Source organism: Copadichromis virginalis, linkage group LG22, assembly GCF_057382275.1.
Source record: "Copadichromis virginalis isolate Kocher_CV1m ecotype Utaka linkage group LG22, C_Virginalis_male_GT1.1, whole genome shotgun sequence".
In the NCBI taxonomy this organism is placed as follows: domain Eukaryota; kingdom Metazoa; phylum Chordata; class Actinopteri; order Cichliformes; family Cichlidae; genus Copadichromis; species Copadichromis virginalis.
The window spans coordinates 28,780,599-28,892,618 of record NC_140638.1 but is presented as its reverse complement, the minus strand read 5'-3'; the positions used below and the strand labels follow the sequence as shown (position 1 = coordinate 28,892,618).

The following is a 112,020-nucleotide window of genomic DNA, read 5'->3' as shown; positions in this document are numbered from 1 at the left end:
CAGTTTTTCAGGCAGTTGCCAGAGCCCAGATGACTATATAGTCTGGGGAAAGAAAAAAAAAACCTGGCTGAATTTCCCGAGGTTATACAGCAAGGGCACCAATTTTCTGAGAGTCCAATATCAAGCTTGCATTGCTTATTATTGCGATTAAATGCGATATTTGTTTAATTCTACTATCAAGTTGGATTTGATAGATTTATGTAGGCATTTGTTTTTAATCCCTATCACTAATGAAGTTGAAAATTGTGTGAGTCTTAACACTGATGACCTTTTATACCTAAAGTAAAGTTACACACACTTGGATATTAGTCATATTTGCTAAAAAGCAAAAAACTACAACTGTTTGATGGTCCTAAGCAAAATTTTCCTGCTGCTTTCTGAACAGTAAAGTTGTTAAATAAAACCAAATACCGTTCTGTTAAAAGAAGTCCAAATGCAAACAAAACAAAAAAAAAATTGAGTGAAACTGCCAATAACAAAAACTATAATCCACCAAATGTGTTTATCACATCTGAATTTCACAAACTTGACAAAACAAAGAAATGTGTTCTTTCCACAGTACTACATTCATGTAGACTTCCAGTATAGAAAAGCTAAGCATACAGTATTTATCATTTTGTTTTCATTTCACATATAGTTTTTTTTAACTATATGTTTAAATGTATTTATAGTTGGAACAGCTACAACAGCTAATGTTTCACTTTAGGACTGGCGTTTTTCATTAAAGATGATTTTAGCATTTTTTGGCTCTCTAATGCTAGTCAGCGGCTAAATTCCACCACTAAATGAAAAGTGCATTCAGTCTTGTTAGCATTATCTTTAGCTTCAGTTTCACAGCTGCTCACTTCCGGCCTACCCAGCCTTCGCAGTGTTGCCAACTCCTCAGTAAGGAAAACCGCTATTGGCTGTCCTAAAAGTCGCTAGAATTCGCTAAATGCATAATTATTTGCATAATTGGTCATGCTAATGTAATTGTAACCTCGGTTGTAGGTTTATGTCTCATTGTGGAAGAGACATATAGTGAGTTAAAAACGTCCTAAATGCATTTAGAATTTATTTAGAACTACAAATTAACTTTCTTTTAACAATTATTGTTTTTTTAATGTCACAATTCCAACCCTACTCCTTTATCCAGGTTTGGACTGGCAAAAGTGTCCCGAAATAGGCACTCTGATAGAGTTACTTTGTGTGTGTGTGTGTGTGTGTGTGTGTGTGTGTGTGTGTGTGTGTGTGTGTGTTTATAAGTAGTTTTAACCCTTGTGATCCACAAAACAACATAACAACAAAAGAACTGACTGCGCTACAGTCAGTGCGGGAGCAGCGGCTTCGCTCATGCGCGATTCATTTGCAGTTTGGACGCATAGATGTGAACATCTGCTGCCCTGACAGCAGCTGAGGGAGGACTATCCTCCGCCCGTGAGCGCTTTGGCACGGGCGAGGTGCCCATGGCAGCACCTGCTGCTTGTTGAGAGTAAGAGCGATATGTGCTTTCCTGTCAAAAAGTCGTCATAAATGAGTCTCCCATAACACCAGAAAAAGTCACCAGATTTGTCGCTAGTCGCTTTTTAGAAAAAAGTTGCTGAGGGGGTCTGAAAACTTGCTAAATATATCGACAAAGTCGCTAAGAAGGCAACACTGGGCCTTCGGAGGACCCGGCCCACGTAGACCGCGAAGACCGGGTCCTCAGGAGGATGCAGCCTATGAATTTGGACACACCATTACCAAAGACATTGTGTGAGACACCAGTAGTTATTCTAAAACTGCACTACTTTACACCCCAGAAACAACAATAGCATGTTCTGTAAGGACTTTTGCTACAGTGTGGAGTTAGCGAAACCTCCTCTGTTATCTTACTCTTTAGCTCGTTAGCTAACAATGCTGTAGCCTTTTCGCTCACGTGAAATGAGGCCACATTTGAAGCTTGTGTGTATGTTTGTTACTTCTCAGGGTGTAAAAAGATTTCCTCGATGGTTTAAAAAAAAACTAGAGGGTCTCATCTGACTCCAGATCACAAGTTGCCTGGTCATGTGGCGAGTCTCATGGCTGGATCATCCCAAAATGCCTTCTCTTTCTCTCTCCTTGCGCCGTCTGTGCATGTTGTCTCATTGAGAGCAGGAGGTCTTCATTATCCAGGCTGGACACATGATCTTTCTGCTGAATCTCTGAGGAGCGCCAATATCTGTATCGTGTTTCCTTTACAACTCTCTGAGATGAGTGCGTTGGTGTGGCTACACAAACAATCGATTCGTGAAATATGATATAGTAACAAATTCTGGTAGTAAACTGAGTATCAGAAGACTGTGAGGCTATTGATTCACAATATCACATCATATAGAAGGGACAGCAGTTGCCAGGATCAATAGACCTATATACCCCAGGGAAATATAAAAAAAATAAACAGCCTTATGAATAAAAACACACTGCGGCATGTAATTTTGTCAAAGCCAAGGCATTTTTTTGTGCAATTGTGGTTAAAAGGGGTTTTCTTTTTTCCACAGAGAGATCTGTGCCTATGAGCCAAGCAGTTCCTGCCTCCTCTGACATATTTTTGGGCAACATAGCCCTGTGAGACATGTCAGCATACCTGTGCATGCTAACGAAAGCTGTCTTGCAAGAAACCGCGTCATAGTCTTTGGTTTTCACTTCAGAAGATCTAAGAACCTAACACCAAAGAATCAACTGCACAACAGGCAGGAAACATAAACAGTGTGTCTGCCTGAGGCCCTTCAAGGTAATAACAAGGCTTTCTTCAGCGCTACAGGCTAACATGCCTTCTCCAGGTAAACTGATGAGTGAACATGATTATGAAATCCACATTTCATCACTCTCCGGCTGCTCCTTTGCTATCTTGACGATGATTATTAGGAGAATTACACGCAGGCAGCACATGTCATTAGGAGGCACCATAAAAGAAGAGAAGCGGGCAGAGGTGTTTCACATAAAGGCCATATGGGTTTCTGCATCTTTTTAAGTGATGGTAATAAAACTTAGTCACCACCTCCAGAAAACCCCTGGCCAATAGGAGCCCACTGAACAAACTTTTTATGTGCCCTCCAAAAATGCTTGAGCATCCCCTGTGCCACTCCGGTTAATCCCTCAACATGCGCAGGTAGGACCAACTTCTAGGGAGGGAATTTCATGACCGCGGCTCCTTCTGCTTCTGCATCTCGACTGAGCGTGTCTCGTCACGGAGGGGGTGTGAAACATGGCCCTCAAAGTCTCCGGTTTGAGGAGGTAAGTATCTCAAATATCTGTCTTTCTGTCAGGGCTCTTCATAATTTTTTTTTTATTATTTCCAAATTTATGCAGAGCCATTTCACACTAACTAATAATAAATTTGTAATCTTTATTTAGTAGGAGGAAATGGCTCCATTTTCTCTTTCTCATAACTTTATGGGTGTAATAAGAATCGTCTGAGCATAAATTAAAGAAATTAGACGTTTGTCTTTTAATCCAACCACATCTATGCACACGTCTTCGCTGTTTCCCTTCCGGCTGTTAGGATAAAAGAGTTCTTATCTGAATAATACTACCGGCTTCAACAGCACTGAACATTTTCACATAGATACTGTACTCCTCAAAGTTTTTGTCCACACGTTTCCTGCTACAGTCAACTTGAATATGACTGAACCACATGGCCAGTTGCTTCATGGCCAACAGCGATCCATTCTTGGGTAATTAACACAAATGGGAGAGCATTAATTATGTCAAGAGTTGGCAAGCTGGCTTGCTCTCAGCATTTTGGGAGTGCCTAAGGGGTACTGAAACATGCACAACAGCAAAGGGAAAGTCTGTCACTTACAACCATGTCAAAAGCCAAAAGACGATGAATCGGGAATTCAGTCAGGAGTTAAAGGAGAGGGCACATCATTACCTAACTGAGCTGAAAGAATGATTACATGAAAGGATTGTTCTAGGAATATAACAGAGGCTTTGTCTTGTCTTCTGATGGTAGAGGTAGGGTTTTCTTATATATTTCACTTCTAACCCGTTTATATTTTTTCATCAATTTTTATCAGTTTCGTCAGTGACAAAGTAGCACATAAAAGATTTATTATTAAAAGGGAGTTTTTCATTCCCAACATCTCTATGAAGCGAAGCTTTCTCTTTCTTATATTTCTGTTGTTGTTTACAGAACTGTAGGAAGAAGCTAAATATAGTCAGATGGAAGACAAGCTTGATGAACAGTTATAGGAAGAAATCCTCCAAGGAAAACAAAGAAAAACTCAAATCATGCTTCAAAGAAAACACTTACCTGTCTTAGAGGAATTCTCTGACATGCAGGGCTATAAATTTACTTGCTTTCTTGCTGAGAGTAAGATGAAGAATCAATACTACTCTTTTACTCACAAGAAGCCAGTTTCGGAAAGATAGACTGTTGAGTGTTGCAAGATCAAACTAGGTACACTTTATGTGAGTGTGTCTGAATTCATCCATTGCACTGTAAACGCACATCTATCCACTGCACAAAGTTGTTGTGTGTCTTAAGTAGGATTAAAACTTTAAAAAGTAGAATTGAAACCTTAAACTTAGCTGATAAAGCTGCTGCTTTAAACTGATTAGATATTTCTGCCACAATAGAAAATGTTGGTGTGTCATGCAATATTTATCACGGTACTTTAAAGAAACCTACTATTAACAGCACATATTTCCAGTAGCCTGTCCTTTTTAGCTTCTGTTGTAACTACAACAACTGAACTCTGACTGCTAGATTTAGACATGGTTAACTTAGTTAGGAAAGGCTGAAAGATTGAAAGCAAGGTGAACGATTGCTCAAGTCTTGGCAAATTTTCCGCAAATGTCAGGCCCTTTAAAATAAGAATAAAATCATACATTTGAGCCCCATATAGCTGCACTAGTCTAGAACAGTGATGGATTGGTGCTTAAGACAGACAGCCCACTGGGGCTCTGAAGATGCTCCTTTAACGTGAAGGGCATAGTGTTTGAGACCACACCTCTGAAGAGGCCTTGCTGACTTAGCCATTAGTCATTTCTTCAGACACTACACACACACTGGTACATATTCCTCAAGCAAACACACACATTAGCAGGAGAGTTCACACTCTAGAGGTGGGTTACGCCCTCAGTAACATCACCCCAACCTCATCCATTTCTCAGCTAGACAAGCTGCAGCATTTGCCTTCAGAGGAGAGGCCTCACTGTCTCTATCAGTCATGTTGATGACGGATTCAGAATAGCTGTAGAAAGCTTTCATAACGCAGGACACATAGAGGAAGCTAAAGCGGCCGAGTGTGATAATACAAGTGTGAACAAAATGTAGCACTGCTCAGACACTTCAGCTGTGAAAGATAACCTCAAAAAGCTGTGTAGCTACTGCTACTGGCGACCGTGGCTCAGGGGGTTGGGAATCGCATCTCTAACCGGAAGGTCGCCGGTTCGATCCCTGGGCTCTCTGTCCTGGTTGTTGTGTCCCTGGGCAAGACACTTTACCCTACTTGCCTACTGGTCTTGGCCAGAGGGGCCGATGGCGCGATATGGCATCCTCGCTTCTGTCAGTCTGCCCCAGGGCAGCTGTGGCTACAACTGTAGCTGCCTCCACCAGTGTGTGAATGAATAGTGGTATTGTAAAGCGCTATATAAATCCAATCCATTATTATTTATATCAGCCACCTTTGGCAATATTTAAGTAAATAGAAAGATACTTCAACTGAAAGTTTTGGTGAAGTATTTCATTGATGCTCGTATAAGTAATTAGTAAATATGCACATAAGTTCATGCCCTCATTGAGAAAGCTCTCCATATGAAGGATTAGAATTTGCCTCGGAGACAGCCGGGCAGAAATGATCTGATTTAAGTTAAGCACGAGTGGATGGAGCCATTGAAATACAGTTTGTTTGCCTGCATAACACATGATGATGCCCTCTGAGCATAGCGATGAAAAGATCAGCTTACCCCTGACTTGTAGTAATGGTTTTGAGGAAATAGTAAGGCTGCTTATTTTCTGACATCATTAATTCTCTAAATGAATTTGCTAAATGGTTCCAGTGTGAAGCTGACTGCTGGCCGCTTGTTGACATTCTAGACATACAGTTTTTGAGGTAACCTTGTGATGCATTTACTAACAGAATATATGTCTGATATATGACAAAAAGGTTATCTATCACTTTATGTCACCAATAGCTAGTTTGCCTGTAGTCAAACTAGAACATTTCATTAGAACAATGAAACTATGCTTATAAAAAACAGTTATGAACAAACCGATTCTAGACATCTGCATACAACACACAACCTTTGCAGAGGTCACGTCAGTGGCTCATACACTGTCTCATACACTTTAGTATGACTGGAAGTGTTTTTAAAAACCTAGCTACCTCCCCCCGGTGGCAATTAAAATTAATCCCGCTTTAACGCCCCTCCATGTTCATGTCAATTTTCAAACTTGGAAGCTGCTTACAACTTTTTCATTCAGCTTACACGGTAACACATTTGACATATAAGGAGCTTAACCAACTGTTTCCCAGCCTTTTGGAGCTGGGAAATATTGATAGTTGATAGTTTTTTCCCGCGCACCAGGCATAGTGTAATTGTTTCGATTTGTCCCTGATATGCTGCTTTCTTCTGACCACTACTCATGCTAGGGCCTTCATCTGGGTCGGATTTTCTCCAGGATCCAGGTCAGACTGATTACTTTTCTTTTCAACTATTTAACTATTTATCTATTGCTATTATGTGCTGTGTTGTTCTACTCACAGCATGACTATTACGTAATTGCTTCTTCCTCTTCTTCTGTTTTACTGGCAGTTGGCAACCCATTTAATTAGAGCAGGTAGTTGTACTGCCCTCTAATGGAAGAGAGTGTAATTGCTCTGCCTGTTTCTCACGTGGGTCGCTTAGAGCAGCGGTCCCCAACCTTTTTTGTGCCACTGACCAGTTTATGTCTGACAATATTTTCACAGACCGGTGTAAATACAACAAAATAAAACCAGTACCGTTGCCAAAAAAAGAAGATTTAATCATAACACAGAGAAAAAGACCCAGGGAAACGGAGTTAATGATAAAAGCATTTAAAAAATAACGATAAAAACCCTGAAAACCATAAATTTCACACGCGAGCCTCAACTCTCGCGGCCTGGTACCAAACGACTCGTCCCGGGGGTTGGAGACCGCTGGCTTAGATTACCAATCAGGTGAAACCAGATAATCTCCCACGGTACTCTTGATCATTTCTCATGGCACACCTATGTGCTGCGGCACAGTGGCTGGAAAACACTGGTTTAACCCCTTATTGAAATAAAACTGAAATGACTGTAGTACCTTTAAATTTACCATAGATCACTGTAATTACTGTAACGCAGTGAGATGACTGATTTATCTATGGCTCCGAGGTTTGGATTTCTCCAAATTAAATATAGTTGATCTTCAAATCATGTCGCAAAAATCTTTGTTCCATTCAAAATCTAAAAGGTACTTGTCAAACAATTTCTCCAACTTCATGCACCATCAACATCACATACAGCATTTTTCTTTTTCTCCTTTATCTTAACTGCAATGCAAAGAAAACACAGAGGTCACCTGCTACATGTTATTCATGTGTTGTGTTATAAACTCAGTCAAAGAGACCTGTGAGTGTGATACTGATGTTTCTCCATCATTCCTGAACAGAAAGCAACCGTGCCATCTATTGATGTCGGCTTACTCCCCCATCTGTGTGGCTCTTCTGTCCTTCCTCCTCACTCCAGCTTTTGGTCGTAAGTCACATTGCAGCACAGTGTGGAGTCACCTGACACAACACAAATCAGAGTCCCATATCTTACATGGATTACACCATTGCTGTGACTCTGTCTTATAAACACAAAGAAAGAAGGTTACTGTTAACACCCCAATGCTGACCTTTGATAAGTCAGACTCATCATTAGAAGTCACAAATCAAAAGCCATAAATAGTATACTATTGACATATTGTGCCGGTCTGTGTGGTGGCAGTACATCGGATTAAACGTGCACTCTGATAATCGCGGCAGACTCACTCCCCGCTCTTGTTTGGGGCAGATTGTGCACCGCTTTGTGGAATTCGCCTCATTATCCAGGCGCACACATGCAGATGCACGTGGCATTTTAAACGTGGTTCATCTCCAGCTCGTTGCACTAATGACGGGCTTTCTGAGCGTAACGCTGCGGCAAGCAGTAACTTTTAACAACTTGAGGCCCACATGCACAGTCAGATAAGTATTTAGTGGTGGTAAATATCTCATTTCTCAGCAGTTTTAATGGGGATGTGGGAACGACTTCCAGATGTGTTGTGTTCACGCCGCTCGCTGTCAATGAGCTGAGTCAGCTCATTGACTGGGGAGCCTCTCTGGCTCTCACCATCTTCGTTTCCCAGAGTTATTCACGAGGATTTCCTCCTGAACAACTGCACTGTGAGGAGTCAGGATAGCGCCCTCCTCTGGCACATCACACAAATAGATTTTCTGTGACGATGAAAGTGTTTTTCACTAGAAACTCTATCAACTGTAAACCTGTTGTGATGTAAAACCTGTCCATTATTTTATTATGAGCATAAAATTATAGAATAAATGTGTAATATTAATGATGAAAGCAGAAACAGGATGGTGGTGGGATGTTAGCAGGTTGTAATTTTGATAAATTGCTTCCACATTACCCCGCTAAAATGTTCCTAATGACTTGTGGCTTTTTCTGCCTGTTGTAGTTTCTGACCTTGGTGAAATATTCTGAACTGAGAGATCTGTATTATAAATTTCAAACACTGCTTTGATTAGTCTGAACTGCAACTGTCTTAATGCTCAATCATCCAGCTAAGTAAATCCCAAAAGGCTGATTCTGTTTATCTGGATGTAGCATTTTCAGCTACATCCAGATGAACCTTGTGATGTTAATCCAGACCTTGCTTCTCCTTTGTTGCTGTCTATGACAAATGAATGAACGTGGCCAGTATTATATATTAGCCTTGCCACATTTAAAGCAAACAACAAGTGCGGCAGGATTTTTTCTTTTCTTTTTGTCCCATCAGAACTGGACCTGAACAGACTGGATGGAGATTCTGTCTGCCCGCCAATAAGAAGTGGCCAAGATGACCTTCCAGGTAAAATACTTAGTGGGACACTCTTTGAAAATATACAACAGAAGCTTTAAAACAACAAATCCAAGTCTAGAAAATCCCAAAAGGAGAAAAGGAAGGCGGTGAGTTTAATTGGAGGAACAGGGTGGGCTGCCTAATGCCTCAAGATTTCAAATGAGGCAAATAAAATGTTCCACTTGAGTTTAACAAAACTGTAGAACAATACAAACTCAGCAGCTTGTAACCGCTTGGCACTGCTGCTCTGTTCACTCCTACACATCTGCTCACATGCTGCTCTGTGGTTTTAAGTTATTTACAATAAAGTAAAAAGCGTCTTTGTTTACATCCTGTTCATAAGGAAGAGTTTACACTTTAAATGTATGGAAAGACTATTTGGCAAGGATTGGAAATCAGCCTGCCCCATACAGTGAATGCACCTCATTAATATTTTATCCATGCAAGCTCCTGTAACTCCTGCCAAGTTAAACTGTGTCAATGTAAATACAACAAACATATGTAGTAAATGTACAGAAGCTGAAGCGACAACTGATTCGCTGCCTTGTCATAAGATCATTTCAAAACAGGCTGCACTGCACATGAAAGCTGTTTCTACAAACGAGCTATACAACAAAAGTGCTGATCACTACTTTATGCATGAATGTAACAGGAATGGTGTGACACAAAACCGCTAGCAATTATATTATTAGTGTGAGTAGATGTGGAATCACAGACAGTAAAATCAAAATGATTGTTATTGAAATGTTTAAACTTACATTAGTGCTCATGTTATGTGCAGTGCTAATGCTAATGCTATTGTTGTTCTCTTCACACTAATGGGATCAGCACTAATACTGCAAACCCAGTTCTGTTCTGAATATGTTGGAACATTATGCAAAATGTAAATTGAAACAGTATGCAAAGATCTGCAAATCTCGCAAACCAGCGGTTCCCAACCTTTTTTGTGCCACGGATCAGTTTATGTCCGACAATATTTTCACGGACAATATTTATGTATTGCTATTACGTGCTGCGTCATTTTACTCACAGCATGACTACATAATTGCTTCTTCGTCTTCTTCTGCTTTACTGGCAGATGGAAACCCGTTTAATTAGAGCAGGTAGTTGTACTGCCCTCTAGTGGAAGAGAATGTAATTGCTCTGCCTGTTTCTCACACGGGTAACGGGCAGTTTATGTCCAACAATATTTTCACAGACTGGCCTTTAAGGTGTTGTGGATAAATACAACAAAATAAAACCATTCATAACACATGGGAAAAGACCCAGGGAAACCGAGTTATCGATAAAAACGATTACAAAAAATAACGATAAAAACCCTGAAAACCATAAATTTCACACCCGAGCCTCAACTCTCGCGGCCCGGTACCAAATGACTCACGGGCCGGTACTGATCCGTGGCCGGAGGGTTGGGGGACGCCGTTGTAAACCCATGTTTTATACACAATATGTGATATTTGCTGCTTTTTTAATATTTCCAGCCTTTTACTGGCTCATCTAAATGTTTTTGAGACGTGTTGCTTCCATCACATTCAATCCTGCCATCGTGTCATTATCCCATGTAGGGTTTGATCTGATCACTCAGTTCCAGCTGGATGTTATTCCCCTGAAAGGTGTGAGGAAAGTGGATGGCTCCACAAACCTCCAGGTGGCCTACCGCCTCGACAAAGAGGCCAACTTCCAAATTCCAACTATGTAAGTAAAGCAGGGGCATCTTTAAAAAAGCTGATTTTTTTAAATGTCTAACAGCACCAGCCCTCATGCAGGTGTTGCATTATTACAGGTCTGGCACAGATGTTGCTGCTCGGCGAGCGGCGTATAATTGTTTGAGGAAAAACATGTCAGGACGTATTTGGCATCTCTTAGAAACACAAAGAGTCAGAGTATTTTTGGATGTGTTTGAGTGAGTGCAGAGAAATAGCAACTAAGACCCTGATTGAAGCTGTTTTGTCAGGATAAGAGAAAAAAAAACATAATTCACCACTTTAATAACTTTGAGTTGTACTTACCTTCAGACGTTTAGGTATGAGTGTACCATAGCATGTACTGACAACAGTTCTGGCTTCCTGTGAGGATCTTTGCTAGTTTGTAATTAAAGGTTAGCTGTAGTAATCTGGATGTTTAAAGGACAACTTTTTTAAACATCATTTTTTAACCATGATCTGCAAATGTTACCATGTTAACCATCATTTCCAGTAATAGGCACACAGATTGTGTTACTTGCCTGTTTGTTTGTGTGGTGGGAAGCGTGAGAAGGGCTTCAATATTTCCCGTGGGCTGTCACGTTTTGTTTTAATGCTTCTAGTGTAATTACTTCTGTCAGTCCTTTTAATAATAAAACACAACTATAGTGGGCATTATTTGAAGGCTAAGTGGAATCCTACCTGGGAGACTAAGAAGTCACTCTCAGGGGCTTTCATAATGGGTCGCAGTCACTACACCAGTTCTCTGACAATCCAATATAAGTAAGCACTTGGCAATAGTGGGAAGCCACAGATAACTTTTAACGGGAACAGACCTACAGCAGGGTGGCCGAGTGGTTCAGTGGTTTACACTGTTGCCTCACAAGTCCTGGGTTTGAGTCTGTTAGCATGGACAATATTCTCTGCATTGTCTCCCGCTACTCCTGCTTCCTGCCACAGCCCAAAGCCATTGTTTGTGTCTCTGTTTATGGCCCTTTGTTAGACTGAGTACCTGTCCAGGGTGAACCCCACCTCCTGCGAGGGGTTTGTCTGCTAATATCACATCATACCTGAAATACCAGTTAGGCACTTGGCACATGGAATAGTTTAACCTCCACCTTTCTTGATGAAGATTTATGGGAGAAGAAATGCTTTATTTATGCCAAAGGTTGGGTTTACTGTGGTAAAGCAGACAAAACATGAAAAACAACTTAGCTCCATAAAATAAATATGTCAGTGTCACAACCCAAACAGTAAAGAAGGCATTCAGTAATAACAGAAATAGAAAATACAAAAAAGTGGAGTGGGTAAAGAGTATAAAAGGTAATAAAGAATATGATACAATAAAGAGCTGAAATCTGAAATGAATGCAGGTGTTGTGGCAGCAGAATTGAAGTAGATGCTAGAGAAAGTGTTCAGCTGCATGTCCAGATGGCCAGGATCCTGTCAAAAATGGACATATAGTAAACCTGGGCACCTGATCATTACAGCAACTAAACGATCAAGATTTCCCCGGTGACATAGCCTCTTAACATGGACCGACTCACTGCAGACACGTGTCGGGTCAAGATTACAGCTGGGGTTTCTTCTAGCCACATGCTCATCAGTCCGTTTTATTTAAAAACCACTTGAAGTCTTATGTTTAAAGATCTTAACCCTAACCCCAGATGCCCAATAACCTGGCAAATGTTACATGTTAATTTCCAGTAACTTGTCCTAGAACAAAATGTTACGTAAGCAGAGATGCCTCCTGTTGTTTCCCAGCTTGCCCGCTCCAGTCTGTTTTGGCTAATCTGTTCCTGGAGGCCAGCTTTCCTTCGAAGCTCTTATGTAAGTTGCTGGCACCCTGCATCTATGCCCCTTGGTTCAGTCATGCTAAATGTAAATACTTGTTTTTCCCCCCACCTCACAAGTCCAGTCGCACAAGCTGTGCTTTGAAGTCTTTGCTTCAGCTGCACTCCTGCTCTTGTCGTCTGCAGGGCAAAGGCAGCACATACTCGCAGCACTTAGCTGAAGAGAAAGCTCTTCATTTGTTTTATTGGGTTTTTATTACCTCACCTTAGTTATTTACTAGGTGGTAAAAGGCTGTAGTGCCCATCTATGAATGCACCACCCACTGAGATGTTGGCTTGTCAAAAACACAGAAAGCACCAGTCTGGATGCTAACCAGGGTAGCATATTGTGACTGAGCTACTGATTTATGCACTGAGACAGCCTCCCTCACAGTATCTGATTTTTGATATAATAGCAGAGTTTAAAACCTCTCTTTGTTTCTTTGAAGTGTGTGCCTTTAATTTGAATCTCAAAGACAATGACGACAGGGCTTTGAGTTATTTTTACCCAAGTCTTGCACTTGATTTGATGGTAGTTTTGCTAAGTGCTGATCATAAATTAACTCTGACATCGGAAATATTTTGAGTGTTTTAACCCGGCTGGGTGAGTGGCGGTGCATTTTGGTGTGATTCGCAGAAACCAGAAGATTTGAACCCCTGCTCCTCACTTCTCCCTCAGACTCAACTTTCCTCGTGGCTTCCCAGATGAGTACTCCTTCATGACGACCTTCCGCATGATCAAGAACACCATGAGCAAGGTGTGGAACATCTGGCAAATAGTTGATGAAGATGGCTACAAGCAGGCCGGATTACGCCTGAATGGCGACGAGCAGGCTCTGGAGTACTTCCTGACAGGCCCCGATGGAAATCTGCAGACAGTCACATTCCCCGGCCTTTCTGTGCTCTTTAACACAAAGTGGCATAAGGTGATGATTGGCGTAGAGCACGACCAGGTCACGCTGTATGTGGATTGCCAGCCTGTTGATCAGAAACCCATCAAAGGCAAAGGCTCCATCAACACAGAGGGAGACACTCTTATTGGCAGGCTGGATGCTGATCCCAACGCCTCCGTAGTGGTAAGCAAGTATGGAGAACTGCCTGCTCTATTTAATAATCTTCACCCTCCTTACGAGCATTATCAGGGAAATTGTGCTCTTTGAGAACAACACATTCAGGTTTATGTGTGTGCTGAGCTCTGCTATAATTCTAAAGTGCTGCTGTCACGGCAAATCTGCTCAGCTGGGTCCCAGTAGGAAAAAAGGATGGGGATTGGGGGGGGGGAGGGGGGGGGGACTTAATCCCTGCAGAGAATCACATTGGTGGAAAAGCAAGCTCAACAACCCATATAGACAGTATTGATTCCAAGCTACAAAGAAGTAACAGCACCACGAAGAAGCATTTCAAAGCCCTTTCTTTTCTCAGTTTCATTTATGAAAATAATTCCACATGTTACCATGTCTTTTTTACAGTTTGAGCTCCAGTGGATGCTGATACATTGCGACCCAAAGAGAGCCCAGAGAGAAAGCTGCAATGAGCTGCCTCCCTCTGAGGTACAGTAGCGGAGACAAGGATCTGCTCAGCATCTGTTGTGGTTTGTGGTTTTACTCAGGTTGATGGAGCTTCCAGTATTTTTGAAGGGAAGCGGCAGAAATGCTGAGACAGAGCTGCAGAAGTGTAACAAACACCTCGCCAAGCAGTTTTACTCTTTAGCTCTTTATTTTTTATTGTCAACATTGAGCTGTTGTCCTACAAACATTTGTTGGAGGAAGAGCTGTTTAGGAGCTACTTTAAACCTACAGACTGTATATATAAACTGTGACACCACCCACTGGTGCCTGGACTTAGCATTTTGAAGTAAGGGTATTGGTTGCAGCCATATTGGCCTTCCTTTTTGTTGCTTGGTTAGCAAAGCATATCCACAGTTAACTGCAATATTTAAAGGGGAGTTAACTTCAATAGGTGAAAAACAGCCTTAAAACAAATGTATGTATTTAATGGAGAAACCAAACAGCCATCTTTATGCGGTTTTATTAGCGGAAAAGGGGTAACTTTAACCCCGTTACACCAAGTGCATCGTAATTGATACATGAGGCTTTGAGCCCTTTATTATATTATCAGTGTGATTTTTTTCTCCTGAAAATCTGATGTATACAGTCAGACACTACTATGAGCAATTAACTGCACAGGATGTAGCAAGAAAGAGGGGTTTTTTTTGTTTGTTTTTTAAAAGCATAATTAAAACGTATACGTAAAAATAAAACTAAAGTATAGGAATAGTTACTCCTTGTGCAGTTGACTTTTTCAACTGCACAAGGAGTTTTCCAACCCCGGGAATATTACTCTCTGCCTCAACAATGTGTCCCAGTTATTCTCTGTTTATAATTTAATTTATAATTAAATATTATGTTTCATTTCTACTGTGATTAATGAGATGGCTGCCTGCGATGAAAATGCCACTCTGCAGTCTCACATTTCGTGCTCTGTGAACTCTGCCGTGCAATGAATTAGGATTAGTGAGAATTGTTTTTATTTTTTTTTAATTTAATCACTTTCATCAAAATGTGACTGATTGTACACCCTGTGGACAGATTCATTTCCTGCCCTGGTGCACTCTATTAGCTCTCAGGCTAACACGGGGAGTGTGGGTACTGTTTACGGGGCTTTGTATTTAAATGACAGCATGACATCACTCACTGCCGTTGTTGTGAACCAGAGCGCTTTTGCTGACACTTTTGGTGAGGGTGGTGTGACTACTTTCACTAACTCTCCCTTTATCTGATTTCTCTTGCTTCTTCAGATGTATGCCAATGCTGAGGTATTTATTTTTCATCTCTACTTTCTTTTTGCTTTGTGATTTTAAACCAATAATCTGTTTCAGTGCTTCAGTTGCCTAATTGCCTTAATGCTTTGTTCTATATCTAATAAATGGTGGTGATATTATTTGTTTTTAGCATTGCATAGGTTGACCATTCTTACATTTGTACATCAAATCATGTGCCCAGAAGTGACTTAAAACCAGGTGGCACAGAGATAATTTCCATAGATTATAACTAAATCTGTGAAGAAGAAGCCTTTACGCTGAAAAAGACTTTATCTTCTCTTCTACACAAGTGTTTAGATTGAACGTTTAAATTCAGTTATCTAGCATTTCTCAAGTTTTCTGTGATAATATGTTAATTGTTTGTTTGTCTCTTCTGTCAGCCTGAAAAATCAATCCCAGGCCCCCCAGGTACCCCTGGCCCAGAGGGCCCCCGAGGGCCAGCAGGAGAAAATGGCAGAGATGGAAGAGATGTAAGTATTTCCTACTTCCATTAGCACAGAGTGAGTATTTTTCTCTCTTATTTGACTTCTTTTATTTATCTCTCCAGGGTCTTCCAGGGCCTCCTGGCAGTCCTGGCGCTCCTGTGAGTATTAAACGCAAAATGATATACTGACGACGTACCTCGAGGCTGCGTTCTCCCTCTCAATGTGTTTGTTTGTCATATGATACCCCAGGGAAATGATTCACGTCGCGGCTCAGTTACACAGTTTCAAAACAGATTTGTCTGACACAATATGACTCGGCATTGCTTACTATGATAACACTTCTTTGTAGACCAATCCTGTTACTTCTGTAGTGTGTCTCCAGTGAGAGAGTGTTGAAATAATCTGGGTAAATTAACTTCAGAACATCCACCTGGTCACTGACAGCTAACAGTTATTCTGGCAAAGTTTCCTACACTGAAAGTGTAACATGACCAAAGTCAGTCTGAAACCCTGATACTTTATCAGGACCTCTAACCTCTTGAATTACAGGACTCAGTGTGGGAACTACCCTCAAGTGGCTGTTAGAGGAGTTGCAGTTTTTGGATCTTTCTTGATGGCTTCTTTTTTTCACCCTGGAGGTTGCTCCTTAATTACAATCCATTCCAATGTTCATATATACTAACTTTAACAGTGAACACAGTGGTTAGAATTATCTCTTAACAACAGCAATGGGATGTGAAGAGGTTGGTGTGGATGAATGGGTCAACAAAACATTGGACTTTAATTCAAATACAATGTAAACGGAATATCAGTATAAATCTCTTTAAGACAAAAGTCTGGATTTCAAATGGAAAGCATCAGTGATGCTGTAGTAATCAGCAGCTACTAGGTCAATTCTGGTTTTTTGAAAAACATGCACAGTGCAGCTTGGTAAGTTACGAACTTAAAGGCACTTGTTACATCTTATTTTTTGTTGACAAGGGCCTGTGTTCATAAATACTTAATATCCAAGGGCTTCAACAGGAAAAGGGTCAACTTGGGTTAACATAAAGTTTTTTTTAATGCTTTTCCTGTTTGGTACAGCCAAATTAAAAAGCTTATGAAAGAAGAGTTGTCAGGCCAAAATGCATCTACTGCTTCTACTTTAACTTCTAATCTTCTGAAGATGTGGTTGGTTAGCATATGGCTAAACACAGCAAAACCCAAATGCTAGAGATCTGTTGGATAGTAAGAGGTTAAATAGGTTAGTGTCACAGAATGCGGTGGCAGACTGTGGAGTAGCAGTGAAAAGGAGGACCCAAAATACAGGACTCTTATAATGAACAGTGGATTTATTTACAGTGAGTGGAAAAACAACATGGCTATATACAAATCCCAGCACTGTGGCCCTGTGGCGATTCTCCCTGAATCCAACATAGTGCAGATGTCCATGAAAGGTGAAAAGTAGCAACTCTAAAAACTCCTGTTCCCAACACCGTGACTCCAAAAGTACTCTGCTCTCCGATTCCCGGTAACACACAAACGCACTCAGGTTAGCAGGATTAAACGAGTTTTGACTCCAGGATCAGCGCTGACTGGAGCTCAGCCACACTCTTAAATAGGGCGCTCTTAACGAGGCCATCAGCTGCAGTTGGTGATGGCTGAGAAGCGGCAGGTGTGGCAGCTTCCAGCGTGGGAACACTTCCGGGTCGCAATCCCTCAGCAACCCAAAACATCCAGGAATATGAATGAACATAAACACACACAGGGAGACGGAGGAAAAAGGATACACAACAACCAAAACACTACATACGGAAAAATAGACATAAATACAGAAATACATGAGGCCTGGGTCCCTAGGCCCAGGCCATGACAGGCTGCGTCATATGGCTGCCTCTCACAGACGTTTTTTCCTGTTAAGAGTTTTTTTATTCCCACTGTCGCCAAGCGTGTTCTCATAGGGGGAGGGGTGTCCAAATTCATGAGCTGCATCCTCCTGGCGCTGCATTTATAGACCGATTACGTCACAGCGACGCGACAAAGGCTGTCCAAATTCGAAGACTCGTCCAAATGCAGCTGACAAATGCGTCCTCCTTTTCCCCAAATTTGAAGGATGGGTCGGGTGTATCTTTCGTCTTCCACCATATCCCAGAATTCATAGTGCGCCCCAGCCAATTCCAGTTTCCAACAATGGCATCAGCTACTTAGTTTTAATATTACTCTTATTACTCTTTCTGAGTCTGAGATATTTTTAGGCGAGAATGTAGCTGTGTAAACTTCAAATATCTGCTTGGTTTATCAAGACATCACATATTTGCAAAAGTGCTCCGATGTTTTCAGAGACGTCTGTTACCCACCAGCTCGATAGCTAGCTGGGGCGAGAACACCAAACTCCCGGCACATCGTTTTCAAACTCCCGCGGTCTTTTGCTACTCAGGTTAAACAATATATAAGTCACTTAGATAACTTATAAATGTTATTGTTTGGCTTTTTTCAGTGTTTTATTTGTTTGTGAGTAAATCGGTTTGGCTGAGATTAAAGTTATAGTTTTAACACAGCTGAATAAATGTCAAACAGAAAACTGATTAAACAGAAGTGTGAAATGATCGAGAATTTACGCCAGTGTCCTGTTATATTTTAGATAGAAAGATGCAGGAGGGAGACAGCTGCTGACGCAAAAGGCTAGACCGTCCAATTTTGCAGCCGCTCACTTCCGGCCTACCCGACCTTCGGAGGATCCGGCCCACGTAGACCGTGAAGGCCAGGTCCTCAGGAGGATGCAGTCTATGAATTTGGACACCCCCAGGGGGTCATTTGCTTTTTGGGGTTTTCTTTGTATTATTGCAGGGTCTTTACCTGACACTAGGAAGCGCCTTGAGGCAGCTACTGTTGTGATTTGGGGTTATATGAATAAAATTGAAGTCTTAGTGTTGCAGTATACTTATCTTTCTTCTACCAGTTTAATTTGATCACAAGTAGCTTTGTCACAAATAAATCAATTTCCTCCATTAAACAAATGGCAAAAATAAAAAAAAGGGGGAGTGCTCAGTAGGTAGCGTGGGTGGGAGTTCTCATATGATGTGAATGCCACTTAATGTGCTGCTATAAACTACTTAATATAGCAGTGAAATCTTGACTATGATGCCCTGTTTTCTTTCATTCAATAATAACTGAGATGTCTTCGTGACTTTGTAATAAAAGTGTACAACAATTAAGTTTCCCAAGAAGAGTAGGCTTTCTACTAAAATATTAGCATTTATGCTAAAAGAGAAATTTAGGAATAAAGGCATGCTAAGTAGCAGACACAAGCCTGGTTCAGATAAAGGCCTCATGTTAAGCAGTGCCTTTGTCATTCACAGTCACGCCTCCTTTGTTTTCGACATAGCCTTACACAAGCTCATCTTGCGGTTGATCGTCGAGTGCGGCCCACCTTTCATTGATTAAATGTTGACTGGCTCTGCCTCTGTGTATCTAAGCAACGGGGCAGGAAGATGCAGGAAGAAGATAAAACAGTTTTATTCTTGTTGTGTCTGTTTCCTAGGGCAGCAAAGGAGAGCAGGGGGAGATCGGTCTTCCTGGACAGAGAGGCCTGCCTGGTCTTCCAGGACCTGCTGTAGGAAACAGCACCTGACACACATTTTTTAATACCTGCCAGTGCTGCCTGTTTGTGTGTGTGTGCGTGTGTGTGTAAATATATGTATATGTTTCAAGCTAAGGATAAAAATGTGCTCGCTAAAAATTGTTACAAACATTCTGTGTTGTAGTGTGTAAGGATGCCACATTAATTTGACTGTATGTTGACTATCTGCAGGGTTCAGCTGGTCCAATGGGTCCCAGAGGGCCTGTAGGAGAGAGAGTGAGTCAACATTTACTTTCATTCAAATCAATGATTTACAGGAAATAATTGACAATGTACTGATTTTCTCTGCTTTTCATCACAGGGACTTCCTGGCTTTCCTGGACCTCCAGGTCCTGCTGTAAGTGGAAAGAATTCTCATTTAAAGCAACATATGCATATGGAAATGACACTAAATGACGACGATGTGATAAATACTCCTTCTTCTGTGTCTCCTTTCCAGGGTCCAGCAAGAGAAGGACCTCCTGTATGTGTTTGCTACCGATGTTGATGTTTTGTTTCTCACATGTACATGGCCTTACTGGTGAATTATCTGGTTTCTATTCATGTCTGGCAGGGACCTCCTGGAAAACCAGGAACCCCAGGAGATGAGGGGAACATTGGACCAGAGGTCAGAATGTTTTTGTGGAATAGGTGTACAACATAAAGTCAAGTCCCATAAAAAGAGCTCCCACAGCTTGCTTGTGGAAGCATGTTATTGCAACCCATAGTTGTACTTTATTGCAACAATGATGTTGGTGAGAATTATGACAGGAGCTACACTGTTGAAGCTTGTGCATCAATGCCACGCTGTTTGGGGCAGCCATGTATGAAAATGTGTTTTTGTGGAGGTAGGAGGTAAAATGATTTTGAGACATTACTGCTCCAGCAATGTCTCAACTTCATATTGTCATAAGTTGGCTGTGCGAGCTGTTTATTGTGGACCCAAACACAAGATGCAGGAGTAAACAGGTAATGCTCATAAGTGCAAAATTCCAGGAACACACAAGGAACCAAGCAAGGGAATCCAAAAAGATAGAAATGAACAGGAAGCACGTATTATCAAGGAAACTCAGAGCAGGATGAATGTTAGGGTGTCACGCAGCTATGAGGGATGACACAACAATGAACAAGCGGAGACTGAGGCAATAATAACAGGTAACAGATGGGACACACAGCTAGAGACATAATAAGATGGGTGGAAGTTAAAAGCAGCACAAAACTCAGAGAACGCCCCTTGCCAAAATAAAACAGGAAGTGCAACACGAATCAGCAGGGGGGATAGGATTACCTCGACACAGTGGTAGGATAGAAAGAGCACACAGGTGTGCGTAGAAAGACAAAGATGAGACAGAAGGAGGAAGTGAATAAAAACACAAAGGGAACAAGCTAAAAGATAATGTGAGAGTGACCAAACTAAGAATAGTAGACTCAAATAACCAGACTTGAAAATCAACCATAAAGAACCCACAAAAAAAGGATGTAAACGAGACTTTAACACAAGGGCACAATAACCAGGAAAGCAAATACGGGTTAACTAAGGAACACAGAAGCCAAAACCAAAGATAACCTCAAAGAATGACTTCAAATAGCAAGAAAAATACAAACAGGAAATGTAATAATACATAACACCAAGAAAAAGAGAATACTACTTTTTAAAGGCAAACAAACAAACCCAGAATAAAAATCAAAAGAATAAAGAACTAACTGAAAACCTTTTAGTACTTTTAAAAGACATCTTATCAGTTCCAAAACAGCCACTACATCAGAGAGGACCTACTCAGCTTAAGAAGTATAGGCCTATCTCTAAGCTTCCATTATTATCGAAAATTCTGGAAAAAGTAGTTGCAGATCAACTTACCACTTTTTTAGAAAAACATGAAATTTATGACAAATTTCAGTCGGGTTTCCGTAAAAGTCACTCAACAGAAACCGCATTACTTAAAGTCTCTAGTGACATTATGATGTCAGCTGACTCCGGAGCATCCTCAGTCATGGTTTTGGTGGACTTGACATCTGCCTTTGACACCATTGACCATACCATTCTGATTAACAGGATCCGGGACGTAGTCGGTGTGTCCGGTCTGGCTTTGAAGTGGTTTCAGTCACACCTCTCCAACAGATCTTTTAGTGTTTTTGCGAATCGGTTTATGTCACATTCTAAAGATCTGACATGTGGGGTACCGCAGGGTTCAGTTCTGGGTCCTATTCTTTTTCTTTTGTACATGTTACCTCTAGGACTCTAGGACTCTAGTAAGGCAGTTCCCTGAGGTGTCTTATCACTTCTATGCTGATGATATTCAGCTCTATTGTTCTTTTAAGCTGATGGAAGTCCATAAACTGTCCTCTTTAATTAAATGTTTAGCTTCCATTGAACAGTGGCTTGGTGACAACTACTTACAGTAGAACTCTGAGAAGTCAGAAACATTAATTATTGCCCCCGACAACCAGATATCTCTAATCAAACAGCATCTTGGTTCTCTTGGCTCATCTGTTCACCTGAGCCTCAGGTACCTTGGTGTGATCTTTGATTCTGCCATGTCCCTAGAACAAAACTCTCGCCAGTTAATTAGGAATTGCCTTTTTCAGCTAAGAAACATCTCCAAACTGCGAACTTTGCTGTCTAAATCTGAGCTAGAAATGGTTAGATGGTTGGCTCGCTTAGATTATTGTAACAGTCTTTTTCTTTGTTTGAGCAAAAGGAATCTTGACTGTCTCCAGTTAGTCCAGAATGCTGCTGCAAGGCTTTTAACTAAGACACGAAAAAGAGAGCACATTACACCAGTGTTACGTTCATTACACTGGCTTCCAGTACATTTCAGAATTCATTTTAAAATCTTGGTACTGACTTTTAAAGCTTTGAATTGTGATGCCCCTGCTTACATTTCTGATCTTTTAGAACCCCGCGCTCCCTCTCGAAGCCTGAGATCATCTAATCAAAGGCTGTTGGTAGTCCCTCGAACATATTTTAAAACCAGAGGTGATAGATCTTTTAGAGCGGTGGCCCCCAGGTTGTGGAATGCTCCATCATTACGTTGCCTTGATTGTATTTATTCTTTTAAAAAGCAGCTTAAGACTCATTTATTTAGATTGGCTTTTAATTAGATTTGTGCTGTGTGTTTTATTATTAATGTATTTTATGTATTTCTGTTTTATATTACTGTGAAGCACTTTGTGGTTTTTAGTGCTATATAAATAAATTGATTTGATTTGATTAGATTAAATGTGTTATTGCAGGGTCCACCTGGGCCTAGAGGAGGACCTGGGGTTCCAGGGCCTCCTGGCCCTCCTGGCCCACCAGGGCGTGTGGTAAGAACCTGATCCAACACTGGTTTTATTATCATGTGAGACTTTATTATTTCATACATTTCCTACGTTATATACATACATGGTACAACAGCGCACATGGGGTTGTCTACCAATCAAGGTTGGTGGTTCGATCACCGGTACTTCCAGTCTTAGTTCTTAGCGATGCTAACAGCACACATTGTAACTAGCCCTTTCCTTGCGGACAAATCTCGTCCTGAGCTCAGATCTCTGTATGAAATCACGAGCATGTGATGGTCCCGCATGCAGCCGTCTCTTTTCACACATTCAAATCTGGAACATAGATTTCTGTGAACGTCTAACCCCCTGTGGCTGTTTTAGATCTCACTCTGCTGTGTTTTAGGGACCGCCCGGTGCCAGCAATGAGGGAAGTGGGGAAGCTGTGAGTGTTTTTCTGTCTTATATGCTGCCAAATTTTTCCTGGATGCATGGCAATTGGAGTGGTGACAGTGAATTTGTGACCAGAATGAGTCATGTTAAAAAGAGGCTGGTAACAGCCACGCTTGTTGAGTATCTGACTGGCTGTGTATGTTTATAGTGTCCTGCTGCCTGCCCTGCTGGACCCCAGGGGCTGCCTGGGCTACCAGGGATGAAGGTGAGGAATGTTAATGAAGGATGTTCAGTGATTCAGCTAATTAAAAGCCAAACCAGACATTTAAATTAGTATTCTTGTCAGACTGGGAGAGGTTTTTTAAATGTTTAGGTTATCATGGGACTGCAAAAAAATCTTCATTTCTATTCCATCTAATATCATTCTGCAAGGCGTAGCTTTAGACTTAAAGTTTACTTAATAGGCTGTGAAGCTCAACATCTCATCATCCTCAATAAATATGGAATGACTAACATCAATGCATCGATAAGTGTCAGCAAGTCAGCAAGAATGAACTGTAGAAACTCAGACTCTGACGATCAGGTCAGGACATTATCCAGAGTTGTCCTTTCTCACATGTAACTCAAAGAGACTGTATATAAAAGATGGATTCAGATCTCTGGATGTCACTATTGTGCCAGCACCCACTGATTTTTTGATCTTAGCATGACATTAGCCAAATGTTATTTTTTCTGAGCCATATGTCACCATATTTTGATAAGCGAGTGGCGTGCTAATTTGTCAGCTAACATTATCAACCGTGTTTACCAAACGAAGCACAGATATACATAGCTATAATTAGGGCTGCATGCCACGTTAATAACATAATGGAAATCCACACAACAAAGTTGAAGCATAGAGTTAATGGATAAGCAGACGATTTTATTTAAACCATTTTATTTGTCAAATAATTGCACTGAAACTGCTCCAAAAGGTACCAACAGCAAAAATAAGGACTCCTGTTCAGTGATTTGTTTTAGTGAAGGTGTGGCTTTGCAGACAGCGATCAGCTGCGTATGATTCAGAAAATAATCTGGAAACATTCTGTAGAACCCACAACAGCTTTTGTACCGTGCTGTAAAAATAGATAGATAGATAGATAGATAGATAGATAGATAGATAGATAGATAGATAGATAGATAGATAGATAGATAGATAGATAGATAGATAGATAGATAGATAGATAGATAGATTAATGATGTGATTGTTACCTTTAGGGACACAAAGGTCTGGATGGTGTGCCTGGAAAGGACGGCGTTCCTGGAGAGAAGGTACAAGCAGAGTGAAAACCAGACAGAGCATACAGTACATACAGTAGTTACCTTGTAGCAATGAGCTATGTTTCTCTACCAACAGGATACCAAGAACCATTTGTACACATGCTACAATCCACCTTCACAAAATGTGATGTTAATGTGTTTACACTTGCGGTTTTCCACAGGGGGAATCAGGAAAGCAGGGTCCTCAAGGACCACCAGGTCACATGGGAGATGATGTAGGGAAGCTTCTCCCTTGGTTACACTGTATTAATATTAATGAAATTATGTCTCCCTAAAGATATAAAGTGATAAATATCTACAAAATAAAATCTCTTTTGTCCTTATAGGGACAAAGAGGACCCATCGGAGTCCCTGGAACCGCAGGAGAGAAGGGAGACAGAGTACGTTTAACAGAGATGACACAGACATTTGGACCTTTGTACATGTAAATGAAAGCTAACTCTTCTCCATTCTCAGGGCCCACCTGGCTTCAACGGTGTCCCAGGACCCACTGGTCCTCCTGGAGCTCCTGTAAGCAGTCTTAGTTTGATCAGCTCCACGGCCTCTGATCTTCTGGCATTTGCTCTAAGAGCGAAAAAGGGATGTACTTTAACCTGTAACTAACTTTCTCTCAGGGTGTGGAGGGAATGCGTGGACGTCCGGGTTTGCCGGGGCCTAAAGGCGAAGATGTGAGTCCTGCTCTCTACCTAAGATGATTTATATAACAAATCATAATTCGAAAAGCATTTAAAAAAATGTGATTTGATCTTGTTTAGGGAGCCATGGGAGCTCAGGGATCACAGGGTCCTCCAGGGGAAAAAGGAGATACTGTAAGTAAGCTGGAAGATATAAAGTAGAAGTGGAAGAAAATGGATGAATGGTGAGACATTTATTTTTAGCACAGCATTGCTTAATATATAGTGTTTTTCAGGGAGGGCCTGGAAATAATGGCTTAGATGGAAGTCCTGGAGTTGATGGCGCCAAGGTAACCGTTATCCCCTGTGATCTTTTTACTAATAAAAGTGCATCATACTAAACTAAAACTCAATAATTGTCTGGGAGACATGGAAAGATTGAATTGGATGGGCCTGTTTGTAAAATATACAAGACAGAAATACATCAAATCTACAAGCTAATGGTGACACGTGGCCAAGAAAGGCTGACTCAACCAAAAATCTAAGAGTATACAAGTATTCAGTTAATTAATTAAGAAAGAAGGAAACACATCAAATATTATTATTGCATATTGCTATTAATGTTTGTTTTTATCAGGCTTGAAATGTCTGACAAAAAAATAACGATTAAAAACCCTAAAAACCATGAATTTGTGAATGAAGTGGGGACCGCTGGTCTACAACATATGGTGTCCCCCCCCAAAATTTACCAAATTATTCTGCTGAATGCATCATGGGTGTAGTATGGCGTCCATTGGACTTTTGGCTGGCGCCATGTTGGTTTCTTTGGAAAAATCGTTGAACACACATTAAACAAAAGTAAACTTGTATACCGCATACAACAATCTGTGCACACTTTGCATCTCCTCAACAGGGAGAGCCCGGCACTCCTGGAGCTGTTGGTGTCAGGGGGATTGTGGGTATTCCAGTAAGTCAAACTTAATTTTTGTACATTCTGTTAAACCTGTAATTGAATTATATCCTCTGTGGTTACGATTTCCAGGTGTTAGCGTTTCATTGGGAAGCTAGTGACGCTGGTAAATTAAAGGAGGACGAGCTTCTCTCTGAAGCAACAAAGCTGGTCAGCTAAATAAAACATTAAAGTCAAACAACCTGCAGGAAGGGCAAGGGCACACCTACTGTTGCCTGTAAGGCTGTGAGATGTGACTTGAATGGTAAATGTGAATTCACAAACAGCACAGTAGATAAAAGGACAGTGTTTTTACTATAGGCTGTGTGACTTATTTCCAGTGTGCTTTTACCTAAAGATTTTTATTACTATTGTTTCTCAAACAGTTATAAGTGTTACAAATTGATTTCCTGTTAATGTTAAGCAATGTTTTATGCTACTTCACTGCTATGCTAATTCCCTGATCCCATTTCCTGTTAATGTTATCTATTGCTTCTCACAGAAACAGACGTGAGGCAATGACACAAACATTTTCAGTTTGTTTTCATGACATGTTTTTGTTCCTAGGGTCTGCCAGGGAAGTCGGGAGTAGCTGGAACCCCTGGTGAAAAGGTAATTGGAATAATCATCCATTTAATGAGGCATGTCTTTATAGCACATCCCTAATGTTATTGCAGCTGACAGCTTCAGTAGAACACTCTCTTTGAGGTTTGAGCTGACTTATTCAGTGCAATTCCTGCTGTGGATTTAGGGCAGCACTGGTGCAGAGGGACCTGTCGGACCAGCTGGACTTCCTGGAAAAACTGTGAGATTACGCTACCCACAGAACTCTATCCATGAGCCTCTAATTTTACAGATATTTTTCATCAGTTATCTTGGTTCTGCAAGTGATATTCACACTCATTCAAATTCATTTGGATATTTTTCCCATATAGGGTGGGCCTGGAAAAGATGGAGCAGATGGAAAACCTGGAGATAAAGGAGCAACTGTAAGTTGACATTTTGTCCCCATTGCTTCATGATTTTTATATTTAAATTAAAAACAAGTCACACTTTTAGACTTTTCAGGTACGTTAGTACCAGCACATTCATGTGCAAACTGAAGTTGAGGTTTTACTGCTTCTTGATGTACAGGGTCAAACAGGAAAACAAGGACCAGTTGGGCCTGCAGGTCCACCAGGAATCCAGGTGAGATCCTGTCCATCCATCCATCTGCTCCCAGCTGGGCATTCCCAGAAAACATTCAAAGAGAAACACACAGGAGCCATCCTGACTATTTGTCTAAACCACTTTAGCTGGCTTCAACCAAAGTGAAGGCGCAGTAGCTCTACTCTGAACTCCATCGATGTGTGTGAGCTCCTCTCTCTATCACTAAGGCGGAGTAAACCCGTTTTAGCTGCTTGATTGGCCTGATGACATCAGTGTTGTCTCATCGTTCAATTCTATGTTCCAGAAGCGAGTCTTTTTGTCTTATTGTCCCAGGCACGCCTTTACAGCTTTACAGAGGAACAGAAACTTTGATGACGTCTCTGGAAGTTCAATTCAATTCAATTTATACAGCGCCAAATCACAACAACAGTCGCCCCAAGGTGCTTTATATTGTAAGGGAGACCCTACAATAATACATACAGAGCAAGCATGAACCACCTGCAGACAGGGCCAAGGAAGACAGGATAAAAGGAAGCTGACATGCTGTGGAAGAGAGACTGAGATTAATAACAAGTATGATTCAGTGCAGAGAGGTCTATTAACGTTAGGGGTGGGTTTTGATTATCGATTTATCGATTGCAATCAATTCTAGCTTGGATAACGTGATATCGATTCATTAAAATCCTGAATCAATTTTTAAATATAAATTCATTTTGCCCGAAACGCCAGAATCTCAGGTTAAACCTCCAAAAACCAACAAAAACTTTAAACAGTAAATGACAGCAGTACACGGATTCTGCACAAAGACGTAAACACAACAAAGCGCGGACCCGGCGCATCAGAATCAGTGAGACGTCTGCTTTCTCACCATGGACATGCTGTCGGGACTGAAAGCCGACAGCTCACTGATTCTGATGCGTCGGCGGCTCCGCTCTTTGTGTTTGTCTTTTTTGCGCTCGATTCTGAAGCTGCAGGTTTGATCTCTCTCCAAACAACATTGACTGAACCAGCAGCAGAAGAAGATCCAAACTAGCTTCACGTTTCGCTTCACATAAACATCGTCATGAATTCCCTCTTACTTTTGCTGTTTTGCTTCCACCACGATAAAAATCACACTTCATGCAGAGCTCTCCGTCTCTCTCTCTCTGTTTTCTGCATTATTCACTTGCTTATTACCCACCAGTCTACCGTTGTGTACAGAGCTGTCTGCCACTGTTTTGTTTTTTTTTTTACTTTTTTAAATTATGCAAAATTGCAAAATGCTCAGCTGTGTCTTTAATAAAACCTCTGTAACTTTGCTCTGTTTCACTTCAGCAGCATCAGGTAATGTTCAGATGTTGATTTATGGTTTTCTTTCTTCTTTGTTCTACTGCAGAGTATTTTTATCTGCAGCCTAAATGGAGATGTGTCTGTAACAGCTAATGATGAAGAGTTAGTTTCTGCAAAATTCACAAATGACATCATGTAAAAAGGTGAATCAGAGCAGGTGTTAGGGGTGGTAAAACAAAGCTACTTCAGCTGTCTCAACCCTGTTGCTCTGAACACACAGACATAAATATGTTTGTTGTATTTTCAGGGTGAGAAAGGAGCTAAAGGTAACCCCGGCGCCAAAGGACTGAAGGGCCATACTGGGCACAAAGGTGATCTGGTGAGACAAATTTCATTCTTTACCAAAGCTTAGAAATCTTATAATAAGAGTTTAGTGAAGAACATAATGTGTTGTTTAGGGACCTGTTGGACCAGTAGGACCGAAAGGAAGTCAGGTGAGTAATATTGTAATTTCCAGTTTATCTGCAAATGAACCTTAACGGTTCGTCCAGTAATTTGACTTTTTTGCTCAATCTGTTGTAAAACAGGGGGACAGAGGAATGCAAGGAGATCCTGGGATAAAGGGAGACCAGGTATTTGACTCATATGCTTAATTAAATGCAACAAAAATGTATTTTCTGTCGCTGGATTTGAGAGATGTTGATTTATCTTTATGCGTGTGTCTCAGGGCCCTCCTGGTGTTCATGGAATCAAAGGAGAGGTATGCATAAACAGTTGTCTGCTATAAAAGCTTGCCTAAGGAGCTTTTTACATGGAAAGTGTTTCATGACTTCTAACATTGCAAGCTTGGATTGTATATACAAACAAACAATTTAGAGCATTTGAATAGGTACTACAATCAATTCCCACCTTAGCATATGGTATAAAAAGCTTACAGAATGTTATTGAAGCTATTCGAACACTGAGTTGTGTATTGTTCTGGCACACAAGCTATCTTAGCTGATAGGGGCAGTATCCTACTGCTGACACATACAGCCTTGGTTCATAATGATTCGTTTTCACCATTAGCGTGGGGAGAAGGGCCAAAGAGGAGTTACAGGAGCCGATGGCAGACCAGGCCAGCCAGGACACGAGGGTTTGACGGGTCCAATGGGAGCTCGAGGGCTGGAAGGAGAGTCGGGCCTTCCCGGAGCACCAGGCCCGAGAGGTCTACCTGTAAGTGACACATTTAACCAGTATATGAAATGCATACACTTAAACCACATAGCAGACATGCTAGTGGTTCTAGAGATGGCAGCACCTGATCCACCAGTTTGGTTTGGAATAATCTCAGCAATTATTTCTAACGAATGAAACTGACAGAAACAGTGCAAATGCAACTGTTGGCTGCATCAACCCTTTGCAGTAACTTTGCAGTAATAGTATTCGTGATTTCACAGGGGCCAAAAGTGAGTGACGAGAAGCTTCGGGAAATGTGTTCAGCTGTTGTTGAAGGTGCCGTTTGTTCACCTTAATAAAACCTCACATTGAACCCAATGAAGGGTTGAGCAGTTAAATATTAAAACCTATTTGTTGTAATTCATTTAGAGCAATTAGCTGAATTTATGAAAGAACTCTCAAAAAAGCCAGCAGCCATTGGTGCCCCTGGTACTCCTGGACCTGCAGGTCTTCCTGGACTCCCTGGACCAGCTGGAGCTGCAGGAGCAGCAGGAGCTCCAGGCCCAATGGGTCCCAAAGGGCCTCCAGGCTACTTTGGACTTCCAGGCGCACCAGGACAAAAAGGTCAGTATGGCATTTCAAATGTTTTCACCTTTAGTAAAAACTGAGCCTCGGTTTTTAGCATCCTTTACTTACAGCTGTAAGTGGGTTGTTCATTATGTATGCGTTTCACCCACACCATGACAGATAAGCTGCGAGGCTGTGATAGCCTTTTGCTTCTTCTCTATTTTCTTGGAGACCTTCCAATCCTAGAGTGGCTGTAGTGGAAAAAATTAAATGAAGCCTTTAGAGAAAACAATACTGTCAGCTCTGGCAGTATGCCTTTGTCTTTGCCAAAGCAAACGCTGAAAGACGTTATGCAGAGAGCTCTGAGGATGGAAGAGAGTCACTGATGCATAACATTATACAATCAATGATGCACTAAACAGGGCGGAATCAGAGTGGAGTCATTAAGTTTCCTAATTACGTGCCTATAGCTGTGCCTCTCCATTTCATCTCAGCATCAATGTGCGTGTCCCTGTGCAGGTGATGCCGGGGAGAGGGGAGACAAGGGAGACAGGGGAGAGGATGGTGTGGGAATCAAAGGAAGCCGAGGCGCACCAGGTGCACCAGGTAAGGATTCTTGTTGTAATTAGAGCAGAGCGCTGGTCACAGTAAACAGGGGGTCTTCGAAATGTCAAACTGAGCTAAAAACTGACTTTAATTTTTAATTCTCATTAAAAGTGCAGTTTTTGTAGCACGTTAGAGAGATAGCCCTCACATATAAATATAAATATATATACTGTACTGTATAAAAGTCATTCAACTTGCTCAAATACAGGCTTTATCTCACAGCAGGACAATTTATTTGTCAGATCATTCCATTTAAAATGCTCCACAAATCACCAACAGAAAGTACCACAGTGTAGTGACCACTATAGAGCTCCGCTGTGGGGCTCTGGAAGTAAAGATTTCATAGGGATTTTGATATTTAGCCATTATTTTATAGCCGTCCAAAGCTGTTGTATTACTTGAACTGATAGTAGACGCATAAATCTAATTGACATCAACCTTGTTTTTTAAAAATGCAATGTGAAATGTCGTAGAAAAAATAGTTTGTTACTTTATTTAAAAAAGACCCTCAATAAAGCTTCGATAGCTCGCTATTCATCACTGATCAAGGACAACAGTAACAACAGCAGAGAGTCAGGGCTCTGTTGGGCCAACTATTCTTTTAACTATTCCTTTAAGTAGCAATGACTTCATTCATTTCTTTACAAATAAAATTTTAAGCAGTAAAGAAAACATTACTGTTATTCGCAGCCTTTCATCTGATGTACCATTAAGTACAGCAACTTTAATATGTTTTCATCTGTTAACAGGCCACAGGTTGTACCGCCGGCTTTTAAAGTGGTGATAATTAAACTACTTACAAAGCCCAACCTCAGATGTAAAGATCCCAGCCTTTACCTACTAGTTTGGCGTCCCCGGCACTGGAAAGAACAGCTGAGCCTAGTTCTTGTAAAAGGAAGTTTTTCCAAGTGGAAGCTGATGGGGCGTTTCTGATTGTTGTTCCATTGTTACAGAATAAAGCACCTCGAAGCAACTTTTGTGAAATTGAAATTGAATTGAAAAGTCCTACTCTACCCAAAAACTGACATCTCTGCAACATCTCCTTTTGGTGGAGCAGTTACTATGGAAACCAGAAAATTTCAGGTTGACTAAACTGCAAGAACGGTTAATACAGCGAGTTACAGAGCGCTGTACTTACTGAGAGCTAGGCCATACTTTACCACACACACAATTACACTGTTATAATTCAATATATACACAACAATGAAAAGGATACCATTTAAGAAGGTTAGAAGACATTGCTCTGGAAACTGGGATTTGCAATGGATTATGGGATGAGTAGTTCCTTCACCACTAAAAGTAATTGTTTACACAATCTTATACCTTTTCCTGTTTTTTTTTATTAGTATTTTTATCCAGGGAGGGGCAGCCTCTCTCAAAGTAGCAAAAGTATATTGTTTAGGGTCATACTAAGACAGGATGTTTCTAATTGTACCAACATTTATGCCAGTGAAAGACACAACGTACTAGAGACTTGTTTAATGTGTGCATCAAAGAACGAGTGAGTCTCAAATACCAGCTGAGCCAGATCAGCTGATTTAGTGTAAAACCTGAAAACACGACCTGGTGTAACAAATGTCGATAATGCTTCTTTTTTCTTTTGCTTGCCTGTTAGCCCATCATCTTATTTTTTAAACTGGAAAGATCCCAGTTCACCCCGTCCATGCTAGATATCTGAGAGAAGTTATGTGAAATATACTTTAAAATGAATGAAGGATGATTTCTGTGAGATATGGATCACATATGGATCACGTGTGTGTGGCTGTTTTAGTAGGTTGTTAATGTGCACCCGCAGTTTGACTTGTCTTAGTGTTGTGTCATTCATATTCAGATATTGACCACTTTATTCCTGGAATCCTAGAATTAAATGAACAGATGGTTAGGGTTAAGAAAGGGGAAGGTTCTACATTATACTGTTCTATGTGGTAATATGTGGTGATGAGATTAGTGTGTAATATTATAAAATGTAACAAAAGAAAAGTTTAAAAAAAAGAAGAAGGTATAACATAGTTTTATCTAAATATCGAAACTGCACATCATCCACACCTTTATGTCTTTAAGGCATGGCTGTAACTTAACTAAATCATTTGTGTCGTCTACTTTCATAGATAAATATACCTGGATGCCATCTGCATAGCAGTGGTTATTTACCTATTGCCTTTATAAACTGCCAAAGAGTAGCATGTGTGACATGAAAAGTATTGTTCCTGGTGCAGAAGCCACTATATCTGACTTTTGCAGATATGGTTTCTTTACAAAATACCATTTTTCACTTTAAGTTGACATAATACTTAACATGTTTTCGTTTCCTCAGGTGCAACCGGCGCCCCCGGCATTGGAAAGGATGGTAGAAACGGAGACCGTGGTGAGACAGGTAGTCCTGGTATCCCTGGACCTGTTGGTCCAAGGGGGCTCCCAGGGTCTCCTGGCTTTTGTGACCCATCAACCTGTATAGGCAGGCATCCTCCACTTTATATGGTTGGTGGGAAGAAATCCATTGGCTACAAAAACCCATGACACACCCCAAGCTCACTGAAACACTCCAAATCTCATCCTGCCAGTGACCACATTTCAGGACTTGTCAAAGCACGGTGATCTTTGGAAGTCTCCATCTGAACCACGGAACGAAGAGACGGACAGGGAAACAGAAGTGAGGCACAATTGGAGATTACTGGACAGATGTTAACTAACCCAACATTCAAAAACCGCTGTTACTCATCCCGGAGCAACGTCTGACTGATGGCAGGTCCAGGGCACACAAGTCACCCACCACAGTCATTCAATATCAATTCTGCTCTTTTAGCTAATATTAAAGTCTATTATGTGACCCATATTGAAGCGATCATGAGCCAATCTTATAGTGAAGCTAGGTTTTACAAAAAAAAAAACCAAAACCTGATACTAACATCAGACATGAGATTATATCTTCAACCTGCTATTTAATTTAGGATCATACATTTGTTCCCCTCATTTTGTCAAATCGATGATCTTGTTCAAATGCTGCAATAAAGTGTTGTGTTTTGAAAGTGTGCCATCATGAAATTCCACAGCCTTTTTTGTCCAGACAAAAAGTCCCCGGGTTATTATGGATATAATGTTGATTCAGCAAGGCATTTCACAGTTGCCTGGTTACAAAGGAAAGTCAACACCATCCTCACCTCTGTCTGCACAACACAAATACACTCACAGATCAAATATGACTTTTATGTAAGCGGTTAGGAAGGAGTCGGCATAGGAGCCATTCCAAGGACAACCCTTTCATCTAACAGATGTTATCGTGGCTCGGAGACATCGTGTTTATAGATGTGTACTGTAAGTGAATGGATGCTCAAGGTTCATGAAGCTTGGTATAGGAGAAGAGTGCAGCATGATTTCTATAATCAGGTTTAGACATAAAACATGATGGATGTCTCCGTCTTGGAATTGATTATCATGCATTAGTGACAGAGCAGGGCTGGAGCTCTTGAATGAATAACATAAACATTTTCATTGTAAAGAGATGAACATTCAATGAAACCGAATGGGTCTGCTTGTATTTCAGCATTACGTGAAAGAGCACGAGTACTGGCTTTTTAAATGACGAGGCAAAAGTCCGAGTTATAAAATGAATCTGTTCCAGTCTTTATTATACAGTACAGGTGTGGTTCGAATACTTACAATATGCTACTACTTTAAAATATCTTAGCACCGATTTATCAGGAAAATTTGGGAAAGGGTTAATAAAATGCAGTTAATTCATTACAACATGATTCTATTTGATCAAATCCTGATTAATTTAGCAGTATAACAGTACAAGTTACAGCCTCTATGCATTACAAATACTCTCCCTCACCAACGCTGATGCAACATCTGCTGATGTAACTGTAACGACCATTTACAAAACCACCAGACAGGTGGTTTGTTGCAATTTACAAATCGTTCAGTGGCAAATATGGGATAGGGAACATATGGAAATGGTAGAAAGTGCAGGTCACATAGAGCCATGTTGATTCTACACAGAATGCATGTTTTTGAAATTGCTGTCATGTACCGAAACTCTTAACTATAAGAGCTGCTCTGAAGGCACTGGTGGAGTAAAAGCTGAGACAAAAATAAGGAACAGGGTTAGCTTAGCATTTCTAAGTTAGCTATTTAGTCTACAGTTATGAATGACTCATTTTGGGGTATTAATGCAAGATAAATTCAAGCTAGCTGAATATCTAATCCTGCCAGAACCATGAACTAATGAACAAAATACGTAATTTTTAATTAGTTTAATGTTGCAGACATATGCAACAGCTACGGTAATATGTCAGACTTCTGGATTGAAGGATCCACAATCATGCCAGGGTTTAAACTCTGTGCTTGTAGCCGCACCAGTCAAAATGAACATTGCTTCCACATCTGAAAGTGAAGCCAGTGTGGAAGTGTCTTATACATGGATTCTTTGTCAGCGTATGGCTGCAAAAAGGTCCAGTTGTAAGGAAAGTCTATGAGGAAAATGACCTTACTGCTCACTTCATGACCTCCTTTAAGATGTTGATAATGAGTGTGCAGTCTCAATCTCTGGTTTACAGCCTTCTGCACACATGACATATATATTGTAATTTGCATTATAGAAAGAAACCAAGATAAAGCAGAGCGTGCCGTAAGGAATCGCCTACCCTGTTACTGAGAAGACACTGCTATATTTCTAAAAGTGATACAAAGGCTTTGCAAACTTGGCATCACCATGGCTATAATCTACAGTTTGCATCTACAGGCCTGTGCTAGATGGTTCATCCAATCATCTGCCAGGTAGTTTTCAAGAACGTGCAAGTTTTCCCCACAAAGACCGGAAGCTTTGTCTAACACGTGCGCTCTCTGTGGCTAGCTACACTGGCTGCTTGCTAGCTTTCAAGGCTAGGAACGCCCCTCTGGCACTGATACATTTTGCGAAGCTATATTTGATTGCTTGTGGAGTAAACATTTTTCTATTTGCAATATGACAATGATGTATTTCCATTTTCCAAAACTGACAGACTAACTTTAACTCAACTGTTTATGAAAACGGCTCTGTCTTCACTCTCTTCATAAATGATCTTGTGTTATGTAACCTGAGACAGAGATAATGACAAAGTATAATCAGCCATTAGATCATACTGTAAGATCTGTCAAGCTCACATTCAGATGCTTTTATTCGTCTTTATTTGAAGGAGTTTCTTTGTTCTTTTAAAACAAACATTATTTTTAATTGGTTCTAGATAACCAAGGTGTCTGAGGTTGGGAGGAACTCTAATTGGTCCGTGAGGGACATAAGATAAAGGGATTGTTCAAACTGTTACCACAACAGTCCGATCATCAAGATGCAAGAGATTGGCTCTCCAGTTTCAGGTTTCAGGGTACAAATAAGAACAGTGTGTGTTTTAGAGCAGGCCAGAGCTACAGGCACTTAATAAGCATCACAGAGACAGAGAGGAAGTGACAGGTTTAGGGAAAGCGGAGTGAAATAGGCCGCTTTTCAAGAAAGGTGAACAAAGGCTGCAATTACACCACCTCCTCAAAGCTGTTTGCTGTTCAGGTCTATGTGTAGCTCAGAGAGAGTGACCGGAGCCGCTTCATTAAACATGAAAGCACAAATCTAACAGCGACACTGTTTGCTGTCTCATCTTCTGGAACAAATCATTACATGGCATATATTCATGGTCAAAAGAGCAAACTTAAATGAAGTCCTTACAAAAACACAAAAAAACCCTAGATATCCACCCTTAAATGTCACATGCACAAATACAAACAAGACTTCTGGAATGAAATCCTTCAAATCTCACCAAAGCATGAAATGACATTGCAGAGATGCTAATTTGTGGGTTGTGACAAAGAGGCCATTCCTGCCGCCTTCAGTTTATTCCCAGAATAAAATCGTGTTTCCTACCTGTCTAAATGAACCAAACAAACTGCACTATTTTAAAGGCGCATTTCTCTAAAAGACATTTTATTTTTCCATTTGTTTTTGCATCTGTGTGTCACCAAAAACAAATGCGATATAACAACATACATGCTGCTGTGGATGAAATGCAATTGATTCATCACTCGAACCGACACAAAACCCACTGCTGCTGTTTGCATCTCACCGTCTGCCACCGTTTTCTCCCAATCAATGGCCGGAAAAGTGACACTGAGTAATTACTGCGACTGTGTCAGTCACTGACTCAGTGAGCAGTGAATGACACGTGCTACCTGATGCTAACTTGTGAAGGGTGGCTGATGCAGAACGGTGTGAGGCAAGCAGCGAAGCACCTGACTGAGATGATTACTGATGAAATGATATAATATCGAATAGCAGGATCTTTACTCCTGATGTTCGGGCCGTGCCATCTGTGTTATCTTCCTATATATTTACAGGAAGCATGCAAGTGAGGAAAAAAAACTAGCTGCCCTCTTTATCCCATATTAGATCAGAAAGAAACTCCCACGTTGCTTAATCCCCATCCATCCCGAGCGTCGTACCAAAATCAAAACATAGAATCTGACCGGCAGCACCTGTGGCTTCAGCCGTCTGTACTGAGGTTAACAAAAAAAAAAAAGTTCTTGATTCTTGATTAAGTTCATAAATACAGCTGGTCTCCCAACTCTGCTTGGCTCTTCTTCTTTAAGTCCCCTTCACATTTTTGTTGTGGGGCCGTTGTGCCAGGCTGGCATAGTAGGCACACTGGGTTGGGTCGCACTGGCCAGCAGGGCCCGGAGGTCCAGGCTGACCGTGGGGGCCGGGGTTTCCTGGCTCTCCTTGGGCTCCGGCTTGTCCCGGGCTTCCGTCTTTGCCGTAACCAGGCATACCTGCTGGGCCTGGAACCGGAAGTAGAGCATTAAGGAAACTTATTAGAACTGGACCAGCTCTTCTAAGAGTCAGAGTATGTAAAATCCTTACCTATGGGTCCAGCAGGACCTGGCTCTCCTCTTTCACCAATCCCGGGGTCTCCCTTCTCTCCCGTTGCTCCTTTCTCACCTGACACATACACAGGAACAGAAACAGAATGAACAACGTTTATCAGTTTTAAGGCGAGGATGTGGTTCTCTCCTGCATTAAGCAGCTCAATTCATCACAGATTCTCATACATTTACATATTTGTTCAGTTTCAGCCGTTAGATGTCTAAACCAGCGTGAAATATGGTCAGAGGCTGCTGCTGTGTGAAGCAGGTAGGGTGCTGCAGTGAACATCATGTTCTCATTATGCCTGCATCATCAAAGGGGTGAAAATGAAGCAAATCAAAGAGGAGGGGACTGCTGTCAGAATAAACCACTAAAACTCTGCAAGTTACGACTGGAAACATTTAAGGACGACAAACTAGAACAGACATTTATCACAGTTTCCAGACATTGCACAGACTAAATAACTTCATTAAACAAGATCATAAACACCTCCAACCGGTGGCAGCAGATAGCCCCGCCCCTCCCTGAGTCTGGTTCTGCTGGAGGTTTTTTCCTGTTTAAAGGGAGTTTTTCCTTCCCACTGTTGCCAAAGTGCTCACAGGGGGTCATATTCTGACTCTGATTCTGACATGATTGAGGGGTTTCTCTCTGCACCTTGAGACAACTGTTGTTGTGATTTGGTGCTGTGTAAATAAAATTGAATTGAATTGTTTTCCAAAAGAGAATATAAATTTTTAATTTGTGTGACCACGGCTTTCTGCCTAGTCACATATAGTCAAAGTCTAAACCTGTGTTTGAATTCTCTTCTGATATTTCTTCTTCGCTCTCAGACTGAACTCCCACCAGAGCTGTCTTACGCACATTTACCTTTAGTTTAATTAAACGTGCATTTTGCCAACTTTCTTTCCTGGCTTCAAATAAGATGAACTTTATTAATACAGTCGCTCTTCTCCAGTCTTACTGTCCAAAACATTTAAGGCCCTCACAGATTCATATAGTGCTTACAAATCTAAACTACTCCAGCTCTTTTCCTCCTACACTCTCACCACTGCTTTGTCTGCAGCAGCTGTGTTACTTTCAAGTCTGTAATGTGTATTTAACTCTTTTTCCACCTAATATTACAGGTTTATCTTACTTTGTAAACATCAGCTACTCTGTTTCCAGCACACTTTCCATATTCACGATTGGTCAGATGATTTTGCTGCTGCGTTACAAGTTGATCACCAGTTTTGTGCGACCTTTTTCCTGATTGTAATTGTGAATCAGCTAACGGAACGATACGCTGGGCATGCTGAACTCGCTTCATCGTACAGGACTCTGCTCCCAGGTTTAAATTTATGGATATGTTGGTTTGACAACTAAACAAAAAGCTGCTTTGAAGAACGAAAAAAGCTGATCAGCTCCCACAGGATCAAACAGCATACTGACTCTGTATTACAGCCAGTCTGCTAGTTTATGACAGTACTGCATCGGCTTTAGAATGACTGCAATGACCTCAGTAGATAAAAATCCACTCGGGCTTGTATACCATTAATTTTAAACAGGATGCACGCAGTGATTCAGGCATTTAGCGTCTACAAACCCGTCAGCTTCTTTCTTTTTTCTCTTTCTCAGGAGACATTTTGACATGTCACAGCAGGGTGAACGCAGGCAGGATTGATCGGATTAACTATGTCCTGTTTACGCCGTCACAGGCAGGAAAGAAGGCCACTATGAAGGCCACAGCGACACTAGCTTGTGTAAAAGGAGCAGGGTCAGAATTCGCGTTACACCTGTGGTTACCTGATAATGTCATGTTGAAACAGCTGCTGTGAAGACGGCATGCACAACTTTTGTCTCAGGGAGCCCTAAGATGAAAGTTTAAAGGAGCAGCTGGTGTGAGGCGCACAAACGCAGACAGGACGAAGTCTCAACTCAACCACCGCTGTTCCACTCTCTCTCAGTCTCTGACATGAAATCTCTCTGGACCTCATCAGTGACTTAACAAGCACAAAAAAGGATTTTTTTAAAAAAATCCCACACTACTTAATCCATCCATTTCTCACTTTAAGTTTTTATTTCATTCCCATTTGTTCTGTTATCTTCTCGTAGTTTAGCCCCATGCAGGAGTTTGACTTCTTTCTCCTCTGACACGCTGAAAGAAGCTCTACAGAGAAGAATGTAGAAACAGTGTAACAGTCACAACTGTGTCTCTTTAAGACAACCCAAGTTAATGTTTAGTGATGTCACTAGTATGTGTCACTGCCCTCTGTACGATGTGGGAGAAACGTGCTTGCACATGGACGTATAGACTGAGATGGACCTCATATCTTTACCTCCCTAACTCATAGTAATATTACGGGTTGTATGAACACTGCTCGCTTCGTGTATGACAAGACTGCAGCCGTTCAACCGGGCCTTGTAAGGTTAGTGAAGAGTGTGTTTATTAAAGGAGAAGCACTGTGGAATTCCTAGTACCAGTGTCATCGGGAGTTTTTGACTGCAGCCTCCTCTCAACCACTGAATACAACCCACGTTACAGCAGGTCTAACTCTGTGTACCTCAAAGGAATTATTATCTGACATTCTAAATACCTAGATATTACTAATAACTGTTTTAAACTAGGAGGAACAATGCGGTTTTCGTCCTGGTCGCGGAACACTGGACCAGCTCTTTCTCCTCTCCAGGATACTTGAGGGTGCATGGGAGTTTGCCCAACCAGTCTACATGTGTTTTGTGGACTTGGAGAAGGCATTCGACCGTGTCCCTCGGGGTGTCCTGTGGGAGGTGTTGCGGGAATATGGGGTGTCTGGCCCATTGCTACGGGCCATTCGATCCCTATACAACCGTTGTAAGAGCTTGGTTCGCATTGCCGGCAATAAGTCGGACTCGTTCCCGGTGGGTGATGGGCTTCGCCAGGGCTGCCCTTTGTCTCCGGTTCTGTTCATAATTTTTATGGACAGGATTTCTAGGCGCAGCCAAGTGGCGGAGGGCTTTCGCTTTGGTGGCCTCAGAATCTCATCTCTGATTTTTGCAGATGATGTGGTTCTGTTGGCTTCATCGGGTGAAGGCCTCCAGCTCGCACTGGAACGGTTCGCAGCTGAGTGTGAAGCAGCGGGAATGGGGATCAGCACCTCCAAATCTGAGGCCATGGTTCTCAGCCGGAAAAGGGTGGAGTGCCCACTCCGGGTCGGGGATGAGTTCCTGCCCCAAGTGGAGGAGTTCAAGTATCTCGGGGTCTTGTTCGCGAGTGATGGGAGAAGGGAGCCGGAGATCGACAGACGGATTGGGGCTGCAGCTGCAGTAATGCGGACGCTGCACCGGTCCGTCGTGGTGAAGAGGGAGCTGAGTGTAAAAGCGAAGCTCTCAATTTACCGGTCGATCTACGTCCCTACCCTCACCTATGGCCACGAGCTGTGGGTAGTGACCGAAAGAACGAGATCGCGGATACAAGCGGCAGAAATGAGCTTCCTCCGAAGGGTGGCTGGCCTCTCCCTTAGAGATAGGGTGAGAAGTTCGGCCATCCGGGAGGGGCTCAGAGTAGAGCAGCTGCTGCTCCACATCGAAAGGAGCCAGCTGAGGTGGTTCGGGCATCTGACAAGAATGCCCCCTGGGCGCCTCCTGGGTGAGGTGTTCCAGGCATGTCCCACCGGGAGGAGGCCCCGGGGCAGACCCAGGACACGCTGGAGAGATTATATCTCTCGGCTGGCCTGGGAACGCCTTGGTATTCCCCCGGATAAGCTGGAGGAGGTGGCTGGGGAGAGGGAGGTCTGGGCCTCTTTGCTTAGGCTGCTGCCCCTGCGACCCGGCCCCGGACAAAGCGGATGAAGATGGATGGATGGATGGATGTTTTAAACTATATATCTCCACCACCCCTTCATCTACCTCACCAGCTGGCTAAACACCTGCCAGGATACAACAGAGTAGAATAGAAATATCCTTTATTGTCCCTCATTGGAGACAAAAACTGTACAGTTATTAAGTTTAATTAATTTAATTAATTATTAATTAAATTAAGTATTAAATATTAATTTTAAAAATGATTAAAAACAGAAAATAGAAAAAATGTGCAAATAGCAGCAGTGATATAAACAACTAGAATATAAACATCGTATTGCTTTTGTTGGGAGCAATGATGGTTAAAAAGTCTAACAGCTGCTGGGAGGAAGGCAGCAATGCTCCTTTGTGCACCCATGATGCAGCAGTGTGTCACTGAACGAGCACCAGTTCTCCAACAGCTTCATGCATGGGGCAGGAGACAATGTCCGAGACTGATGCTAATCTGGTTATAAGCTAACATTACGCCAGCTAACTCACACTTTTACACCATATGAGAGTTTATTCACCAAGCGTCTGTCAACTGTAGATCCACTTCAAAGAAAGCTTCAGTAAAAGCAGCAGTGCTTTGACAGACATTTTCTACAACACCTCAAGAGCTCACCTCAGCATCATGTCATCGGACAGAAGTGAGCTTCACTGACTCATCGACTCATATTTCACAAGGTTTGACAAACTCCTCCAAGGTAAATAGTTGTGGAAACTCTAAACCTGGGATTGAGATGTAAACAGCGATCTAACAGCCTACGCTCACTCAATAAACTCCAGTGTTTGAGTTCGTTTGGGGATAAAAATGTAAAATATCACAAAATATTGGCCACATTTTTGTATTCCTGATTTGTTGTTTTGATATGATTAAAATGTGTTAAAATATAGTATGCACAAAAATGTTTTATGCACAAACTGCAATAGAAACTGAGAGGAAACGCAAGATGGCCAACCACTATGCGGCACAGTAGGTGTTAACAAAATTTACACTGTGCACTCACAACTGGAAGCTCCGTCCATTTTTTACATAAAGTCGCTGGTTGATACACATTTTGTGTGTGGTCTGATAAGTCAGGCAGGAAATACTAAAACATGCTAGTGTCGTCATTTAGAGTAATTTAGTCAGGGATGTGTTTGGAATGCTAATATGCTAAAATGCTAATTTTAATGCTAATTCAGTATTATAGAAGCGCTTTATTTAGAAATTTAAAAGTATGCCTGTCGCTAACTTTAAAGATGTTATGGAATTCATCACAATGTTGAGAACCACAATACTTTTGGGTTTATTTTGGGTGTTTGTTTTGGAAACAACTAAACAACAATGAGCCGACGATCATAAGCAAACCAATAGCAGCAAACCAAACCAAAAAACATTTCTCTGAATCTTGTCCTACCCTTAGGGCCCATGGGTCCCCTGGGTCCTTCTCCTCCATTCTGTCCGGGCATCCCAGGTTCTCCAGGGGGCCCAGGGCGTCCAGAGCTGCCATCTTTACCCGGAGGGCCCGGAGGTCCGGGGCGGCCCGCTGTGCTTTTCACATGTGCTGGCTGCATCTGAGCCATGAGATAAGCTAATTTGGCTGGAAGCAGAAAGAAAGGTTAGCGTAATATATCTAGCAAGGTTATTCTCATTGAACCCAAATGAACAAATATCTCAAAGGGTACCAGAAGAACCCCTCACCATCCAGCTGTTTTGCCAGCTCCTCCTGGATGAGCCGCCTCATCTGTTCCAGTGACACTGACTCTCCCTGGAGAAGCAGAGATGCTAATGAAAATTTATCATCTGATGGTGCTGTGCATACTGCTGTAGGGCCGATATTGTTTCAGAGTCTATTTCAGCTGGGTTTATGACTCACCCTGGGCCCTGGAAGGCCAGGGTTTCCTGAAGGTCCTTGTGGCCCTGGGGCTCCGATTTCTCCTTGTGGTCCTGACATGCCCATCATCCCCGTGTGGCCCTTCCTGCCAGGGGGACCAGGGTTTCCCGGCATACCTGGCTCTCCTGACTGCCCTTTATCTCCCTTTGTACCTGGATCTCCCTGGAACAGATGTCACCATGTTTGTAAATGTTTAGCCTCGAAGAACATGATCCCAAAGTAACCAGCAAGGCAGCTGGGCAAAAGTTAGTGTTTTTTAAGATGGTTGACATTATACATGAAGTGTGCATATTTAAAAAAAACAAAAATACCCAAAACTAATTCAGATTTGTCTGATCTCTTCGTTAAGAACACTTCCTCACACGATCGGTGCTGTTTTTAGTGTAGCTGTTACTTTTAGATTCTGACCACTCACTTCACTGAGAACCATCTTCTGTTACAAACTGAATCAATTTTTGTGTCCAAGGCACATCAAAAGCAAGACAAAATAATAAAACACACTTCTATTCATATCTGCACATAAGAGCTCAAATGCCATTTCACACGTTATTGGTGGTTTTGATCTAACAGCATGTAGACCTACGTATCATGACACCTGCATTGTTTTAATAAAATGGTGCAGACACCACGCCTCCATCCTCTTATCGCACACTTTAACACACTCCAATGTTCTTGCTGTCTGTGTCAGATTTGTTTTAAAGTGTGGCATTTAAAGCAAATTTGCCCTTACAGAGCCCTGTGTGGCTTTTCTATGGGCAACCTCACTGTAGACTGCCCATAGAAAACTGTGGTGGAGTAAAATGTTGGCCGGGTCTGTATGGGTTAGCCAACAGGTGAGCCAATAGGGCTGTTTATCAGCAAGCCGACAGTGTGGACATAAAAAGGCAAAAATGCTATGGTCCACATGTGGGCAGTGTGGGTTTGCCCTGCATTTACAGCCCCACAGTTCATACACACCCACACACAGGCATGTTTTCTATGCGATTATAGTGTGCTCAGCACAATAAAGTCATTAGTTTCCCCCTTATTTCTTTATTTTAAGTTTCTTTAAAGGATTTTGGGGGGAAACGTATAAATTCATTTCTAGCATATTTGTCTGGTTGACTCAAAATCCTGTGGCACATCAGTAATTGTCACACGCTGCTATAATGTGTAAGTGTGTATGTCGAAAGTGGTCAGCAAAACTGATTTGGTTTACACTCCTAGCGCTGCTCACCTTCTCTCCTTTGATACCGCGATCACCAGCTCTGCCCGGCACACCCTACAAAATACCACAGACAAGTAAATGTTAGTGTGGATATAAAGATGATACGTCATCAGTTCTCTTTTGGAAAGTCTTACCTGTTTTCCTTCTGGGCCAATTGGACCGGGCGGACCCTGGAAATCAAAATAAAAGCTATTATTACCCACAGCTGCTCGTATTTGCGAGCTGCGATTAATCTTTACATCAAAACATGAATATATAAATAAATAATCTTGCAGTCACCGAGGGGCCTTTAGGTCCACTGAAGCCTGGTAACCCTGGATTGCCCGGCTCGCCCTTGTCTCCCCTGAGACCCTGTAGGACAGCAGAGACATGTTTGTCACATGGCACACTGTAGATGAGCAGGGCTGCATCATTACTGCAGATTTAGCTGCATTTCCTGCTCAGCATGCAGCAGAGCTCTGGATGAAATTTTCATAAATATTGTGGCTTGAAAACATTAAAATTCATATTTTCTAACCAGCGCGTGGGCTCAAAGACAAGCTGCTTAATGCATCCACAGAGTGGAGAAACGTATTAATGCCCATTTTATCGACACTTTCTTTTAAAAAATGCTGTATTTTAAATCTTTGATGTGCTTCTCTATCACCTCTGCTCCTCTCCACTCACTGCACCCCTTCCTTTTCTTTGCGTGGTAAATCTGACATCTGATACCATTTTGGTCGATATCTGACTCTTCCTCTGAACATCTCCTTCGCCATCCACTGAAATCACTCTCCATCTCCTTCTGTAACCTTTCTGCATTCTGGTTGCTGCCCTCTTCCCTCCCCCGGGCTGCTCCTGTTGATCTGCTTCCTCTGCTGACTGATATCATCGACTCCTCTGATAACTTCCTGCATATCGTCTGCCCTCCAGTTAGCAACATTTAGTCCACCTCCAAAGATACCATCCTTCAGCCCACAGGTCGGTGCACAGGTCCTGCTATTCCTTCCCACAGCTTATTAACATTCTCGTTGCACATGATACCGACACATAAGCTGATTTGATTTCAGCACGAATCACTAAACAAACGCTCTGCATATTTCAGCCTTTTCCTCAGTACTCTGACGTTACCAACTCTACGTTTAGCTGTGACATTTCCAATAATGTGACACTGCTTTACAATAAACAGTTTGCTTCAGGATTTATTTACCCTCAAATAAAGGTTTGTTTATCATACTAATGATACGGCATTTAAAAATGTCACTGCTGCGAGGTGTTTTATAGCAATCATGATGATTTACTATTACACCTGATATTAAGGAGTAATTTAACACCAGCGTTTCACCTCTGACCACGCTCAGCATGCTCTCTCCTGTTTGGGCTCTCAGGTCCTACTAAGTGTATTTAAAACCCACGTATAAAAAAGGGCAGAGTACTTCTATGTGAAATATGACTTACAAAGCTGCCTTAGAATTAGAGGAATGGTCTCTCTGACTGATGCTGATGGTTGTCCATTGGGCTTCACTTCAGCTAATTTGACTCAATGAACTCTGAAACATCTTTGTGTAGTTGGTGCCTTTTGAGGAACTTTCATTGTGTTTTGCACAGACTATTAGTGGCTCTGTGTGTCTGCAGCCTATAAGGTTCAGAGGTTCAGTGCACAGAGGTTAACAGAGGTTATCGGCTAACACTAGCTTGCTAGTGTTTGTGCATAAATTTGGTGGCTGGGTTTCGCTTTTGGGAACACATTGCACATTGAACCTCTACGTAATGACTTTCAGTCACAAGGAGTTTGAATAGGTTTGGCACACGGAGGTTTGCTCTGACTCGGATTGACTGCAATCACTCACAGACAGATTGGTGAAGATTTACTAACAATAATGGTCACAGCAACTAACTGAGTTGTTGCAGGCTGGTCGCCATCTTCTAAGTAACCACATCGAAGGTGACTTGCACACTGTTGCATTAACTTTGGTTGTAGTGCAGTCTCCAACATCTGCTCTTCCTAGTGTTACTGTAGCAACAAGGGCAGATGCTGGGACCGATTCTACATACAAGGCTTCTCTTACAAAGCAAGAAGTATTGTTCATATTATGGCAACAAAACCATCACCAAGAAACTACTGGGGGACATCATGGTGGCTACATCTATCTCCAGTAACACTGTGAGGAATCTTGGGGTCATTTTTGCCAGGATATGTCCTTCGATGCACATATCAAACATATATGCAGGACTGCTTTCTTCCATTCGTGCAACATTTCTAAAATTAGAAACATCCTGTCTGAGTGATGCTGGAAAACTAGTTCATGTATTCATTACTTCTAAAATGGAATATTGTAATTCATTATTATCAGCTCACCCTAAGAGCTCTCTGAAAAGCCTTCAGTTGATGCAAAATGCTGCAGCGAGAGTACTGACAGGGACTAGAAAGAGAGAGCATGTTTCTCCCATACTCACTTCTCTTCATTGGCTCCGTGATAAATTAAAATTAAAAATTTCTCGTCACATACAAGGCCCTGAATAATCAGGCTCCATCTTATCTTTAAGACCTCATAGTGCCATATCACCATAATAGAGCACTTTGCTCTCAGACTCCTGCGTTACTTCTGGTTCCTAGAGAATTTAAGAGCAGAATGGGATGGAGAGCCTTCAGCTTTCAGACCCTTCTTCCGTGAAACCAGCTCCCAAACTGGGAGCACGTTCCACAGAGGACAGGCCTGAAAGCTGAAGGGTCTCCCTTTCACAGAACCAGCTCCCAAACTGTCACTACTGAGCACTTAGCTGCACAATCTCATACACACACACCTTCATACACCAAGGTTCTTTTTGCACATTTCTATTGCACTGTCTTGGGTCCACATCGTTGTCTTCTATGTAGTGTTGCACTGCCTTTGTTTTTTTGTTGTTGTTTTTTTTGGAGGGGGAAGGGTTGCAATTTTTGCACATTGCACTTTATGCAGTCCTGTGTTGGTTGTCTGTTATATGTCATATGTAGCACCATGGTCGTGTAGGGATGTCATCTCATTTTACTGTGTACTGCACCACTGCACATGGTTGGAATGACGGACACTGTCTCTACTTTTAAGATTAATCAGAATGAACGTTTTAAGCTTAAACAACTAATAAAGGTTACTTAGCTACTCTGTGACAAGCTTAGACTGAGTCTCTGCAACTGAGCCTGGAAACACAGTTCAGGAAAATATGCAAAGGGAATTCATTTAACTCCGATATCCACTTGGTAAGATGCTTAACCCTCACAACTGCTTCAAGTGAACTCTGAATGTAGATTCTGATTACAGTCAATTATGTTCAAAGCAGTTTAGAAAGGGATCATTTAATGGCCAGTTTGAACAGGACTGATAATTACAGCAAATGAAACCTGTTTAGCGTTCAAGTGCTCATTTGAATATTGTTTCCTGACAGACTCAAAATGTAAATGTGAACCAATTCTTTAACCGATAGCTTTGTCACTGCTGGCTTTTCTCCAAATCCTCACACACTCACATTTTCACTGTAAAATCATCCCTGAAGGAAACCTTGTGAGCCAGAGTTGTTTTTCCCCTGATATCAGGCACTCTGTGCAAAACCTTCCAATAACCTTGGTTGCATTCTGCATCACCAGACAATTCAGACCTTTTGTCACCAGAGACTCAGCTTAGGCGTGTCTCTGTGGGTGCGCGTCAAAACACAATTACTAGATGACTCTTCTAGAAAATGACGATCACCTGATTCACTTGACTTTGAGGGTTTCTTTTCTTCAACTAGCAGCAACCCGGCCAACTCCCTTCCTCACTCAAGGGAAAGTGATGTTCCCTCCCCAGTCAGAGCAACATTGATGTTCCATCATAATCTGACAGCTCATTTCTTCAAAAAGTCTCCTCTTGCCTTCAGTTTCATGTACGCCTGTTCTGCTATCACTGAAAATACTGCTTCAGCTCATTCATTCTCTGGGTGCTTGTCACAGAGTTAAATTAGGGATACGTGCTTCTTACATCAAAGGTGAAAAAACAGTAAAACTGAATGCAAAGATTTTGCAGAACAGGAAGAGGAAACTCACCGGTGTTCCGGGGAGACCTGATTTTCCTGACGGTCCCGGTTCACCCGGCTTGCCCTGGGATACAAGTTAAAAAAACAAGAAGAAGAAAAAAAGATATAATGGAAAAAAACTGATGAGGAAGGGCAGTGAGAGAAACAGCTTGAGTGCCACTTTATGTCCCTATCTGTCAGCGTGACACCGTGCTGTCTCTTCTCTGCATCAGACAGCCATGCCAGTGACTGAAAATGACTCACCGGCTCTCCTCTTGGGCCTAAAAGTCCTTCTGGCCCTGGAGGTCCCCGAAGACCCTGTAAGAAGACAACATTAGTACCCTGCATTCAAACTGGTTGAATGAATTTTATCGCATCTTTAGGCCAAAATGGGGGCCAGATGCTAAATATTAGCATCAGTGCAAAACCCTCCGTTCTGGAGTGAGCAGCATCTTTTCATCACTACAGTAAATGTGTACTGGCGGAAAGATGAAGATACTTATTTCTTTTATTGCTCGTATTATATACTGTATGTATTTTATTTTCTTCAGCCGTTTAACATTTACAATTTACAGCTGTTTATACCAATTTTTTTTTTTTTTTTTTTTTTAAAGCTCTGATTGGTCCCCAACGTCGCTAAAGCAGTTGATATCAGCGCAAGTGAGTAATCAAAGGTGAACAGTGCCAGAGATTTAGGTCCATTCTATAAGGTGTCACTGGCTCCTCTATAACACACGGACATCAACAAACGCTGGATTTCGTTTTTTGAGATGCTCTGCCAGGACTTTACTACAGCCACATTCAGTTGTTGCCCATTTCTGGGTCTTTTGCCTTCAGTTTGGTCTTCAGTAACTGAAAAACGCGCTTTGTTGGGTTGAGATCAGATGACTGACTTTGAGAAACTCTTGTGTTGCTTTAGCAGTACGGCTCAATACATTACGAAGCTTTGTAAAATTACTTTGTGCAGCATTTGCCTGAATCTGAGCAGAGAGTGGAGATTAATCACATTCTGAAATACAGTGTGGATACCACAATATCTACTGCTCACAGAAATATTGTTGCCGTTTTCTTGCCTGTTGGACAAGTCGGCCGTTACAGGCCTCTGATTTATGCAGAGCGGTTTATAATAAAGCAAGCTCAGAATTCATTTAGTGAAAAGCTTCCTCAGCCTCTTTTAGCATCCGCCTGCAGAGCCTGCATTTGATGGGAAAAACCACGCTGCATCGCCACGTTGTAGCCAAAGAACCGCAGGTGTAAACACCAGTTCTTACACTGGAGCATGCTTTCCAGATTCAAGTAGCATCACGTGTAGCATCAGGTCATTCATTTGTGACCTGGCAGTTTGAGCTGCACTCAGTCGACTGTGTTGCTCAATAGTGAAAGAAACATGCAAAGGGCTAATTTGATCTCCTTACGTAGCATAGCCTTACTGGACCGCAGCCTCTCCTGTAGGAGGCTGTTAAATGGGAATTGTTGTTGTTGTAGGTGAAAAATATATTCTTACTTCAGGAGACGTGAGCTGTGAGAACATTCTGTCTCATTGCCTCACAGCCAGAGGATCAGCTTGGTGAAAGAGGTTTTTGTGAAGTGCTACTGCACACCGTGCCACAAGAAAAATGGGGGCATAACAATCCTGCAGTTTCTGAGTGTATGTGCGAGTTTTCACTTTGACGAAGAGAGAAAAAACCCCCCCAAAAAAAACAAAACAACTCTCACACAGTGTCAAAAGATAAAAACGGCACTGCCACGACTTGGCCGCAGTCGTTATAAAAGACATGATTAAAGATGCCGGTGATGGTGTGCCAGGAAGAAACTTTTTTATTATCTGCATTCCCTCAATCAATACATCTGCTTCCAGACAACATTAATGATCACAGTCAAGAGCTCAGCGACTGAGACAGAACGTGCTGGAGGATTTTGAAGGGGGTGACAAATGTTTACAGCAGGGGGGATATCAGAGAGCTGCAGTCGAGGCATTATCAGGGTTTATTTGGGGTTTTTTCATGTGTACGTTTCTTTCCTTTAAATGTATTGTCTGTTCCTCAGTGCGCCATAAGGGCTGAAAACTGAATATAATAAAAGCTGCATTTTTCCTTGTGGTGCCCCTTTCTGTATATATGTACAGTGCTTAATAAATGAATGAGAGCGTCATAAAAACAAGAAGAAATCTGTCAAACGTGTTTAAAACTAAGAGCTATATTGTTATCGTCATGATCTCTGGGTTTTGATTTTTCTGGAATCACTGTGTTTTCCTTTTCATGCTTGTGTGTTGTGTTCAGTTTTGCTTCCCCTGTCTTGTTATTCCTGATTTGTTCTTGTTCAGCTGTCTCCACTTTCTTAATTACCTTCCTGTGTATTTACTGTCTCTGTCCTCCACTACCCTTTGTCACGTCCTCTCCTCTCGCAGCGTCTTCCTCGAGTTCCACGTTTTCGCAGCTTCTTCTTTGTTTGAGTTTGTGAATTATTGAGCTTTAGGACGGCAATACAACTGTCTTTTAGTTTATTCTTTGTCTCTGATTTCTGCAACTGTGTCCCACACGACCTGCCACACAGCTGTGTGACAGTTATTTATTAGGAGAGTAACTGAATTTACATCTTTACACCCGAGTTTGAGTCAGCACTCAGAAATTAATCAAGCATAACATTCATTCACTAAAAAATGTTCAGTTTAGGAATGCAAGTAAATTAATTGGCAAATTATTGGCAGTTTCGTCAAATAATAATAATATTTTGGGTTTTTTTGTAAAACAGTACATTTGAAAATTTCCAGAAAACTCATAAACGATAATGTTAAAGTTAAAAAACTGCACATACTGGTTGCTAATTCCCACTACTGTTAGTTTAGGGCAGCTGTGTGATAAACCTTGGCCTGAGTACTTCTCTAAAAAATGCATTAAGCACTTAAAGTAGAAATGAAGGAAGCGAAATTTGATAAAACCCACCACGTACCTCTTTCCCAGCTTTACCGTCACGTCCAGGTGATCCCGGCTTTCCATCTTCTCCCTGTGCCACATAACAAAAAACATCAACTAAACAAAGAGAGAATATGAAGGTTACATTACGATGACTCATAATGTAACCTTTGCTGCTTATAAGAATAACACAACACTGCAGACCAGAGAGCTTCCTGTAAGAATCTATATGATGCTTCCAGACAACGCTGAGACATTCTGCACTTGTAAAATCTACTTTCAATTTTAAGATTGAGTTTAATTTACATGGAGGTGATAATGAAGGGTAAGTCTTGTGTCTACGGCAACAATTCCTCTAATAAGCTGTCTGCAGAGTGGCTGCAGGGCGAGGAGGCTGCCTGCCTCGCTGTGACTCACTCAGACTTGTCTGTAATGAGCCATGCTATTGGTCACGGGGCTTTGACAGAATCCAGAAGAAAGCAGCAGGTGTGATGAGTCTCTATTAAAACAGGTGTTTAAAAAAAAAAAGGTGAGCCTCTGGGCTGGTGTCAGATATGAGGTGACGGTGCAGTGCGGCGAGCTAAACAGCGAACGTGGCTGTGTGCTATACCCTGCACCCCTGCTGTGAGTAAGGCTGTTGAGCCAGAGACTAAGTAACACTCCTCGCCAGTTTCACACTGCATGCATTTGTGAGCAGTTGAGAAAGTGACGGTGCGGCAGTTTTCAAAGCCACCAACGACGACACTCGCGGCTACATTTGTTGTCCTTTGTCGCACCGTCACTGATTATATTTGCATGTTTTACTTGGTTTTTCTTGAGGGTAACATGAATGCAGCAAGTCTGCACAGACACCAAGATTATTTTGGGTAGTTGTTTCAGGACCCATCACGCTGTCTGGCAAACTGCACACCTCTTCAGGAAAAAAAATGCTGTCACAAAACATAAATAAAACTGCACTGGTGCAGATTTTCTGCTTTTTTGCACTGCCAGAATCTCAAAATGGTTTTAGCTCGCATTTTTAAGGTCAGCTGTTTATGCGCGGCCTTGTGAAGTAAAAGGAGAAACTGTGTCCCGTCTTGTTGCTGGAATCTCTCGGTATTTGTATTTAGTCGTGGCATTACAATAGTTGATATAGTCTGTAATGCGGTGGGTTATTTTACTTTGCTTTAGGAGTCTGATACTGCATGAAAAAGGAAAAATAGCTATGTTTTAGTTAAACTGAGGGTTAGACTACCAGGCAAGCTCAAGATAGCCAGCGTTTCTTTGTGGTAACTGGCTGAAAGAAACGTTAAAGCCTCAGTAGGCGACAGTATTGCAACGGTGGTTATCAACTTCCTTACGTTTCATGTGTCAGTTATTCAGTTAAGTGGAAAAGATAATAAACAGGTATAGAGAAAATGAAAAATGTCTTCAGAATTATCCATCATGTCTCTATGTGTTACTCTCAAAAGCCAGATGTCTTTAAACTGGTATTTTGAAGTTTTCCTTTGGTCATTGGCTGCGTTTTAATCATTATGATTTCAGTCTTTGTACCTGACCATTCATTAACACTGACCTATAACTCCTTCTCTTTCTCCTGTAATGTCTCTAACATATTATTCTTGTTTAACAGCGCACCTCTCTGCTCAAATACATTAAAAGCAAACCAACCTTAGTTCCTGGAGCTCCAGGTTCTCCTCTGTGGCCTTTGAAGCCCTGGTTAGAAAGAGAAGGTGCAGCGAATCAGTCACAGCAATTTGCATATCACCAGGTTCTTCTATCAGATCTACTGCTGGCTACTTACAGGGAGTCCCCTGAGCCCTGAGTTTCCTGGGGGTCCAGTTTCACCTTGTTTGCCCTGAAAGGAAACACCTTGAGTGAGTATGTGTGTATAAATAAATACAGACAATATCTTCCAGTTAGTGTTCAAACTTTTTATGCTCTGTGGGTCATTTCCATCAACTTACAGGTTCTCCTGGTTCACCTGGTCTGCCATCTTTTCCCATTTTGCCAGGCTGCCCCTGTGATAAAGGAAAACAATTATTTAGGGTCTGCAGCGTCAAAGACCCAAAGGCCCACTTATGGTTTTATATTGTTGCCTAAAATAATCACAGCATCCAGCAGGAACTGCATATTCATGATGCTTTACGTTCTCATGATTTTTCTTACTATCAAGCCAGGAAGCCCTGGTGGTCCCTGGATTCCTTTGAGACCCTCTTTGCCCTGGTGAAAACAAACACAAAAACGGGTCACCAACAAAAAAGAAATGATTAATAGCCATTATTACGGCACAGGACGGTGACCTACACGCTAGAGGGAAGCGGGTTGTACAATAATGACACATGGGTAATGGGCTCTCTGAGCAGAAAGTACACAGGGTGCTAACCGACCTTTTCTCCAGAGGGTCCTGGGGGGCCCGCAGGCCCAGGCAACCCATCGTTACCCTGAAGAGGAAGAGACGATGTCAGTGGAGGTCAATATTCACTTTTCACGTATTCTGACAATGTTGTAAACAAGGCTGAAACATCGACTTACAGGTGTACCCATTAATCCAGGAGGACCTGGATGACCAGGAGGCCCCGGGTGACCCTATTAAACAGATAATGGTCATTAAAATCGAGCTGAAGACTTTGCATTGGATGTTTCTTCAAACACAGCGAGAGGAAGGTTGGAAATGTCACAGTGGAAAAACACACCTTGTCCCCTTTGTCTCCGGGGTTTCCAGCAGGTCCTCGATCACCTTTTACACCCTGTGGTGACAAAAAGAGAAAAGCATTTGGTTGGAAAAACGTTAGGCTTGAGAAAATAAAGTTCAAAATATCTCCCTAACGTCTGAATGATGTAAAAAAAAAAAAAAAAAACTGATTGAAGCAGCTAATAAGTTTGGCAGTAAGTGAGCACACATGCCTTTCCTCCATCGGCTCCGGGGGCCCCTGGAGGTCCGGCTAGTCCTGGCGGGCCCTGCAATGACACAGCAGACCATCAGTCTCTGTCCGAGCCAACAGTGGCGAGCACCGTCGCTGGTTGCTAATCGCTCACCGCTACCCCCCAGAGGAGGCCGAGCTAATGATGCAGACAGAGCCTCGCCATCCGTCACAGCAGGTGACGGATGGCGAGGCTCTGACCTCATGACTCACACAGGGCAGCAAACACACACTTTATAAAATGTGCTTAAATACATGCTTTTACATTATAATAGACTTTAGGCAAGAGAAGTGAAGTGAGGTCATTCACTTTAATTATGACATGTTAATAACTTTGACCCACTTGGTATCCATCTTCTCCATTTTTCCCAGCAGGTCCCTGTTGTCCTTTATCTCCTGGGATTCCTGGGAGTCCAGGTGGTCCCGGTGGTCCTGCAGGGCAGTCTGAGCAAAACTCCTAAAGATGGCACAGACACGCTGTCATCAAATGATCCACATATCAAATCATATCAAATAATGGCTTCTTACCTTTGGGTCAAAGTCTGGGGCTTTTCCCTGGGAGACAGAAAATAAATGAGTTAATGGAAACAAAGTAACATCAAGGGATCTGTGCACAAGCCAAAATTGTGTCCAAAAAAAGTATCATATATATATAGAATATAAACATCTTGCTCCAAAATGAATTCTGCGTTCTAGTGGACTCTCAAGATTTCCAACTTCAACTTTAAAACTAGATTCCAGAGTTTTATTCCCATTTCCCCGAGCTGCAGCCAGAAGCTGACCATTTACATTAGTGACACTCTAAGGTTGACTTTAATCTTTAACAAGAATAAAATGTAGCCTTATAAAGTTGGTAGGATGAACATGTTAACACAAAGCAACATCCATTCAGCCGTGCATCTGTTTCCTGCCAGTTATTTGGGTCCAGGTCGTGGGGGTGGCAGTCTAAGCAGAGGAGCCCAGGTCATGGCCTCCAGGTCTTCTGGTAAGATACTGAGGTGACGTCAAGGCAGAGAGGACACATAAGATGCCCAAACCACCCAAACTACTCTGAGCCCCTCCTCAATGACTAAGTTCCCTCATCCTTGCTGTACAGCTACACCTGAAAAACCTTCAGAGGAAGCTCGCTGACACCCCCACAATCAGTCACTGCAGTCAGCGTGTGGCCATCAAACAAGAGCTGGATGCAAACCAAGGTTTTAGACCGACAAGCAACAGGCCTGATGTTTTGTACTTACTTTGAAACCCCCATACACTGCATGTAGTTTTCCAAACTCCCAAGCATGCTCAAACAGCAATCTGAGTAGTAATTTAGTCTCTCTCCAATATTGCTCTCATTTTATGTCTATTTTGTGTCATGTTAAAGTCTGAGAAACATATTTAGCTGCTAAGCTTAGGCCTTTTTAGAACCTTTTCATGAAAAAAAGCTGCGACCAACAAAAATTGCTCTGATAACTCACATGATCCTAGTGATAGTGACAGGACAAAGTGTTCTCATATCCCGCTTTATATTTAATGCATGCACTAAAACTAAGCAAACAGCTGGAGAAACAGAAGCTCTGATGTAGCCTGGTGTTCTCTCGCTGTGTGTACTTACAGGCTCTCCTGGTGAGCCCTTTTCTCCTGGCCTTCCTGGCAGACCCTACATTTGGAGAAAAAGCCACACATTACATTTTCTATCAGCTGAAGATCACAGGCATGCATCAGCATCCACCAAAACTGTGGTTCACTGCAGAGAGTTATACAAGTCAAGACAAGTGAAGCATAAATGAACTTATTTATGAGTAAATATTTCAGTGTTGGACTTACATTGTGACCTGCTGGGCCTTGAGGACCAGCAACACCTGGTGGACCCCTCAAACCCTTAAACCCAGAAATGCACGTTAAAGACGATACAATAATAGCATGGAGTTATTTAAAAAATGCTTCAGTAAATATTCACCACAGGTCCAGATGGTCCAGTTTGTCCTGGAGGTCCCTGTAAACAAGAGTCATGGTGAAATTTGTGGCTAACGTTAAAGCAACATTGTAAATCTTCAGGATCTAGACGATGAGATGTTACATTTCCAGTAAAGTGTTACATATTTTGGCATTAGAGTTTATCTTTGGTGCTTGCAAGCAGAGAAAAAAAATTAAACAAAAATACGATGGGCATTAACAACACTCTGCCGCCGGCGCATCGAGCCACCTGGGGGGCTCTTCAACTGGTGGGGAAGATTGTCACATCTTGCAGGAGCTTTCCTCTCCTCAGGAGCTCCCTCTGCAGGAGGGGGAGATACAGGAGAGGTGGAGGAAGATCTCAGCCTGGGTGTTTATTGTCTTATGTAGTCTGGAAGATGAGTGGATGGTGGGGAGGGTGCAGTTTTCTCTGTGGTGGGGTTGGGTGGACTGTCCCAGGCTCTGTGGGGCCGGGAGGCGCTGCTGCACTGGGCCCCGGTCTGGATGGGCCTGGGCCCCCTTTCCCTGGTGGGTCGCGGAGTATGGGGGTGCCTACTGGGGTCAGCGGGGGAGCTGGCCCCAGGGAGGGGTCACTTGCCCCTCCCTTCCTTCCCTCCCCATCTCCAGCTGCCTCCCTCTTCCCGCTCCACCACAACCACCCACACATGCAGGACCTTGGAGTAGGGGTATGTCACCAGGGTGCAGAGGAGGCTACCCCCCCCCCCCCCCCCCCCTCTGTCCCCTTCGGGCTGCCTCTGCCTCAATTTTATCCCACAACTTAGACATTCACATTACTCACACTCTCATTACACATACATATAGGATCTTGGGGGTGGGCACGATACACGGAGTCCAAAGTACCATCAGGGTGTACACCCCACCCCTGGCGTCGTTGCCCACCTCTCAATTTTAAATACACGTAGACATTGAGGGCTAGCAGGAGGGACCATGCGCTTACCTGCTGCTCTCTGGCAGGTAGCTCCATGCCCTCCTGGGTTTTAAATGCACCTTAAAACACACATGCATCAACACTACAATGAGCGGGTGGAGGGAGGTTTGGAGTCTTCTCTCACCCCCATTCTCTGCGGCCTGCTGGAGCGGGGGGGCTAGGACTAGGAGGAGGAGTTGGCCGTCCGACTGCGGTCTGGAGTGTGGGGCCTTTCTGCTGCTGCGGAGTCGGGGCGGTCTGCCTCCCCCCACCGCAGGGAAAAGGGAAACACCACCTGGGTCTGGGTGCAGTTCCCCCCTCCAGGGGCAAGAGTACCTAGACCCGGTTTGTAGAGTACGCTTGGGGAGTGTGATCGTGTGTACAGCGTCTCTTTATGTCTGTCTCCACGTTGGTTGAGTGTGGAGTAAGTGCATATGAGAGCATGAGGGTGGGAATGGATGTTTGTGTCTGTGTGTGCCTGTATGTCTGTGTCTATATGTCAGGTTGGGTATCAGACGCCACCTCTCTGGGGACACCTCAGGCCCTCCAAGGTTTGGAGGCCTATCTCCCCCCACCAGTGGCAGACACCCTCAGACATCGGTGCATTGGTGGTTCTTTGTGTCCGGGGATGGGCGTCCGGGTACACACCGGCTCACTCCTTGGCGGCCGCTTATCGGGGCCTGGAGCCTGGGGCTCGCTCGGGCCACTTCGGAGGTGGGGTGCCCCCGGCCTCTCGGCCTGGGGCTCGGTCACTCAGGCACGGCTGGCTGCCGGTGGAGCTCACGGGCGCGTCACTGCAACTCCCCCTGGCTTCTGCTCCGCGGCTGCTGAGTGAGCCCTCATCTGGAACTCTCCTCAGCTCTTTCTGGGACAGTGGCGCGGCTGCCCCTCTGTTGGTCTTCCTTGGTCTCTTGTGTTCTGGGGGCCTCTGGATGTCTGGAGTTTTGATCTCCTCCATACCTGCTTCATGCCCTGGAGGACGGGGCTGTGGCCCCCCCACACCCTCTAGCAGATCATTACATGAAGGAACCTTTTAAAAAACAAAAAACAAGCGCGTCCATGCTCACAGGTGTACACACGGGTGATCACACCCACAAACTACACCCTTTTTGGCTCCTACCTCAAAGCACACTGTGTTCTGTTGATCTTATGTGCTGCACAATAATGTTTAACATTTAGTATTTACTGTCATATTCCCATATATCATTGTGATGCTGTTTATTCTATTACTCTTGTTCTCTTCTGCTTGTTTTCTTTTTTCTTTCTCAGCAGGTGATCCAGGTGATTGATATATGCATTTTTTTTTTCTCTGCCCGTTCTGTTGGTTTTTGTCTTTTGCCCTTCTCCCCCATCCCTCTTCTCAGCTGTTTCTCTTTCCCTCTTTCTTTCTCCCCTTCTTTCCCCCAGTCAAGTCTGTCCCGTATTCAGTAAGTGAAAATAAAATAAACAATAAAAGGTGAATCACTGTCTCCGCTGAACTATGGACACGCACACACATACACTTACACTGATAGGCACTCACTCATCCCCCCTCCCTTTCCAACGCCTTCGATGCTTGTTTCCGGCGAGGGAACACGGCGGGTCTGTGTGCCGCGCTGGAATGATAGCGCTGTGCAGGGTGGCTGCTGTGTTTCTTCGGATTACTCCTCACCCCCCACCCACCCCTGTGGCTTGTCATGTCTTCACAATGTTGTGCTGTGGACATTTATGTGCTTTTTTGTGCAAAGGAGTTTTTTTGTTTCCTGTTCTCATGCTGTCCTACCATGGAAGCACAGCATGAGTAGGGGTCTCTTTTTTCCTCTTGTACTTCCCCACTGTAATGTACATTTCAATGTTTTTCTCTGATTCTACCAATCTCCGACCTGTATCCCCATGTAATGTTTGTGCTATATGTGTAAGGTCGGGGGGGGGGGGGTCCCATTTCACTGCAGGGCAACCTGCATGTGACGAATAAAGCTTTGATTGATTGATTGATTGATCAAATGGACCATTACGGCAAGGCTGGGATGGTCAATTTGGTAAAGTAAATCCATTTGGGCATCTTTTTTTGCCTTTAGACAATAATTCTGATGGCAAAAGAGCCAAATGGGACAGGCAAAAAAACAAAAAAACCCAAAAAAAAAACCAACAACACTAACTTAGACGGGTTACCAGTGATCTGAAGGTCAAAAGGATCACTGTGGCGTGGTGTACGTACCATTTGTCCTACTTTGCCTTCTCCTGCAGGACCCCTGTCCCCTGGTAACCCAGGTTCTCCTCTTGACCCTGGTTGACCCTGGGACGAAAAGAAAAAGCTAAATTTATTTCACCCTCCAGCTGCCAGTATGTTTAGCTAAGGTTCTGGCGCACTGCATTCAGCAATGATTGCCAAACCCAGAAATACAACTTTTTTCTGAGTGACTGGGGGAAAAAATGAATAAAACAAATACAATCTAAGACATTTCTGTAGTCAGAAGAGAAAACGTCTCGGTGATGAGGGTGAGCAGTTTGACACCATAAATCCACCAAATGCCCCTTCCCAGCCTCACGCGTGCTGAAACTTTCACATCAAGCTCTTCACAACAAAGAGGCAGTCATAATCAGAGCGACGGTCACAGAGCAGTGGACACGGGAATTGCTTTTGCTGCTTTCTACAAAGATGAATTGTTTTTTTCCTCATTCGGGCAACAACAACTAAAAAAAAAGAACGTTTTTCCACATCAACAAAGGAGCACCTGTGCATGATAAACCGGAGCAGCTGAGGAGACCTAGAAAACTCTTACAAACTTCTGAAATGACATTACCTTCAGCCCTGGGGGTCCTTGGATTCCCTGTGGCCCCGGGTCTCCCTGTAATACCACAAATAAAATTGGTTATTAACCAAAATATTGCAATTAAACATCTTTGAATAAATCATTTATGGTCCACAAAGAGCTCCTATTCTTCATGCACGTGACTGTATCGAGGCCTCAGGGCCGCACCTGGCAGCTGTAAAAGAAGTAAAAAGAAAAAAAAGGGGAGTGAAAACTGCTGTGAGGCAAATCCGTTGTGCCCCTCTGCTGTTTTAATGTTATATGTCTTAACAATGTCCTTCCTGTTTGCTCTGCCCCGTCAGCAGGACGGCCACATGTTTGGATCACGGTGAAAAATGATGAAGACACATGTTGAGCTCCAGCACAAAATGTGCCTACTCAGGCTTGTTTTCTGCCTCATACAAGTGCTCATATTACGCTGCGGTTCAACAGGCAAGGAGATGTTTACAAGCAGAACACATGTGGAAATACAAAAGACTGTTCTGAGGCACAGTCACACGGGAGAGGTAATCCTAACCTCAATAAGCATACATTTCTGTTGTTAAAATGCAGATAGACTTCATAAGATTTGCCAAGTGTCAAATAATAATCAAATAAAAAGAGAAAATAATATGGTTTGGCAGTGTTCACCAGGATAATTCTCCCAAACTTTAAAGCAGCTGAAGGTAAACTGCTTAGGAATAACAAATAGGAAAAATGAATAAAAATTCTATGCAAAATTCCTTAAAATTGCAGTTCTTCTAAAGGCCACTTGAGATTGGCTGCAAAAGTGAGTCAGCCTCCAACATTCAAATACCAACTTCAGCCTTGAAAACTTGTTTACAAGCCGGTCATGCACATCTTTAGAGCTAATTTTGTCCTCGGGTGGGTGTAGCCAGTAGCAGTCGGCTACACCTCTTGTCTGTGTTTGTGCCATTCTGACCATTTCATTTGAATTATTGGAAAAATATTATGGATGCTATGTAATAAAGCCCTTACAAAGAGCCTGTGCTCTAATTTTAGGTGTTTTTTGTTTTTGTTTGTCCTCTTTCTAACTTGTGTTAGCTGGCTCCATGGTGTAGCCTTTGACAGTATAAGAGATGGATACAGCTGCCATGGTGATGGAGATGAAAAAAATCTTAATGTGATACAGAAGGGCTGAAATCCAGACAAGTTGATCTATTCTAATCATAATTGTGGCACTGTCCTATAATATGATATTGTATTAAATGACTTTAAATATCATTATATTTGTAGGATGAACTATGGTAAACATTCAGTAAATAACATAGCTGTGCCTTACATTTTGTCCATCTTTCCCCTTCCCTGGTAGTCCAGGAGGTCCAGGCAAACCAGGCTCTCCATGTGGTCCTGCGAGACCTTGTTGTCCTGGTTTTCCAGGTTCCCCCTAAAATAAATAATGGAATAAAAAGATTCTGCTTTTGTCTCTCAAGTCAGCAAAGCAGATGGCTCAGATACTTTTTTTTTCTGTTGCTCTGGATTCTGAAAGTAGTCAAATTCAATTCTATGTATGATCATTTATTATTTTAAATCTCAGTCTTATAATTATTATACACCTTGTCCTTCATATTAAAACTGCAGAGAGAGTACAAAGAGCTCTGAATTGCTACTCCTACATGTAGCTGCTGCAGCAGGATTCAAATGAATTCACAAACTGAAACAATGATGGAGGACATACAAGGTCACTCTTTTTCTCAGCAGTCTGTTTCTCTGCCAATACCAGTCTCAGCAAAGTCCTGATCCTGTCAAATCACACCCACCAAACACACTCATGGATTTTAAACATAAGTGACTGACCTTGTCTCCTCTTTGTCCAGCTGGACCTGGAGGCCCAATAATTCCCGGTATGCCCTAAAACATAAAAATAATTCTTAGCTTAATTTAATAATGTGTAGTATAAAGTCATAGGAAGCACTTGCAACAGACATAAATGATCAGAAAGAAAAGACTAACCACACTTCCTGGTAGTCCACGGGGACCCTGAAGGCCAGCTACGCCAGGTGGACCCTGGTAGAAACACAGAGGTCATCGTCATCCTCTATCGTACAGAAAACGTAGCGCTTGGTGTTAAAAAGTGAATCCTGTTAGATGGAACTACTTACTGGGTCTCCAACACGCCCAGTCTCTCCAGTGAGTCCAGTCTCACCCTTTGGGCCCTGGAAGCAAAGCAGCTAATCAGAGATATTCCAGTCGGAATGACTGTAGCTTAAAACGAGTGAGGAGATAACAAGCTTTGTACCGGTAGTCCAGGTGGTCCCTTAAAACCTTGTTCACCAGGTAGTCCTCTTGGACCCTACAGAGAAGATGCATCAATTTAAAAATATATTAAAACATTTCTCTTAAAGCGTTAAAAGGGCTACTCTAAAAACGAATGAAGAATAGTGATGATCCTAGATGAAGACTTAAGACTTACTGTCATATGCTGCCTTAAGAATATGAGTCTGTTAATTCCAGCACATAATTCATGTTGCCTATTTAATGCTAAATATACCAGTGCACTCTGTTCTGCTGCACCTAATATACAATATATCAGCAAAGCAGAGAGAACAGAGATTCAGGGCACTGCATGACAGTGTCAAATATTTAATTTACTTAGCCAATTAAGGGAAGTCTCGGGAGCTCTCTCACTGTAACAGGACATCCTCGCTGCAGCAACGTCAAATCTCTACTGGCACCTAGTGGGATCCTGAGCGTATTGCTGGTTGAAGCTTGGTTATGTAAAAAGAGGAAGTGAAAACTAAACTCACCATCTCTCCTGGTTTCCCTTGTTCCCCTTTCTCTCCTTTCTCTCCAGGTCTCCCCTTAAGGTAAAAACAAGCAATGAAATAAATGGCAAAAATGCAGAAGATGAGAAGAGTAAGAACAGTGTTTATACTGATCAGGCATTATGACCACCTGCCTAAGGTTGTGTCTTTCCCCCTTTTTTCTGCCAAAACAGACCTCGGTGAGGCATGGACTCTACTAGACCCCTGAACATGTGCTGAAGGTGTGATGAGGTATTTGTTACCAAGATGTCACCAACAAATACTTTAAGTTGTGCAAGTTGTGAGGTAGCGTCTCCATGAATCAGCCTTATTTATCCAGGACATCCAACAGATGCTCGGCTGAACTGAGTTCTGGGGAATTTGAAGGTCAAGTCGATGCTTCAAAGTCATTGTTGTGCTCCCGGAACCATTCCTAAACCAGTTTTGCTTTGTGGCAACAAACAGGACAGCCCATGGCCCTGTCACTGCTTCACCACTGTTCCTTCCTTGAACCACATTTGATAGACACTGACCACTGCAGACCAGGAACACCCCACAAGAGCTGCAGTTATGGAGACGCTCTGACACAGTCGTTATAATCTGGCCCTCGTCACACTCGCTCAAATCCTTACACTTGCCCATTTTTCCTTTTTCTAAAATGTTCACTTGGTTCCTAATGTATCCCACCCACTAACAGCTGCCACGATGAAAAGATAATCAGTGTTATCTGCCTCACCTGTCAGGTGTCGAATGTTCTGTCTGATCGGTGGTATATAATATGTAAACATGTTTATTTATTTTTTTAAAATCAAGCAAATTGAAAGAAAGAAACAAAAAAACAGCCATTCTTCACGGATTTGATTCTGGAGTTTGTGAAATAGAAGAAGCGTACTCACAGGTTCACCAGGCTCAGGAATGACGTTTGCAACCTGTGAAGAAGAAAGCAGGTGACATCTCACCACATCTGCACTCTATTACAGTTAACACGCACACAAACAGCAGAAATATTACTCACATTTCCCGGAATGCCCGGCGGTCCCATAGCTCCCACTTCACCCTGAGGCAGGAGACAATATGTTCAGAGTCTGGATGCTAATTACCTTATTACAGCTAATACTGCAGGACGACCATTAGTGAGACAAATGCAGCAGCGTTCCTCCTATTCCTTCACTTTATTAAGGTGTCCAAAATATAAAAGTGGTTCCAGATTTTTGTTTTTTTACCTTGTCGCCTTTTTCACCTTTTGGCCCAACTGGTCCTGTCTGTCCTCTCTCTCCCTATGAGAAACAAAATATTCATTTTTTAAAACAGATCTCAGATATTCATCCATCCATCCATTCGCTTCCGCTTATCCTTTTCAGGGTCGCGGGGGGGCGCTGGAGCCTATCCCAGCTGTCATAGGGCATATTAATGCATATTAATACAGGGAAGTAAGAACTTTATAATTGGAAAGTCAGTCGGTCTCAAAATGGCATCTGGGAACAACCAACGGGCCCCAAGGGTTCCCAGGAGGTCACCCAGTCCAATTAGGGACATTCATTTTACTGGAGCTGACTTTAATAGAAATGGTTACATAATGTACAAAAGTGAGGTAAGGACAGTGCCCCTTGTTTGCAGAAGTAAATCAGAGATATAGCTGTGAATGACTGTGAAAGCTTTGAGAAGCTTACCGGCACGCCTCGGTCACCTCGTGCTCCAGCAGTACCTAGCTGTCCAGGAGCACCAGCTTCCCCCTGGAAAAAAAATTAAACATTTCAAAAAATATGCCAAAATAAAATGTATCCCATAAAATCCAAATGCCAAATAAACAAAAACGAAGGCAACTGTGAGCTCACTCTCTCCCCTGGAGGTCCTCTTGGTCCAGGAGGCCCTTCGTCGCCCTGCAGAGAAAACGCACTTGTTAACATGGCGGTTTTCTGAATAAATAACACAACAAGCACAAGCTCAGTGTATTTCTGGGTAAGGTTAATCACGTCACCTTGGGTCCAGGCTTGCCAGGAAAACCATCTGCTCCACGCTCGCCCCTGAGCCCCTTTAGAGACACAAGATTATAATTTAGATGTCATACTTGCAAAACTCGTCCCAGCCAAAAGCATTTTCCAGGCATATCACCAGCCCCGTGGCACCAATGAGCCCACTGTTTACCAACCAAAACATATTTTTTAAAGTTTGCTTGTGGTTTCTGTGCAACTTTTCTTTTATGAGGAAGCAGAGTTCGGATGAGCAGCCTGGAGCTCGCCTCCAAAGTTGCCCAACAGCCACAACACACACAACTCTGCACAGAGTCTCACTCGATGTGAAGAGTCTCCCAATCAAATGTACCAAAGCCCTGAGATTTGCAGCAACGGTAAAAAGAGAAGAATAGACTTGTTTTCTGAGATTTTGTGATTTTGGATTTGTTTTGCTTTGTCATTTTATCTTTTCTCATCCATGCGAACACAGCAAAGACGTAAGATTTAACTAAATTTATGAATATGGCTTCTTTAATTGATAAGTGTCCCAACACACGTAGCTGTGTTTCTGCTGTTGGAGAGTTTGCAATGTAATGTAATTATCAGGCAAATGACATGATACAGCCCATCCAAGAAGCTTGTGCTTCAGGTGTGGTGAGAAAAATTACAGTATTTTATTAGCCTGTAGCTTAGCGCTAATTAACAGAATGTGCTAAATAATACACCCATATATTTATGGATGGAGTGTGGTTGGTTAGCATCGTTCAACTGCTTGTTAATGCAAATATCAAACCAGCCAATAACCTGGAAGCACCTCACTGCATTAAGCCATGTAGTCAAGACAACCTGCTGAAGTTTAAACTGAGCATCAGAATGGGGAAGAAAGGTGATTCAAGCAACTGTGAACGTGGCCTGGTTATTGGTGCCAGATGGGCTGGTCGGAGTATTTCACACACTGCTGATCTACTGGGATTTTCCCACATAACCATCTGCATGGTTTACAAAGAATGATCTAAAAAAGAAAAAAATTGTCTTGTTTAAAATATCTTCTTGTTGTCAGAGCAGAATCGCCAGATTGCTTTGAGTTAATGGAATAGAATGGAAATAACCTTTATGGTCCTTCACTGGGAAAATGTGTTCCAGGAGCAAAGTGATAGCCAGGTGGAGCATACAGATTCACACAAACGTAAAGAATATAACATAAAAAACAATAAATAAGAGTGTATGGGGCAAATTTAGAGTGCTGTACAGTTATTAAAAATAACACATTCAGATTCAAAGACATGTTGAGTAGGATAATTTACAAAAAGATGTACAAAAAGTGCTGTAAATGTAATTCAAATAACCAATTATTACAACTAAGGTATCAGAGAAGAGAATCTCTGAACGCACAACATGTCAAACCTTTGGTGCAGAAGGATTAAAGCAGCAGGAGACCAGTCCTGTCAGCTAAGAACAGGAAACTACAGTTCACACGGGCTCACCAAACTAGATCACAGAGGATTGTGAAAACGTTACCTGATCTAATGAGTCTGAATTTCTGCCGTGACATTCGGATGGTAGGGTCAGAATTTGGTATAAAAACATGGAAGTGTAAATCTACCTTCTATCCACTGCCTTCTTCAAAATATGCCACAAGGAATTAAAGCTATTCTGACATCAAAAGATGGTGCACATGGTACTAGCTGTGTCACTTTTAAGTCCAAAAGGCCAGTATGACTGTTACCACCTGCAAAAGCTGCTTAGCTATCGCAGCCCAGCCACAAAGCTTTCAGTGCACATATTTGTGCTTTTGTTAATGCCGGTGGTTTTGAGCTTGGACTTCAGTCAGCAAACTGTTAATGACTTTTTAAAGTGTTGACGACTGTACACCTCTGCACTTGGTGAACCCAGCTGTGGACCCTAAATGCTTCCACTTTGCAATACCACTTACAGCTGAGCGATGGTGGGCTCGTCTTACAGCATCGTACTCAAATTCAACAAGCTCCTTAGAACCATATATTCTTTCACAAATGTTTGCAAAGGCAGACTCCATTACTGCATGCATGGCTTGACTTTATACACCTGTGCCAATGGGACTGGAAACACCTGAGGTGTGGGCTAATATTTTTGTCAATATAGCGTATATCCTGAAGGCTAAATGGAAAATTATCTTTACTTATATCAGTTAAGAATATATGCTCCAAGATTTTTTTCCAGTATATTCTGTGGTTTAGTTATGCTGACACTCAAACTTGGTTCATAATTACCTGAAAGAAATGGTAAAATGGTAAAAGCCTGAGAACCAAAACCCTTCCTTGTTGCTAGCTTGTAGCTTAGAGACTCACCAACATTAAGGGGTCACAGTGAATACATGTAAAGGTTTTTTTTCTTCAGAGATTATGTGGAAGAACACCACAAAAATATGACTAACATACATTAAGACTATTATTCATGTCTGGCCTTACGTAGATGAAATTACTAACATGTTAGCAAAGAGTTGTCTAGTTTTCAATTCTAGCGGACAAAAAGCAACATCGGTATTTCTCTGAAGCTTTTTGTGTTGGCACAAGTATTTACCAAATAAAACCTCTCAAGATTTGTTATTTTTTCACAAATTCCTCACAAATAGACTCAGAGTTTATTGTTCTTTATTGTTCTTAACATATCTACTTCCCCTTCAGCATGTCTACGCAGACGATATCCAGTTTCTTTTAAGCCAAGATGTTTCTAAGCTACAGATTTTGAATGAGTGCTTAGATTCCATTAACGTTTGGGTGGCTGACAACTTCCTCCAACTTGAAGAAGGAAAGACTGTCCTTGTATGTGCCCCTGATAGACACGTGCCTAAGATAATGAATGCTCTTGGTCCCCTTGCAACATTTGTGAAATCGTCTATCAGGACCCTAGGGGTCATTTTTGACCTGGCTCTCACTCTGGATGTTCACGTCAAATCTCTGGTTTGGTCCTGTTTTTATCACTTAAGGAACATTTCTAAACTAAGCCCTATTGTATCTCTCACTGAACTGGAGATTGTCATTCATGCTTTCATTTCATCACGACTGGACTGCTGTAATTCACTGTTTACATGTTTAAACAAAAACTCTTTGGAGCGTCTACAGATTGTTCAAAACGCTGCAGCAAGACTTCTGACCGAAACATCTAAGTAATCACACGTGACACTGTTGCTCATACAGCCGCACTGGCTCCCCATTGAATTCAGAGTCCATTTCAAGATTCTGGTACTGACTTATAGAGCTCTTCATGGACAAGCACCTGCCTACATCATTGAACTTCTACATCCCTATGTCCCCAGCAGGTCTCTTAGGTCATGTAATCAGGGTCTACTTGTCATGCATCATACAAGGCTGAGAACCAAAGGAGACAGAGCTTTTGCCACTGTGGCAAAGTGATATACAAATAAAGTTTTACTTACTTCCTTACTTAATAGTTTGAATGCCAAAAACTGCTCATTAGCTATTTGCTTTATCAGTTAGCAAGTTTCTAAAGTTTCTAACTGTAAATGTCTAATCTGCTGCTGGAAACAAGGCTGATCTGCAGAGTGAGAGGGAACAAAACATAGAAACGTTTGGAATTGTGAAACAAACAATAAGCTAACCGTAACCATTTTGATTAGCACACCTTTAACGTTTGTTCATCGTAGGCAAATCTAAAAGTTTCACTCACCATGGCACCGTCACTTCCAGGAACACCATCCAGGCCATCTTTACCAGGAATACCCTTTGAAAATCAGACACCAGATGCTGACGTTCGGTGACACACACACAGAGGAACTACCAACAAACACTTGGCATTATAAGTACCAGCATGAAGTTTTTATTTAAGCCCTCAAAAGGTTAACTCACAGGTTTTCCAGCCTCTCCCTGTTTGCCTGGAAATCCAATTTCACCTGGCAGACCCTTCCGGTGAGAGAAAAAACACAAAGGCATCTCATCATGTTTTGAAGCAAATCTTCCTTCACTGCTAAATCTTATGAGCAAAAATAAAGACTTTCCTTTCTAAATGTCAGTCACTTACAGGAGGTCCAGTGTTTCCTTGGTTTCCTGGTGGTCCAGGTGGACCCTGAGGACCCTGAAAAATAATTTTTAAAACGTCTGGAAAAAGTTGACTTGATCATATACACAGTTATTTAGGTGTTTAATGAAATAGATCGGGCAATGTGCCAAGACCTTGTTTTCTTTTCTCTAAATCTCTAAATTTGAATTCATTTTAAATTTTAATCATATAATTTTCCAGAAGGCAAAGTTCAAATCATTAGCGCCAAGCAGCCACTAGAGGGGAGTATTGCAGCTCAGTTTACCACCAATTCAACCTTGGCTAGTGCTTGAACACAGGGGACATGTCTGTTTGGCTACAGGGAGCAATTTGAGAAATTAATTGGTATAACCTGTTGGCTTTAATTTAGCCTGTTTATTTTCTCTCTATTAAAACATACAATGAAGAGACCTTTGAGAGCACTGCAGCAATTTTGTGCTTTGTGGACCACAACAAATATTGAGCAGCCCACATAATTTAAATAGCAAATTATTCCTCCTCAGTTCTCCGTGAGAGGTCATCGGGGCCTTACAGGAAGCACTGACATAAGATGTTCATAAACAACACATCAATGTAAACAGAGCTACATAGAGGATGATGCTATGGCAACTTAAAATGAGTATTACGTTTTTCCAAAGCAACATAAACAAAAGATGCTTTTCCCAACATATTGTGATTTTTGATTTCCATGTTATTTTTAAAGACTGTATGAGCTAGAAACTTGGGACTCATTTAAGAAAAGCCTGGTGGGAAGCTGCTTTTTTGTGAGCCTCTATGCTGCTCACATGTAACTGTTAGGGTCGAGGTAATGCTGGCTGGTCTCATCCATGAATACAAGTAGGGTTAATATGTACTGTATGTCTAGCTGTGGCTGAAAAAGAAGATTTGGTTAGTACGGCAGTCTCAATGGACATATTTCATCCAGCACCGAGTCCTGTCCACCAGAGAGCGATGGCTCACCAACAAATCAAAATGATGCTAATCTCAAGACTTTTTTATAGACACTACTTCATATTTGCATTATTGCAATTGTTGAAAATAGAGTAGGAATTGAAATTGTACAAAATGAGGCAACATTTTGTCAGGATTATTTAGAATGGGGGAGATTTACACGTATTTTAATACAGCATATGAATGCTGTATTAAAATACGAATCTGGAAGTTCATTTCTAGTAATTTTTGTAAAGTAATATATATTTGTTTAAAAAATGTATTGCATTCACAGACAGTATAGAAGATGGTCCACGTCTAAAAATTTCTTTTTAAAGGGCCACCAGGGGGCGATAGCTGTGGTTACAAAAAAGCTTAGAAGTGTACTTATATTTACATAGTCGTCCATTTGCTCATTCATTTCCGTCATTCAGTCAGTGTCAGATAGGAGATTTTTCCAGGATGTGCTCATTGTCAGACCCATCTCAGGGCTTCAGAATGGGACTTCACACACCATCACTGTAGCTACGTTCATCTTTTATACTATTACAACTTTTTGTAGCTTTGTTTTTATAATAATGCTGTATTTTTACTAGAATTTACACATGGGTAAATACATTCGGTCTGCACATCTCTCGTGCATGCTGCAAAATCCAAATTGTTCTTACAGCAGGTCCAGGAAGACCATCCACCCCTGGGAGTCCACCTTCACCTTTCCTTCCCTATAAGATAACAGTATAAATAGAACAATGACATGAACAAATGGTAACAATAATAAAATAATCAGCACACAATTGTCTTAGTAACATCTGAGAAATGTGAGCTTATATTTGCTACTGAGGGGTTTAGAAACTTTGGAGTTCAGAGTGCAGTACTCTGAGCTATTCTTCAAACACAGCAATCTTGAAAACAGCTTTCAGACCATAAAACTGGGAAATAAAAATGGGAATATTTTAGTCGAGCCTCTTTCATTTGTGATGCTTTCTAGAAATGATAAACTTGGTAAATATTACAGGGAAAATAGAAAGCTCAGAGATTTTGGTTAAACTTCAGTAAGCTGCTGATGACAATGATGTCGTTTCTGCCTATGCTCCTCTGATGGTCTCATTTTACAAGTTGAGAAGCTGTTCCTTAAACATTAGTGTATCCATCTGCTTTTATGTGGGAAGGTTGAGCAACACTAATCCAGTAGACAGCATTTCATTTCACTGACCCCGCCCCTCCCTGAGCCTGGTTCTGCCGGAGGTTTCTTCCTGTTAAAAGGGAGTTTTTCCTTCCCACTGTCGCCAAAGTGCTTGCTCATAGGGGGTTTTTCTCTGTATGTATTATTGTAGTGTCTACCTTACAATATAAAGCGCCTTGATGTTGTCATTTAGCGCTGTATAAATAAAATTGAATTGAACTGACTTTACTTTGGGCCGTATCGCTGTAGATAGGTAAAATCTCATAGTCATGTTGGGTGTAAAAAAGTGTAAAAAGTAACATGTTAAATGTAACAATGTAACAATTTGATTTATTTAACACATTACTGTACTAAATTCAGAAATTGCATTCCAGTTACAATTACGTCATTAGCTGCATTCTACAGGATTTTCAGTTATCGGCATGCCAGGCATACAGAAAGAAAAAAATACAATTTAAACAAACATTGGGATACAGTCAGCTGATTTCACTTTATAAGAAAATGATGGATAGGTCTACAGAGGAGATATGGACATTACATTTAATAAGAAATAATGAATGTAACAATAAAAGAAAATTATTTAAGATTATTTTATGGAGTAACAAGACGGACTGTAACAAATTACTTGTTCTGGGAGTAAATGAGTAACGTACAGCATTACTTTTAAGAAAAGTAACATGTGTAATACATTACTTTTACTAGGTAATGACCCCAGCGCTGTCTAGAAGGTATGTTTGTATTAACAAAACCAAGATGTGAAATTGTTATGGGTTCTAGCTGTTATGTGTAGGGCAGCACGGTGGCGTAGTGGCCTCACTGCAAGAAGTGCCTGAGTTTGACTCCACCATCTGGTCAGAGTCTTTCCGGATACTCTGGCGTCCTCCCGCAGCACAAAGACATGCAGTTAGTGTGGTTCTGTTAATTGGTGATTCCAAATTGCTCATAGATGTGAATGTGAGTGTGAATAGTTCTCTGTCTTTATGTGTTAGACTAGTGACCATCCAGGGTGTACCACGCCTATCGCCCTGTCGTAGCTAAAACAGGCCCCACACACCCTGATGATGATAAGTGGAAGAAAACCGATGGTGTAACTGAGAAACATTCGTTTTGGGGCAACTCACATTTTCCCATTAAAGCTATGGTCAAATTATACTTAAATCACACATTTACTTCATGATTTATTAATGAAATATCATTATTCTCACTATGTAGAATAATTTTTCACAAAACTTTACTGTTTTAATCTTTTTTTTTTTTTTAAAAAAGCCTTTTGTGATGATTGCTGTTGTTTCTCTTGCTTTCACATAAAACTACATGCTGCCAGATTTTTCTTAATAAGTTTGTTGACGTAATCCTCTTCAGTCCTTTAAGATAGTCAGTCAGCATTCCAGGCTTCAATCAGCGATCATATAAGGATAAAGGTGAAGAAACAGGACTCAGCAGCACTGAAACCAGACAACTGATGACTGCTTTTCAGCAGTGGAGGTGAAAGCAGCTCAATCTATACCTACTCAACCATATGGCCAACTCTATTAGCACTGGCAATAGTGGAGGCGAGGCCAACCCATTATCACAGCTCAGAGCCTAGCTTTAACTCCCTCACCTCCACACACACACACACACACACACACACACACACACACACACACACACACACACACACACACACACACACACACACACACACACACACACACACACACACACACACACACACACACACACACACACAGACTGTCTCCCTGTGAATCTTCAGAGTGGGTTTAACAATCCAAAACCTGAAGAAAAAAAATAGGTCAAACTTCTCACAGTCTGTTTTTCTGCATGACTCTCTTGGAAAGTACCCCATGAAGCTGCAAAGTACTTCAGCAGGACTTCCACTGATATCATAAAAAAAACAAGGCTACATAGAGGGATGTTTTCTACATATTCTGAAACATAAACCCAGTGTGGCTGTTTTATTAATGCTGTTTAAGCATAAATATTTTGGAGGTAGAGAGTTTGTCTTTTGACAAGGTTTGGCTTGACTGTGTTACCCAGCTGAGCAATGACAAAGTCACATACTGCTGATAAGAAGTTCATTACTCCCAGTAGAGAAGGGAGGGGAGAGGAGGTCAATGTCTTTGTTAATGTTTTGGAGGAACAAATTATGTAGAACTACTGTGTCTGTTTTAATTACAAACTGCTGTGTAATAGAACCAGTGTTGAGAAAGAGAGAGGAAGAAATATACGAGACACATGGGACGAGTTGTTAGAGAGCACTGATAAAAGCTACAGCATAGGCTCTGACTAGCATGAAGAATAAACAGCATCTTTCTTGATTCCATATAAAATCAAAATAATCCAGCTGGAACACGATAGGTTAGGGACTAAACAGCCAAAAAATATAAGTTACAGTTTTTCTCATGAAATCTTTGCAAATGATTTCTTTTTAAGAAATTCTCAAAATGTGGTAAGGATAATATTAATCACATAAAATATTTTTTTACTGATTTATGTTTGTTAGTTTGTTTATTTGTGAATGTTACTGAATATCATAATGATGCAGTATTGGTCATGATGTATCACTGCTCATAACCTTAACCCTATCCTTACTCTATCAGAATATATGTGTACACTACCAGTGTATTTGTATATGATTTATAGTAAAGTGCAAAGTTTGGACACACCTTCTAGTTTAATGATTTGTCTTTATTTTTACTACTTCCTAGCAATATATAAACATAATTAAGTAACTCTAAATATGTCTTATATTTTAGATTCCTCAAAGTAGCCACCCTTTGTTTTGTTGACAGCGCTGCAAACCCATGACCTTCTCTCAATGAGCTTCATGATGCAGTCACCTGAAACGGTTTTCACCTCACAGGTGTGGCTTGTAAGGGTTCGTTTGTGGGATTTCTTGCCTTCTTAATGGGGCTGGGACCATCAGTTGTGTTGTGTCAGGTTGGTACACAGCTGACAGCCCTATTTGACAACTGTTAAAATCCATATTATGTCAAGAACCAATCAGCTAAGTAAAGAGAAACGACAGTCCATCATTAATTCAAGCACTGAAGGTCAGTCTGTCTGGAAAATTGATAAAACGCTGAATGTGTCCCCAAGTGCAGTCGCAAAAACCATGGAGCGCTATGATGAAACTGGCTCACATGAGGACTGATCCAGGAGAGGAAGCCCAAGAGTCACCTCTGCTGTTTGGGATAAATTCATCTGAGTCACCAGCCTCAGAATTAGGCTCAGATTAGATTCGAGCCCAGATAAATGCCACACAAAGGTCCAGTAGCAGTCACATCTCTACATCAACTGTACAGAGGAGACTGTGTGAATCAGGCCTTTATGCTCAAATAGCTGCTAAGAAACCATTAATTAAAAGCAACAAGCAGAAGAGATTTGTTTGCATCAATGGAAATCTGCGCTTTGGTGTGATGAGTCCCAGTTTGAGATCTCTGGTTCCACCCGTCGTGTCTTTGTGTGAAGCAGATAAGGTGAACGGATGGTCTCTACATGCATGGTTCCCACCGTGAAGCATGGAGGTGTGATGGTGTGGGGATGCTTTGCTGGTGACATTGTTGGGATTTATACAAAATTGAAGGCACACTGACCCAGCATGGCTACCACAGCATGCTGCAGCGACATGCATCCCATCCAGTTTGCGTTTAATCGGACCATTATTTATTTTTCAACAGGACAATGACGCCATATACACACTTGAGGCTGTGTAAGGGCTATTTGGAGCAAGGAGGGGAGTGCTGGAGTGCTGTGCCTGATGGCCTGGCCTCTACAGTCACCTGACCTAAACCCAGTCAAGATGGTTTGGGATGAAATGGAGGCAGAATGAAGGCAAAAGGGCCAACAAGTGCTCAACATCTCTGAGAACTCCTTCAAGACTGTTGGAAAACCATTTGAGGTGATGACCTCATGAAGCTCATCGAGAGAATGCCAAGAGTGTGCAAAGCAGTAATCAAAGAAAAGGGAGGCTATTCTGCTCAGTACGTTTTGCAAAAAATTCGTTTTTTGGTTTTCTCCAAAATATCCGGCTGGGGTTTGAGTTTAAAGCTAGGATTGGGATCGTGACTGATGATGACTTAGACCTCTGAAAGCATTTAGTCAGATGACCTTGAATCCTCCCTTAGTTATGCTGCAACAGGTGTAGTCTGCTGGGGGATTCCCATTGAGTGTTTTTTCTTCAGTCGCCTTTCTCACTCACTATGTGTTAATAGACCTCTCTGCATTGAATCATATGTTATTAATCTCTGTCTCTATTCCACAGCATGTCTTTATCCTGTCTTCCTTCTCTCACCCCAACTGGTTGCGGCAGATGGCCCCGCCCCTCCCTGAGCCTGGTTCTGCCGGAGGTTTCTTCCTGAATTAGCTAGATCCAAACACAAACCCTAGATAGATTGCCTGTGTCCTGAAGGTGTTAATCCTCTGAGGCCTCATCATTGCCCCCCTTTTGTCGTTGTCTCCCCTCCCTCACGCCCAACCTGTTGCAGCAGATTCAGTTTAATTCAATTTTATTTATTTTGCACCAAATCATAACAGACACCTGAAGGCACGGTGAAGACCCTACAACTACACAGAGCAACAATCAGATGCCCCCCCTGAGCAATGCATCACGACTTGTTGTGATTTTGAGCTACATAAAAAATTTGATTTGAACTGAAATGAATTGAACTGAATGTCATTTTCAAGCTGAAACACTTCCTGTGAGTTTAAAGTACGTGTATTCACTCAGTTGCTAAAACTGTCAATGCCATATTCAAAAGTAAGGTGAAAAAACAAAATGTGTCCGAGTTCCACTGTAATTTAGTTTAAAATTGCTGAGTTACATAAAACCAAAAATACAATTTGGCAATGTAATAAGAACAAAGAAACACGCTGCTCCTCACATGACATCTAACCATGGGGCACAGCTCTATCTGTGTCCTGTGGTTAGAGCTGGAAACAGAAAGTCAGATGATGCAAAGATAAAACAATCATCAGGTGAACTGATCCTCCCCCGGTACAGTAAGGTGATATTCTGACACCCTCCCAACAAAATGAGATTCTTACCCTCTGGCCAAATTCTCCAGGGTTACCGGGTAAACCTTGTTCACCAGGAGGACCCTGAGGAATAAATCACCAAAAATTAAAACCGCAAAACTGGCATGTTAATAAATTGTTGAGCATTGCATCTGATTGTGGGTTTTCAAACAACAGCAACTATCAAAAGTTAAACAGGAGGAAAGTGGACGGAAGGAAATAATAAATCAGGATCCTTACAGGAGGCCCTGGATGTCCTTCAGCACCTGGAGGCCCTTGTGGTCCAGGCTCACCCTGAAACAGGTCAAACAAACAAGTTTTATTACAGTAATAGTGAAACATTAGTGAAATGAATCATCAAACTTTTCAATACAAGCTTAAACTTTAAAACTTATAAAGGCACGAGTCCGACATGAGATCCTTTCTATACATTTAGTTGGGTCGTTTATCATGCATTTGATTAAGCAAATTAATATATTCTCTTCAATCCATTATTTCCATTTACTGATATCAATATTGGTTAGTTTTATAATTCCAATTTTCATAAAATGCCATATTTCACTTACTTTTCATGCACAAAGCTACATTTTCCAGAGACCAAATACACCAAATTATTCATAAACAGCATATTTTGTGAGGGTTATTCTTATATTGGTGCCTGGATCTTCATGCTGCAGTAACAATCTGCTTTCAGTGAAACTGTTAAACAACTGCTCACCTTCTCACCCCGTAAACCTTCTGTTTGTACCTGAAATTAAAGCACTGAATAAATAATGACATCCTCACTTGGATTTGTGAAATTCATTGATAGTTACTGTGATGAAAAAGTGTTTGCACAGTGTATGTAATTTCTTTTCTCAAAGAAAACAATATATCCATCATTAGTCATTATTAAGCTCATTTTCTTCATCCCATTAAGAGATGTTAAAACTGTTTTTAACCCATCAACTGAAATAATCTATATTTTTAGATATAATAACAAGTGTTGTCAAGTTTCAGCTAAAGTCCTGCACTTCACTAACAGACACAGTGATCTCGCTTCCTGTCTTTTTATACACTTCAGTTAAAAACACGACGATCACTCTTTGATGATCTGCTCTGTCTATAGCAATAATCATTAAAAAATAGTTAAAATGCAACATGTGAGGTTTAAACGCATGCTGCTGTAACCCTGCTATCTTCATCATGACACAAACCTATAATCCTTAAGAGTATAATTCTTATGTACCTTTGGTGTATTTTTGGCACTTACCGCATCCCCAGGTAATCCGGGAAGACCTCTCTCCCCCTGTGACATAGGTCACACAACAAGGACAAACCCATCATTAGAATCAAGAGGCTCTCAGGGCAAAGTCCCTTAAGGGATATGATGACGGCACAGCGACAACCATAATTTATGAGATGAGCTGTGCGGATGCTTACTGCAGGCTAAAAGAAAGTGAAACTTGTGGGTAAAGAACCACGGCAGCTCTTTGTGCTTGTGTGTGCATTAGTGTGTGTGCAGCTGGGTGTGGTAGAAGCATGTGCGTTCCACTGGAGGAATCATCAAAGTTGGTAATTACAGACAGACAAATGAACTGCGTTTTAGTTTCTCAGACAAATGAGGGGGCAGACTTTGATGGTGCACAGAGGAGACTGAGGAATGTCTGGAGAGAGCAGACAGTAGCTTGGGAAGCTTTTGATAAGTCTTTGAAAGAACTCATATCAGCAGCACTTAAGAACATTACACAACAGTATCATCAACTTGTAATCAGGTGAACAGTGTTCCAAATACAATAAAGGTAAGTGGGTGGGCGTACCTTGTCACCTTTAACCCCGTTGGGCCCAGGTACTCCAGTCAGACCTCTCAAACCCTAATCAATAAAAGAAAAAAAAACATAAGCAACAAAAACCTTTTAATACAAAGGTGACGGACCAAATGTTTCACCGACTGATGTCGCCATCAAAAATCAACACTTACATCCTTCCCAGGAAAGCCAGGCTTTCCAGTTAATCCATCAAGACCTGGCTCACCCTGAAATGGGAAAATTACATTTTCTCTTTTAAAATGTAGGCAAACTTCAAAACCCAATATAAAAGAACCTTCGAGTAATGAATAAAGAAGGAAATAAGAAACAAAAAACATAATAGCATAAAATCATAATAGGACAAAAGAACAATAGCTCTTGTAGCTAAATGCCACAATACTGGGGACAGTTTCACACAAGTTAATGCTGACTTACACATGAAAATGTGTTTTGCTTAATAATATCAAATTTACTTGCATAATAAATTACATCCAGTACTTCCTATACAAAAAGTTCTTCACTTGCAATATACAATATCAAGAAAGACCTTCAATAAAAGGTCTACACTACCATCAGGTTCCTCCACCATCACCAAGTATAAGACTTGTTATTAACATGTCCTCCGGGCCTCCTAGATATCTCGACATAGTGGCTTTGGTTTGAATCTGACCAACCACAGTCGTGGTTAGTATGGACGTGCTTAATAAAGAACAGCTTTTTCAGTCAGCAAGCACAACTTTAAATCAGTCCTGTGTGTCTCCTCCAAACCACCTATTCCCTTTATCGCTTCACTGAGGTAAGGACTTTGCCAGCACTTTTCAGCAACAGGAAATTGCTTACTGTCTGACTGAACAGCTGATGGACAGCTCTAAAAGGGGCATCAGTTTGTCTGAATGGGCCTATATGTGCTTAGAACCTGCTACTCATCCCCATGACATACGGCAGAGTGATCAGTGGACTGATTTGATGCACAGTTCTTTATTCGAACCACGTTAAAGACGTTTAGCTTGAAGTTGAAGCTGACCTCTGAACAAGAAACACTGAGTACAAAAACAACTCAACACGAAGCAGAATTAAATAGTTGAAAACAACTGTTGATTCAGGGAAATAACCTTTCACTGAATTATTAAAAGCCTAAATGACATTCAGTGTGATGGCAAACAGCTCCTAGAAAACTTAAGACATCAACAAAGCTTCAGCGAGCCTGAATGAAGTGCATTATATCCTGTAACGCCCCCACAGAATTCCAGACAGGAAGTGTGGAGAGTAAATCAAGGAAACCACATCTGTTTGCACAATTACGCCTCTCAGTTCTCAGTTCCTCTGAGAAGAAAAGTCTCTTTCTGAAAAGTTAAGCCCGTTATCAGGATTTGCAGTATGAGCTGGTGTTCTGCGCAGGTTCAACCTAGAAACGTGGCCCAAATCCCAGGACATGCTGGGAAAGCAAATGAGCTAACTCTCTTGTGACCTTCAGCAACAACTGTTTTAAAGATGTAGTTCGTATCTGCTGCAGCGGAACTGTGTGGCCAAGCGATTAGTGGCTGCAGCAGGAGGCCCCCAAGCAGGAATATGTGAAGAGTGAAGCAACTGTTTAAACTCTATCAGGTTGCCGGTTGTCATGGTCCTGGGTCATTTTGGCCCAGCGTTTTGTGTTTCCTTGAAGTTCATTTTTGTGCTTTGTGTTTATTCTGATTTTGTATTGGTTTAGGGTTGAACCTGTAGTTTGGTGTGTGTATTCAGCCCTACCTGTGTCTGTCCTTGGTGCTCTGTTCATGTCCCCGTGTTGTGTTGTAAATCAGTCTGTGTGTTCCTGCTTTACTTTGAAGGCTCATGTTCTGGATTTCCTATTCTATTTTGAAGGTCTGTGTCTGTTGTCATTGTGTTCAGCTTGTGTCCTCCGGTCCTCATGTGTATTAGGTTCAGCTGTTCTTCCCTCCTGTGTGTGATTACCTGATTACCTTGTGTGTGTATATTTAGTGGGTGTCGGTCTGTGTTCATTGTCGGCTCGTCTGCGTTCTATGGTGTTCCTGTCTCTGCGTCTCTCTGCCCCGCACCCCTTTTGTATGGTCTCAGGTTTGTCATTTAGTTCTCCCAGTTTAGGTTTCTTCAGTTGTTTTGTCATGCCTCACTGCCTGTTTCTGCCATTGTCACTTTGTAAATAAACATCACTCGTATCATCAGTCACTGCTGCATTTTGGGTCCTCCCTTTCCTCCACACCACACGGCTCACTCCGCCAGCCGTGACAGTACGAGCCGACCAAACATGGACCCAGCAGCTTTGTCTGGAGAGAGCGACCTCGCACGCATCCGACGCCTGATAGACTGGGTAACCCACACCACCAACGCAAGGGCACAAGTGGTGGGGTTAAAAGCCATCGAAGCAATCCTGGAAGAAAATCCCTACCTCTGCCAGCTTAAGGGAGTTTCAGGCTTAATTCGCAACCTGCATAAAGCCCGGGGGGTGGTGCGAGCTCGGGAATCCACAGACTTTGTCCAGCAGCAGCGGATTACGGCCACCCCGGAACAGCCACGTCAGCTTCTCCCGCCGGAGGTTTTGCCCGGCCCGCCGGAGGTTTTGCCCGGCCCGCCGGAGGTTTTGCCCGGCCCGCCGGAGGTTTTGCCCGGGAGGAAGCGACGATCGCGCCGTTGGCGCGTCACCCCACAGCCAGATATTGGAACTTCAGAACTGCCGGCCGTGGTGAGTGAGAAGGACCCTTTTTCTGTCTTGGACTGTGGAACAGTTTATCCAGGGACTTTGTTTGGTGCAGCAGACGACAAGGAGAACTGTGTGTTGCTTGCTCATTCTCCTGCTGAGCTGTCTTTACCTCGTTTAGCTGCACAGCCACAAGCAACTCGGACTCCGGTATCTCCGCTAGCCCAGTCATTCATGCCGTCTCCGTCTTCACAGACTCCCTCTGTACGGGAGGCTGCGCTTGTGCCTCCCATTTTTGACTCTTTTTCTAGTACGTATTATTTGCAGAGAGACAAACACGTTAAAAATGCAATCGTTCCTCAACAGCTGGCTAGTTTAGAGACTGCTACTTGCTCCAGGGCCTCACCAGAGGTTAAGTTACAGCCCTCAGCTGACTCTGGACCCCTGGAGGCTAAGAACCCAGCTGAGAACTGCACCCGGCTGTCGCTGCCTGAGCAGGGTCGGTGCTCCGCGCAGCTGCAGTCTGTTCCGTCCCTGCCAGAGGCCCGTGCGCCTGCTGGTTCCGTTCTGTCTCTGCCAGAGGTCTCCGCGCCTGCTGGTTCCGTTCTGTCCCTGCCAGAGGCCCGTGCGCCTGCTGGTTCTGTTGCGTCCCTGCCAGAGGCCCGTGTGCCTGCCCGTGTGCCTGCTGGTTCTGTTGCGTTCCTGCCAGAGGCCCGTGTGCCTGCTGGTTCTGTTGCGTTCCTGCCAGAGGCCCGTGTGCCCACTGGGTCTGAGACTGTTTTTGCTGGGGGGCCCGAGGAGCCCGTCCAGCCATCACCTGCAGTCTCATCACCAGCTGCAGTCTCATCACCCTCGCCTGCTGCGGCCTCAGAGTCTTCAGCCTCGCCTGGTCCGGTTTCAGCATTTGCTTTGGCTTCATCCGGTCCAGCCTCTGCATCCTCATCACCCTCATCTGGTCCGGCCTCTGCATCACCCTCGTCTGGTCCGGCCTCTGCATCACCCTCGTCTGGTCCGGCCTCTGCATCACCCTCGTCTGGTCCGGCCTCTGCATCACCCTCGTCATCCTGGCCCGGCCTCTGCATCACCCTCGTCATCCACGCCTGGCCCGGCCTCCGTGTCGTCATCCACGCCGCCGCCTGGTCCGGCCTCGGCTCCGCCTTCGTCTGATCCTGCGGTTGCCACACCGCCGTCGGAGCCAGCTCGACCCGTTCTGCCTCGCCTCTGCCGGCCATTTTCCGGGCCTCTAAGATGGCATCACGGCCTTCGGGGGCGGCCTCCGGAAAGAGTTCGTCGCCGGTCATCCTCCGGACCTGCTCGGTGGCCACCACTACCTTCCAAGTGGTCGGCCTCCAGAATTGTTTGCCCGCCGTTGCCGTGTGCACGGTCGGTCCCCAGAACTGTTTGCCCGTTGCCGTGTGCACGGTCGGTCCCCAGAACTGTTTGCCCGTCGCCGCCATTGCCGTGTGCACGGTCGGCCCCCAGAACTGTTTGCCCGTCGCCGCCATTGCCGTGTGCACGGTCGGCCCCCAGAACTGTTTGCCCGTCGCCGTGTGCACGGTCGGCCCCCAGAACTGTTTGCCCGTTGCCGTGTGCACGGTCGGCCCCCAGAACTGTTTGCCCGTTGCCGTGTGCACGGTCGGTCCCCAGAACTGCCTCCACTCCGCCACCGCTGCCTTCCGCTCGGTCGGCTTTTGGATCTGTGTCAGCCTCCGGGCCGGCCTCCTGAACTGTGTTTTGTCCTTGTGCTCCGGCATGTGTGTTTGTTTTGGACAGGTCACTTGGTTCGCTGGGGCTTGTTTTTGTTCGGTGTTGGTCCCTCCGTCCTGGGCCCCCGCCGCCCGCCCTGGGTTGGTCATCTGTTTTTGTTTTGGGCTGTCTGGAGTCAGCCCTTGGAGGGGGGGTACTGTCATGGTCCTGGGTCATTTTGGCCCAGCGTTTTGTGTTTCCTTGAAGTTCATTTTTGTGCTTTGTGTTTATTCTGATTTTGTATTGGTTTAGGGTTGAACCTGTAGTTTGGTGTGTGTATTCAGCCCTACCTGTGTCTGTCCTTGGTGCTCTGTTCATGTCCCCGTGTTGTGTTGTAAATCAGTCTGTGTGTTCCTGCTTTACTTTGAAGGCTCATGTTCTGGATTTCCTATTCTATTTTGAAGGTCTGTGTCTGTTGTCATTGTGTTCAGCTTGTGTCCTCCGGTCCTCATGTGTATTAGGTTCAGCTGTTCTTCCCTCCTGTGTGTGATTACCTGATTACCTTGTGTGTGTGTGTATATTTAGTGGGTGTCGGTCTGTGTTCATTGTCGGCTCGTCTGCGTTCTATGGTGTTCCTGTCTCTGCGTCTCTCTGCCCCGCACCCCTTTTGTATGGTCTCAGGTTTGTCATTTAGTTCTCCCAGTTTAGGTTTCTTCAGTTGTTTTGTCATGCCTCACTGCCTGTTTCTGCCATTGTCACTTTGTAAATAAACATCACTCGTATCATCAGTCACTGCTGCATTTTGGGTCCTCCCTTTCCTCCACACCACACGGCTCACTCCGCCAGCCGTGACACCGGTAACCTGGTCAGGTTCACGTCTACCTCTTTATATGGAATTTTCACAAATTTAGTTTACCCAAATGGAAAACTTTAATTGTCATTAAAGTGCATTTAATACACTTTGAAAGATGTGAAAGGTAAAATCTTTTCGTTTCTGAAACTGTTTGTTGTAGCATGTGGCTACAATGCAACCTCTCCATAAGCCTAAGCCGAAGTGGTTTTAATACGTGACTTACCCTGGTTCCCGGTGTTCCCGTTTCACCTTTTGTACCCGAGTCACCCTATAACAAACCAAAGCAACATAATTATTTTTATAGAAATATATTTCTATAAACTGCCATCAAATCAGACCATCATTTGGTGGAAGTTAATTTGATTATACTTACAGTGACACCTTTTGGCCCTGGTGCACCAGGAATTCCAGCATCCCCTTGAAGACCCTGTGAAATAAACAAAACAAATACTTGTATTAATAAAAGTTACTGACTTCCACCAAAGCATCGCTATTTCTGACTCGAGCATACTGAGGCTCGCTGGGGTCGGCTGAAACTCCAAAAGATAAAAAAAATAGCTTCTGTCAGTGATAAAAATTATCCCAAGAAACCCTTAAATGTTGACTTATGACCTTCTGTCCACAAGCTACCCATCTACAATGAGCAACTTTGTTGGTGTTGTGACATGATCAAACATTAAAAGACCTTCGCAAAATTAGAGAGAGAACCTCAATGATCAGATGATCTCCTATGAGGAAGCAATTAGTGACAGTGGGAAGGAAGAAGTGCATTTAAATGGAAGCAACCTCAGGCACAAGTTTCTTGTTGAGAAACAACAAACAATAAAAAATAAAGTGCTCAGCACACTGGAGTCCCCAGGCAAACTGAGCCTATATTACCATAACGAACAGATGGTTCAGGGTCAAACCTTCTTCCTTCATTTTTGATAAAGCTCTAATGATAAGCTTTATCAGAAAGGAAGGTTTGAAGCCAAATCTTAATAGAAGACAGAGCGTCTGTCACCTGAACTGAAAGCTGGTTCCACAGAGGAGCCTGATAGCTCTGCTTACTTTTGAGATCTCTGGAAACTGCACGTAATCCCACAGACAAAGTGCTCTGCTGGGATAATATGATACTATGAGGTCCTTGAGCTATTATGGGACCCTCATTCAGAACTTTGTATGTAAGTAAAGACCTTTAAATCTAATACTGGACTCAATGAACAGAAACTAGTATGATTTCTCTCACTGTGACATCTTGGATAAACTGGACGTTGTGCACTGAACTTTTAGAGCAGCAGTGTTGGGGAGTAACAGAATACATGTACTGTAAAATACAAAATATGAGTAACTGTATTCTGTTACAATTACTGTTTAAAAAGGTGGTATTCAGAATACAGCTTCTTTCTTGAAATAAATGGATTACGCGCTCTATTTTTGGTAATTCGACAGCGGTGGAAACCCAAACAAAACACACATTAAGAGGCTCTAATGCCCGTGTCTCAATTTCACAGCCCATGTCACCTCTACTTGCAGCCCGCATAATGATGTGAAGAAATATTTTTAAAAATTATTATTCAAAAAATAATTTAATATGAAGGCAATAGGCAGAGTGTTACAGGCATAGCCCTAAAGAATGTAGCCTCATGGACGCAGCTGTTGTAAGTTATTAAGACTCGACTGTACACCGTGTTCGTGTTTTCCTCCGACACAATAAGTTCTGTTGGAGCAGTCTTTCAAAGCCTCTCTCTGTCTCTTGCTAGCAAAGTTGACCCAGACAACAAAGTAAAGCTAGTTTTCAGCTACGAGCCCGACATGGAACCGACGTATTAGCCAGAGGTCCCTTTACTACGGTTCAGAGTAAAGGGACCTGTTTTATATACGTGCTGAATAGTTTTCTATACGAGATCGCTGCAAAAAGTGCAGCCTTACCTAATGCCCACCCTACTGTTACTCATTTTATATTAAGATTTAAAAATCTAGTTGCTATTGGCATGGTGAGTAACCTTCAGTAATAGTAATAAATCACACAGCAACAGTACATTCATGTAGTTGTAAAAAAGCATGATAATATATTAAGTAATCCAAAGTATTCACAATACGTTGCTCTCATTGAGTAACGTATTCCCAACACTGTAGAGCAGCCTGATAATAACAAAATATATAGTCCAGCCTCAAAGTTCGTAAAGCTATGAAGCAGCAGTAAAAATGTTTATTTATGAACTGAGCCAGTCCTAGGAGGTGTTCACTGTTTTTTTAATAATCTCGTATATCCTGTGCAGTGATGCTCGTTCGCTTCAGTCTTGGGCAGTCTGTCACAGGCCAGTGGCCCAGCTTGAGCCCGCACCCATACTCCCATCTGCCTGACTCCCTCACCAGATGCTGCAGCTTCATCCAAGAGAAAGTCACCCAAACTGGCAAAAAATCAATACCAGCTTGAGAGGAAATTGTTCAAAAAAACTTATGTACACTCACTTAACAGAACAAGTGCCTCTCTGAGATTGATGCCAAAACCAGATTAGCTTAAGGTTTTTTTTCCTTTTTTATATGGCCTGAAATTTATTTAAAACCTTTTCAAAACTGCATGTGCATGTGCAGTCACTCGTGAATGGATTAAAAGCTGGAAAACCACATTCACCCACCCTCGGTCCAGCTGGACCTGGTAGCCCTGGATCACCAGCCAGTCCTGCTTCACCCTGATTATGAAAAAAACAACAACATTTGCACAGTCACAACGTCTGCGTTTTGAAAAGGAATAGAAAACAAAGGTCAGAAAGTTAGACGATTTCTTTGAAAAATTTATAATTGTTACAGTTTTACCAAATAGTGTTATAAATACACGCCAATAAGACGTTATTTCAAAATAAAACAGAAAACTGTCACATAGAATCCTCATCTACTTTTGAGGATTCTATGTGAACTCATCTAGTGTCCAAACAAAAACTGTTTTGTTTGGACACTTGGAAATGATGAATAAAATATAAATACACCATTAAGAACACCTGTTATTTCATGAAAGAAAATCAGTAAATGCCTTTTTCTAAACATCTTTTTATTTTTTTAAATATGCATATATATTTAATACTGTAAATTTTGATATACGGTATAAAAATAAAGGTAACACCATAGCTGTATAAGTTTGCTTCTTACTGTGTCGCCTTTGTCTCCAGTTAAACCATCAATGCCTGGGATTCCACCAACTCCCTGTGAGATGGTTGAAAACACACAATCAGTACCAGTTTGGCGCCGTTTAAAACTCTAAATAAAAGTCAAAAGATTTCCAGGTCTCCAGGTTCACACCTTCTCTCCTTTTTGTCCAGGAGGACCTGTCAACCCTATGCTGCCTCTATCACCCTGTGAATACAAAACAAGCGTTAACATCTATAGTTCAGTCACAGTAAGGCATGCAGGGGGGCCGGGACAGGCGGCGGTGACGTGCTGTCAAAAAAAATCAACCCAGCAGTATCACAGAACATGGTTTAGTACCCGATGGATGGACAGTCAATTAAACACAAAGAACAGGAGATGTATTATCACTGCACACACAGTAACACACAAAGTTAAAAGTTATACACAGAACACAAAGACTCACATAAACCGAGACAAACAAAACACTTTTGAGTAAAGGTTCGGGAGCCAGAATATCCTTACAGCTTCACCAAGACCCGCTATGGTTTGGTCGCACATTCGACCAAAGACTCAAGGAACAATGGCTTCCCATTGTCCTCAGAGCATCACACTTTTGGTTTGTACACTGATGTCATCTTCTGTGCCAAGGAATCCCGCGTCTGAGCAAAAAGTAATGGCTGTTAAATTACACGGTACCATGAGGTCTCACCCACCGCAAGACTTCCCTCTGCTTCATAAACCACTTTACAAGTCACAGGAGGTTGCCCTTTAATTATTTCAGGCTTATATCATATTAGCACACGTCCTTTAGATCAGCAAAAGGGACTCCTGTTCTGCTGCACCCCATGGCAAAAAGACATGATCCATAAGAAGAGTGCTGCACAGGGAGCAATTAAACCAGTTTTGATTTCGCTCCCCCGCCACGTGCTCAGGGAGACTCGATGACCAGCTCAGCCACTTTGAACCGCAGCTTAAAGTCAGTTTACGTCACGTGTTTGCATCAGGTTTCGAAAAGCAGCAAATTGCAGCCTTCCCATGGAGAAAGTGAAGACAGATGCTTGCGCAGTAAGAAACAGAAAAAGCAGCAAGGCGCATTAAAGTTCGATTTAATGCGCGTTTTATCAAACCTGCAAGTTTTTCTTTTTTCAGCTATAACAAGTAGAAAAGTCAAATAAATGTATCATGAAATGACTTTTGCTGTCGCTCTGACTGCACCGCCCCCCTGTAGTGCACCTGTATTATCCAGAAGAATTTACAGGTGTGTTCTCAAAACTACCAGGATAACACTTCTCGTCTTTTAGATCTCTGGGGCATTTTTAAGTGTCCCTTTCAGTGCAGTGTGAGAGGTGAATACCGAGAAGTTTGTTTCAGGGAATAAATTACATCGTGGGACTCCCGGCTGGCACTGGAAGGCAGCACAGAGGCTGTGATTTGTGCAGACTGGGTGGGCGTCTGCACTGGCTCTCTGCTACATATCCTCTGTGGTAACCTGTCCTATAATTCATACATCTGTTACTCTGACAATAAGAGATGTATGAGCAGGTTCCTAGACACTCCCAGGAAAAAACATATAGAAAAAAAGGCAAAGCCAAAAAGCGAGATAGCAAGAAAGACTTGAATAAAAAAGATCTGAAGGAGCAGATTAGAACATTTTGTCTACATGCATATAAAATATGCACAATACACAGACAAACATGTATCTGGGTTAAGATGATGCTCATGCAGAGTTGTGAAGGACAGGTTTACTTACCTTCTCACCTCTGCCACCTTTGACAGAGTTTATACTGCCCTGCAAATAATTAACCAATAAGGATTAATTATTATCGAGGCTGAAAGAAAAGCAAGAAAGCTTGAAAGCATAGCATGTGACGTGACCAAGACTAGTTTATTTACAGTGGGGGAAATAATTATTGGATTTGTAAATTTGCTCCGATCATAGAAATGAAGGATTTTTGTGCTGAAATAAGTATTTGATCCTCTAAAGTTTGTCTGTGTGCCCATGTGGCAATCAGTTTTTTCCAATCCAACCTCTTCACCAACACAGGCAAGACCACAGAGCTGTCCGTCACGCTCTATGTAAGATCTTACCTGATGGGGTGAGGATGATCATGAGAAAGGTGGTGGATCAGCCTAAAACTACACATGAGGAGCTTGTTATTGATCAGACGGTGGCTGGGACAACAGTCACTGGTAACATTTAAATGATTCAAAAGGAGGTTCTGGAGAAAACGCTGTGGTCAGACGAAACTAAACTCAAACTCTTTGGCAACAACTGCACTGCACTGTACAGGAAGACTTGAATCTTGAATGAGAACCTCCTTCCATCAGCCAGAATACAGAAGATGGGTCATGAAAGAAGCACATTAAGGTCACGGAGTGGCTTAGACCTTCTCCGGACCTCAATTTTATAAATTTGTGGAGGGACATTTGAGTTGCAAAGTGGTATCCAAGAAACCTAAATGATTTTGAGAGTTTCTGTAAAGAGAAATGGGTTCAAATCCCTCCTGAGATGTGTGCAAACCTGGAGACCAACTACAGGAAACATCTTAATGCTTGCTTGCCAACAACACTTCTCCACCAAATACTAAATTATGTTTTGGTTAGAGATCAAATGCTTATTTTTACTCAGTGAAATCATTTTATAACATTTATGTAATGTGTTTACATAAAAATCATGACTCTTTCCTTCTTTGAAAGTGAGCAATCTTACAAATTCAGCATAGTAATCATTTCCCTCACTGTACTCCAAAAGGTTTGAAGCTATCTTAAAAGTAAAAAGATGTGACTGTGGACATTTTTAAGTTTTCATACACTTTGTCCTTTTTCTCCTTTGAGTCCAGGTGGTCCGATAGCACCCTTAGGGCCAGTGTCACCCTGAAAAAAGTAGGCAGGTTCACACAATAAAAATAAAGCCGAACAACTATAATGAAAGTGTAATCCTTTATCACAAACACTATAGAACTGAAAGGCAGTGGTAGATGACCTTTTCACCCTTAGGACCTGCAATACCGGGTGCACCCATGCGACCCTGTGAGAAATGAAAACACAGCCGTCTTTTGAAAGCCACTGAAGAAAGGATTCCCACTCATCCGTGGAAATAATAGAGAGGGATTAGGCGTGGTAAAATCAGCGGGGCTTTACCTTTTCTCCAGCAGGGCAGGAGCAGTTCACTTGAGGGCCTCGTTGTTGCTCAGCACTGGTAGGTGTTGGCGTAGGGATCTTGTAAGGGGGAGCCTCTGTCACAACCGTCTTAGGGCACTGAAATGAAGCAATTTATTTTGATAAAACTGGATCATGATGCTGTGATAGAAGAGACAGGCATCTCTGATTAAGGCTAAAACTATTCAGACCCACACTTTTAACTTTTAAAGTAGCTCCTGCTTTAGAAGAAATGATACCTATATGGTCTATACCTTTATGATGAGCTGATGATGATCAGTGCCACTCCTGGGTTTATATTAGTGCTATTTGAAGGTTTGCAGGCATCCCTGTGATCTAAAAACTGACGCTTCAGGATGCTCAACTCTGAAACATTTCATTTCAAAAGTGGCTCTGTATGATGTCATAGAGAGTCACAAGCACATACTGTTTAAATCTTGTGTTTCCGAAGGTTAACCAATGAGAAGGAAGTGGGAAAAAAAATGAATGAGAAAAAGCTTCAGACAGTGGATGAATTGAGGGGCTGCACCAGCAACCAACATAAATAAGAACTATTTTGAGCTTTTGTGATTCATGCAAAGCTAATCTAGTGGAGTCCAAGAATTAAACATTAGCATGACAATTCACTTATGTGTACTCAGCTAGATCCTATAGGCTGTTTAGTTGTGTCTTAATTACCTAGATAGCAAAATTAACTAGTTGTAAGCTGGTGAGATTTCAAATGGTAAATGGACTGATTCTTATATAGCGCTTTTCTACTCTCACGGAGTACTCAAAGCACTCTATACAACATGCCTCATTCACCCAATCACACCCATTCTCACAAGCACTTTATCTACACTTAGTGCTTTCTAACGACATTCATACTCCGATGGATGCATCGGAGAGCAAGTTAGGGTTAGTATCTTGCCCAAGGATACTTGACATGCAGACTAGAGGAGCCAGGGATTGAACCACCGACCTTCCGATCAGTAGGTGACCTGCTCTACCTCCTGAGCTACAGCCACCCATTCAAAGACAATCATTTTTTAAATCTGTGGTAGATGTGCCTGGGTCAGTTCATTAGCGTTATAGCGTATATCTGTGTTAGGCAAAGAGCCACTGTACTTCTGTTTTTATTCTGAGGATTGTGGCACTAATGTGTATTATTACAAAATCGATTTTAAGTAATGTGTCAACTCCATTAATCAGCTAATAAATACCACCGTGTGGAGGTCTGATTAGTCACATTGGCAAGTAACTGCTTGTTTCTGTTTCCATCATATTTCAAAAGAGCAAGTGGAAAATATCTGGATTTTTTTTCACTTCATCTTAAATGTGTATGAGTGTCAAACTGCTCCTCTAAAGCTGTTTGAAAAAGCTGTATTGTACAGAGTTACAAAGTAACAAAGCTACACTGATTATTCAAAGTAGCTTAGCTGTTCAAGCTACAACTGAGCTGGGGGGGCACACACTCATGCAAACTTGATTATTTGGATGTAACCTTTCCTTTAAACACAAAGCATCCCATCTTGTGGTAGATGTATATTTCTATGCAACCAGGAACCTCCACGGCTTAGCAGCAGCATCTGAAAGATGCGTTTCGCTTTCACTGCAAAGACGCAGACTCTGGGCCTGTTGGCCTGTAATACTTACAGGCCCATTAGGTAGATCACAGCAGGTTTCCAGCTCGGCATGCTTGGAATCGCAGTAAATCATCATTCTCTGGAGGTCAAACTGTATGTACACAGATTAACAACAGGTCAACTGCAGAAAAATAACCTTGACTGACATGAATCACACTGTTGCCAAAATGGAGGTAAAGACTCACATCAATTGGCACACTGTCATACAGCCTTTTCCCAATCACTGTCTTCCCCTGGATATCAATGTCCTCTCTGTCTTCTATCGGCAGCGTCTGGATGTGCTTGCAATCCAAGTACAGAGACACAGACTTGGACTCCACACTGAGGGCAATCTTGTGCCAGTTGCGGTCAAACAGGTTGTCGACTTCAGGGTTTTTGAACACAGCCCTCACAGCATCTTTTGTAAGGCCCACAGCGTTGTACTCCACTGCCTTGTTCTCACCGTCCAGACGGATGGACACCTGACAGGTCAGAAGCACAGGGATGTGAACTGAAACATAAAGGAGCTTGTTTTCCATAGGGGGAAGTAATGAATGTACAAAAATAAATAAAATATTGGAATGAAAAAGAGAAGTCAGCGAGGTGAGCCCATTCGATGATGTAATTCTCCAAGTTGGGCCACATGCAGAGACAGGTACATTTGTCACTATTTACATTTGACTCACTCACCTGTGGAATTCCATATTTGTCAAAAATCTGCCAGAGGTACCAGTCTTCACGCCTCGAGGTTTTCCTGAATTTAAATGTGGTCACAAAGGCATATTCGTCTGGCAGCCCTTGACGAAACACATCTCTGTGGAATAAAAGTACATTATTATTACTGCTTTATTTTTCTCTTTTTAGTGGATGTGGTAAACCAACAGTTGCATTGGCTGTACAGCAGTTGAAATATTAATGTATAAGGTTAAACACAGTCCCAGTGTTTTACCTAGCAACCAGTGTGTTTGTAGCTACTCTTTCTGCTCTTCTTAGCAGTTTTACACTGACTTCTTATATTCAAACTGTTGCCTGTGTATTTATAGAAACAGCAAAATAAAATAAACTGTTCACATCTGAATTAATATTTATAAAGGAAGAACTCAGAATTCTGTAAAATTGGAAAACTGGAAAAACCTTTCAAAGAATAGGATTAGCCAGGATGCTCACTGGTTAACAATTTGGGATTGACACCTTGTTAGCCAAAATCATTCTTTCACAAATCCAGCGCTTGTTCTTCTGTTTCAAAACACCACGGTGGTAAAAATGCGCACCATGACAGTTCAAAAGGAACTTCAAAAGTCAATGGGGGATGTTACTGTAGTCAAACCTATTTTTTAGGCTCTCTATGGCTACAAGTAGCAGACAGTTAGCTTAGCATAAATACTGAAAATTGACAAGGCTAGCTTAGCCACCAAGTAACAAGTAACAAAAAAAGGTTTAAACTTCACCATAAACTGTGTTTTGGTGCTTTAGTTTAGACATTTGCGCCATCAAAGCAGAATACTAGTTAAGGTGTCTTTATTTTTAGCTTTAAGAGTTAGCTAATTTTATTTTTACTGTAGCGTCCTATATAAAAAAAACAGTGCAGACAGAAAACACTTAATGAGACAAAAACATTTGACAAATGGGGAGAAGACATCCACGTTCTCCTGGTTGGCCAATTCTGAGCCTTCAAAATGACTTCCCTTTATCCCTTTATGGATCTCAGGATGTCAGGAATAAGTCTAAAAAAGACTAAATTGGTGCCTTTAGTACTTAAGTAGATGGCTAGTGGTTGTTTATCACATTTACTGACATTTCATCTGGCTGTGTTCAGATAGCGACATATCAACTCTAACTCCATAAGGTTAATATACAGAAGATGTCATTAATATAGCTACATGGTAATGATGTTTCACATGAGATTGTGTCATAATGTATTGCAAGTTGGTCTTAGTTGTGTTTGGCTTTGAATCTCCTCATTGTTGGAGTTGTTGTGCAGGAAACATTTCCTTTTCAGCCAGAACTGAGATTTAAAAGGATGAATTTTTGGAGACTTCAAAGACTTCATTTTTGCCACTTTCATGTGCATTGACAGGGCTCAAAAACAAGCTGAACTGTTTAAAGCATAATGGGCAGGTCACTTACTCTGTGTTTTGTACTATAGGCATGGTGCCAAGGCGAACATATGAACTTTGTCCATCTTCATCTCTGGCTCCCAGAATATCTCTCACGTTGAAATACTCCATCAGGTCAAATCCTGCAGCAACACAGTAAAAAAGCCTAGTTGGACTCCACACACACATAAAAAAATCATGCCAGGCTCTCCGGTCATGAAGTTGAGTTATGGCTTTGTCAGATTTCTAGGGGGTACACTGAAGTTTAACTGGGTCAGTCCCACCACACCCTGCATCGACTGTGTTTTTGACTTTTTGATGAATTGCTGAATTAATGGACAACTGGAAAATACAGATGTTTTCTGGACCATTTAAATATTTGTTAGATTTGTTGCCAGAGTGGGGAAAAAAGCTCGTTTCCACTGGTGGTAAGGTCCTCGTGTGAGTCTGAGAGAGCGCATCTGTGTGTACATTGTTCTGCAGCGTGTGATTTGAAGTGGTGTGACCACAGACCATAGTTAGGTGGTTTAGAGAGGACACTCCCTTGTACAACAAACAAGTAGCTGTAGCTATGGCGATGCCAGTAAGACGAGCGCTTGTGCAGCACTAATGCTGCCAGTGTGTCCAGCAGCTCTCACTGAAAGCTGGTGGTTAGCCTATGTTGTGTAGTCTGAGCTCTCCGGAAAGCAGACTGCGGCACGAGTGAGTCAACAGAATGAGAACAGCCTCAACATTTTCCTGCACAGCCCTAGTTATGCAGCAAAATCTGTGTGAGACGTCTAGTGGGAATAATAACAGCAGCGCACTAATCTTTCAAAGAGGAAACCACAGCATTAAGGTGGTAATGCGAGAGTCTGGCAGAAAAGCTCAGTGGATGTCATAGGAAATAGCTTGGAAGCAGGTGGTTAAGCGCACACTTAGCCTGCCCCTGTGTCATTAGCAACAGAGCAAAAAATAACGTTAGAATCAAAAGTCTTCATGACAGATATAACTGATCTGCCATCAGCCGCACACAACAGCTGCTTTATCTGTCAGTAATTTGCCTCACATGCACCGTTAACAATTATTTTATTCACTCAGCAGTGGGTGGAGACTTTCTCTTTGCTCAAACGCATGCACAAGGAAACATTTCTCATTGTCTTTCATTCATTTGATTATGAAACAGCTTTATTAGTTAGGTTACCTTTACTGGCCACCAGATGGTGCTGTTTCTTTGCTCACTTAAAACACAAGAGTCATCAATTTTGCCTTAGCTTTCTTGTTGTTTGTTATTGTACGATCTACTGTGCAATATAAAGCGCCTTGAGGCGACTGTTGTTGTGATTTGGCACTATATAAATAAAATTTAATTAAATTGAATTGAGCGATTCAGTCGTCAGTATATTAGGTAAATGGAAAACACAGCTTCAAACACACACACACATTCTTAAGCCTGACATTTAATGTGAGTCATCTTTAATTTTCTCACCATGTTCATGCAGAAAAATCCAAAAAGGATTTGTTGCTGTGTTCTCATACCTGAGACTTTTGCCTTATTTAAACCATGGGATGGGATACTCGCAAAATCCCCCCCAGTCTCAGTTGGGTTATTTTTAAAAAGTCTTCTGAGATACGTGTGATGTAAAAGGGCTCACCTTCCTTTGCTATCTGAAAGAAAACACTTTGAGTAGTTGACAACTTAACGAGTAAAAACGTAAACCTTTGCTGTACAAGAGCGATGTTTGCTGGTTATCAGTTGCTCGAGGAAGCCACGCAGCTGTGAGTTACACTGGCCTCGATTCTCCCTGTCACTGTGCTTGCATCGTGCACACCATGCTGTTTCTGTGGCTCTTTGGGGCCAAATCTGAGCACAAAGCTGTAATTTGAACTGGCAGCAGATAGCGTATAATCAACCCAAAAAGTTATTTTGGACAGCCAAAAACGACCACTGGGGTGATCTGCGGCAAAAGCCAGATGAGTTCACTGACTGGGAAAGGCGAGCGCATACACACAGCATTCTTTTGATGGGAGCAGATGGCAACATTTGTACAGTAGATAGTGAGCGCCGAGCCACGGAGATGCTCCGCAGCCTCTTGTGTGTGCTCGGTACCCCGAGGGGGTCTGACTAGACAGCCCGTGATAAATACAAGTCTCATTCAAACCGCAGGTCTCTTGGCTGTCAAATCATAATAAGTGGCAAATAGTCTTGACATTTAGCAAAGAGAACTGCACTCCCTGTGCACCAGCAAAGAGGCATTTGTTGTGTAATTATAAGAAGGACCTGCAGGAGTAGCAATGATAAACACCGTGTGTCTGTATGAAGAGAAAATCTCGGTGTGCTTACCCGCAAACTGAAAAAAAGTACTTTGCTCAAGCAAGTTTGACATTGTACATCTTAAAGTTAGCTGCATTTACAGAGCGACTGCAGCTTGGAAATCCCCAGACATCTTTATCATGTCAGAGCGTCAGACCTCAGACCGCTGTGTGATAACATTTCGCCCCAAGTGGGGCCCACAGCAGGTTTTTGCTCGTAGAAAAGACCTGATTGTGACACAACTGTCTGTGTTAGATTCAAGGTAGAGAAAATAAATCAATAAGCACCCCTGTGCTGTATCTACTGGTGCTAAAGTGAAATAAAAACTGAACATTTTCATTGAGCTGCCTTTGCTTCCAGACAACACTATGGGAACAGTTAAAGTATAGAACATGAGTAATTATGATGGAATTTAAAATTATGATAGTGTTTAGCTGTAACTAAATGTAAAGCAAATATAAATCAATGCAGTGTGGAGTGTATTCATGGCCTGTTCCACAGTATTCTATAGTCTGGGTACAAGAGAAGTATTTCCCATAGAGTTTTCCACTGGAACAAGATCTGACAAACAAATCTTTGGTCAGAGGATTTATTCCAGTACGAGTGCTTAGCGCATCTGACAAAGTGATACATCTGCTTAAGAAAGTATCAGTGGCTTTCAGTGATTTATCAAAAGTTTGTTCTAATTTCTTTTGCGGCTGAGAGAAAAAGCCAAACCACATAATTAGCACTCGCCCAGTGACGAGGATGTGATAATGTGTCCTGACAGCAGAAAGTGACGCTGTGTCTAATCATGAAAACACTCTTTCAGTCAAAAAGTCAGCGTAACTTTTTAGCAACTCTAAGAGGATGCATCAGGGATAAAGCTTTCTCAAAGGGTTCTGTACTTTAGTCCAATATATACTCTTAAAACCTGACTACAGTATGAGGGGAAATACTGTTCATTTAGCAAAACCGAAATACAATAAACAAATATGCACTGAAGTATTTAAGTTCAGTTTTACTAGCTCGTAATATTTCACAGAAGATCTCTCAAATAATTGTGAGAAATTAACCGATGATTATAAGATTATGTGGTTAAAGTACAGAGTAATCAGGCAGGAATTACATGCCACTGCCATTCGCTGGTGCATCCAGTAGTGGATAGTTAACAGCTAAACCATAGTTTTTCTCACCAGGAAATAAATGTAGTCTAAAAAGTAGACTTCACATCATAGCTCAGTGTGCAACTCCATATTGATGTTGCACTTAATCACTGAATGTGAGAGCTGTGGATGCCAGCAGACTGACAATCTATATGGATGCTACAGAAAAACAGCTCCATGTTGGGACGTCTGCAAACACTCGCCTGATGAATTTACAGGTTCAGTAACTCATTTCATTGAAATTTGAAATCAAATTGAATTTTAAAAGATTTAATATTTTGGACTGTTTCAAATTTAGGATTATCCTGTGCATGTTAATTGTAAATCACAAGTTATTAGCTAATGAGACGTTCCTCATCTCATCTGAATTTTGTTAGTTTGTTGCTTTTTTATTAAACTAAAAAATACATCTGGGAACTTTTAAAAGTCTGTTGTTGACAATTATCTACAACTTTACTACTATTTAAAGTCCTATTCATCACATTAAATCAAGGAGCACTAATGACCCTGTCTCTCAGTAATTGACTTACGCATTCCATCAGTGGTTTAAAGCTGTTTTGGAAGCAAAAGGAAATATAGATACTGCACATGACCCTCGAGCTCACAGGCCTCTTGTAGAAGACCCGAGTTTGAAGGATAAAGACGAGCGAGAGGGGAATTTAAAAAAAGTGGGCTGTTATGTTAAATAGTAATCATTGTCATCCATCTTTGATTTGCAGATGTTGCATCAACAAACACAAGTCTTAAACTTAGCCAGTTATTTTTTGTCCAAAACAGATATATTTGGTTTTGTTTTTTTATTTCATTTCATTAATGTTGTTATATTTGAATTCATTGCCAGCTGGTGTCTTTCTGTTTCAAGTTTCCATGTTATGTCTGTGTGGTTTTCCTCCCACATGTCTAAGGACATGCAGTTTTGATAAACTGTCCTTAAGAAGTAACGTGTTTTTGGCTGTCATTCAGCAGCCTCTTCAGGGTGTACGCAGTGAGGTCCAGTAGAGTTGTGATGCTGACCAAAAGATATACAAAAAAGATGGAAGGATGTCCGGGTTTTAAGTAATTTTTTTTTTAAGAAATCAAAGTCTGTCTTTCCTGAATAAATCAACAGAGGACCCTGTGCCAGCCAAGTATGTTAAGAGGGAACATTTCTAAAAACATAGCTTTTCGGTGCTCTTACATCTCTTTTTCCTTGAACCTGGACTTAGCACGAGTCCAAACACTCATGCCTGTGCATCTGTTTTTTCTCTTACTGTGATGGATGTGGGTGGGAGACACAGACAGGAACTGAGATTTCCCAGAACACACTGTTATAACTGGTGGGTAAATGGTTTTCAAGACCTCAGAGAAGAACCTTTAACACAGCAGCGTGGAATGTGTGGAATAAAAACATCTAATGATGGAGCGCTACATGCTAGTGAAACAGCAGCTTCACTGCTAATCTTAAAAAGAGCAGCGCCTTGTCTTGACTCTTGTTTGTGACTTCCATAGCCTGGATTTCAATAGTGAAGCTGCAATAACAAACACTGAGTGTACTGAGAGGTCACGTCTTTCTACAGATAAAGTGGTGGCGCCTCAAGTGGTCATCTGAAAGGTTTGAGTTTGATGCAGATGAAATGGATAAACTCTTCAGAACTGTTATCTCCCAGAAAAGGATGGTGACCTCGCTTCAGATAAAGCTGAGGAGTCTATCCTAGATAGAAAAGTAAGTTCAAGTATCTTGGAGCAAGAGATCAACGCACCAGCAGGTCAACCATACTGGTAAAGAGAGCCGAACCATGAGGTGAAGCTCTGAATTGGCCCACTGTCAAATTTGATTTTGAAAAAGACGAGTGTTTTGTTTTCACAAGTATATTTAGAGAGCTGCCAGCAGCCTCCTGGTCATGAATTAAACTACTTCACTTTATATTCTCATGGAAAGAGAGAGAAACTGTGTGTGAGAACAAACTCTTAGCATGCAATAAATGTTTTTGGAAAATGTAGGAAATGCTTTCAGAAATAAAGACCTGACCTTGTGGTTGACACGTATTGCAAGTGCTGCATGTTGCTGTTAGGAAAGCAGCAGTTTGCACATACCTGGAACCTCTTCAAGACCATAACTGGTGCTGCCGGGCTTAAACCGATCAGGTTGAACCTTCATATTTGGACACAGCACATCTGAGGAGAAAGCAAAAATAATTCAGTTAGACACGCTCGTGCTCTTATTGGACCATGGGGAGAAAGATATGGTAACCCTGTATCTTCCTGTTCAAAATCGAATCACATGTTACTGTTTTATTAGACGAAGCAATCAGCGGGAAACGTTCTGAGGGGTCAGACGTGAGAGATGTGAAGTGGCATATTGTTAAAGGAAGCAGTCGGATCATTGAAAGACATCTGCGATGAGGGGAGCACCAGCGCAGACAGTTCTGCCGTTTGATATCTGGGGATGGGAAGCGTGTGGATGGCCGAGTGACGACTGAGATGGCTTTTATAGTAGGTGGGGTGACAGTGTTATATTTCCACACACGCGCAGCTCAGTGATGACAGCAAGAAAGGCAAACCCTTCAGGTTGGCAGGAGAGACATTTTCTGTGTCAGGATGCCAGCTTCTGTGAAGGGTGCTGTCTAGTTCCATATATGTAAACGTTTGCTTAATGTGACCGGCAGTTTCTGAGGATCTCTTCACTCCTGGTTAATCCATGGATACAGATAACCCTCATTCATATTGATTTTGCTGGTTCGCGTGAGTTTACGTTTGTTTTTCATTTGTTTGTTTTTTACTAAACTGTGTCATAAAGCACACGCACTAATAATCACATGTGAGCGTGCTGACACACTAAAGAAATGTGAACACGGCAAACTTTATCCCAGCCAAATGTTAATATGTCAACAAGGCTTCACTGCCTTCCCATAAACGCTGGGTGGAGGACATAATGACACACCTCAAAATAGAACAACTCAGGTACAGAATTCAGGGCTCACTTAAGTTCATGAAGAGCTGGTGGCTATTTCTTATTGTGCTGGAATAACGTCTGTTAACTTAATGTTGATTTGTTTTATCATTTTAATTGTTGATTTTTTATTTCTCATTGTACTATAGTGTATGCAGCTGGATGTCTGGCTATTCACAGAACATACAAGTACTCAAAAAACAAAAAGAATCAGTGCAAATATTCAAATACAGTCCTGTGCAAAAGTCTCACTCCACCATCATTTATTCTTTATATTTTTATTCCAAGAACTTTTAAAGCTGTCTTGAGCCATAGTTTCTGGAGGACTTTGAAAGTTTTCCATCATACATCGGTTGCTTTATTACTAATTTTCATTTTTAGTCCAGTCTTTGAGTCTTTTTTTATCGTTTTCAAAGGAGTTTGTTTGTTTGCTTTTTGTTAATTAAGCCAACTAACCCTCACCTATGAATCATTCAAACATTAAAGTAGTGCTGTGTCTAGACAAAAAAAGCCAAATGTGACACAGTTTAACAAGCATAAAATACTACTTTCACACCATTAATGTGATTCCCAAAGAGCTATTTGATGGAAATTTTAGCATTACACTGATAGTGTAATGCTAAAAGAATTTAACAATACCAGTGATGGAGGCCTCTTTATGTGGATTGTACGAGCATTTATTAACATCACTGACTAGGATCACGGCTAAGCATGATAAGGGGGAACCATGAAACATTTTAAAAGTAGACAGAGGGTGTGTCAACAGCACCAGTGATAGTGCATATGCTTGCTAGCATGCTAGCAGTGCACTTATAATTGAAGACTAACCATATATTGCATATGTGTTGTGGTAGCTCTTAGGCTTTATGCATTAAACGATTGTTTACAGGCAAATGTTCACAAAATGCAGTTGTTAGTGTGACCATCATTGCAAAACATTGTAAACATTATATACCACACAAGTGGGTACATAGAATCTGTTAACAGAAATATCACGCTCATTTTAAACTGACGTTAGCATTTGGCTCAAAATAATGCAATGCTATGCATTGTACCGCCTCAGAGCTGCTAGCATAGTTGTAAACTTAGACATGCAGACTTGCCTTTTTATGGTGGTTCTTTTGCTCTAAGTGCCATGATAAACTTTCCACTCTGTTGATTGCTGAAATTAAACCGCATTTTTATCAAGACAAATCTGTATCCTCCACTCTTTGAAACTCACCCTGATGGGCTCCCTTGTGTTAACTTTCAGTCAACAGCAGCAGATCCAAATCATGTTACCCTTTGGAATCACTATATCATGAAACCTGTTATTATGTCATTGATTTGTCTAACCCTGAATGCTATCCTGAATATATTATCTGACAAGTGAGACACTCCAAATTCCCTATTATTTGCTAAAAATCCCATTTGTTTTCCAATTCACAGCTGTAAAAATCTTCACTGCAGAAAGGCTTTTAACCTGTAGCACTGATTATGAGCGCCTGTCAGCTCTTGAATACTTTATCATGCCCCAAGTAGTAGAATTATTTCAGTTTCTTGTGCATTGTTTTTAATTTGGGCTTGACATTTTTCATTGGGAGCAAAGCTGGAGGAGACTGTTTTTTGCTTGTGTCTGCTTGTGCCTTAATTTAAAAAACAAAATTTTTAGACGTTAGATAGGACCTTTGGCTTATACTGTTCATAAAGCCAAATTCAGCCAAAAATGACCATTCTATAAAATATATATAAGCACATCACTCATTTTTTTTAAAGACAGTGATGACACTTGAGCATGCTAAATACTTGAGCTACCCTCAGATTTGTGGCCCTAAGGCTATAATTTGGCTGTGAGTTAAAGTGGAAGCAGTGTAAAACTTGCCTTTGGGAATGAATCTCTGATACAGAAGTATCATCAAAAATGTATGCATTGCATGTGGCATCTGTTTTCAGCCATAAACTGGTAAATTATTCATTTTTGCTATTAGCTGTGTTTCCTGTCACTATTATAGCTTGTGAATTTTTAAACACCATCTGGGTGCCCCTTGTCTGTTATGTGGAGAACGGGCATGTAAGGTCAAATATGCAATCTTAGGGTTTTTGTGTTCTTAGGTGAGGCCACACATGCTCTGTCGAATCAGTGTAGCACAGAATAAATAGTGTCCATTTTTAAAACTATAGATTAAAAGGTGAAAACATGGACATTTGAGCCACTGTAGCTGACCCACTTGAAACATTCGAGCTATAATTTTCTTGGTGAAAATAACTCACATCGCTCAGGCAGCCAGTTTTGCTGACCACTGATGTACTTGGAGGCTCACCCGTGGTGATTTTAGAGATTATAGAAAGAAAACACTGAAACTTTTTTTACCTGACTGAATTTAGCCTTTGGCTTGCTGAAGTTGATAAAGTATGGTTTAAAAATACAATCTTATCGGGTGCCTTGTTCAAAACCTATGAGTCAAGAGTCAGAGGTTACTGGCTTTAAGACAAAACTACAAGCTGCCTTTAAAGCACAAGGGGTATGTAACTTTGTAACATGATACCCCCTCAAAAAAGAATGAAGGCATTTTAGTCTTACTCATCACATTCTTGACAGGAATCACTGCTTTTGCCTGACAAGTTAGCACCAGGTTAAAATAAAAGTTGAGGGTTTGTCATTGCTCATCCTTAAGCAAACCATGTAATCATGTCATTTCCATTTTAGTATTTCTTGTTCGTGGTTAAGACTCATGGCATCCCTTTCTTTCCAGTCTGGCTAATTTTAGGCAGGAATTTTAAGCGTTGGCGCGGGAAGCATCCATCATCCCCATAAAAATGCTAGCAAACGGATGGGTCCCTGCTTCGCTACAAAGCTAAAAAAGTTGTTAAGATAGAATATTATAAGTCTATTTTAACTGATTAAGTTAGCAGTGTAAACTGTTTTGTGTCCATGTTGAAACATTTTCTCAACACACCAGTGGAGAAAGCATTGAGGTTAACACTAAGACAAGCTTTTTTACTGCTAAATGCCTCTGCAGTATAGCAGCAGTCGAAAAGGCAGCTGTACCACAGATATGTCTTGGTCGGGAAACTGTCATTTATGAGCTAATTTTTGCAACAGCTTCATATTCAGTCACAAGAAGTCGGGATAGCTCAGTGTGCATGTGCATCTCTGTGTGGTCGGGGTGGGGTTTTGTGGTTAGGGTCTTTCCTCTTTTCACAGTGGTTAAAAGGTTAAAATAAGAGTCAGTTTGATGAAGTGCATATTGCAACTGAGGCAGGCTGTTCAAAGTATAACTTCAAAAAGAAGCCATGCGGCATGCAGTGTGAGTGTTTTGTTGGCAGTGGTCCCGATGGCTGACTTACTCTCACACAGCCTCCTCCTCAGCCTGTCCCTGATCTTGTCAATGGCATTGAAGTCTGTAACGTGGAAAACATGGGCATTCTTTGGCTCCGCTGCAATCTCTTCCAGCTCCTCCTTCAGAGCCTCCCCTATGCCCACAGCAAACATCCTGATGTCCGCTTTGGCAGCTTTCTTGGACGGCTCCAAAACATAATCCTGGCTTCGGCCATCTGTGAGAAGAATGGCTACCTTCTGAATGCCTCTGGCGACCGGCCTCGCTCCATTCTGCACTGTGAAGATGTTGCTGGTTGTGTAGTTGATAGCATCCCCAGTCATTGTATTTCCCCCCAGGTAGCGTATGTTGCTTGCAGCTCGCTTCACATCTTCCAGGGTCTTGTGTTGCCCTAGGTTGAACTCAGTGGTTGGTCTGTCACTGTAGCGAACCACGGCTACCCTTGTCTTGTCAGGTGCTACATCAAAAGACTCCACCAGGTTAGACACCCATTGCCTAATCTTCTCAAAGTTCTCCTTTCCAACACTGGATGAGGTATCCAGGATAAAAGCCAAGTCATAGTGGACGTTTTTACAACCTAGAGAAGGCAGATGCAGCAAGGATTTTAACACATACAGTAAATGTTCTAAGGCTGCTATTACAACAGAAATTCTAATCCTAATGGTCTTACCTGCTCTTTGTGCTTCCACCTTCTCACTGGAAAGAGTCAAGGCCAGGATGACCAAGACCAGGGTGATCCTAAATCCCAGTCTTAATTCCATCTCAGCCTTGGCTTCAGTCTGTTTTGTTTAGCTTATTATAATCATCAAGTTGTTCAGTCTGTGGAGAGATAAATAAAATCATAATTCAGTTCAATTCTATTCAATTTAATTAAAAATATTTATATATTTCTATTTATTGCATTTATATTTATATTGCATCTTGCCTATTTGAGAAGTGTTTGAATTGATCTGTGAAATGTATAGTTTCTGAAAAGTGGCCAATTGACACTAGCTGAAAAAAACAAAATCTACCCTAACTCCAGATGGGTCAGGTAGAAATCCCTCTGAACGCTAGACCTATGCAATCAAAAAATGGGATTTACCGTATTTTTCGGGCCGTAAGGCGCACCAGATTATAAAGCGCATTAAGTAAAACAAAGCAGTCAGATAAGTCAACTTGCTTCCTCCACTTCCGTACCATTGATTCATTGATGTTGAATTCTATCACAGCTGCTCTATCCCCATGTTGTTGCAGTATGTTAACAATTAACCTCATATTGTGGATGGATTATCTCAATTGTTCTCCTGACTGAATCTTGGCCATGCAATTGCATTTGTCCCTAACAATCGGGAACTCTCACGTTAATCTTTATCGAGTGGAGAAAAGTTAGCGTTCATGCTCCAGCTTCACTGTGTTTGTTATGTTAACATAGCTGTGTCGCTAGCGATCACGTACCACATTATTATATACCAGCTAGCCTAACTTCAGTAACCCTACAAACATCACTGCTGTTTAGTTTTCTGTCTTCATTTATGTTGGAAGTGATAGCAGAGCTGTACGTTTTAATTTTTTCACAAATCTCTCAGTCAGAACATGCTATATCCTGTTTAGGTGGAAACTAGCAAGCTAACTTCCGGCTAACTTCTAACTCCGTCAGAATTTGATATATTATGTTTTAATGGATGCCTGGATGTTAAACCTTTTGTTACACCTGGTAAAGCAGCAACATTGACCATTTTATTAAAGATGATTTGACTTTGTGACTTGAAGCAGACGGAGTTTTGGAATAGTCCGCGAGGCTCCTGACTACAGTAGCCGTAATGCTGCGACAATCCATCAAGCGGTGTGGCTTTTTATCTTCGCAAAGTCATATTAAAACATTTTTTAACAGATTTTTGAGTGCCACGTACCTCATAAAATCGGTTTGAGGTCAGTAAGCACAACCAGAATTCAAGGCGCACCGGATTATAAGGCGCACTATTGATTTTTGAGAAAATTAAAGGATTTTAAGTGCGCCTTAAAGTGTGGAAAATACGGTATTTTCTTTACAAACAAGTCTTTACAATCATTTAACAAAGAAGGCAATTGTTAGCGTTCCAATAGCTACAATTTAAACTGCATTAGACACCTTATATGTGTCAAAGAAAAAGAAAAATCTCATCTCCACTATGGTCCAGTATTTTACTGTCTCCGCTTTGGTATGAAAGCTGGAAGGAAATGTCGTTCATTCTTAGGACATGATAATTGAAACCTAAGACTAAAATACACACTTTTTTGTTTTATAGCAGCAGTGAATACTTCATCCAGAGAAAAACTGGACTTGGTAAAGAGTGTTGGAATTTGCTGCATATATATCAACTCCAACCACATAAGGACAACGTCAGGTCTGTGATGTTTTCTGATGATAAACTGCAAAAGTTAACCAAAGTAATTTCTTACTCTTTAAAACATGCATTTAAACACACATCTAACTGCTAGAGTGCCATTTTTACAGGTTTGATCATGTTGTAGAAGACATCAGTCTGCCTCTGTTTGAATCATTTTTATGCTGTTGTCTCTGGGTGGCACTGAGAGGAGCCTGTCTTTTAAACAAAATACTATTCTTGATCTTATTTTACACAAGTGGTTGTGTTGCCTGCTATTAAGATTGATGTGTGGCTGACTGTAGCCATAACACAGGCTCATCCTGATCTCATTGCAGGGGGTTTGTGGGGGAAGTTGAGGAAAGTCTGAGTAATGCACAGCTTGGAAAGCAATAATATAAACCATCTTTTACTGTTGGGATATTTTCACTCAATTGTGCTTTTAATGTATGTTTTCCAGAAAGAAAAAGATACATTTTTGGTGGTGGATAGTAACTTTTAACTTCCAGAAATAAAGCAGTGCTGTGTAGTTTTCCTATAACGGAAGGAGCAGGTAATTCACCTTTTACATTCCTAACAGTCATTAGAAAACTTGATATTGATATATATATTTTTTTAAAAAGAAGCTTAAAACACATTATTTTAGAAGGTTTTGTGTCTCAACAATCTGGAGAAGTGTTGGCAACAAATAAACATCTCTGGGGTTGAAAAGTTCAGCCAAAATGTCAAACACTTTAGTTGATCCATCAGGTAGCCATCAGTGAGTCAACATAGAGTCCCATGTTGAAATGCCCAACTTCAGTGAAGAAATTAACATGTTTGGTTCAAACAAAAAACAAACAAAAAAAAAACCATCATCTTTTGGGCATTTTGGATAGTTTGTCCCTTCATAAAAACTACAGAGGTTGTTGAACTGAACCAAACCTCTGGCTGCTTGTGATGATTTTGCATCACAAATCCAAGAAATAACTTCAGTTTATGTGGGTAAATATCAGTTTGTTACTGTACGTAGCACTGATTAACAGGTATCTGCATCTATGTGTTGCATCTGTACATGCCCTAAAATGCATGCAACTTATCAGTCCAGTCACATCTCTGAATAAAATAATTTGTTACGCAAAAAAAAAAAACTCAGTTAAAATGGTAATGTTGAGGCTTCAAGATGCACGCAAACAGTGGCTATGCCCACTCTGTGGTGGGTGCTGGACTTCACTGAGCACATTAAAACATTAGGATTGCTTATGTTATAAGGTAGACCTTAGTCACATACTGCCACTCAGTGATAGTTTCAAAAAAGTGTGATGCAAACTGGAAACAAAGACTATTCGGCTGCTAAATAAAAGTTGTTTCTTACAAATGAAATTTTACTTTGAAGGCAAACATTCTCTGTAGCCAGGTTGTGTAAGACTTGTCACAGTTTCACAAGTATTTGCAGACAGGTCAGCATTTTCTATACAAACTACAGTGATCCTAGCAATCTGCCAGCAGCCAACGAACTTGCAATGAGGTTTTCGGTTCAACCTTGTATAAATCTTTTGAACCAGTTTCACTTAGTGATGCCAAGCACCTTCCTGCAGCCACTCATCAACTGCTAGGGAATACACTTTTTTCCTAGTGACCAGGCGATCACCAACTGATCTGGCCTTGGCAACTTTCATGAAGGAATGAATGGGAGGAAAGTTAACCGTAATATCCTTCGAGCAGGTAGGTAAATTTTGTATCATCTAAATAAAGCTAGGCTATCTGTTTCCAGTTGTTATGCTAGGCAGAGCTAGTCACCTCCAAGCTGTCAATCTGTTGATTCAGTTCTTGGCATGAAAACCTGACAACCGGTGTTGTCCAAAATGTCAAGCTAATCATTTACTCGGATTAGCTAGACTTTTTAGGACTATAGTGGAGAATGAAGTATAATGAAAGAGCATTAAGTAAACGTAACTACAGCAAATGTAAGAATATATTATTTTAAATTACAAAATGATCTAAACAGAAAGTCAGGAAATATTGTGGTGGGACTCGACAGCCTGTTGACTGTGCTTTAGCTTCTATGTAGTCTGTGACATAGAAAGTTCACTGTGGGTTGTACAAACTTCTTTAGCGTATGGTATTGCCCTTATCTGATTCTCCACTGGGCTATTTCTGCTACTTGGTTTCAATGTTGCTATTAATGAATAAAACAGGCACTTTAGCTAAATTACTGTAATTGGTCCAATTAGTGTGCATTTAACATCTAAGAAATTCAGCCCAAAGAGCAATGAAAAAAAACTACAAAAAATCTCAGCTGCTCAGCTGAATGACATTTAGTTTCAAGCTCCTAATCGTCATTACTCTGTATGTCAAACAGATTATAATTTATCGTTCTTTCATCACTTATTATATAAAACGTGGAGCTGAATTAATCTGCAGTTTTACGTAGCTACAGTATCTGACGTGTAGCTAAAAACAGGATATCAACATCCCAACCTGGGACCAGATTCCTTACAAACAGCACGTCTGTATCACCAGGCCTGTTTCCACTTCGTCTCTTGATGGTTGACCTGGGACTGCAGTGTAGATGTCTATAACAGAAGCACCACGTTTATCATTCCCGCAATGCAAAAAACAGAGAAAGGCCTTTTTTTTATGTGCAACCAAAGGAGAGGAGGGGGAAAAAGTATGTTTTCTGATAGCAGATCTGAGCAACACATAAACACAAAAAAAGCCAATAATTCAGAACTGCTAAAGAATAAAAAAGCATTTCAGAGGCGTTTTAAGGAAGCAGAATACGCAGTAATACATGGAAGACTTCATGACTTTTTTCCCCTTACCTGGCCTGTCACTCAGTCAGTGTCGCTGGAGGTGTCTCTCTTTCTGTCTTTGCCTCCAGCGCTCACACCCTGAATCAGCACTGGGAAAGCATCATTATCACTTGATAATAATCCAAACTGTCACCCCTGCAGGCATCAGAACTCACGAAGGGATTATAATATAATCCAGGGAGACAATCCAGTGCAGAGTGTTGTTAAAAAGTGAGGTGAGCTTCAGCAACCTTGTGGATGAGTGGACAAGGTGGGAGGGAACTGAAAAGGGGGAAAGTGTAGGGTTTCACTTGGGGACGAGGCAGCTTCTACTGTTCTTGACTGGGCTGTGCTCTCACATAAAAAAGGCAAAGAGGCACAGCCAATTATAGAGCCAACTTTATGGATATTTTTGTCCTTTTTTTCCTCTCTGCCTCTCTCTCTCTCTCTGTCCTCCGTAGCTGCACCCATCTGAGGTGTTGCCCTTAAAGTAGAGGCATGGCTTCTTGGCAACCACCTCAACTGTCCAGCCGTTGCCACTGTTATAGCCACAACGGAGCCGCCCTGGGGCTGGCGGTGGGCTGGGCCTTATTGGCTTCTACCAGCAACACACTTTTAGAAAAAGGCTGTATTTAAGTTGGGGAAATGATTACAGAACACTTGTGCTTTCAGCTTTGTGTTGAATGGCTGTCCTTGCACTGGCTTATAGTAAAGCTCTGTGATCTATATGTTATGCTGTTTTTCTTGGTTTACACTCATGTCAGACCGCACACATTTCATTTAATATACATTTTTAACATATGAAATATATACTTGTATCCAAATTGATATGTCTCCTTGACTTTATGGTTTCTCATGTTTTTTTCTCCCAATTTAATGTTTTTAATGTTTTTTTTTTCTTTCCTTGGGATGTTTTAGTGCTTCCTTTTTGTGACATCCCAAGTTTCCTCAGATAGGATGAAAGATTTATTCATGTTTGAATCAGCAGAAGAAAATGGATGGATAATTGGATGGATGGGCTGTGTATAAAAGTACAGTGCAGGTGTGGGCAATTCATTTCCCCAAGGGGCCACATCAGAAATCAGGACCGCTAAGCTGAAATCAATTCTACTCAACATTAATTTTATCTCTTTATAAACTGTTACTGGTAAGAGTAGATGTTGCAATTAAGGAATGAGAAGACAAAATATTTGTGGTAAAAATGCCAACATTCTATCATATTACAGCAACATTCGCAAAAGCAGTTCTGAATAAAATGTGTATGCTTTCACAAACTTTCAAAGACTTTCAACTTTATTCAACTTGGTATTGCATTTTCACTTGAAGTTACTTCATCTTTAGTTCTTGTTCCTTCTTTAGTGAGAAAAGGTTAATCTGTGCTTGAACAAATGGATTAACGTCAATGATTGAGGTGAAAATTCAAAAGACAGTACAGCAACAGCAAGGTCTGCCTTCCATTCTGTATCTGAAAGCTCTTTGCCTTTCTTCTCACAAAACATTTAAGTCACTTCACTGAAGTCAGAGGTAAAGCCATGTGCTTAATTTGTGGAGAGCACATTGCAAAGTTTTAGAAAGGTTATGGACCTGACAACAGAAATCTGTGAGTTGTGTGTGAAGAAAGGCAAAGAGCTTTCAGATACAGAATGGAAGGCAGATCCAGCATTTGCTATACTGTCTTTTAAAATTTCACCTCAGTCAAAGTTGTACATTACAATACATTAACAAATGTATTAAACCACTTGACATAAAAACAAGAAAACACAAAGATTTTCAGAAATCTGTCGAGACTTCTTTAAAACTGAACATTATACTGTTATTTATCAGGCCAATCACATAAGTTGAAGTTTGTACACCCAAATTTGAGCCAGCACTAGTACACTTCTCTGAGAAGCCTCAAATTAATTGAGCACAGCATACAACCACTAAAAGTAACTTTGTAACATATGGAACTAGTATATAATTTTAAAAAATCTGTTTCTTTCTGTTCAAATGATACATTTGAAAATGTAGATATCAGCAATATTTCTATTTTAGCTTTATTAAATTCCTTTTGATTAAAGAGTTTTTACATGTAGTGTTGGATTAACCTTTACAGAAACATAAAAAATGTTTTTGGTAGTTACCAGTTTTGTTCATTTAGGTCAGTCTAATGAATGTGTTAAGCGCTCAATAACTATTTAACTCGTCATTTCTTATCAGTCTTATACGAGCCACTTAGCGACAATCAAACAGCCGGAAGTGGCCCGGGCAGTACAGCATCCAGAACTCGTCTCCAACCACCCAAAGCTCCCAAAAGTCACCAGATCATGTACAAATGAGAAGGTTGATGGTTCGATCTCTGGCTGCTCTAGTTTGCATGATAATGTATCATCGGACAAGATACCGAATTGCTCCTGATGCATTCATTAGGAAAAGTGCATCTGTGAAAGAGGCATGTTGAATAAAGTGATTTCACTGCTCAAATAGAGTACTATATACGAACCAGTCCACTTACCTCTCTCTGTTGGCATACCTGTCAATCAAAATGTCCACCACTACTACCATGACTTTAAGTCTCACCAGTATAGGAATGGAAGAATTACAACAACAAAATCACTCAGTACACTTGTTATGAAGCAGAAAACTCCTTAAGTTGGACATGCTGACATGGCCATTTGAAGGGATTGACTCACTTTTGGAGCCTGCCTCGAGAGGACTATGAAAGAACTACAGTTTTGTTTTTTTGTTGTTTTGTTTTTTTCATTTATCATTGGTTTCATTTTTTCAGCCCTAGAGGCTGCCACTTGGACCAAACACATTTTTTTTACCAACCATCCAATCCCATTTGATAGATAACTGTGCCTGTGCTCTGATTTGACAGACCGGTGATTCAGTGTGGGCTCCAGGCACTTGTAGAGTTATTGCTGCTGGGCCATGAGCCTTTAAATACATAAAAAGTTTCCTTCTCGTTTTTTTTTTTTAAATATGAAATCACATCAACTATTCTGAAGTTTTAGAAAGGCTTTGATTTACAGTAGTAGAAGACTGCTGTGATTCACATTTCTCTGTACAGTGATGTCTTTATCATGCGTGGTCATGCTCCTCGACAGTGACCACACAACACTGTGGTCATGCCACACGTCATGTTTCGTGCAGTTGTCTCCACATGCTTTTACGCCACCTTAGAATACAGCCAAATCTTGTGCGGCGCAGTCAAGGCACCTTAATGCTCCAAAGTCAGTATTTGAATGTCATGGACAACAACATTAGCCATTCCACTGAGCCCTATTTACAGTGTCTTTGTAGCTGAGGCAAGTGAGCACAGGCCGGGCTATGTATAGGCTCAGTGTGAAGTCTGTCGCCTTGTGTGAGAGGGCTAAAGAGTTGACCAGCATGTTTGGTGAGTGAGAGGCTGAAGGCATCATGTAGTGTTGGAGAAAGCCATCTGTCATGCAACCGACAGCCAGGCTTACTGATACAGGCTTACTCTCACAATGTGCTTCCAGTTTTTGTCTGAGAGTTAGTGGTCGAGCAGACAATCTTTAAGAATGAATTTCTCACATATTTTACCATTTTATCTTAGTGAAAGTATCATGTTCATTTGGCCTATTCAATTCAATTTTATTTATATAGCGCCAAATCACAACAAAAGTCGCCTCAAGGCGCTTCATAGATACAGAGAAAAACCCAACAATCATATGACCCCCTATGAGCAAGCACTTTGGCGACAGTGGGAAGGAAAAACTCCCTTTTAACAGGAAGAAACCTCCGGCAGAACCAGGCTCAGGGAGGGACGGGGCCATCTGCTGCGACTGGTTGGGGTGAGAGAAGGAAGACAGGATAAAAGACATGCTGTGGAAGAGAGACAGAGGTCAATAGCAGATATGATTCAATGCAGAGAGGTCTGTTAATACATAGTGAGTGAGAAAGGTGACTGGAAAGGAAAAACTCAATGCATTATGACAGGTTGTGTAAAGCGCTTTGGGGTCCTTACGGACTAGAAAAGCGCTATACAAATACAGGCCATTTACCATTTTGATAAAGTCTACTCTCCACTGCTGTGTAATCAAATTATTGTAAATGTGTGTAATTATTTGGAAAAAGAAAAGTTTTGAGTCTTTTCTATGAGAAACCAGCTGACCTGAACAACATAGCTTGGTTTATGCCACATTACTTAAGAGTAGCATGTACGGTACTTAAGAGTTCTTCAACATCACATCACAACATCGCAAAACTATCGTCACACAATTTAGTATGACATTGAATTCTTTTAATATTTGACTAGTGATGCCATACAAGCAGTTTTCATGTTCCAGTGAGCATCTATAAGTCCTGAAAAAGGCCACACCCTGAACAAGCTGCCATCCTATTGCAGTGCTAAGACACAGAAATATACAACCATTCACACTCATGTTTTCCAGTGAGAAGTGAAAATAAAGTTATGGCTCTTTCCTTATTTATTTAGGTAAAAGATTCAAAATAACT

The 112,020-nt window shown here is 41.7% G+C and overlaps 2 protein-coding genes across 2 annotated transcripts; one reads left to right on the top strand and one right to left on the bottom strand.

Annotated features, from left to right (window-relative positions):
* The first annotated feature begins 3,205 nt into the window (after positions 1-3,205).
* col9a1c (collagen, type IX, alpha 1c) lies at positions 3,206-33,718 on the top strand. The gene is made up of 39 exons (XM_085445935.1): positions 3,206-3,234; positions 6,600-6,635; positions 7,624-7,709; positions 8,992-9,063; positions 10,620-10,749; positions 13,248-13,644; positions 14,038-14,118; positions 15,366-15,383; positions 15,770-15,859; positions 15,937-15,972; positions 19,335-19,406; positions 19,605-19,649; positions 19,735-19,770; positions 19,873-19,896; positions 19,987-20,040; positions 22,647-22,718; positions 23,080-23,118; positions 23,275-23,331; positions 24,324-24,377; positions 24,548-24,601; positions 24,713-24,766; positions 24,843-24,896; positions 25,001-25,054; positions 25,142-25,195; positions 25,297-25,350; positions 25,914-25,967; positions 26,517-26,561; positions 26,701-26,754; positions 26,885-26,938; positions 27,084-27,137; positions 28,675-28,746; positions 28,826-28,861; positions 28,955-28,999; positions 29,095-29,127; positions 29,436-29,582; positions 29,807-29,861; positions 29,955-30,149; positions 30,612-30,698; positions 33,013-33,718. Exons 1-39 carry the CDS (start codon positions 3,206-3,208, stop codon positions 33,213-33,215), a joined length of 2,886 nt encoding a protein of 961 aa, XP_085302061.1. The 3' UTR covers positions 33,216-33,718.
* A 571-nt stretch (positions 33,719-34,289) lies between these two features.
* Positions 34,290-107,774, bottom strand: col22a1 (collagen, type XXII, alpha 1). Its single transcript, XM_085446056.1, has 66 exons — positions 107,587-107,774; positions 107,243-107,337; positions 103,108-103,256; positions 102,448-103,014; positions 98,265-98,345; positions 92,785-92,896; positions 91,348-91,471; positions 90,864-91,139; positions 90,689-90,769; positions 89,036-89,152; positions 88,878-88,922; positions 88,706-88,768; positions 87,645-87,683; positions 86,066-86,119; positions 85,916-85,969; positions 85,408-85,461; positions 83,160-83,213; positions 83,010-83,054; positions 77,768-77,821; positions 77,607-77,660; positions 77,060-77,095; positions 76,526-76,555; positions 76,048-76,101; positions 75,838-75,891; positions 70,274-70,327; positions 68,658-68,711; positions 68,486-68,539; positions 68,307-68,360; positions 64,667-64,720; positions 64,524-64,568; positions 64,359-64,421; positions 63,912-63,965; positions 63,704-63,745; positions 63,585-63,617; positions 62,692-62,745; positions 62,184-62,237; positions 62,047-62,100; positions 61,898-61,951; positions 61,742-61,795; positions 61,227-61,331; positions 59,936-59,980; positions 59,350-59,427; positions 56,229-56,264; positions 56,096-56,149; positions 55,884-55,928; positions 54,815-54,841; positions 54,630-54,743; positions 54,270-54,323; positions 54,059-54,112; positions 53,898-53,951; positions 53,753-53,806; positions 53,532-53,585; positions 53,330-53,383; positions 53,167-53,220; positions 53,034-53,078; positions 51,421-51,474; positions 48,736-48,789; positions 48,503-48,556; positions 44,746-44,817; positions 44,601-44,636; positions 44,476-44,520; positions 43,242-43,421; positions 43,067-43,133; positions 42,783-42,965; positions 37,582-37,659; positions 34,290-37,499 (listed from the first exon to the last, which is right to left on the bottom strand). Exons 3-66 carry the CDS (start codon positions 103,196-103,198, stop codon positions 37,306-37,308), a joined length of 4,860 nt encoding a protein of 1,619 aa, XP_085302182.1. The 5' UTR covers positions 103,199-103,256; positions 107,243-107,337; positions 107,587-107,774; the 3' UTR covers positions 34,290-37,305.
* Positions 107,775-112,020: the final 4,246 nt, after the last annotated feature.

Coding starts and splice junctions, on each gene's coding strand:
- col9a1c (XM_085445935.1), top strand. CDS start 3,206: ATGGCCCTCAAAGTCTCCGGTTTGAGGAG. Junction 25,196..25,296: donor CAGGGGAAAAAGGAGATACT/GTAAGTAAGCTG, acceptor AGTGTTTTTCAG/GGAGGGCCTGGAAATAATGG. Junction 30,699..33,012: donor AGGCGCACCAGGTGCACCAG/GTAAGGATTCTT, acceptor TCGTTTCCTCAG/GTGCAACCGGCGCCCCCGGC.
- col22a1 (XM_085446056.1), bottom strand. CDS start 103,198: ATGGAATTAAGACTGGGATTTAGGATCACCCTGGTCTTGGTCATCCTG. Junction 62,238..62,691: donor AAGGGAAACCAGGAGAGATG/GTGAGTTTAGTT, acceptor TCTTCTCTGTAG/GGTCCAAGAGGACTACCTGG. Junction 61,796..61,897: donor GTGGACTACCAGGAAGTGTG/GTTAGTCTTTTC, acceptor TTTATGTTTTAG/GGCATACCGGGAATTATTGG.